This window comes from Indicator indicator, chromosome 1, assembly GCF_027791375.1.
Source record: "Indicator indicator isolate 239-I01 chromosome 1, UM_Iind_1.1, whole genome shotgun sequence".
NCBI classification, from domain to species: domain Eukaryota; kingdom Metazoa; phylum Chordata; class Aves; order Piciformes; family Indicatoridae; genus Indicator; species Indicator indicator.
Window position 1 is genome coordinate 67884138 of NC_072010.1, and position 144179 is coordinate 68028316.

General features: G+C 39.9%; 1 protein-coding gene across 1 annotated transcript; it reads right to left on the reverse strand.

Annotated features, from left to right (window-relative positions):
- Positions 1-18328: 18328 nt before the first annotated feature.
- Positions 18329-106116, reverse strand: NCK2 (NCK adaptor protein 2). Its single transcript, XM_054382763.1, has 5 exons — positions 106078-106116; positions 71450-71520; positions 49801-50042; positions 29109-29830; positions 18329-19436 (listed from the first exon to the last, which is right to left on the reverse strand). The coding sequence occupies exons 3-5, from the start codon at positions 50024-50026 to the stop codon at positions 19242-19244; spliced, it is 1143 nt and encodes a 380-aa protein (XP_054238738.1). The 5' UTR covers positions 50027-50042; positions 71450-71520; positions 106078-106116; the 3' UTR covers positions 18329-19241.
- Between the last annotated feature and the right edge of the window lie 38063 nt (positions 106117-144179).

Below are 144179 nucleotides of genomic sequence, written 5' to 3' on the forward strand. Positions count from 1 at the left end.
TTCCCTTTTTTCCTCATGCACACACACCTCTTTCTAATTAAAAAAATGCATCATTTCCCTTCAGATAGCAGAGCTGGATGGATACAGCTCATTACATTCTTAGAAGCTTCTTTTCTTCCATATTCCTTATTTTTGTTTTAATTCCTGGTTTTTGCCTTCTTTCACCTGGTATAGATGATGGGCATGGTCTCTGCTGCTGGATGGAAGCATACTATATTTCAGTTATCTGCTGCTTATTAGATACAGTCACCGTTGGGTAAACTGGAAAACTTCCAAGGCAGTTTTTTTTGGAAGAAAAGCTCATGCCAGGTGCTGTGCCAGAATTTTGCTCCATATGAGACAGGCAGCTGCAGCCAGGCTCAATTCATTCCTATTGCCACTGAAATGGCAGCATGAAACTGTAACAGTGAAAACAGTTTACTCTAAGGCATTCCAGCCATGGATAAAAACATAGCTAGCATCTCTGTTGTCAAACATCCCGCCGTCTCTCACCACACTGATTTCACTTCACACTGAGTCTAGTGGCAAATTCCCAGCAGTAATAAGGTTAATGGGAGTTTCACCATTGGATTCAAGAGGGCTGGGATTTCACAGACTCTTCAGTAAAAAAAATTCCTTTGGCTCACCTCCGAGTTTAAAGACTGTGCCCGTTACACCCAGCATGGAAAATCTGGGGCTAATCCAATATCCTTTTAAGCTAATGGAGTGGTTCCCACTAACTTTAATGAGCATTGCGATAGACGGCTAGTGGATGAAAGCATTTTATTTGAGAGGAAGATGTTGTTCTACAGCCACTTACATTGTCTTTTAACCCCTCATGTACTTTTTTTGCGCTCAACTTATCCCTCAAGCTGATTTCACTTGTTGCCGATAATTTTGCAAGAGTGGGGGGAAAGAAGCCTCCCATCATTATCATTCCGTGTTTCACTCTCTCCTCCTTCTACCATTTAATGCGAGTAGTAACTATTGAATAAGCCTATTATCAGAAGCATTCAGAAATAAAAAAAAAATAAAGGCATAAAAATATACTAAACCAAACAAAATCTGTGTATCTGTGGTTGAAAATATGGCACCACCTCAGTTACACCTGCAGCTTACAGCAACATCGCTGCAGTTCGGTAGTGTCTTTTATTGGGAGGAGCTCTGACTAGAGAGTTGTGTGTAAGGGAAAGGTATGACTTTTGTACCGATTCCAATCAATACATCTCAGTTAATACTCTTTCCTTTCTTTGTATCAGTGCAGGCTCATTCCTCTTGATCTTCCCTGTCACAATCCTATCCTTCCTGCACGAAAATCTCACTCTTGGGTGTTTTGGCTTTCTCTTGTTCCACCCCATGCTCAGTTTTTCTCCAACTATCTTCTACAGGGAATCTCCTTAAAACAGGTTTACTTACATCTCTTACTGCAGCCCATTTCTTTTAAATCCCAGTCCTACAACTAGGAGTCAATTTCTTTTATCCTGGAGAAAAAGAGTTTTAATTGATAATCCAGGTAAATTAGGTCTGATTCAAGTCTACAAGCCTGTAGGACTAAAGAGCTGAATGACACTGAAGCCCATGTGAATATCATGCAAAACTTCAGTGTGTTTCTCCCAAACCACTGGTATAAGTATTTTCTTAGTATTTCTCACCTTTATTTTTATTGCTCTCTTTAAGCCCTATCCTTGGTATTATGGCATGCTTGAACACCGAGCAGAAAATTGGAGGGCCACATCCAGGGCTGAAACGAGTCACACTTCCCTGAAGCATTGGCCAAGGGATTTTAGTTCTGTGCTACCAGAGGAAAACATATTTCGGTCCTGGCCTTCACACCCTCAAGCTCCCACATCCCTGTATTTTAGTATTTTGGATCCTCAGAGGATTCTCAGAGCAGCGTATTGAAATGGAAATGAATAATCACCATCTTAACAAAAGTTATTAATCCCCTGTAAGCAGGCTTCTGCATGAATCTATTAATTCTCATTTCCAAGTTTTCAGAATTAAAAAGTATTTGATATAGTATATGCTACCTATTCTCTTTAATTAAAAAGCCTCCTACTGCTGAAGTGGGTGAAATATTTCATCAGTCAACAGCATGCAAGCCTGCATGGAGAACGTCAGTGCCTAACACACTGAACATCAACTGAAATTTCTTGGCTCACATTAAATCCCATTTGCGGCAGAAGCAGCAAGGGAATTCATTTTCTGGCACCTTTATGAAATGTGCCTTAAGAGGGAATTGCATTGTTCAGATTCGTAGTGAGTATCTTCTGCACCCTTCTTCACAGACGTAGTGTGGCTCAGATCAACAGCAAAAATAAATTATAAATATTATCACTGATCACCTGAATGACAGCCAAACAGTGGCCTATAGGAAGCGGTTTTGAAGCACCAGTGCAATTCAATATGAATGAACATCCATTCACTAGGTGCAATTCGCCTTTTGGCAACTCCAGCAAGGAACCCGAGTAGCAGAGGAATACACTAAGCAGTGCTGAAAAAGAAAGAGCCTAGTTGTGTTTATATTTCTCAGAGCTACAAAGCACGTGGAAAAAATCGGAGCTCTAAGATGACAGTGGCAGGAAATACACAACATGTTTATTTTTCCAGTTCCATGCTAATTCCATTTTTGGAAGGGTCTGCAAAGACTGTATATAGTGTTCAGAAGTAATTTTGTGATATTTTGTGATTTGTTATTGTTTTCATAAATAGAAAATGGAAACATACCACTCCGTCAAGACAGTGGACTTTCACACATCCAAGACAAGCAGAAGTCTGTGGAGGCTTTTTAAATGGTGTCTCATAAGCAGGCCTCACAGTTGTGCTTTTAGTTCACGTGTGAATGAGATCTTACATACTGAGCACGCAGACACAAAAGGCACAAAAGCAAGAGCATCAGGGCAGTACAGACATTGGGGGCCTTTGGACACAGGGGTCTTGTGTCCACATGGGATCATGACCCTGCTTGCACAGAGGAGCCTGGGACTAGAGGAGAGGAGAGCAGGAGAGCTGAGCACCGAGAAAGTGAATTTGCCTAGAAGAGCTTGGGCACTTCAGTAATCCATGTTTTGGGGCTCACAACTGAAACCTGACAACTGCTTTGAGTCTTTTAAGCTTTTAGGTCACTTTGAACAAGCTTCCCTTAAGTGAGTGCAGTGCAAGCCATTCCCAAAATTCCCAGAGGCCTAACACCATCCCCTTGATGGAATCAGATTACAAGGAAAACTTGGGTCATCCAAGAAACATCATTTAATAACAAAGTCATCTCTGGCAGTCCCAGTGGACTGCAGTGTAGGAGGCTGTGAATCACTGAAGACGTGGGAAAATGGCAGTAAGAAAAAAGTAAAAAAAGCCCAGTTTGCAGCAAATAAAATAGGTGTAACCTTGCTGAATCCTGCAAGCAGTTGTCAGAATCTGATCCCTGCCTGGAAATTTGCTGCTCTTTTAGTAGCCAAGCTCTGATCATAAACATTGGATTGCAGAATAATTACTGCAATATTAAGATTATGAATTCAGCCAGCTCCAGCCAGTGGAGAAGAAAGGAACATCACTAAGCAGCAAGGAAAGAGAAGCTGAAACAAAGAGCACCCAAGAGAAACAAACTGCTAAACTTTAGCTAAGGTTGTATCATAATACCATCACAAAGATAAACATCAAAACTCCTGAGATGAACAAACTGAAAACAACCATTCATAATTTACTCTTTGGGCGTATTCACATACTAATAAAAGTTTTTACTGCAATGACACAAAGTGACTATCTTAAAAACAAGCCCCAAAAGTGTGAATCTGCCAGGGGACTTCCTGCTCTGTAAAGCTAGAAGATAGAGAGAAAGTACATTTCTACACACGCACTTTATTTTTTAATGTTGTCTTACTGTAGCTGAACAAAATGTGCAAAATCCCTGTGGGATGCAAATGTAAGGTTCAAGAGTGCTGGCACAATAATACTGTAGTGTTCCTTGAAGAGCAGAAACATTACGTGAAAGGTCAAATAAAGCAAATAAAACAAGAAAACAATAGTATCCTTTCCTACAACCTAGAATATTGTGTCCAGTTCTGGGCCCCTCAGTTCAAGAACGACCTCAGGGAATTTGCTTGAAAGAGTCCAGCAGAGAGCCACAAAAATGATTGAGGGAGTGGAACATCTTCCTTGTGAGGAGAGACCGAGGGATCTGGGGCTCTTCAGCTTGGAGAAGCCTAAAGGGTGACCTCATTGACATTTATAAATACGTAAGGGTGAGTGCCAAGAGGGTGGAGCCAGGCTCTTCTTGGTGATGCCCAATGACAGAACAAGGGGCAATGGGTGGAAGTTGAAGCACAGGAATTCCATGGAAACAGAAGGAAACATTTTTCCCACTGTGAGGGTGAAAGAACATTGGAACAGGCTGCCTGGGGGGTTGTGTAGTCTCCCACTCCGGTGATATTCAAGACCCACTTGGATGAGTTCCTGTTTGACCTGGTATAGGAGATCCTGCTCTGGCAGGGGAATTGGACCAGATGATCTTTCAAGACCCCTTCCAGCCCCTAACATTCTGTGATTCTGTTTCTAGTTCAGAAGTATAATATTCAAGAATCAAGAAGGTTGGAAGAGACCTAAAGGATCATCGAGTCCAACCTGTCACCCTACACCTCATGACTATCTAAACCATGGCACCAAGTGCCACGTCCAATCCCCTCTTGAACACCTCCAGGGATGGTGACTCCACCACCTCCCTGGGCAGCACATTCCAATGGCCAACCACTCTCTCTGTGAAGAACTTTCTCCTCACCTCCAGCCTAAACCTCCCCTGGCGCAGCTTGAGACTGTGTCCTCTTGTTCTGCTGCTGGTTGCCTGGGAGAAGAGACCAAACCCCACCTGGCTACAACCTCCCTTCAGGTAGTTGTAGACAGCAATGAGGTCTCCCCTGAGCCTTCTCTTCTCCAGGCTAAACAGTCCCAGCTCCCTCAGCCTCTCCTCATAGGGCTTGTGCTCAAGGCCTCTCCCCAGCCTCGTTGCCCTTCTCTGGACATGCTCCAGCAATTCAACATCTTTCCTAAACTGAGGGGCCCAGAACTGGACACAGTACTCAAGGTGTGGCCTAACCAGTGCTGTGTACAGGGGTACAATGACCTCCCTGCTCCTGCTGGCCAAACTGTGCCTGATGCAGGCCAGGATGCCATTGGCTCTCTTGGCCACCTGGGCACACTGCTGGCTCATGTTCAGGCGCCTGTCAACCAGTACCCCCAGGTCCCTTTCCACCTGGCTGCTCTCCAGCCACTCTGACCCCTTTACATTCTTAACGGTAAGAAGGTTTTACTCATGTATATTATATCTTTCACTTAAAACTTTCCTCTAGCTAGGATAAAATAACATTGGGAAAGGGAGATCTGGAATTGGACGGGCTGTATTTTAATAATAACTTGAGTATCTGAGAAAATCCATAGTGATTCTATAGCAGAAAATCTAGGGAGTCAGGTTCAGTTAAAGAACAGTGCAATAGCTGATACCAAAGTAAGCATGAAATCCTCTTTCATATGACATTTTCCTTGCAGATTTGGCATCATCTCCACTTTTTTTTTTTTTTTAAGATAGGTAAGTAAACATGCTTTACCTATAATAGTTTAGAAAATGCAGATGTATAACTCAGTCAGCTGTTCTTTAACAGAAGTTAGTATCTCTGATCCACTCTATCCTCTGAAATTAGGCCTCTTAAAATCATAAGGGTGTATTTTCTGATATCAAAATTCAACATGAAATGAATTATATTATAGTTTGATTCAAAGCCTTTGATCTTTCCATTAAATTTCAGTGTGCCTTGGTATAAGCCCTTAAAACATGTGAAGTAAATGTTGATGCTCTGTGGTTACTGAATAATGTTGCGAGGCTCTTTGTAAATGATTTTCTCTCTCTGTGCCTCTTTTCACAGCCCCTGCCAATCATAAATATGAACAGTATCAAAGTAACAATCAGGGTGCCAAACTAAGGATATGAACCTGCATGCAGTATCTAGTTATGGGAAGCAGCCACACACACCAAGGACCAGACAGAAGTCTACAAAAAGATGTGTAAAAAAAAAAAAAAGAAAAAAAAAAAGAGGAGTAAGCACTATCATGTTCTAACACCTGAAAGTGTTATATATACATATATCTGTATATATAAATAAATCTATATATGCACGTGCACTTAGCAGCATAGACAGCATCACTGAGGGTCAGCAATTTTGTGTCTATGCTTGCATAATTTACCCCACTCTTGCTCAAGCAGGTTAACAAGTCTGTATATTCAACTCATGTGGCAAATACAATTTATAAGCATTTACTAGAAGACAGTACCAAGACTGCCCAGTTTCCTGAGGACAAGAAATTAGGAGGGCAGGAAGCACTGGCAAACTTTCCTATGGGCTGGAAAGGCCACGGTTTAGAGGAAGGGTGAATGACATTCAGAGAAAAGCATCTCCATCAACTTTCTCCATTTCTGCAGTACCTGGCTTTCTGTCATCATAGACAAACAGGAAAATCTTTACCTATCTAGATGACAATTTATTATAGCTTGATTTCAAAGACTGTTCTACCTAATTTCTGCTGACACAGACACAAGCTTTTGGGAAAACATCTCTGTTTTCTTTTTCAGGACAGTAAAAGGATGGAGGTGGTTTTCATCGCAGCAGTCTAAAACCCAGGGAAGGATTAGCTCAGAGCACCATGCTAAAAGCTCATAACTCACTTCTATCCGTGATACTTGGGAGGAGATGGATCCTATACAGAAGTCAGAAGGCACATAAAAACTGATGGGGAACCAGCAAAGAGATTAGGTCAGATGATACCACTAAAAAGAAAGGTGTTTTACTGCAGATTCAACAATTTTGTAAAAATTATGTTCTTCCTCTTTAGAAACAGAAGCATTGCAGTAAATTGCAGTGCTGTTCATGCCTTGTATTACCCTAGCATGTGGACTGCTAAGTCCACTATTAGAACAGTACAGTCACAGGAGGGCCAGCACAGCTACTGAGATCAATTCACTACTGACATCCACCATATAATATCTTTCCTCATCAAGTTTTACACATCATCAGCTCCTGATCCAACTTACATCCATGTGGATGTGGAATGACACGGGCTCAACATAAAGCCATAATGCTCTTCCACTGGTGATGGGAGCAATCCTGTATTGTCTGGATTCCGATGGCAGGCAATATGTTCATCTGGTTATGGCACTGGACAACCAGGTTCTCTAGTTGGCACATGTATTCAATGGGAAAGGCTGGTGTGAGGAAAAATAGGCTCACGGGGTTTTTTCCAAGTAGTACACTTAAGGCTGGAATAAGTCTAAACAAATACAAGGGCTGCAAAACTGACTGCAGAAGCCAAAGGGACACACATCCCCAAGCAGTCAGTGTGGTAGAGAAGGTGAAAGAGTAGAGGACTTTTAGTGCAATCACGGGCACAACTAAAATTGTCAAGACCCTGGCTCTCCTTTCAGAGGGCACTGAACTCATCAAGAATTAGTCACGCCTGTGCAGTCTTGGGCAAGTCTGCACACATGTTCAAACGTGATCAGACCCTTCCCTGGTGATCACCCTGCTACAGAAAGGTGTGCACTGATTCTGAAAGGATACGTGAGTTAGTTCTGGAACAAATCAAATTTGAAGAAATATTTCAAATGGAGAGAAGGTAAACACATGCACAGACACATCAATCCAGGACAAAGGGGATTTCTTAGATGTCTTAATTTCCTGCTGCAGAAGCAGAGGATGACTGCTTACTCAAGTCCACTGCTGTTTATATTCTGCTTCTGCATCTTGAGAGTAAATGCAAGAATTGCTTCAGAACAAATGTTAAGTTCCTCCGGTCTGGGCCTGCCAAGCCCAATCCCTTAGCAAACGTCTTGTGCAATCATTTTGAACTTCCCTACTGCTCACTGGTGCCAACACATGTATCATTGCTTTCATGTGGATGAACATGTTCCTAATAGCGTTATCTGTCACCACTCCTTTTATGATGTTTCATTTCCATGGCTCCTCGGTGTATGCTCTTTATCTGTTCTCCATCATCATTGCAGAGTACACAGCAATTACTTCGGCCGCTCTCTTCAGTTTGAGCTGTTCCTTCCTACGTGGGCTGGTAGGGTGTTATTTTTTCTTTTTTTATTTTAATTAAAAAGTTGTGTTTACAGTATCAGATTTTTGAATGAAGATTTATAGCAGACCTCATAACAGTCCCAATAAACAGCAGGAATTTACTGTACGTTTACAGTTACAACACAGTGTTACAGTTATATGGCAGCATAACATCTCCACTCTGTGTGCAGTTAAGCAGGCATAGGGGAATGCACTGATGCACTTCAAGCAAATCAGATCTCACAAAAACTGCTGCTGCTGCTGAATTGTAACACTCTTGGAGGAGTCCTTGTTTTCTCTACTTTCTCTAGCTCAGGGAGAAGAAACTTCAGCAAGCAGGACAGGGGGAGGAGGGGGCAATCATTCCCAAATATCAGCATAAGAATTTCACAGCCCTGGTTTTGATGAGCATGCTGTGTGATATTTGGGGCAAATATGCAGAAATATGACCATGTAATTTTCCTCTCCCCATTTCAGAGTTGCAGCTGCTTAGCCTGTTCAAGCATGAAGCCTTGGCCAGTGAGAATACATGAACTGAAGTACTAAAACGAAGCTGCTAATTTAAACTGGGATTATGTACTATCCAGGAAACCACCTCTACAAATGGTAAGAACAAGTTTGCTCAAGGAACACAGTTGCCTGATGGCCTGTTCCTTGCTGTGCCCATCACACAAATGGAGCTCTACCAAAGGAAGTAGGCCTGCTTCTCTACAACCTAGATGTAGAAGGTGGAAGCATGGAGTACAGCAATTTTTCTTGTTCCTGCTCTAAATATTAAAGGCTGAAGATGACAGGAGAGGAGACAAAACTGAAGAAAGGAAGAGGAGCTGAAAAGCTTGAGAAGCTTTCGGACACAAGAGAAAACAGAGGAGGAAAGGAAAAAAGGTGGAGCAGGAGACCAAGTGCAAATGGGGCAGGAAGACAGCGCTGAAGAACAAAGCGCAGGATAAGCAGGATTCCTGGAAACTGAACCAGCTCAGATGGAAGCAATGCCAGACCACATGCAACTGTACTTGAAAACACACAAAAATGCATCTCAGTCATCATAAAATTGTTGCAATTAACAGAAAAAAAATCAGAAGTTTCAAACTAGATGACTGTGTGGTGGCCCTATTCTCAACTGTTCAGAACTGTTTCTGACGGTGGAAAAAAATTCAACAAGTATTGTAGAACTAACAATCTGCTAATGCTGAGGAAAGCAGTCTCCCCCTTCCACTGGTAACTAAAGTAGTTCCTGGCACTGTATTACAGAATGAGCTTCTCCATTTTTATGTTTTATAAATTACTTGCAAGCATTTGCAAAGTGACCTGATTTAAACGAGAACTGTAACCTGCTCTCTTCTTTTTTTCCTTTTCTGAAGAATAGCCAGAATTCATTCCATTAGCCTGATGTGCTTCCAAGAAGTAGCATAAGTAAGAAAGCACCTTCAGTTCTTATTTCCCCCACCACAGGATCATGCAATTCATCTGGAAGGATGTTACTTTCTATGAAACCAACACTGGATCAAAAGACACTGTTCTGGTCCGCAAAGTTTCAGCACAGCAGCCAGGAAGACTTTCCAGGAAGTAAGAGGACTGCCAAAGACAGATGCATGTGCATTTTTGAGAAAAAGATGGAGATAAGGAAAAAAAAAATGAAAGAGAATGAAAGGAAAAGGACAAATCTGATGTTAATTTAGGGAAACAAGTCTTAAAGACCTACTGTTAAAAAACACGAGATATTGCCACCAAGGGCCCCATGATTGGCAATCTAACACTGACCACAGAGCAAAGGACTGAGCTGAGATTGCTAACTTTTGAAACATGCTCAGGCTTCTCATTTTTGCTGAAGAGGTTATACCGAAAAAAAGCACCAGAAGGCTGACAACATAGGTGTGCTACATACCACATCAGAAATGCCAGCTAAAAGTTTACAGTAGAATGATTTCAGACCAGCCAGAGAAGTGGTGTGTCTGATCAAAGTTATCTGTTAGCACAATAAACAGCTCTGTGCCTTATTAACACAGATCATCAGATACTGATAATGTCAGCACTCTCTGATGAACTATTAAGAGTAAAGGACAAAACCAACTGGATTAAAAAGAGTTCTCCTACGGCACCCATCCATTACTGGTGAATAACTTGCTCTTCGCTTTAAATTCTGTGCTTATCCCAAGCCAGTTGCACAAGAGCCTTATGGAAATCTAACCTAATCCCAGTTTCCCTGTCTTCAGTGGAGCCTGGATATGCCAGCACAAAGCCAGGCTGATGCCAGTGCAAAACCAAGTAACACTGAGAACTATCCTACTTTTCACTGGGATATAAACCTGAAAGGTTTTTTCAAACATCAGTACGCCTGTCTTTTCTTAAGGCCTCAACATCCACTTTCCCTTCTGCAGTGTCAATTCCTGGATTTTACTTTTGAAAATGCAGACTGTACACACACAAAAAAAGGTGTTAGTTTCACTTCTACAAATTATCCATGCATATTCAAATGGAAATAAACATCCTAATTCTCCAAAGAGAAACAATCAGATGCTTGCTTCATGACCCCAGGTTCTCTCTGCCTGTCTATTGGTGCCCTTATCTGCAATTTTTTATTATCATCATCATCATCATCTGTGGACTTAGTATTCCAAACATACCAGCTGCCCACAACTGAAGGGCTTCTTTGCATTACAAATTATAATTGCACTATATGCACTACTGGTTCTGTGACATAAAAAGGAACAACAAAAAAAAAAGAAAAAAGAATCATCAAGCTTATTTTAACTTCTTAGAGTTGAACCCAGGTGAAAAGCTAAGTCAGTAACCCACAGAACCCACTAATTAATTACCATATAGATGTATGTATCCAATCTAATGGGAGATCAAAATTAAAAAAAAAAAAAGTAACCCATTATTCACCACCAGTTTCAATTACAGCTGAGAGAATAATTCCACTTAACATATTCTTTGTGGTCTGGCTCAAAATCAAAGAAAGACTGGAGCAATACACCTCATCTGAAGTCTTTCCTCAAAAATCAAAACAAAAAAAATGTGCTATCAACAAGATTACTGAAGATTACTACTATTTTCTGGAGTAGGACATTAAGATTAATAATTTTATCTATCCACTCCCTCATTAAGCAGGAACAAGTCAGCATTACTTTCCTAACCTTCATAATACTTCATGTGCTAGTGTCATACGATGTCAAGCTAAATTCCAAACTAAATTCACTTAAGCAAATAGAATGGAACATTTATTACCTGTTACATTTTCCTCATAGCTGTGGGTTCCCACTACTGAAGATAACCTGTCAAGTTTAACAGTCTTCATTCTTCTCTCTTAATTTTTTTCTTTCCTTTCACCTCCCACACCTAAAACATTTAATATTACCACGTATGAAAGAAAATGCAAGGAAAAACTTGTCTAATCTGAGTGGTTACATGACACTTCTGCTAGCTTCCATTTGAGTTTGGGTAAAGAATTCAAATAACAACAGGGGGGATGATCTATTTTATAAGAAAAGAGACACAAAGAAAATGCCAGAAAAACTTGCATGTTAAAATACAAAAACAGCATAGGGTTTCATAGGCACAAAACAAACCAGAGAATAGGATAAAGTACATTATATAATTAAGCATACTATATATAGGTTATATTTCACATTTAGCCAGTTTAGGTCAACAAACATCCTGTGTGTTGGATTTTGCAATGAACTATATCCAACACCTATAGGTATGAATACTTACCTAAGAAAAAAGCAAGAAGCTATTGCTTTTGCAGACATCAGCACAAGGACATACACATATTGTATACTGTTATATACTAAATATCACAGAATCACAGAATGTTAGAGGTTGGAAGGGACCTTGAAAGATCATCCAGTCCAACATCCCTGCCAGAGCAGGATCACCTAGAGTAGATCACACAGGAACGCATCCAGGAAGGTCTTGAATATCTCCAGAGAGGGAGGCTCCATAACTCCCCTGGGCAGCCTGTTCCAGTGTTCTGTCATTCTCACAGTGAAAAATTTTTTCTTCCTATTTCCGTGGAACTTCCTATGCCTCAACTTCCACCCACTGCCCCGTGTCCTGTCATTTGGCATCACCAAGCAGAGCCTGACTCCATCCTCTTGGCAGTCACCCTTCACATATTTATAAACATTAATGAGGACGCTCCTCAGTCTCCTCTCCAAGCTAAAGAGCCGCAGCTCCCTCAGTCTCTCCTTGTGTGAAAGATGTTCCACTCCCTTAATCATCTTTGTGGCTCTGTGCTGGAGTCTTTCAACCAGTTCCCTGAGGTCCTTCTTGAACTGAGGGGCCCAGATCTGGCAACAATATTCCAGATGCAGCCTCACCAGGGCAGAGAACCTCTCTCAACCTACTGACCACACCCCTGCTAATACACCCCAGAATGGCATTGGCCTTCTTGGCCACAAGAGAACATTGCTGGCTCATGGTCAACCTTCCATCCGCTAGGACTCCCATGCAGGTCCTTTTCCCCTTCACTGCTCTCCAATAGGTCAGTCCACAACTGGTTGTTCTTTCCCAGGACACTTGCCCTTGTTGAATAATTTCTGCCTGCCCTCCAGCCTAAGTCTCACTGCATGGCAGCACAATCCTGTGTCAGCCACTCCACCCAGTTTGGTGTCATCAGCAGGCTGTTATGAATATATTGAATAGTACTGGTCCCAGTACTGACCCCTGAGGGACTCCACTAGACACAGGCCTCCAACTAGACTCTGTCCCATTGCCCACAACTCTGACTTTTCCTTTAACCAGTTTTGAATCCACCTCACTACCTGGATCATCCAGACCGCACCTGCTCAGCAAGGATGCTGTGTGAGACAGTGTCAAATGCTTTACTGAAATCAAGATAAACCACATCCACTGCTCTATCATCATCTATCCACTTGGTTATGTCTTCATAAAAGGCTATCAGGCTGGTCAGACATGACTTCCCCTTGGTGAAACCATGTTGACTGCTCCTAATGACCCTCTTTGTCCTTGATATGCCTAAGAACAGCACCAAGGATAAATTGCTCCATACCTTTCTGGGGATGGAGGTGAGGCTGACCAGTCTATAGTTACCCAGGTCCTCCTTCTTGCCCTTTTTGAAGACAGGAGTGCCATTTGCCTTCCTCCAGTCCCCAGGCACCTCTCCTGTCTGCCATGACTTACCAGAGATGATGGAGAATGGTCTGGCAGTGACCTCTGCCAGCTCCCTCAGCACCCACAGGTTCATGCCATCAGGACCCACAGATTTATGGATGTCCAGATGACTTAACTGTTCCCTAACCCAGTCCTCATCAACAAGGAAAACTTTCCTCCTTTGTCCTGTCTTCCTCTGGCGCATCAGGGGTCTGGGGCTCCTGAGGACAGCCTTCAGCAATATAGCTGGAGACCAAAAAAGCATTAACTTCACCTTCTTTGTATTTTCCATCACCAAGGCACCCACCTCATTCAGCAGGGGGTCTACATTGCCTCTAACGTTAGTTTTTTCTGCTGTATTTGAAGAAGCCCTTTCTGTTGGCCTCCCTTGCAAGGTTGAATTCCAAGGAGGCCTTAGCTTTCCTAGTTGCCTCCCTACATCCTCTGACAACAGTCTTATACTCCTCTCAAATGGCCAGGGCCTCTTCTTCCACTTGAGTTTGCCCAGCAGTTCCCTATTTAACCATGTGGGATTATTCCTGGATCCCTTTCTCAAGTTCCTGCTCATTGGAATGCTCTGAGCTTGGAAGAAGTGGTCCTGGAGTATTAAACCAACTATCTTAGGCCCCTTTATCTTCTAGTACCCTACCTCATGAGATTTCCCCTAGCAATTAGCTGAACAGGCCAAAGTTGGCCCTGCTGAAGTCCAAGGTTGTGATCCTGCTTGGTATTCTGTTCCTACCACACAAGATCCTGAACTCTACCATCTCATGATCGCTGCTGCCAAGGCTACCTTCAACCTTCACAGCTTCAACCAGACCCTCCCTGTTAGTGAGTATCAGGTCTAGTAGCACTTCCTTCCTAAGTTGGCTCATCCACCATTTGCACCAAGAAGTTACCATCAGTGCACTGGAAGAACCTCCTGGACTATGAATGGCTGCCTGAGTAGTTATCACATACAAAAGCTGGTGCACATTTGGGTTGCAATCATAGTGTACTTTTCAGATTAATATTGCACAACTGATTTGTTACTTAAAAAGTCTATAAAACCTAGGAGCAACCAGTGAATGAACAGCAGCATTTACCTGCACCCTCCTCTTAGTCTGAAACCTTTCATTCACGTGGTCCACTACTCAGAACCGTGCACCCAGTACTCCTGTTGTTTTACACTCTTCCACTTCTTAACACAGGCACTGAATTTTGGATGTACTGAAGAGAAAAGCATAGAAAGATTCACAGTCTCTAGTGCATTGTAAGAGCTGAATGTTACTTGAGCAACACACCTTTCACAGCTTATCAGTATAAATATGTTAACAAGTTTCCATTTAAAAATGAGTCATACCATCCCAGTAAAGTAAGGAAACAGAACACATCAGGTTCAGATTGTGGAGATTGCACAGATATTAGCTCTAAATCACTGAACTATACTAGTTTGGACTGAGAAGGAATGAAAGCCCTTACAATTTAGTAGCTTTTGCCAAGTACATTGCCAGACCTAATATAAAAGAATTGTGATTTTTTTTTTTTCCACTTATGATGTAGGCAAAATCTGACAAATTTTTACAAGTAAAATTATACAGTGGTATTTTAAAAGTACTTTGTATTAGAATAACTAATTACTACACTAAGTGTGTGGAAGATCTCTACTTCTCCTTAGCAAAACCAATAAACCAGGCAGCAAACTGTACAGTATAGAAAAGCTACAATAAAGGCTTGGAAAAACAGCTGTCAGCTTTAAGGATTTCATGCAAATTTTGGAGACAAAAATATCTGAACGGAGAACACTAAATAGAGTCCTTTAAGAGTGGGACTTTACAGTCCATTCATATAGTTCATATTCATGGTAATTACCCAACCGCAAATTGGTTTTGGGGAGAGAAGAGGCAAAAAGGACAACTAAGCAAACTCTTTTCTTTTATAACACAGTAGATCCATGTGAGTTTACATGGAATACTCTCAATTAACTCTTAGATTAATTCCTGAATAGTTTGTCGCCACCTAACATGCGACTACCCTCCACACTAAATCAGCTCAGCCATGGCTACTTGATATTCAGCCATGCAGTGTTCTGCTGACAGACAGCTCCAAGCTATCTCAACACCACATGGCTCTTTAAGTGTTTCTGCTGGAGTTAGTTCTCTGCAAGACTTGGGCTGAAACTCAGCACCATGCCATGTCTGTTCATGCTTCTTCCAACGTGGATCTGGCTAGCAGGTGCCTGGCTTGGGTCCTGTGCATAAGCCTATGTGCATTTATCTGCAATCCAGTGTAAAAAGTGAAGCTTTCCAACATTTTTGGCCAAATACCACCATCAGTAGCAGCAACATGGCAGTGCAGGTGCTTGCACAAAGAGCAGCAGCTCCCAGTCGTCACTGGGCTGTACACCACTTGAGTAGCTGGTGTAAAACCAGTCTCTGAACCCCTTGGAAAATGTCCCATATACGCATACTTTCATAAGACTGAGCAGCATTAAAGCAGGGCCAAGGACTATACTGTAGATATTTATGAAGAACAGCTACCACAGCATCCTTTAGGTAAGACCTGCTCAGAAGAGGAGTGCTAGAAAACTGATGGTTAAGTTCAGAAGGAAACAGATTTTCACTGTCTTTTCGTGCCTGCTCAACTAAGGGCTATTGAGTGATACCACAAACAGTCAAGACAGCTGGGAGAGGCAGCTCATCAACAAGCTCATGGAGGTAAAAGTAAAACCATGAATCTTAAATTTCTGCCACTGTGTGGAAAATACAGCACTGCCATGGATTAAGGCAACTCATTTACATTCCTACATAAACACCAGCAAGGTAAGAAAACATTGGACAAGAACAATATTTAAGAATGTAACTTACGCACCTATATGAATCAGGTATGATGCGAAAAGTCAGGCTGAATACCATGAAAAAAAAAATCACTACTTCATCAGATACTATTTTAGCCTTTAATGAAAACTGCAGATAAAGAAACTCAGGTCACCAAAACTTCTCTCACCTTAAAAAAACCCCATACACCCTCAGACCAGAGCAAAGAAGCTTTAGTCAAGAGTGAGGTTTTTCACAGAATGATAGGGGTTGGATGGGACCTCTGGAGATCACCTAGTCGAACCCCTAGATGATGGAAAGGAACATATAAAATAGGAAAGTGAAATCTCCAACTATAACACCATTTTAAAGCATATAGTACTGAAGACTGCTGATGCTTAGACTGAATCCAGCAAACAAGGTCAAAAAGACAGGAAAACCTGCAGAAACTTACCTCAATTAGAAAAGATGGGAACAATTGAAAAACTGCTAATGAACCTGTTGAATGGAGACCACGTTGATTAAATACAGCGTGGGCGAAAACAAGATGAGGCTTATTTTGAAAAACAAAACAAAATGAAACAAAAAAAGAAAAGAAAAAAACCAAGCAACCAACAACACACACACACAAAGCAAAACATGAGCTACTCATTCACACTGCTGAGTCAATAAATTAACTAATTGCTTCCAAAACAAAATACTTGCACAATTCACACCTCAATACACAGAAGCTGTTCCGAAGATGAGGTAAGGACAAAAAAAAAAAAAAACCCCAATCAAAAACCCCAAACACCCCCCCAAAACAGCCAACAACAAAAAACAAAACAAAAAACCTGACAAATCTACTAAAATATAAAGCATATAGTAAAAATTTCACTTGCATGACTATTTGATTTAGTTCTAAGCTATTAAGACTCAAAAGGGGTTAGGAACTAATAGAGCTTGCATAAGGGGACTATAAAAAAGTGGCATATGAAAGCTCCTGGAACAGGAAAACGGGGAACATTCAGGAAAATGAAAAAGGGGTGTGAATAAGTAATTGCAGTAATCAGTTTACTGAGAAGGAAAACCACTCCTTTCTTTCCAAAGACTACAGAGTTTATGAGATTGAAAAGAAATTCACTCAAACCTCAAAAAAGCTTACATAGTTGACTTTCTTAATGTCACTGCTACACTTGGTGCATGCTTTGATTCACCTAAAGAAAGTTAAGTAGGCTAACAGCTACATCTGCTGACTTCACTTATCAAATTTAAGCATCAGCTCCTTACAGATTCCTTCTGTAGGTAGACTGTAAACAGCTGGTATTTCTCACCAATAGAGAAAGGAGAGACCAAGGAAAGGTTCTACATTCTTAGAAGACAGTTATAGGTAGGTGTTCTTCAGGATAACGAACATTCTGGATTGTACCAAATCACTACTTTGTTTTATTAAGCTGGACCAAGCAGAACTGTCTCTGCCCAATTTTAGCTAATGCACGCAAGAAAAACCCACTTGTTAATTCAAATACAGTTTTCAATCCAGGAAAGATTACAGAAATAGCATTTCAAGAGCAGTGGGATAATCATAGGTTTATAGAACTTCAAAAATTGTACTTGCCTTTCAGGTCTGAGCAAGACTGCAGTTCGTTCTCCAACACACCAGTGAAGTCTCCAGTCAGTGGTCTGATTTACACTGAAGGAAAGCAGACAGCGCTGGTGTCTGCTTAATCTACACTGGACTTACGCACAGAGGTCGTTGTACTACCACTGGCTGAAATACAGAATAGGTAAGGAACATGCTCTAATAGCAAAAAAGTACCAGGAAAGAGCTCCATCTTGCAGTTTTCATCAAAGCAGTGAGTGGACTGACTTATCACAGAATCAAGTAACATGTAGCTCATGAGACACTGACTCACGCCAAATTGTCCTCTGCTGTTCCCAGAAGTTATTTTTTGGGCCACACGAATTCCAGGACAAACAAATTAATTACTCACTCTATTTTGACTTGCTAAAGCAATACCAAGGATACATCAGCCAAGGATACATCCAGTACTCCATCATGACATAATACCTTTTTTATTACAATATCCAAAAAACTGAGTATGCAAGATTTTGAGATCTCACGATCCCTTCTTCAATCTCAGGAATGTCCCATCTAAACTGTGTATTTAAACCATAAAGGAGTTTAAATGTAAAGAAAAGAGAAAAATGCATTTTCTTCATAAACATTCTGTATGTCTTTTCCTACCAACCACACCATCCTCTGTAAAACCTGAAGATTTCTTTCTGTAAAGCAAATATATATATAGTGTTGGTAGCCCGCCCCACCCTGTCCCAAGATCAATTTTTATTAATCTTCTGTATTAGTGTCAACAATCAGCTACAGATACATATTACTTCGAGAATTAAATACATAATCGTTTAATTCAAACAAGCAGAAGGGCAAGAGGAAAAAGCATTATGTGGATGGCACATTTGGTTGTAGATTACCAAAACATTCAGCCTTTACAATTCATTGATTCTTTCCCTAGTAATCAACTTTCAAATAAAATTTCTTTGTTGCAATTACAGACCAAAATACACTAGATAGTTTTCTTTTACTACAATCTTACCATAGTAGTTTAAGAAGTACTATTACAAAATGCTTTTAATTAGTGTACTCTTTACAAAGAGTCAGAGAGGCAATGTAATAGCAGAGTACAGTGTAAAGAGTGCTTCTAGGAACTAGGAGGTTTTGTAATATACTACTTGGTAAGCGATATAGCTACAGAACTCACAGCCACAACTGTTATGTCTACTCCCTCTCACTTAGGCAGCTGCAGCTTCAGTGCATTCAAACTGTGCCCGATGTCTCTGAGCAGAGAGTTCTGCCTGCGTGAGCAATCTGAACAGATTAACACCGCTTGGAATTGAAAACGCCCCTCCTTGATCTGGGCTAACTATGTAAACGTGCACAGGAGAGGGGAGTTTTCAACACAAGTTAGGAAGATGAGTGCTCGCCACGGCCACCCAGGGGAAACTCTCAACCTGAAGAGAGGTGGTCGGAGATAAACAGAACTGAACACAAAAAGAGGCAAACAAAAAACCCAAAAAAAACCACAAAAAAGCAAACCAAAACAAAAAAGGACAAACAGCAACTGACAGAGCAAACACTTTAGAAAGAGCCTATTCCTTAAGCCTGCTTCAGATATTGCTCCGCTCTATAAAAGTGAATTTAGGACCTAAGGCTTGTAAGTTATAAGAGGCCCAAACGGCCTGAAGTCCATCTTCAACGTCACTGAAGTGCTTTCACAAGGTATAGCTTTTCCCCGTGTTCACTGGTGAAGATGGGAGCCTTTTTGTAGTGTTCCACCAACTCATCCATAGTATTAAAGCGACGCTGCCCAATACAATAGACATTGTCCACGAGCTGCACCTTGAAATGTTTGTTCTTCCCCGATGCCTTTAGAGATACTGAGAAGTCACTGGGCTGTTAAGGAGAATTCGAAAAGAGAAAAAAAGAATTACATAAAAGTGAACAAAATAAAGGTACAATTTTGTGGCTTCAGGAACAAACTGTGTCATATTGTTGATGTTAATTTTTGCTAGTCTTTGTTCCACAGCTCATTGCTTCAGCTACTTAAGAAACCCAGTAGTCTGTTATTCAATAAATAATTGCCATCGTTATTAACGTTCACAGTTAAGTCAGTTAAGTGAAAACTCCCCAGATGCACAGTCTGAAGTTGTCAATTACACAACTAACTTGCAAATGCTATTTTAGTTACTCAAGCTAGAAGCACAAGAATGGCAAGGATAAGGGAAAAACTTTCATTATGTGTTGTTTACTTGCTAGAGAGTCCTGGAGAAAGCAATTATTGCAACATTGCTTGGGTGAGATAAAAAAAAAATTCCTTCTCTCACTTTTTTTTTTTTTAGAGCCATGGCCACTAGAGGGCTGTTCTTGCTTTGCATTGCAAAAGACAAAACCACATTCACCTTTTACCTTCATGATCACACACAGTGAATAATTTCTCCTATTGTACATATTTCTTTTGTACAAAAAAGAAAAATTAAAAAAATATATAAACCGAAAACATAATCTAAACCTGACCATCAAACCACTACCCAAAAAAAGACAAATTTAAGCACTAAATTGCTCAGGACAGAACAATTTCATATGATATAACTCTTTGTCTTGGCAATTGGTTGCTTTACTGAAGAGAGTGAGGTCATCCAAATACCCAGGATGAGACTATTCTGCCTTCTGTACCACATGCCATAGGAGGATAGAAAGGACACACTGTCCCATGCTTCTAGCTTAACTCTATCACTAGCCATCAATGACTGATGGCTGGTCATAGAGATGGGAGCAGACTTTGCCTTGTGAGAGTTAGCTGGAGGTGGATGTTGCCAGCCAGCAGGAAAAAGTAATAATGAAAAAAATAAAAAGCACAAATCAGAGTTTGTAGTAAAAAACTGCCTGATGTAACTCTGGAGATACTGTAGAGCCTCTGCCCACTGACGTCATGACGACAGAAACTGTTGAAGGCATGCACCAAGACTTCAGAGGCAGCCTTCCTGCAGTCCCTTGGTTCTCGCTTCCAGCATGCCACTGCTTTGGTTGGGCCCACGCTGTGAACCTGAATTCATTCAGGCTAAACAAAACCCATGAGGGACTATGTAGTTCACAACATCACCTTATGGCATGCAGCTGTGGCTCAGCACAGGACTGAGCAGAGGGGAGTAGAAGCCATCAGATATTACTGCTGTCAGCATACTTTGGTTCATGAAACCACAGCCTCTGGAGTCCTCAGCACTGTGTTTGGAAGGTCAGATACACACTGAGTACGAGCCCAAGTAAGTTAGAAGACAATGTTTTCTCAAGCACGCCAGGTTTTTTCCCAGCAATGATGCAAGTCTCTGCCCCAGACATCCCTCACATTCTGATATCCCAAAATCTTGTCTTTTGCATCTCATCTGTTTTCATACGTATTCCTTCTCTACTTTGACTCCTTCTGCCCTGCCTAGAGAAAATAGAATTCCTGCTGTGCCCATTCATCTGGTTCTGTCCCATCTCCCTGGACTCACACCCTCTCCCCTCTTATGCTCCTCAAGCCAGCGGGTAGCTCCCTACACCTCTGGTCTAACCCTCTTCTACTTCAAGCCACTACGTTTGATAACCACAAGCACCACTTCTCTAAAAATTATTTAATGTAGCACCCATACGAGAATTGCTTCTTCCATCTATAATCCAGTGTCACCAGGCTAGGTCAGTGCAGACTCCATGAGAAAGACTGCTTCAGGCATTAAGCAGACCCACAGCCACTGTCTCGAAAAACATGCAAGATCTGTGACTGCCAAGAGGAGAGGGCTTGAAGGGTAAGGGAAAGGGTTGGAATGAAATGTGCATAAGAGCGTATCTTTGGGGTTTCCAGTGCTCCGCCCAAGATAAGTTTTGTGCATGCTTTGTCATCCATCCCTAGATCCAAGTTGAACAAATGCTATTTTAAGCCAGCTAGCTCTGATACTAAACCTCTGCCTCAAGAGCATTGCAAACAAGGCTGCACAGGGCTCACATCAAGACTGACCTATTTTCAGCACCTGACCTACTGGGTTAGATCTCAGACTGTTGTACCAATACCGCATTGTGGTTAAGATCCCAAATGCAGTGTGGACAAACCCTATGGCAGCTATCACCACACAGGCCTAGGACCTCACCATAGCTCTAAGCAGCATCCATTGAACCGTAACAAAGCAAAGGCCTGCAGAAACCTGGGCTCCTGAAGAAGAGATTCAGGGCACAGGCTCTTGGCAGCACACTGACTGCTGTGCTCTGCATGCAGGCTGCCAGGCAGGTTCATAGAGACTCTTCAAGGACATTACTAAGAGGCGCACTTACAGACCAGCAGTTTCAGATTCAAAAAAACAAGATCGACCCTTTCTGAAAAAGTTCTGCTGCTTCCATGGGTGATGACTAGGCCAAACCAAAAAGTAACCAAAGGGCTCTCATGAAAATAGAGGAACTTGCAATTGGGAAGTTCATAATCTGAACTGAGCACATTTTTTTGTTTTAGGAACAGGAAAAGATGTTATGACAAATGCTTAAAGATAAGTGAAATAATGGTTTTGTGCTCAACAAACTTATGTTTTCTAACAAAGAACATTTTTTTTTCAACATGGCAAAGTTACGAGTTTTCAAAGTTCCTTCTGTCTGCTGACAATCATTATCTTGACACCAGAAAGAATGTGCTAATGACACACAAATAGGTAGATGCTAAAACAGGTCTTAGACCTCTGATCTACTGTCCTGTGTTCCAGGTACCAGCTAGAATTAGATCTCTGTGAGGTGATCTACAGAATACATTAAATACTTCTCCTGTCATTCTAATTATAACTTTAACGAATGAACATTCTCCTGAACTATTGTCCTTTTTTTCCAACCTCAGATCTGCTAATTAGATTGATGCATAAACAGAAGACATTAATATGGCAAATTGTCTTCAAAATATATTACAAAGTTTATTCTTTTAGTGATCTGATTTAATTAAAAAACCCTACAAACTAGCGGAAAGGCTGCTCTAACTCTTTTGAGAGCCATCATCCGGTGCAAAGAGCTCAAACAGCTGTTGCAAAAATCCTGAAATCCTTTATTGGCCTCAAGTGTAGTAACTTCCACAGGATTTAAGAACAGCAAAAGCAAATGGACTTGCACTTGTTTTTATTTTGGTTCTTTCCCACTCTGACAAATACAAAATGGTAAAAAAAGCCTATTTTAAAAAAATCTGTAGATGAAGTACTGCTCTTAACATTACCATTTCAAAGTATGGTTCAATACAGCTTGACTTAGTTCCCTGCTGTCTTCTTTGGATTTGCTCCAAGTATGTTTATTTTATTTACTGTTTAAGCTATTTTGTTTCAACAGCTGGCCAATTTTTCTCCCTTCTCCCTCTTAAATTAACTGCTGCATTTAGATGTTTGCATACTTATTTTTCCAGGAATAAAAGCCTCACATACACCAAATATAGGCATATCAGAAGTTAGCTTTAATCCCCGAAACCTACAGAGAAACTGATGATTCTGCAACAGAATTACAGAGCATAGCTTCATGGCAGCGAATCTGTGAATACTCTCATCCTACCATAATTGGGAAGACCTAAACCTGAACTTAAATCAATTCTTGAAACAGACAATTAAAGATTAGCTGTTATGCATCTGCAGCTCTTCAGTGCAGGTGTAGTATTTATTTGAATTGTTTCAAATTCCTTTAACTCCTCTTATGACTAAATGACCATAAGCTAGCTGGTGCCTAAAGCACATGGAAGACAACAGGTAGGAAGATGTTATTTTATTTTTACTTATTTGGTCAAAAAACTTCAATATCTTTTCAAAGAAAGATGAAAAACTTCAGCATGAAGTTATAAAGCAATATAAGAGAAAACAAGTAGAAACAATCTCTTTACAATCTCCATTTGAGAATGAAAAAGAAGAATTTTATCATAAAAGGCAATGTTGGGAAAAATAACTGCCTCTGAAAGCCTTTTACTGATCCTGTATCATTTTTTTCCTTTCAATCCAGTTTGACTTCCTTTATGGAAGATACTGCTCATGCACTCATTCTTCAAACCCTTTGAGCCTCCACCTGTGAGCCTACCCTGGAGTCCACTAGATCCTTCCACTTCCATATCCATGTTTTTTCTCACTTCTCCTCCTAACTCAGTCACCCAGCCAAAAAACTAACTCAAACGTCTACGGTCAGGTTGAACAGAACCATCCGGAAGGGTTCAAAATTCCTTTTTCTACCCCTTCTGCTTAATTTCAATATAAACAACATTCTATAGGTCAGAAACATGAACTGACTCCATCAATCTTCAAGTACAGCCCTAATGATTTCTGTTCTTCCATTTAAAGTAAACCACTAGCATATTTCCTCAAGCCTGCTTTTAAAGATAAATTTTCTCCTCCTCTCTTGTCAATTACAGCACGTCACAGAACATGACAAATGCTTCAGTTTTTGAACAAATGCCACACTTCATTGCTTCTATCCAACACTTGTAGGATTAACACCCCAGGAAAATATGGGACACACTGAAAGCTACAGAAACAGCACTTCAAAACGCATACAAATTCTCAGCCTGTGCCTCCTCCCTCTACTGTCGCTATTGCTGGAGAAAGAGCACAGAAGCTAAATATGATCTCCAATGACTGACACAAATCCAGTTGCACCTACAATCCTCAGTATCATCTTAATGTGCCTACAGCCATCACCATCTTAATACCATATCCTGCAACCTCATTAAGGATCAGTTACTGTAATTTGATAGCTGTGACCCTATTGGCAGAAGGTAGCTGCTACTTCCTTAATGAATAATTGCTCCTGAAACTGGAAAAACAAAACAAAATAAAACAAAACAAAACAGCCCTGTACAGCTCATTCCTGCTACCATACAGAACTGGTCTGAGAAAAATAACATTTTCTCTGCTTCATGGGAAGACACTAGGGCTATGAAGCAGTGGTGTTTGTCTAATCTTCAGTTTCATACCCACTTACAAGTGAAGTGTCAAGGGGACTGCAAGTCCTGACAGAAGCTGCCTTTGAAGTATAAGGGTGTCTGCAGCAGAGGATCTGTTCAGAAGCTAGAGGTGTGGTGTGGTTGCCCTCTCGCATCACCAGCCACAACCTATTGAGGCTTCCTGTCAGCTACAGCACTAGCAAGCACACTTTTTTCCCAGTGTTAATGTGAACAGAAAAAACCCTCTTCCCTCCAAATTTGCTTCTCTCCCCGGCAGAATCTTAGATCTTCAAAGCAAGACAATCACCTGCCCAAACCAGGCCAAAGGTGTCAGCCAAGACTAGTTTGTCTTGTGATAGGTACTACACAAAAAGAATAAAAACCTGACCTCTAAAGAGCCTGCAATTCAAAGAGTAAGCTGTGGCTGTACAGAGAATGCATAGATTAAATCTGCATTACTTGTTCTGAAGTGTTACTTAAACCCACAAAATTCAGTTTTTATCAACCGGGAAGCCTGTAAAAGAAAGAACAAATCAAGCAGTATTTCTAATGAGGTATGTCCCACTTCAGTCCCCTCTTTTACATCTCTAAAACTAAGGTGACATTACCTAGGCATGACAGAGTTGGCAAAAATGTTATCAGTAGTTAACTGTGCCTGTTACATAAACTATGGACTTAAATGGTTCAAACAAGTTTATGGTTCTAATAATAGCATTTCGTAATTAACAAAGATAATCAGGCTCCTAGATACCTGGGAGAGTTCATCTCGGGATATTCTCCACTATGGTAACATCCCTTAGATCTAAGTAACTGAGGGGAGCAGTTTTGGCTAAAGGAATCTAGCTGTGAGACAAACATCTGGTAAGTTAAATCTTGAGAAACACTGTGAAATTTGAAATAGAAAAACATGACAAGTATCATCAAGACAGAATAATGAAACCTTGATCTACTCATGGAGAGCTTTTCATAGCACAGTAATAAGAGCAAAACTCAAAGCAGTCTAAGGAAAACTTTTATACAGGACTTTTTTTAACTATGGTGATAGAAGGCTATAGAAAACCGTAAACCAGGTCAAAAAACAGGCGTGAGATTAGCAGGATGACTCACAGCTTTATCTATGGGCCTTTTTAGAAAGCAATAACCCCTGCATCCAGAGCTTTAATAGGTGGGTTCATAGCACAATGTAATGGAAAGTGCTGTCTGGTGGAAAGACGAGAAACGGGAGAGCTGACAGCTTCACCCAGTTCAGTCTGGTCTCTCTAATCAAAATCTTTTGCTCTGATCACACAAACACTCCTGATGACTTTTAGCCACAGCATGAACAGCCTCTGTAGCCAAGCATGTGAAATAAGGCAACTGTCAAGAATTCAAGACTTATTTTTTAGATCTTTCTCTGTTCCATACACAAGAAGCTTGAAGTAGATCTTTCATGATCTTTTTCCCAATGCTATTGAGTATGCTCATTTGCTTACTGTATCACTCCTGGTACCTCAGGAAAAAAAAACTCAAAACACCCAAACAAAAAAACACCAACAAAAAACTCAACCAAACCAAACAACAAAACAAAAAATAATAATAAAAAAACCACACACACAAAAACAAAACCCCCAACCCCTCCCAGATCCCAAAAACCCCCAAAATACCACAAAACCCCTATCAATCCCCACTGTTTTTATAATTCACATAGATAAACAAATTATGTCATAGTATGATGTATTAGGGCAGACAAGACACTAAGATCTAGTAAAATATTTCTCTAAACCTACTAGAAACTGCAACGCTCATGTAGTACTAACACAAAGGAGGTAATTATATGCATAATTAGTTTTTTCTCATGGTGCAATATCACTCCAAATACAAGATCTGCAAGACCAGATCAAGATTAGAAAACAAAACACAAAACCAAAAAACCCCAAACACACAAAAAAAGAGCTCCTCAATTCAGCACACTTTTTTTGTGTGTGTTTGTGCAAACAATTTACAGCAATATTAACTGAGTAAACTTCCTGGGATTCCAGTGTTAGATGCTGGGAACAACTTGAAGAACCACATTCCGAATGAATCCTTTTGTGCTCCACAAGCAATAATTTCCTAGCAACAGTGAGGGCAGCAAATTTGAAACTGCTTTGAACACAACTGTGTTTAGTGTTATGACGTCATATTAAATTAAAAGGTTACTGTGTCCTTTCAGGGAAATTTGTTTACTCCAGAAGCAGACTCTTAAAAGCAAAGCAATGAGCCATGGCACAGTGGTCACTGTGACATGGTGTGCTCTGGCAAATGGCTGTGCGGCTTTGTATTTTAAGCAGTGTATTAATTTTCAAACACTCCTCCTGGCACGTCCCCAAATGACAGAAGAAAAATGCACTGTCTCAGGATAACACAAAATGCAGCATCCAGATCTGAAAGTGAGCTTCTACCTGCTGGACTCCTGGATGCACCGAGGGTACACTCATCCAGTACACCCTCCTGGCCCTTGTCAGATAAGGCACTATCTAGAAGAGACAGCTGAACTACTGAAATTTGATGATTATCATAACCCTCAACTGGCTTTGTACATTTTAAATGACTGCATTGTACATTTTAAATGACTGCATGCCCCACCTCAGTCTTTTCCTCTGTTGACTAAGCACCCTTGATACCTCTGTAAATCCGTTATGTTTTCTAAATTTCTAATTTTTTTTCCCGTTCTGTAGTTTAATTGCATTTGACTTTGTTTAGTGAAATAGGAACTCACTGACATAGAGCTTCAAAAAAAGGGTAGTTTGACAGCTATCACGCCTTCTGCACAGCAAATTTATCAAGGAAAGATAGATGTCATTTAATCACACAACACTAACTGGAAAAAAATTATTTGGTACTATTACAGAACTGTATTTTGTCAATAATATTACATGTAAAAATCTGAAGAACAGCTGGAGATAATAATAATAATCAACATCATCATCATCATGTTCTTCTAATGTTTTCCACAAATTAGAATGCAGTTTTATCTGGATTTAGAAAACTCTACAGATTTAACAATTTCCTTGTCTTTCAGCTGTCCATCTCCCTCATGAAACGCCAACATGCCAGCCAATCCCAAATTTTAACACTGCATATAAGGAACACATGAGAATTCAAACTGAGGCCTGAAATATTTAGATACTTACCCACTAAAGCATATCTTTAGTATGTTCTACCTAATGAACCTGCCTCAATATTACCTTAGATTTTTACTTCACTCTGGGATCTCTTCTGAGCAACTGAAATTCTAACTTGGGAAGAACAGAATCAGCAAATGAAACGTGAAACATACTTCCAAAAAAAGGTATTGGGAGCTAAACAAATCTTTACTTCCAGATTTGAGCTCAAGTTTAATTCTTCCCCTTACTTAAAGCAAAGTCTTTGTTTTCCAGTGTGCAGGCAAGCCACCTCTACTACTGTTACTGGTTACTGAAATCATTTACATGAGGAATAGTACATGGGAACAGATTTCGCCCAATTTATAGACAATTAGACAAATAATAGCATAATTGATAGCTTACTTGTTGTAAACCAGGATAGCCCACAATATGGGCACAGTGAAACTTGATATAAACATGGCACAGAGATAGGTGTCTGTAGCTGTATACAGTATACTTATTTCACTAGTACCATATGCTTAAACTACAAGATTGAGCTAATGTAACTATATTAATTCTGAATTTCTGTCTATGAAGCAACAAAACACTCAGAGACATCTACTAAACAACAACTTGTCTTCACGGAATGGCCCTACAATTGAAACAAGTGCAGAAAACCCCTAATTGCAAATTCAGATTTTTTTTTTTTGATAGCTTTTGAAAGATTCATTAGGGAGTTACTAAAATCTGTCACCTTTGCAAAATCACAGTCAGGGGATAATTAAATTTTGAGCGCTTTAACTATGAATTCTCTGGGCCCAGCATACATGAAAGGCCTTCCAGTGTAATTTTAAATTTGAACTTTCAGAATTGTAACGATCCCCAATCAGCTTTACCCACATCCCTCTGGTATCATCAAGGATCAATTTACAAAGCATGAGAGCTGTGGACTTGACTCTGTCTGTTGTGCATTGTAATCTTATCAATTGGATACAATAATAACTTTACTGTATTATAACCTAAAGAATCTAACTAGAGCAGAAACACATGACAATGACTTTTTAACCAACAGTTTAACCAATAGTTTCAGGAACCTATCTTATTATTCAATTAAAAGCAGAACAAAACTGACCAAGGCAAGTATCCCATGTGAAATTAGCTAAGATCCCCTGTGAAATTAGCTTTAAAAAAAGCAAATTAATGAGCAAATTTGCAATTCAAAAGAAGTACCTTATCTTGTAGTGCTATAAATTTGAGGGGGATTGCATATGAGGAACACATGAAAAGTCAAATGAAGTCTGCTTCTCCAATTAATTAAAAACTCTGCGTAATACAGAACCCAGCTGTTAAATTTCAGTGTAAATGTCACCACATTTCAGCAAGACTCATTCTCACAAGCAGTAATCAGATGGGTTTGTAGCCCTCAAATGTGTCTTACTTCTTTAAGGGTGAGAAGTCCTTTACTGCAGATAGGGAAGCTATTAACCTGTATGTTTACTAACCCAAACACCGAGTCTTACACAGCCTGTCGGGCCGAGTAGCACTTACCGAGGATTCACTATCTCTAACAAGGAAGTCTCCTTCCACTCCCCTTTCGTTCAGGGCACATTCTGCTTGGTGCCGGGTAACGTTCCCGTAATACCACTCTCTTCCAGCAAACCGTCCGGTAGAAGATGGTCCTGTGTAGCTTATCTGAGGTGGATGTGAAGTGTTAATTGTAGGACCATCGCTAATGATTACTACATAGTTTTTAGGAACAAGACCAATCTGCCCTCTGGAATTTTTACATTTCCACCATTCAGGGTCATTTTCTGGCTTTTCAATGACTTCCATCGTTTCCCCTTTTTCAAAATTGAGCTCTTCTTCTGTGACGGAGCTGAATGGATATAGTGTCTGAACAACGTGGAGTACTTTGGCGCCCTGGCCGTTACTCATGGAAGCGCCTTTCCTTAAGCTGAGAAAGCTGGGTGAATCTGCAGTTGCCTCCTCAACCTCCTCTACCACATAGTTCGAAGGAAACCAGCCAATTTGTCCATTGTAGCTACCTCTCCACCAGCCATCACTGCACTTCTCCATGACAATCACTCGGGATCCTTTAACGAGGGACAGTTCATCCTCCCTCTCCGCGACATAGGCAAATTTCACGTACGCTGGAATGTTAAGATCATAAATCCGGTCAGCACTGCTGCCGTTGGATGGGTACTCTGCATCTGTGCTAGGGGTGGGTGAAGCGTCTCTCACACTCGTCTTTCTCTTGGTTTTCCCCAAACCTGTTAAAGAGAGAAATGTAAAGTGGTCATTCAGAATTCTTTTCCCCAGACTGCAAAGGCTAATTTTGATGGTGACAAGCTCCTCAGCCACTCTAATGACACTGCTAAAGAGAGATCTCTTCTGTAACACCATATAGTCAGGAAATAGTAGCTTTAAGAGTTTATTATCCAGCTGCTGCACAATTTATGTTACAATGGTTCTTCTCCCTTTCTCCAAAGTATCAGAGTTTTAACACACTTAAAAACAGTGGTTTCTTCACTACAAGAACTGCTAATCACTGGAACAGTTGCACAGCTTGTTGTTACGGCTTTTAAAAACCCAGCCAAATGATCATGGCTTTTAATTTTAGTGATGACTTCAATTTGGTTGAGCAAAACATGAAAGAAAATCCACAAAAATAAACCAGTACAGCAATAAAAGTTCAAGTTCCCCAGTAGATTACATTTTGCACTCTCCATTCTTCAGTCCCCAGGCAGCTACAGCTACAATTCCTTCCAACTGCAAGTCCTCTTTTGAAATCCACACCTCTTTCATCTACATTTCATCATGTACTATAAAAGTGTAAGCCTGATGGTGAAGACGACCATTTGCATGTGCTCCCCTGCAATTTGTAAATTCTGATGTACTGTTGGGGCTTTAATTATAACATGAAATACAATGTACAGAAGAAACAACAGTAACATTAAATATGCAACTTTTTTTTTTCCTGGTAATTAGAGGAACCATGCTAATGCCTGTTCAAATATGGAAAAACAACTGCACAACTTGCAAACTTTTGCAGCAAGGACTGCTTAAGCTTATATATAAACATAATTATAAAGTGAACAAGCCCCAAATTCTGAAAAGCAAACAAAAGATAGAATCTCAGTATAACACAAAACCAAGCAACACCAAAATGTCACACAAGGGATGGAAAGCAACAACCAAGATAGAGATAGGAGCATTTGTACTTTTCCCCATGCTCCCAGAGCTGTGCTGGCAGGTGAGTCCACACCAATTAAAGCAGATTGAATGCAAACAAAAGCCCACCAAAACTGACAAACAACCTTTATTTTTAACACTCAGGACTAGTCTGATCACTCCACTGCTGAAAAGTGTGTGAATTTTTAAAATATATATATACATATGTATATGCATATACAATGAATATGTTCAGCTAAGGTGCTTTTTCAGTGCAAAACTCTCAGGTTTATTTCACAGGGTTAGCTGTAGAGCACAGAACACACACAACCTCACAGGGACTGATAACTAAAAGGGTTAAATACATTAGTTAACACAGTCTTAATGTCTCAGAACATGTTAGAAAATTCCAATGATCCTAAAGTGTTTCCTGACCTTCCCCAGCAGCTCCTTGCTTCCTGCTGGACCCTGCTTACATCCTAATGTTATTCCAACTACATCATTTTAGCCAAAAGCTGGCGGCTGCACTTTCAAGCAAAACGAGGGAGAGCAGCTTATTGTACCAGAGGAGACAATAGCAGGAAAAGAGTGTCCAAGCAAGCATTAATCAGAAGCTGGCCAGGCTCTGATTTCTGCCAAGACTAGAAATTGTCATCACTTTAGAGATGCTTTTCAAACAAAAGACAAGGATGTATCAGAAGTAAGAGGCATTAAACTAGGGTGATATAAACAAACATAACATAAGGGATGTTCTATTATGAAAGAGGGGAAATTTTTTATTATAACTTCATGGAAACCGAGCAACTTTATAGATTCACGCTACATAAAGCCCTACACTAAGATTGAACCTCCCAGATTAAAAGCTTAGGTTTTGATGTGCTTTGTAATGGAGATATGGAGCACCGCTTCTTGGAATGACACCAGAACTACTAATAAAGAAAATAAACCAAAAAACCCCAAACAAACCCAAACAAATAGCAATGATGAAGTAGCTGTTCAGGAGAAAACCAGTTGAAAATCAGAGCAGAGAGATAACTGTGATATACAGAGATGCAGTGTGATAGGAGAATGCCATAAACTGGAGTATCTAGAGAACAAGAAGTTGACAGAGGTGAAAGGAGCAAATTTATAAAAAATAAAATTCTGGACTCTGATAAGGTGTCTAAATATTTAACCAAAGGTTATCATCCAAGCACTTTTTTTCTTAGTCAATAAAGACAGTCAGAGCTTTTTAATTTTAGGCTTAACATTTAATGTAACCAAACTTTTAAGGCTGATAGCATGGTAACAGTTAGCCTTTTGCAGTAGCACTAATAAGCACCAAAGATTATGTTTTGAGTTGGTTTGACCAACATAGCTAACTATACAGAGACCCATCTCCAGCCAAGCACAGCAAAAGGGCACACACGACACTATCCAACACATTTTTTTCCGTGAGGTTACAACATTCATAACTGTGTCTATGACAGAAGGGGAAAAAAGTTGTTCCATGAGCGGAACAAAGGAAATCTGTTCCTGTTTTTCTCCTTACACCTTCTGCTGCACTACTCTTCTTCTGCCTCCACTGTCTCCTGCAGGATCCACCATAAGTCCCCTTAGCATATGAATACCTTTGCATCTCCCTCAGGTCCTTCTCATATCTCCAGTTCCCCATTGCAAACTCCAAACAGCCTTCAAAATATAACTCTATTTCCCCTGGTGTTTTCCTCCCTAACTTTGTTGGGCTGTCCAGCCCAACTCAGTGCTCAGTGCCCCACTGCCTTTCAGCCTTGCTTGAACTGAACTTAGAGCTGGGATTGCTCTGGCTTCTCCTCCAGTGAGGGACACCAGCAGTGACCCTCCTAGGCACTGAGTTGGAGAAAACTAGTTAGTTTATCTCTGCCAGTCTGTCAAGTTCACTTAAAATTGGCTGAATTATCAAGGGTGGACAGATGGACGGACAATGACAGCTGACTCTGACAGCATGACTAATCTGAGCTTCATTTCCTTAGGAAACAAGTCTAAAATTAGAATTTAGTAAGATCGCTGGTCACAGCTAAGCAAGAATAAAGATAGGATGTCTATAAACTTCATATTCATCTATGACAAAAATCACAACTCCATTATAAAAAAAGGTATGATCTACATGAGTAGGAAGAGTAAACACTGTCATTACCTGATATTAACAGAAATGTTTGCTTACTGCTACTTGTAAGGATAGGATTGAAAGAATAGGATTCCTATTCTTATGTCTGAATGGAATGAAGCTTGAGTAAGGAATTTCATGAACAATAATACATTCAAGCACTTTGGGAGTCGAATGTGGAAGAGTCAAATATACTTGTGACTGCAGTTATAATTTGGGCATTTTTATTGCCGTTGTCTTAATGAAAGCTTATTTACCATTGAAATACAACTGTATTTTCCCATTCTGACTCATTGGTTGCAGCTCACCTGCAGCCTGTAATACAACTAGTTGTCATAAGGAGAAACATAAAGCAACAGATTAGCTTTCAAGTGATGGGAAAAGAGTGGGAGCAAAAGTATTGCAACGCAGCAGAAAGACTGTTTTATGGCATCTCATAGGAAATAACTCTGTTCACAATCTACAGCTCACCCACACTAAGCTAGTTCATTTTCCATCTTACAAACAAGTTGTCAAGTGATGGGAGTAGGTTTAACTTTTAGGTGGATATATTGTTGATATCAACAAAACTGGTTAGCATAATTTTTAGTGAAGGGATCCACTGCAAATCCTCCTCTCAGTAGTGAAAGAAATCCTCTGGCTCTGAGGTTAGTCCCCCCCCCCCCCCCCAGGGGGACTCAGAAACGAGTTTCCCGCATTACTTCATGACCTCTTCCGTTCCACGCTCAGTTGCAGCTCTAAAGAATAGCTTGTTTTTGTGAGCAGCAAGCCAAAGGAAGACCAGTTTGCTATGAATTTGCTTCCTGTCTCTTAAGTCCCCATTGTGCAAACTTCAGCTTCACACCCTTTCATTACCAGCTTGTCCCTGTGACTGCCTTCCCACTGCACCTGTAGGTCCTTCAGCTTGCACCTTCAATACCTGGTCCCGGCAGCACTTTCAGCTTTCCTTCCACATTTTCATTAAGCTCTCCCAGGAAATGCCTTGAGCTCCCCCCAAAACCCACACCTTGACGTGTTGGAATTTCCTTATGGTCACTGCCCTTTGGCTCAACACTGTGACAGTGCCAGCTTCCCTTGCCCTTACCTTTGTCTTCTGCCATGCTGGACACTCCCAGCCCAAAGCTTGGCTGCCTGTCAAACAGCACATATGCCCTAACGCTCCAGCCTTTTCCTCCTAAATCCTAACAAAGGATTTCTCTCTCCTGCCTTTAACGAAAGCACTGAATGAATGCTACATAGCGTGATTCTCATGAGAAATGGTGCTTAGAATAAACAAGTTTGATTATCTTTAAAATGTTATCCTAGTACATACTTTATCAAACATGTACACAACATTCATATAGAAAGGGATTTTTTTTTTTTTGCCAGTAGTAAAAATTCATATTCCATCTGCTAATTACAGTTCACATTACATACTATCTTTCCTAAAAAAATCCCATTTACAAACAAATTATCATTTCCTAATTTTAGGAAGACTTACTTGATGAGTCTTTCCATTATTCTGTGGGCTGGTGTCCCTGTCTGAAACTGATGTGTGACCACACTTCGTATTTTAACTGCTTTTGCTCATCCCCAGAGATGAAAAAATAGAATCACCAACATGGCTGTATCTCTGCAGGCTGACTTGTACTCACATTTATTTTATTAAGTTCTATTTACTAACAACACGCTACTTTAGAGCGTATCTTCAACTGTTTAACTTTAGATACTTTGACTGGAAATATCTAGCATCTGTTCCAAGACTAGTCCTTAAATTTATTACATCTCATGTGTGGGCATAACTTCAAATAGACTAAATACAGTTGCAGTTCTTTTCCAAAGGAGTTTTATTTGATACCACAGATTACTGACTTTCACATTCTTCCATCCACCACATATAAAAAGAAGTCAGTCAATACTCAAAGTCAATTTCTGCAAAACAGTTGGCAGGTGAAACTAGTGTCATCTGAATTCTTCCAACCTATCTTTCCTAAAAACCTACTTGATTTTCATACATCAGTCGTGAGCAAAAAATACTGTCTGCATCTTACCTGCTCATCATATCAAACTCACAGGATTGATGAAAAACAAACAAAACCTGTTGCTTTGAGACACATGCCAGACGCAACTTCTTAAGAAGATTCTAACAACTTCTTATTAAAAATATTGAGAGCAGCTAAGGAAGAACACCTCCCAAAACCCCAAAAATAAGTGACCTTTCAACTATATAAACCATTGCAAAATGAACAGAAGTGTCTCAATACAACTGAGTTCCTGGAAACTACTTCTTCTTTAAGGGACTGGATTTCTACTAAATGGTGTCCTTCAAATATCCTGTATCACTTTTGAAGTAGCTAGTTTTAAATCAAAAGATACAGCCGGAAATACAACAACAAATGCTGCAGAATAATACTGTTCCTTCTCTCTCCCCATGGCAATTAAAAATTCAGCTTTGTATATGTATTCTTTTCTTGCTATATTTACATATCTTAAAAGATTCTTTTTCATAACAAGTCAGAACTGATCTTTGTGCAACGTATTCAAGCCTTTTATGTTTGAAATTAGTTTTCCGTCAGTATTATATTTCTATCACAAAGCTGTAAATAGGCAAAAAAAATTAACTCAAGTACGATAAGGGTCATGAAACAGAGATCTTGAATTAATAGAACATCAAATACTTCCAGCTACTTTCTTTGATAGTCTATTTACAAACATAGCAAGGTTTTACCTCAATTAAAAAAAAATAAACTATGCTGTATCACATTGTCAAAACACAGGAACTGATACTAGAGCTGAATTAAAAGCACACTTATGTACAGTCAAACCCAAAAAAGTGGGTAAACCCCAGTATATTTCTTTTTTATCTCTCTAAACCAAATTTTGTACATGTTTTCATTTTTTAAAATCTTCTAGAAAAAGAAATATGAGAATACCTGTCTTCCCACCTGTCTTTCCTAAGAACAAAAAGATCTGGATAAAAAAATCCAAGAAACCCAAAAATGAGACTCTGAGAGACTTAAAAAATGAGAGTAGTGCATCTGTTAAATGATCTGATGGGGAGACAAAGGTGGCGGGGGAGGGGGGAAATCAAAATACAAGTTTGTAAAGGACCTCAGGGACCAAGATAAAGATTTTGAAAGAGACAGACTATGAGAGCACAGAGGAAGAAACTGAGATGCCAGGAAGAGGAAGGTCAGAGGCAGAAAGAGCACTTTGAGAAAGAGAAGGTTTCGAGAAGAAGAGAGGAAGAGGTGGAAAAGAAGAGAGAAAACTCAGAGAACAGCAACAGACAAGTGATTTTAGAGACTTTACCACGAGCACTGACAAATCAAACGAAGTAACCAAAGACCCTCCCAAGCTGCCCAGACTAGCCATGCCTTTCTCCAAAAGACTTGCCCTACAATCACCCAAAAATATTCAACCAGTGATGTGCATTTCTATCAAAAGTTGATTCTAGCAAGATGAATGCAATGCTGGGCTGATTTTTACAGGACAATAGGAGCACCGTGGTGCCTCTCAGCCTCCAGTCAGAGTGCCAAGATTGTGGTTTACAGGGCTGAGAACCTCCTTCCTTGCACGTGGCACCACCCATGCCCAACTTCCTAGTTTCCGCTTTGTGGAAATACTTCTCAGCATGATGCTCGGCTTCACAACCTGAGTTTCCAGTTGTTTGGTATTAGATTAATAGATAAAACCAAAGGTACTGAAAAGAGAATGGAGAAGGAAGAAAATTCTGGGGGATGGTTCCTTCACCATATGTCTTAAATTTTACCTATGCTGCTGCGACTCTCACACAGGCTGTCAAAGAATGGGCTTATAACACAAACGCAAGAGAAAAAAAAAAAAAAAAAGGCAAACAACAAAACCAACAGTGATTTGTAAAATATTCCATAGAAATCATAATGCATGTCAATTTCTGTACCCTCCTTCCAAAATAAAATGCTTTAAACAGAACCACTTGCTTTAAGGTTAAAAAATATGACCGTAGAAGCTAGCTCAAAGAACATATATTTTTTATGAAGATATTTTCATTTTAATTAGATTTTTTAAAAATAATGGGGTTTGCCTTTAAAACTCAACCACTATAATTCAAATTGAAATAAACCACTCCACAGATGAAAATTTAATATTATCACAATCTATTAAGACAATTTCCATTAAACCGCTGAAATGTTCAAGCAAAACAAGTTTGAGATTGATAAACAGAAGGAAGTCAAACAAATGAGCTAGGAGAACTCCTAGTATAAATACTGAGAGCAAGAGCTTATTCAAATAATGAATAAAAATAATCACCTGTGAAAGAGTTAGAAAAAATACTTTAAAAATAATTTTTGTTAAGTTTAGTGACTTAACATAAAAAGCTAAGAAATCCATGTCATCTGTGATGGAAATATGTTTCAGTTCCCCCCAATATCAATTACATTTTACAGAACACTTTCTAAAAACCAGAAAGTCCTGATTTACTAACCAAGTGTTTTGTGTCAGATGCAGTAGCAACAAGCAAATGTAATCAGAACTCAATTTTATTTTTGATATTTATTCCGTATTTTAGACAATTTTTATTTAAGATACTTAAAATAATTATTTTTATTGTTTAATAGAATTGCAATTCTGGCTTCACATGTATGCAGTTCAAAAAAATTATCCTTTCTGACTGCGAAGTTAGTTATTCATCTCCTAATACTAAAACTTTGAATTATATTGCATATTAATGCATATAGTTAATAAGTATGCAAAGTGTACACTGGGTTGTTCAAAAAACAAGCAAACAAAAAATTTAACTTTTCAGAAAAATTCTTAAGAAAACCTCATAAATCAATTATTTCACCCAATATCCAGGACAAACATAGCTTCTTGACAACTGAGAAGTCCAGATCAGACATTCATTTAGCCTTATGCTACTTATTACATTTATCATTTTAAACTAACTTGTCTTTGCTTCTTTATTAACAATGAATTTAGCAGACTGAATTTTCTTCTGTTACACAGAAAGAAAAATCAAACATTTTTGTGCATATTCAGTCTACAACCTCCCACTCCTTCTTTTCCCTTCCACCTACAAGTCAAGTATCCCAGCAAATGTCCAAAGGCCAATATCCATATGGAACAGTCAGTACTTTAGAAGCAACATTTCCATCAATAGCATTCTTTAAAGGACACTGCTGTAAATTCCAGCAATCTTCAACTGCATTTATGATACAGAAATGAAGCTTTACAACTCATTAATAGATTTCTTGTATCTGCTTTAAGAAACTGAATATATTTAAAAAAACCCACACCAGAACAAATCAGAAAATTGAAACACTTTTCTAAATGTCAAAGTGAAATTCTGACATTTTGACAGCCAGGCTGCTTTCTCACTCTCTTTTTCAAACACAGGAAAAAGTAGTGTCAAACTTTCCCATACATCAAACACTTGAGGTTTCGTACCAAGGCTTCAGTAAAGAAATCAACTCAACAACCAAATTAAAAACAACTACTGCATTAATTCTTGTTATTTAGACTGTTATTTAAACATGCTTATCTGTTACCAGGAAATTCAAATTCTAGTACCAGACACTAAGCTTCCTGCACCCAGAACATTTTAGAGCAAGAAGTTAAAATGCAAGATGTACTACAGGGATGTATCTAGACAGCGTTTTCTGAAGGCATCAAATACATGATCCAAAGGCTTCCATTGCCCACCTCATGTATATGGAAAAGTAGACATCTCACTAGGCTTATATTTTAAATCCCCTATGGAATAAGGAAAACAGCTGTCTCAGTCTCAAATAGAAGACGTAACAACAAATAAACACCACTTCTCAAGACTGGTGATTCCAATTTTTGTCTGCAAATTTAAATTGTATGTAGCTTGCTTGAAATGAACAGTCTTTGCTTTCAAATAGAGAACATTAAAGACAATGTCACCTACTTTGTAATTTTATTAATGACACTTTTGAGTTAGTAGGGTGTACCAATAAGAATAAAAAAACAGGACTATCTTAAACCTAAGGCAGTGTTATCATTTTAGCAACAGATTTATAAGGTACGGGGAGAGGGCACAGTAGCCCTGTATGACTTCGAAGCGTTTTCTGTTCCCTCGATGTACAGCAGGAAAGAAAGGAACATCACTCTACCTCTCCTTCACAAACACTGATGAAATATCGACAAAGAAATTCCTAATATCCATGAGGTGCTCCGAACTGTGCACCCCGAAACATGCTCCCGTTTCTCAGTAAGTATACAACAGCTTATATTCCCCCTTCTCCTCCAGTATTTGACAGAAAGATGATTCATATTTAGTTATCTCACATTATATGAAGTAAAACAGGTGCACAGGACAGCACCTAGGGATACCTAGCTAATACAAACACACTCAATTAAAAAAAAAATTAAAAAACCCAGCAAGAACAAAGCAGACTACCCTGAATGTAAGACGACAACCCTGCAATTTAAAGACTCTTCCAGGTAATTGTGACAGAATAATTCTGTTTTGGCTATGAGTGACTATAGTACTAACCTAGTATTTTCACTTTTTATTTGCTCAAAAATGCCTTCAATTCTGTACATGAAAATGGAAGGCTTAATAGGTGTAACAAATACAAACTGAAGTTCAGATCATCAAGCCCCAACCTGAACAAATAAATTACAAAGCAGTATTTACATAGCTCTGCAATTCAGAGAAATGCGTTAGAAGACAAAGATGCAAATACTGACTGAAGGACAATCTTTTGACATCTAGACAGTCCCTCCTGAATGTAACATAATCAGCTGTTCCTTGAGGTTACAGGTATTCCATTTCAGTTGACCCATACTAAATGCTATGCATGATATAAAGCCTTAGTAATTGTACTGCAAGGTCAGAATCACAATGCTGTACTAGACTAACGTTTGAAATCATTAAATATCACAAGAAGACCCAAAGTGTTAATAACTTTTTCTTTGGAGATCTCAGAACTCTTTAGAAGCCTGTCATAGATGCAGCAATTTTATTCAAAGCTCCTTTCAGTAAAGGAGATACTGCCCTTCCTTATAATAACTTTCTCTGTGAATTGCAATGCCCACAGCTTCATTAATCAAGGGCTCCCAGGTTAATGGCAACTACATATGCAAACCAGACCTCCCCTTCACTGAAGGGGAAGTAACAGGGGAAAGCAGCTTGCCTAACAAAACAGCCCATCTCCTCTGAGGTTTGGCTCTCACCACCAAAACAAAACCCAACAACTCACGTACAAATGAGAACAATTTCTTCTAAGGATTAAAACTCAACAATGAGTTAGTAAGTAATAAGTTTGGCTCTTGCTGTGGAGAACAATTTTCTGAATAAACAATTAAAAAATATCAGGTGTGTAAATTGGTAGAGGCCATGTACACGAACAGCATTTTCATACCGAAATATACTTTCACTTTGCATTTTCTTTCATTTACAAGGTCCCAAGGAATGTATAGTTTAGACAGTCTACAGCCAAAGTCCTAAATAATTTTTCTGGTGTAAAATACGTCTACAAATAGTCATCTAGTAGAAGCAGCACCAGCGAATGTCCACCCTTCCAGCCTGACCACCTATTCACATTAACAGCAGTGTCTGTCCAAATCTGATTGCTGAAACCATGAGAACTACTTGCCAGAAGACAATTATATAGTAACTCACTCTCAAAGAAACCCATCTCTGCCACTGGAACCTTCCTCCTTAAAAACAAGAGGTGAGCTTTTTCTCTCACATAGCAAGTTGGGTGTCTGCATTCACTGCACACAGTTATACCTGCTTTACAGGCACACTCCACACAAGAAAAACCCAACCCACCAGGTATTTGAGGCTCAGAAAAAAGGAAGGAAATTTTTTCTTGTACATTCTAAGTCAAAGTCAAATTATTTGGTGTAATGCTAATTTAGAACTTTTGTTTGCATGATATGAGAACACGTCACATAATGGCCATCTATTGTTCAGGTTTCTGAAAAACCCCTGAGAACCAGAAAACTGGAATCTGAGTGGGACCATGCAGTGAAAAATAAACAAAGCAATACTTTGAAAGATCCTGGTAGATTAAAATGTTAAAAAACCCCAAGGCCTCAAGAAAAAAAAAATCCAGTGACACTGAAAAAAAATATTTAGGTTTGCATATTAGAAGAAATATTCACAACTAAATAAGAAGAATTCCTGAATGATGCTAAGACAGTAGAAAGAGAAGCTGCTGTCACTTCAACATAGTAAAATTGCTTGTCATTTGAGTCACTAGAATTCTTTGGAAAGTGTACCCCTGAGAATATGTGGGAGGGTACTGAATTTTGCTGGCCATTTTAGTTCAATCTTTAGAAAGGTGACCCAGCTACAAACAAGGTATATGCAAGATCCCAAAAAGTTACTGTTGACTGTTTCTTCTCTGCTACCACCTTCATACACTAGGATGTGAAGCTAAAGGGGAGGACTTAAGGCAGAGTCCACAGAGACCACATTTTCTGAGTAACTGCGGTCATTGCAACCCTTCATAAGCATAGACTTACAGGAAAGGGTCTAACGCAGGCAGTGCATTGCAATGCAATGACCCACACTGCAATCCCAGTTCTGCTGCTTTAGCAGACTTTGGTCCTCCAAAGAACCTGAGGGAGAAGATGACAGAAGGGAACATAATGCAAGAAATCCAGTGCAAGACACTGCTTGTAACAAAAAAGTACTCTAGTTTCACTGCCTTAGAAGGGACATAATTAGCAGATTGCTTAAGGAATTTTATTCTATAAAAAAATGAAACATCAAAAGAGCTCAGGGTTCAGACACAACCTTAATGCAAGAGCAAAATGCTCTGCCTCCATGAATGGCTGGAACAGAGAGTAGGAAGAGCTACCGGCAATGTGGTGACTCTCTTTAATAGGGAATGATGAAACTACCTTGGGAGCTAATTTTTGGGTTTGCTCTAAGGCCAAACACGATTACATCATGAAGCATAAGTGGTTCAGAAAGGGTAAACTCAAGGGTCCTCAAAGGTAACAACTGAAGCAAGTAACACCAAAGACACCAGTACAAGCAGCCACACTGAGTTAAGCCGATCCTTTTATCTTTTCAGAACATAATTATGACTAAAATAGAGGCTTGTTCTGCAATCTATAAATGTCAAATTGTACCTCCAAGCACACAAACACACTGCATGGGGAGGAAGGAGAGAACTTCCTATTACATAAAGCTTCTAATAAGAGAATGAATTTGTTCACTCAACAGGGGCTAAAACCTACAAGTTTCTTTACTTCGGCCTTGTGACAGTTTACTGCAATCATCATATAAGAAAAATCTGTGGAAAGGTCAGATATATCATGGTTTCCATGATATGTTTGTTTCAAATTCTTGAAGCATCAAACAACCTGCTCTAGTAAATAATTCATGTAAGACAAACTTTCAGCAGAACATAATACATGCAATTGTAAACTGAAAAAAGAACCCCTGCTCCAAGCACCAGCTAGCACTGGAGCTCGGGGGCACTGTAACAAGCTACAGGTTCTGTGTTCACTGATGCTTTTAGCTCTTCATCTTGGATCAGATAAAGGACCTCATGCATACATCACACCGAGAAAGTTCTTTATCTAGCAATAAAAGCAGCATTAACTCTGTACCTTGAGTTCTCCAAAATATTTACCAGTTTTTTCGCTTTCAAGTCTTTTTGCTGCAGGTAACAAAAAAGCATGACGTCCACTTTTTGTTTTGTGGTTGTTGGATTTTTTTTGTGTAAGCCTGGTCTGCAATTCCAGGGTTTTTTTCCTTCCTAGCCACATATTCTTTCAGAAATTATAACATGGTATTTGTTAGAAAGTCTGATTTTAGTTCAACTCTTTTAATGCTAATTTTACTGGACATAGATGATACACAAACTTATTTAAATTTTCACAGGCATATTGAAAGGTTCATAAACATAACCATAAACCGTGAGTTTGTTTTGCATTCTGGATAACTATTTTAACATGCATAATAGTAACAGTAATTCAAAATGAATACATTCTTCTGCCATTATGTGTATATCAAATAGATAGTGAGGTTGTAGACCTTGTTGTGTCAGCAATATGTTCTTCTATCACTTTCCATATGCAGAGCTACTTCTATTGAGTATATCTCTAGATCTTCAAACATCACCAGTGAACTGAAAACAGCCACTTAAACTAAGTCTATGTTTTGATGATCATGAGGCAGACACATTTCAAAAAAGTAGCAAAGCTTTTGAATTCCTTATTATACAACTCATCAGCTACCACACTACAGCGGTAGCAGTATTGCCAGTTCCTACCTTCCCCCATGCTTTAAGATAGGAATGGAAGAAATCTCTTCCTTGTTTTTTGAAATTCTGAGCTCATTTCTCCTTTCTCAGCATCTAGTAACAGTAATCCACACAACCAGACTGATCTATTATTAGTGAAGATGGAAGAAAAGCTATTATTCCAGCTTTTCCTCCCCGCCAAACCAAAGACCAGAACTAAACAGAGCTCACAGCAGCCTCTCTCACTATCACAAAATTGTGTTCCTCAATTTCATCGCTGGCAAAGGAGTCACCACTGTTGCCACCCTGCCCCACAAACATGCTTAGTTTAGGCAACACAACTGAAAAATCAGGATGAAGAGCAGCAGAGAAAGTGTTTATACTGAACAAATTCAACCATGGGATAAGCTATTTTAACACATATGCTCTAGGAAACCGAGCAAGAATTTGTGTTGTGTATAAAATCTTCAACTACTTCCTCTCTGTAAAGATGAGCTTAGATTCCTATATATCAGCTGCTTAAAGATACCAACACAGTCAAGTTACCAATCCTCCAAGAGACACAACAGATGTGCCACTACTGTCATGCCTACATTTTCTGACAAGCTAGAAAGCTTCAAAGCAACATAGAGTGACACAGGAAAAGGTTCTGAAAGTTGGTTGGTTGTTAATTGTTTGGGTTTTTTTTAAATAAAATTTATTAAATGCCTGTTGAGCGAAAATGCTCACCTTTCTTACAGGTCTGTGACAAGGAAGTCCAACCACATGGGAACTTCAAATTCTAAAGATATTAAACCAGCTTCTGTTTCTCTTACAAGGCAGCTATGTTTTTATTAGCATGAGCTCCACAAGGTTTAAGAGCCTGTGTTCTACAACAGTGTACTTATACGCTGGCCTCAAGTTGCACCAGGGAACGTTTAGATTGGCTATTAGGAGAAAATTCATTACTGAGAGTGGTCAGGCATTGAAATAGGGTGCCCATGGAAGAAGTGGAGTCACCTTCCTTGGAGGTGTTCAAAATACGTGTAGATATGACTCTTCAGGATATGGCTTAATAGCCATGGTGGTGTTAGGTTGATGGCTGAACTTCATCTTCTCAAAACAAAACAGTTCTATGATTCTACACAATGATAGAACATTTATTTCCACCATTCTTTCATTATGTAGTAAATCTTACACCCACATGGTGTCCAGAAAACACTAAAATTGAAAACAAGTACTTAAGAATAGAATTATTTTCAACGACTACTTGGTCATATTACTGACTCGATGTGTTTTCTGTGATCTTGCAGTTAATAATGGCTAAAGCAGTTCATAATACATCAAGCAAAGAGTACAGAAGACTCAATTTATAACTATGACAGAAATACTTGTCTGTATGATGTCTACCTTTATGCTTGTCCTGACTGCCCTTTTAAAACCTAGTGGTGAAGAACTAGAAAAACTTCAGTTAAAAGCACAAGAATTACAGTTACACAAACAACTTTCACCAATGAAAGACTTAAATAATCAAATTTCAGTACTTAAGATTTAGAAGTGATTTGATGAATGTCAAGATACCACTTTGTACAATTAAATCTACTAGAGAACACCATGTCAGAACTATGGAAATTAGACCACTAAGACATATTAAAAAAGAAAAAAATCCTCAAAACTGAATTAAAAAACAAACAAACAAAAACCCCTACTAACCCACACATCAGAAGCTGGTGATTTATTTGATGACTTATTGGGAGAATGAGACTTCATAACCACGTTAGATAGAACTATGCTGAGTAATAGTTTAAATTTGAATTGAAATATTTGCATTTTAAAAGTGTACCAAACCTCTTAACCAACAGCATTTCCCAATGTTAAATAAAATACTGCATAAAAAACCCCAAAATAATAATAATTTTAAAAAATCTCCTATTCTACATTCCTGCTTGTTGCTAAGTAGCGACTGTCTAAAGAGCTAACTTCCCCATCAGTTTCTGAAAAGGCATGGCGAAGTAGCTCTCAAATGAGAAAATGTGAAGTTACAAATGGGAAAAAAACTCTTTTTCATATAATAAATAAAAAGAACCAGGTGACAAGGGAAGAGGTTTGACAGCACTCAGGAACTGCTGCACAATTCTACAGATTGACCCAGGCAGACACTCTGAAGGCTGACAAACACAAGAGACGCTGCTGGATGCTCATAACACTTCAGAAATAACATACTAGGAACAGCGATACAAGTAAGGACTGGTTTCTGTACTGCACCTCTCTCCCAGCAATTCTTTCCATGTGAAAATCTAGCACAACGAGTGAATTAAAACCAAAACGTTACTGAAATGTTCTGCTGACTTACAGAAGCGGAATAAAGAAGTCATTTGAAGAGTCTCTCATGCAATTTAAGTATCTCTGTGAAACGTCACCGACACTACTGTTATTTGCCACAATTGCCAACACTCATCTCTAGTGTTTTTATTACTCCTACTCATTTTGGAAACACATCTCTTCTACTCTTGATGTATAGTTTCTCTTTCAAGATCTTCTAATAAACCTTCTTTTTGCTGGAAATGGAAATGCTTTCAAGGTTGCTAATGTGGTTGTTCACTTAAAAGGAGGAAGACTGGACACCTTTAATAAATCTTTATTATGCAGTGTTGGTTGTGAAGCAAAAGCAGTAACATTCAGAAAATCGTGGATTCCCATGAAAATGGCACCCAGCTGCTGGATCACATGCATCACTCACCCGTAGCATGCTGCTGCCTGGGGATTCGTGCTGTTGCCAGGAAAATTACTTGCAAGGGGATGGAAAAAAAGTGCAGAAGTTCCATTTTGCTTACATAAACAACTGACTTCTTAATTATTTTTGCTTCCTTCATATAAAGTTTCTGTTCAGCATGACAGAGATGAGCCAGCAAGCATAGATCATCTTTGCTGTAGAAGGGGAAACCCGTGGAGCTGCGCTCAGAAGCAGATATGGAGGTGGCTTTGGCAAACACCCGCTCCATTCAAACGGGTATGGGAATTCCTTCCCGCCCCCAACACAGGCTAAGAATTATATTACAGAAGACTACAGTTTGAAAGATGCATGCTGGAGGTCGCTTGCTTCATAAGAATCAAAATGTATAAAAAATACTCCCCACAAAAGAAATACTGTCCAAGGACAGAATTTTAGACTTCATTATAATGAATGAAGATGAAATTTTAATCACAGGCCTGGAAGCTGGTTTCTGCCTTAAGAACAGTAATAATTACCAGATTTCATTCAATACGAGCAAACAGAAGACAGTAATTTGAAATGGCTAAATTGCCATTAACATTTTACTCACAGTATCACTTAGTTAAGACAAAAAAGGGAACGAGAAGATTAATCATTTGAAATACTTAATAGGTGGCCAATACTCTACATTTCTATAATTAAAATAGGTCTGTTGCAGGTAGGTAGCCCTTAGAGTTCACTTGAGAAAGATTTAAGAACACAGAAACAACATATATCAGACAGAAAAGTGATAAAACCAGATAGCCATCAACAGAAAAATTACCAGCCTTAAAATATCTCGAAGTCAGTTAAGGAAAGAAACGTTTTGGAAAAATTCCCTGATGACATGACAGTCTAGCAGAGTTAGCCATTAGAAGGGGAAAGACAAAGTGAATGGTGCAGAAAAGGCTATCATTTTGTAAAACAAGAATGATCCAGAAGTATTTCTCAGAAATTACTGTGAGCCATTTGAGAAATGAGGTGAGCTCAGTATTTTCAGTCAACAAGTAACTAAGGTAACAAATATATGCTAAACAAGCGTTAATCAGCATTTTAATATGCATCTGACACTTAAAACAGTTGGCTCTGAACACCCCTTATTTGCTGATGTTCTTTAAAAAAAATGTTGAAATTCCATGGAAATTCCAGAAGCCTTCAGACACAGCTGAAAATGGGATAATGTTTTAAACCATCAAACTGTGTGTTCCACATATCCACACACCCATTAACCTTACACTAACCTCAAGCCAAACAACAGCAAGACTGATGAGATTCTATTTATAAAGTATTCAAGGACCGAGATTCAATTAATAACAGTCAACAGAGTTCCATGAAAATTAAGTTTTCGACATCAAACAGGCATGACTTCATTCTCTGATGAGGTTAAAAGTTTTCCTGATGTATCAACTTTGTAAAGGTAGTGAACTTTCATGGTGGTTTTAGCTTTTTATGTACGAGACACTGAGGTATTAACTGGTGCCATAAACTTTTATTAGAACACAGACTACACAGGTTAAGGACTATTTTGCATCTTCAACAGCCAACTACAGGGACTATTCATTAAATAGCAATAGCTCTTGAACTTGAACTATGGCTGGCACTTTTCATATTGAATATCTGGAAGCAAGTATAAATCAGCCACTGGTAATTATCTTGGATAAGCATAATAGTGGCAGATAGCTACAGGCAATCACAGACAACACGCTACATCATCTGTGCAATGACAATGATTTCAGATGAATTATGTTTGAACACAAGCAAGTGTAAATGGTTAAGTAAGAAGTAGGGGAAGGTGCATCTTCATGGGAACAACCATTTGCTGGAGCATCACACACATGAAAATTTGGTCCAGGTATATCAGAAGGTCCCTCTCTTTAAAGTCCACTAGCTTTATCACTTGGAAGCAGCTAAGAGCCTTCTGTTTCTCTTGAAATTTCACAAGATATATGATTAATTATTGACTGATTATTTAATGGCTTCTTGGGTTTAGTTTAGTACCTGATAGTAGTTTCAATATCAAAGTTGGACTAATACTCATGACTGCCACTCCCATCTGTGCTGGGTTAGCGATTATTTTAACATGAATTTTCTTGTGATCTGAGGAGAAGCATGTTCTACGAGACACTGGAAATATTTCTGTAGAGAGAACTAAAGGACTTGTTTCACTGGGCACAGCAAAACTTTTAAAAGCTGTTTCATTAGATCAAGCATCAGGTTTGCAATTTGCAAGCCTTTGTTTGGAAAAAAACCAAAAAAGTACATTCTTGATAGCCACTCAGAACAAAGGCTCCGCTAAGGGAGGACACATGCTCTCCTTGTTCTGAATGGGAAATTGCTGTACAGCAAGACAAGTAAGACTTAAAGACTACAGTTCAGTTGAAGATTCCGATCCAGGAAAGGTAAAAAGAAATTGTACAGATACAGAGCGCACAGCACAGATCAAAGTTTCATTATCCTAAGCAGTTCACAGCCTTTAACTCTAAGGTGCTTTCACTCCCTATGCTTAGCAGGTACATACAGTCATTGCAAAAGAAAAAGCTAAGCTCCATCACACAGACTTTTCTGCCTCAGTTGAACAAACACCACAGAGAAAACTATTAGAAAAGATATAAAGCAATCAGCAGATTGCTGTAACAGTCCTTCAAAACTTAAACATGTACGTGCATGCAAAGGGTTGAAGTTTGGAAGATGTGACACAAGGTTCAGCCATGAAACCACCAAAAACCTTTTCACCGGTCGTGACGATAGCGAACTGACACACCCTGCAGCATGAAGCTTCAAGACCAAGGAGGTAAACACATATATATATGCTAGGACATGTCTCTGTTCTTTCATTTAAACACCTTTCTGCTGGATATGACAAAAATGTGTGTATTTATTTCAAGTAAATACTTGATAAACAGAAACTAAATTCTCTCACAAAGCAGCTTTTAGATGATACATATTTAAAACAATCCATATAAAATGAGCTTAAAGTAACAACTAAGATTTTGATTTTAACTAGTTAGTTAATGTTGGAGTTTATTCTTAACAATCTTTGAAAAGACATAACCACGTTTGCTGGCACTGTAATGAATAAATTCCAAGAGTATCTGTAGAAAGGCCTGTGTTTTTAAATATTACCATGGTAAATCTTGTGATAACCTTGTTTCCCTGCCACCCATCCTATACCTATAGTCCTTAATTTCCATGTATTTTATGGAGCTCAGCAATGGAGCTTCACAAAACACAGACAAAACTCAAAATACACGCAAAAAATAACTTCAAAGCACCTTCAAATACCTGTTTTATTCATTACATCTGGGTTTTTTTTGGCTTCCATATGTAAAAAGATCACTTATGACTACGTTTACTTAATCAATCCTTAAAAATAACTGCAAAAATAAATAAAATTTCATTTCACCTTGCTTCTGAATAAATTTCTTCAAAATACACTCAAAATCTCTTTCAAAAGTCTATCATTTTACATATATGACATGCTATTGTGAAGAATTTATGTATAAGTACAAAAAAAAAAAAGTACACATTAAGAACCTGGAGCAGAAGGAACATCTTAGACCACAGAAACTTAACCCCTGACAATGCAGAGCCACATGGTATAATCTTATTCATAAAGTGATTAGCTTTGCTACGATAGCCATGCTGAACAATTCAGTTTACATCCTTCTATTTCTGAGAGGACTTGGCATGAAAAGAAAAGGATTTAGCAGTTGATATCTCAGTGAGAACACAATTCTTCAGCCACTGAAAATACACAACCTCTGACAAACTGGAACAAAAATAAAATCTTATTTTCCTGAACGTCATGTGACAAAACCTGTTAAGATTTTTACACATGATTCTCCCACAACCACTACTCTTTCCCTTCCTCTATCATTCGTTTTGTCACCTTAAACTAAAGATTAAGAAAAATCTAAACGTGCATGTTAAAAAACAAACTTTATATGCACGTTACATTCCCAATGTGAAACCTAGCAAATCTACTATGAAGTTCATCCAAAACACGTAAGGACTTACCCAATGTGTCTTTTAGATTTTTAACCAGAGAACCTTTCTTCAAGCTGTTTTTTCGCTCCACGTAATTGGATGGCACATATCCCGTTTTGTTGGCCGCGTTTCTTACCCTCCACCATGTCTTGGAATCATCTAATAGCCAAAGACGCTCATTTTTCTTGATGTCAAGTTCTTGGTCCTGCTGTGCAGTGTAATCCCACTTTGCAATAACAATAACTTCTTCTGTCATCTTTCATGGAGTCCTTCTGCAACAAAATATTAAAATTTGTTCATCAGTAAATTATTAGATGTAATTCTTACTCAATTTTCCTTTGAGTTCTTCTGAAATGAGCCAGAAAACGGTAGGGAAAAATAAGAAAGCCATATAGGGAAAAAACTCATAGATTGAAAGCTCCCTTTTAAAAATAAGGAAAATCATATTGCCTATTCTTGTATTTTCTGCCACAATAAATTCTAGTCATCACATATTACATTTGCTTCTCTAGTGACTACATATAAAAATACTGTTCAGATATATGTATTAACAAAAATTGATTTAGATAATCCATTTAGGTTTTGCATATTGCATTGTAAAACTACCCCAACACCTAGCATTCAGAGTTCTGATGCGAGGAAAAAAAATTATAGCAGCATTTCAAAAACGTATTTTTTCCTTCTGCCCTAGTTACTCATCCTAACGTATTATAAGCTTTCTGCATTTAAACAAAGTTGTTCATTTTTTTATTTCATAAGAAGCTAAAAATACTTCAAGAAGTAATACAACTTGGCAGAGAAATCTGCCATCAAGAAGAGGTTACTGTCTTCAGTAAGCATTTTTTCACTATATATTGTGCAGGCAGCATGAGACTGCATATTAGGAGAAGCTCTTGCTCACTTTTTGCTCCTGGGAGGCTCCCAGCTCAGTACAGTCCTGTGCCAGGGTGGAGAAGAGCACCCACTATGTTTCCCTCAACTACATTTTATTTATTCCCTACCCAAAAACTCATCCAGAGTTCTGTTAAGACTGATTGAGTTGTCTTTTTTCACTTACGCATTGTAACATGAAGAATTTTTTTCCAAATCTATTTGTTAGCTGAAAAAAGACAGCTGCATGCCTCCACGTTTTCCTACGCATCACATTAATTACTGGGAACAATGTAAGCAAGCACAATAGCATGCAAGGAAAAGTCCCATGCCAGTACTAGTGACATTCAAATATATTATAATGTCAACCAAAACATGTTCATTTTATTTTCTAAATTCTGAGGGGGCACCTGGGGGAAAGTGGAAGAGGATGGGAGAATAGGACCTGAGAATCTATTTGAAAGTCAATGTAGAAGATTAAAAAAGTAGTAAAAGCTGTAGATTTCATTTAGATTACATATTAATATACAAAAGTCTTAACTTCAAACAATTAATGATTTGACTTTGTTGTCTAGTTCTTCACAGTCCATAAGCCTATAAACTCTGATACCAAATATTTTACATGATAGAAAAGTAATTAGGAAAAAACCCTCCAAACTTCATACAGAAATTCTGTTCAGTGTAAATCACATCACCTATATTCAGAAAGGGTTCCTTCTGCAGTCTGTAAACACATGTACACACACTTCAGCTACAGTAGAGGCCATGGAAACTACATGCTAGACAGAACAGCAGTTCGCTCTTCAAAAGAGGCAGAGGTATTTTCTTATTTAACATCAATCTGTGATCATAAAACATAAGCCTTCTCTTATCATTACTTTTATTTCCAGGAAAACATCCTATAGGGTTGAGTTATGATTTAACAGTAAAGCTCTGGAAAGCAGTGAAGTCACCCCTCAAGGCTAAGGTAGGCTGGTTTTGAAGACCTGAAGTTGAAATGTGCAGGTTGAAGTTCTCATTTCTCAATTAGAAAACACAAAGGAACATACAACAATGAAAATATTACTGAAGTGTGCACTTACATAGCTGAAAGGCCCAAGATGAATTACAAAATAAGAAGTTATGCTGTTTTGAATAATTGAGGAGACATAACTCTCACAGTCAAACAAGCTGTAACTTAAATGCATGTAGAATTGACGATTTTACAAAAAAATAAGTCACTATCCTTAAATATTTTTTCTCTCCTAAAACAATAATAGCCTCTGACAATGACATAGGAGAGCCTGAGCTTCAGCCCGCAAACTCCAATAAACTGCCCTGGTTTCTGACTCACATAAAATGGACAGAAAGCCTACAGGTCAATAAGCTGTTGTAACCACAGGGGAACTGCAATCAAATGTGATCTGGAGGCTGGCATTGTCAATATAATCTCTTTCTCCAGTTTAGATTGGTTTATTTTATCTCAGCAATCGCAAAGTGGTCAATTCTCACTATTCATAGGGACATGGAGAACATGAAGAAATAGGACACCATCAACACAGATGGCTTATGTTGCCACCACACAGGCTCCAGTTCTAAAAAAGGTAATTTACACCACACTGGAAAGTTAAAAATTATCTACCAATATAACAGTATATTAATAAAAAATAAACAACACATTAGACATAATATTTGACTAGTGACTGATAGAAAAGCAATAAACTCGTCCTATCCCCCTGAAACAAAAAGTAAATAAATAACTGAATTGGCTTCTGTTTTAAGAATCACTAAGTGCTTCTCCAAGGAGTTTAACAAGGACAGAAGCAGAAGAGACCACACATGAGGGCTGACAACATCAGCTATACAGCCCTCCAAAATTCACCCAGGACAGGAAGTCCCAAGCCACATGATTTCTACAGTACCAGTTATTGCAAGTTATTTTATCGTGTAAAGGTGACACTCTGACTGAGAAATTATGTCATTTCACAAGCAGACCCCTTGCATGATGGAGCCTTGGCAGAAGGGTCGAGAAGCCAGATTCTCAAGTGGCATCCTCATACAGAGCCCATTTCAGTGAAGTACTCCAGGTTTTGCTGAATGTTTAATGGCACGGGCATTCCAATCCAAGTGGGGATAGGATTTATAGAGTCGAAATGCAACTTGTAATGGCAGCTAAACATTTGGCCATTTAAAGTGGTATTCATGTGTGTAGAGGAGTTTGGTTGTGCTGTTTTTTTAATTTGGGTTTAGGCTTTGGGTTTTTTTGGGTTTGGGGGTGATTTAAGAGTGGAGAATTAGTATTAAAGTTTTTAAAACTACTTTCTTACGATCACATCATTAGGCTGGCTCTAACAGGGACAATAAGGTTCTTCCTGTGACATTTGCTGAGATAAGATTTCCTTGTATATGTAAGAACACATTTGTTCCCCAGAAAGGGGGCTGCAGAATTAATAGTTTTGAAATGCTTCTGTAACACAGATGTGTGCCAAACAAAAGAAGATGACATATGACAGATGTTAGTATGAGACTCCTTCACACCAAGAATATGAAAATTCATTACTGCTAAGAGTGAAGAACCTTCTGAATGCTCCTCCTCAAAAAAGCTCAAAAGTCCTAGCACTGAAATACATTTTTCTTATAACCAGTAGGATAACACTCAAAGAAATCACAGAATTGTTTTGGTTGAAAAGACCTCTAGGATCATCGAGTCCAACCACTGACCTAACACCACTAGGGCCATTAAACCATGTCCTAAAGCGCTGTGTCCACACATTTCCTGAACACTGCTACTAGGAATGGTGACTCCCCCACCTCCTTGGGAAACTTATTCAAATGCCTGACCACTCTTTCAGTAAAGAAATTTTTCCTACCAAATCTAAACTTTCCCTGGCACTATTTCAGGCCATTTCCTCTCATTCTACAACTTGATCCTAAGGAGAAGAGATCAACCCCCACCTCACTACAGCCTCCTTTAAGGTAGCTGTAGAGGGCAATGAGGTCTCCCCTCAGCCTCCTCTTCTCCAGACCAAATAATCCCAGTTCCCTCAGATGCTCCTCATAAGACTTCTTCTCTAGACCCTTTGCCAACTTTGCTGCTCGTCTCTGGGCTCCCCACTTCAGAAATCACCAGTGAAAAGCTTTGAAATATCTATTCAGGAAACTGTAAAATTATGAAATGCAACACATTCATTTCTCAGTACAAGACTGTTTCATTAAAAAAAAAAAAACAACAAAACTTGTATGGCCTTGGTTTTTAGTTTACCATATCAAGTGGTCATTTGCTTTACTTTTATGGCAGCCAACTTCCAGTTGAAGATTTTATAACAACCAACCAAAAAACCCAGACAAACAAACAGCAATCTACCACGAAACAAACACCTTAAGACATCACAATAAATGACACCACCACACTAAATGAGCAATCCAGACCTTCAAAAGGTAATTCTTTTATTAGCAATGTGGCTGATCTACAGTTCTAATCCCTTCTAACCCTGCACTTCCTGCATTGCTAGCAGGATGTTGTATTTGTTGAAGTGTTACAACTAATTAGTTCACATTGAGCTCAGGTATTTTCAGCCACTTTGTTTCTTCCCTCTAGTTTAGGTTTCATCTTCAGTGGCAACCACTCTACCGCAGAAGCACATCTAAAAATTTTCCTACATGAAATCATTTTTGGGAGCGAGTGAAAAAAACCTGAAAAATCTACCAGGCTAGAAAGGTAGTTAACAAGAACCCAGCCATGTTAAAGTCAGTTATATTGAAAGCCTACTCAAAAAAGCGAGGAACGTTATCTAACCCTAGGGCAAAACAAAGGCAAACATGAGTGAAATACCTACTATCCGTGGCTCCTGTATAGACTTTATCCAAAGAAAGTCCAGAAAGAAAAAAGGTTATGTTCAATAACAACATTATGTTCAAGAATCTAGCAGTGTCAAAAAAAACCAAAAAACACCAAGAGAAAACAAGCACTGGTGCTGTTTTGAACAAATGGTTAAAACTGAACCATGCAAATAATAGTTGAGATTATGGATAATTAAATGTAGAAGAACTTATAAGAATTTCTTCCCATGAATTTCTAAACCTGCTAGCAATTTTTCATGTGAAAGACTTGCACAGCTGATGTTATTTCAAATATCAAACTATCTATAATTGTTTCATAGATCCCATCATACTTTACCAGGCCTGTACTTTTTTCCACTCACACAGATCTAATGTTTCTCCCAGAATGATCAATTCCAGTATGCCATTTGAAATCATCTCCTGCAAACTGACACAAGTTAACACTCCCACTGACTAGTGCCCCAATGGGCAGAAAAGCAGCATCTCTTCATGCCTTCAGGAGGAAGGCTCAGTGGTTAGTTAGATAAGATTCAGCTTTAAAGACGCAATGAGAAAGGAAGTAGTTGCTCTCCTCATTCACAACTTATTTTGAAAAAAAAAAAAGAAAATTTAAAATAACTGACAGTAATACTTGAGATGTAATCCCTCACCAAGGGAACAAGCAAAAACTCTATTAATAGGAAGCAACAAAAGACATGACAGAATGTTCTGGAATTGGATGTCCTCCTAAGACACACCAAAAGAAAGGCACTGAATTGATACGGAGGCTTTCACCTGACATTGATGTACATAATTTCAATGCAATATTACATAAGACATAATTTCTACACAGTATTTAATCAACTGTCTTGGGAAAATGAAAAGCTAACTAATTACATATCACAGTTTCTCTAACACTTGAAGGCTGAACAACCTCTCTTTCGCTTGTCCCCAAACTCTGAAAATCAAAATGGGTTTTGAACCTTGCAGCACATGTTGCTGACAGGCCAGCTATCTGGTGTCCACCTGGTTACCCTTTCATAAGCTACAGCAAATAGGCAGCATTTGGTCCTCTGTAAACTAACACAGTTGTGGAAAGTGAAGAACAGTTTCTTTCCATCAAGGTATCTTTCACAGGGTGTGCTTACAGTATTCTGTAATTAGTAATAATTTAAAAAAAATATTAGATCAATTAATCTGAAGTGTGTTCTAAGTCTAAAGCTTTCTTATTTATAGAGATGCAATCTCTATTAGGCAGGTTAGCCTGCCTACTATTTTAGGAGGTTGCAAGCTTTGTTATCACTTACAGTTGTTTGTTGCATGTGTGGGTGTATGGCTAGTTGAGTTTGTTCAATAGTTCTGGCAAAGATCTCAAAAAAAGCACATCTCTCTACATTTGAGATTGCTTCACTTGGTTCTTGAGGATCAGGAAAGCACCGAACTCAAAGACAGAACTCAGAAGGCATTAGAAAGAACAGAAATGTGAATTCAAATGGAACTTGTGAAAAAGTCCTTTGTCCTTTTTGACACACTTTCAGTTATTAACAGTAGAACACAGCATTTTTCTGCCTAAAAGTATGCATGTTTGAAAAAAAGAGGGAAATACTGTCTCCTTCATGCAAAGGCCAGAATTAACCTAAACCAAGCAAAATATATTTGTAATGATTGCTGCCACAAAATCTCAAAATGCAGAGATTTAAGAAGTGTAAATAACTTGACCCTAATTATGGCAAATCACAGCCCTTTGTTAAACCAGTGTAACCCTTTCCATGCTTCGATACATGGGTTGTTTGCTGGTGCTGAGACAAAGATGGATGACTTGGAGCTCTCCCCCACTGCCCCAGTTTAACACTTTAATACTGCATATAATGTGTGTCAATCCACACCAAGGGATACATTCCTTTTGAAAGAGCTCACCGCACCAAAAATCTTAGGAATTGTTCTCTCTTTCAAAGAAAGTTAACTAAATGGCTGTAGCGAAATTCATCATCCAGCTACGTATTTCTGAGTTGTCAAACCAATACCTGAGGAGAAAAAAAGTCACATACCTGGGCTGCCTAAAATTGCTGTTTTAACAAAAAGTGATAATTAATTTGGGGTATTTCACTATTAGGTCTCATTAGGATGCATTGACTACAGAACTAAAAGTGATAGTTGACTAAGTGCAAGTGATTATTATCTAATTTACTTTGAGGTGCAAAGTGAAGACACAGACACAATCAATAGAAGCTGCTATCAGTACTCTGGAGCGTCAGCCTTCCAAAGCTGGAAGCAAGAATAAGTGGAAGCTGTAAAGAACAAATATGGACAAAGACGAAAATAATGGGTCCACCAGGAATGAGGAATGTTTTATTAAATTTCCCAACCTACTTTCACAATTTAGCATTTATGAAAAAGTAATTGTATGGGAGAATATCCTGCTTAAAAAGTTAGGTAAAAAGCTCTAGAGGTTTTCTGTGTTCCCTCTACTCAATTCTTTCTTTAAAAAGGAAAAATTGATAGCAACCAGCTCAAGTCAGGAAATGCAAACTGAAGGTATCAAAAGAAGTGCAGTACAGCTCACTAAAAACTATAAAAAGTTAAACTGTGTCTGGAATAAATATTAGCAATAAAACAAATACAGAATCAGATATAACGTTAAGTTTCCTGCACATGATGTAGGAAAAAAATGTTTAATACTTATTTCTATACTATGGGATTATTTTGCAGTGACAACCATTTTTTCCTGTCATTAACTAGAGTATAAAAATAATAAGTAAAATGAAACACTTTTAATCTTCAAATGCAACACAATAGCAGAACCATCCAAACAGGTTTTACAGTTTTAGCATAAGCTCTGAGGAAAATCTGGAGCAATGAGGAAGTTTTGGAGAGTTACAGCAATGCCATTTATTTGAAAGCATAAACTGGGATCCTTGGTAACACTACCAAGTAATCAGACAAACTCTAATCCTAAAGGAAAACAAAGGAAAGCGACAAAGGATCCCACCCTCAAAACCCCACACAACATAGTAGTAGATTATGGATGTGGAATTAGTACTTATTAAAAGGGTTTTAAGGACAATAGGCATGAACAGACAATCTTTGCTGTACACTTCTCACTTCATTTGAACTCCTGATTCAGGTCTACCCATCTCCCCACGCCTGCACCCATGCTGGACAGATTAATAACCAGTCAAGAGAAAGGCCCAGCCACAAGAGTCACTTTCAAAGGCAGGCTCAGCAGATACCCTAAGCCTTTCTAGCAGGTCCCAAGACATTTGTTCTTAGGTACAAAAGTACTTGGTTTTCTTGAGTCATTGTGGGGGAATAAAAAAATTAATACATTACATACTAAACTGTGAGGGTGACACGGCCCAGCAGGATGGTTATAACCTCTGAGGTGCCGTGTCCTGTGCACCACAGGACTGCCCTGCCATGACCCACTTCTATAGGTGCCCTGTAAGTATGGGTTTTTAGAGGACAGTTGATAAAATATAAGCATAATTAGCCAGTAATTTAGAACTAGTACTTCATCTTGCTGCTACCTAACAGCCTGTCCCTGCACACCTCAAACCCTCTTCCTGTCTTTACCATCTGCCACTGTCTTGGGGCACAATATGGGGAGGTTTGGGGGTTTTGTTTCTTCAACCAGATGTCTCTGACAGCTTCTAAGCAATGTTATCTTCTCTCAACCCCACAACATTATCTGGTATCCCAATCTCTAATACAGCTGCAGCTACACTCTGGTGCTCTGTACCTTGTATTACAGAAAAACTGCAAGCAGGAAACCTCAAGACTAGTTTGGTGGTAACGACTTTCTGCATAGCTCCAACAGAGCAGAAAAGTTAAGCTTGTTTTTTTTGTCCTGCAGGAAGCTTAGAAGCCTTTTTAAAAGACTCACAAAGAAATAAAGGAGAATACACACTAGAAGGACCCAGAAATATATCTGTCCTGCTAAGGAGTCAGTACAACAAGAGAAATCTCACTTTCTCTATATTCATATAGGAACATGTAAATGGCCATTTGCAAAAAAAACCAACCAAACAAACAAACACCAAAACAACCAATCCAACCAATGTTTTGTACACAGCTCAGCCTTAGTGATGACCTAGGCCGCCCTTTCCAGCTCTCCAAGCCCCACTGCAGCAGGAGGTTGCAGCACCAGCATCTACCTGGTAGGAGAAATAGGGATGCTGTTGAAAGTAGAGACTGCCCAGCACAAAGAATGCAGTGAGGGCAGACCCCCAACTCAAGTCTTTCCTTATTTCTTATAATCCATCCAAGTTTACTTCACAGTCATAGCTGACCATTATTCAAACTAATACAGCTTCATAATTTGAGATGCGGTTTCAGAAAAAGTTGAAATCGCAAGAAAAGGACAAAACTGCCATCACAACAGTAAGACTACGGAAAATAATATTAAGCAAGAATAAAGTTGCTAGTGTATATATGAGAAAGTAGCAGATATTAGTGATAGAGAAAGCTGCAGCACTAAAGGAATACAAATCTGAGTTCTGGCCTTCTATAAATTAACACAATACTGCCCTAAATTTATACAATATTAACTTTGTTTCATGTTGTGACCTTCATAAAACCTGACCGTCCCAACTTCATATTTTTAAAATTTTATTTGTAATACAGCTCTTCCACAAAATTTCCTGGTCTGAGGCAGTTCAAGTTACAAATGTTTAATCAATGTGACAGTCTAAAACACATACTTCTAAGTACTATCTTTCCTATTTATGTGATAAGCACTCTGCTGTTTCAGGAAGCTAAATGTTTGAAAAAGTTTTGATGTCTTACTTTAAAAGGATGTTTTTATAACCTTTTTGGAACAGTTTGTTTATTATAAAGTAAGCAGTGTTCTTTTTTAGCTTCTGACAAATGATTTAAATTTACAATTCTATTTCAAAGGACAAAACCCTGGTACTCTACAGGAACAAGCTGGTATTATAGCAACATATGCTAAAGTTCTGCAATGCTAGATAGGAGCCTTATAATTTACCTATGCTTAAAAGATAGATAATGATAGTTACCCAAAGTTACAGAGAAAACACTCTTAACAGGCTTTTAACCAAGCTGACACTGAGTATGGTCACCAACACAGAGCACAAAAGACTTGAAATAAAAACCTAGCTCAAGTCTTTCCATAAACGTAGGATAACCATTAAGAAACCAGCTAAAGACAATCTTAAGGGATTAAAAAACCCAAGCAAACATATTTCAGCTTGTTTGGGAAAATGTTGCTTTTAAAGAAGTTATACTTTTATGCAGAAATCAAGACAAAGATTTCTAACAGACAACCTCTTAGAGACCAGGCAAAAAAAAAAAAATATAAAATGGGGGATTTTTATAGTTAAAATTATTTTATTAGTGCTTTACCCAACCAAGACAGTATTTTTGAAAGACACTATTTCCCCATATCTTAAAGACTGCACAAAATTGCATCTTTTCATGTCCTTTTACTATACACTTTGCAGAAATGGGGGGGACGAAGCTGTATTATCACCATTGCTGCTTTTAGTTTGTTGGGAAAAAAATAACAATAAAAAACAACACCTGAACACAAAAGCAAATCCAGCTCCAGAGAGACAGCTAACATCCCTTCCCATCAAACCCTTCCTCCACCCTTTAGCCCCAACATGTTCGTGCCATCTGCCCTCAACCTCCCCTTCCTGCATCTGTTGTTGCAAGCTCCAGCCGCAGGCAGGGTTCAGGTTGGTGTTTGTAATGGCTGACAGTTACGGCTCTGTCTCCATCAGCAGCCTATGCAGATGCAGCTACTGCAGATTTTGAAGGCACTGCCATCAACTGCAATGGTTTTCCACATTTTAGATGGCAGTGGTAAAACTTGGGCTGTAGAAAGAGAACATAGATCCTTTGGCTGGAAACAGCATGAGAAAAACGGGGAGGAAGTAGCTTTCTGTCCTGTGTTTCTTGGACATCGAGTAAGCACAAGAGAATCTCGAACACTGCCTCACATTTAGATAAATACAGTGGAAAGGTATCAGCTCACCTTTTCCTGAGTTCTTATAAAAGCAGTTTCACAAAGCTACACAACTAATAAACAGTTCAACTGCAGTAAAGACAACTTATGGGAAAAGAGACCTCATCTTGCCTCTCAAACAGCAGCAATGATTAATGATCACATCTCTGCATTGGCTTATGGGTGTTTCTACTAAGTTAGAGACACAGATAAGCTTAACGTTTGTTGGTGTTGCTCTGGTCTGTTATCTGTTCATTCCTCCCAGCAGACAACATTTAACCTTACTTATACATTTGAAAATATGTAGAAAAAAATTTTTAAAAAATAAAAACAAGATAGAAAAGAGGGGAAAGTCCAGAAGAATATAACCTATTAGTTTTCTATGCAAGACAAAATTACAAATCATTTAACACCTAGCAACCTCTCCACAGTTCCTTACAAGAAGGGGGCAAGGAGGAAGCCATGCACACAAGATCACAGAAACATACTCAGACACTCTGAGAGAGTGCTTCGGTGATATTATCTATATGATAGACTGGTGAAACATGCTCTGTGGAAGAACAAATTAAGAGTGCTGCTGTTCATACATTTTTATCCTCACTATCAATAAACCTTCCTTTTCACCTTGAAATTAAAACAGTCAGCCACTCAGGCTACGATGAGATATTTATTCTAAGATTAAAAAAAAAAAAAGTGTTACCATTATTTGCTTGTACTGCTACTTCTTTTCACCTAGCTCAAACGTTACATGGTCTGCAGAAATCATACTTCACTGGGAGTGTTAGTACATTTATGCATTGTATAAACAAAGAACAGTCCTCAGACATAAGAAGTTTAACCTTGATCTCACACAGAAGGACAAAGCTCAGAATCATTGTGGATTGCTACGTTTTACTGCTAATCCCTTGAAACACTGCTACCTACTTTTCAAGGGATTTCACTTTAAACTGTCTATAAAATGCTGAAAATAAAATTGAACTGCTGACCTTCTGTTCCCCAATAGAAAAATCATACATTTGCTTTTTAACTAGAAAGAGGAAGAGATGTTTGTTCAGTTCCAGAACACATTTATTCCCGACCAAAGCTGTGTAACGAGAAGAGTAGTACATTGTCCACTTCTAGACAATGTTCACTTCATAGTCTTAAGCAATTTATCAATCGACTTTAAAAAAAAAGAACAAACCCTATTCTATCTACCTCATGACAGCAGCAAACTAAAAAATGCCTATATTAAAAGTTCTAGTTTACACAGCATTAAGTGATTTAAAGGTCCTGTTCAGACAGTTCCTGTGAGCTTTGCAGGTTACTGTCATTTCAAAAACTGAATAAATTCTAAAGACTTCTGGATTTTATTTTTTTTAATCTAGACCAGAATTTTTATTCAACATAAAAATGCACATTGTAGCAACAGAAAAACAAATTAAGATAGATCTCAATTTAACTTTCCAGGAAAATTTCCTCAGATTTTTAGCTGAATTTGGGGTTAATGAACACATTTTTCTCATATATAGGAAAGTTTCTCAGGCTAAAAGCTACTTTCTAGAAGCAAGGTCCTTGAACAGTACAGGTGAAAAAAACAAACAAAAAAATTCTGGACAGAAGATATTCTTAATTCTGCACTTTATGTACGTAACAAGAGGCAGCCTGAAAGATAGTGTCAGATTTCATTAAGAAACAGATAACACCATTGAATTTATTCTTGTATAAATCTGTACAATCTTCCTGAAGAAGATTGTACAAGATAGTTACTCAGAAAGCTATCCTTTTAATTTCCTGATAGAGTACATATCAAGAGAAAGCACAATTTAAATGAAAAGATACTTTTGGATCTTTTATGAGATGGGAGTGCATACTGCAGCTTCAGCCCAGACAAGAAAGGGACATCCCAGCCTTCTCCTGAAGTTATCTGTTCTCCTTCCACCTAACAGCTTCTTCACAGTTAAAACAGGAATCCTCTCTCTGTGTTCCCAAAACAGAAGTGCAGGGGAAACTCTATTCCTCACACTTTTCCAAATGCAACAGATTTCAAAACAACCTTTCCTACAGCTCTTAAAAATGCTGCATTTCTCGTCTAGGATGTTGGCAGTATTCTTTTATTTAAATAAAATGAATTTTTACATATCTTCCTCCAGTTCAAACAAGGTTCTCTTTCACAAAACAGCGCTTTTGAGTGCTCTGCCACACTATTTCAGCAGCAAGCTGAAGAGGACTGACACAAAAAGAGAAACACCATTCACCAAAGGGTGTGGAAGATGAAAGAGGATTTACTGAAACCCTTCTGTTAAAGACATGCTCCTGTAAGCACATTAGGACGATGTTCCTTATTCTGAACTCTTACCTTGCAGTTCAAGTGTCCCATGCAGACGATCTAAGAAGTTCTTCCACTACTATTACCCCAACATGGTTTTACCATAACACCAGAACTATCCTCAAAAACAAAAGCTTCTGAAAGCAAACTTCTACTGGATAAAGTCTAGGATTATCGGACTTTTTCCACAGAACCAGTTACCCAACCCCAAAAAATAACTGAATAGGAATGTCTACATTTCTATGAGAAAATGGTCTATGAGACCAATACTGCCTGACAGCACCAAACTCACACCCTTCTTTATTCCTACTCTCCAGTGTTTAAACAAAACTGAATTCTTCTGAACTCCTCTAAACCTCTTCCTACTGTTTTAACTTCTCCCAGCAATGTCTCCTCAGCTCAATTTTCTGAATAGAATCTCCCTGCAATTAAGAAATCATCTCAAAATTAAACATTTGGCTTTGGCCACTACATCAAATTCTCTTTCAACCAGAGATGTTATGTACTCTGACACTGATGATACTTTCTCTTCTCGTACATTTACGGACACATTTTCTTCTTTACTCCCACCAAATAAAGTACACTACCAAATGTGAAAGGAAAATACTAGTAGTAATTTCCATACGTGAAGAGAGACTGTAGAGACAAGTATCTGTACTGGAACCACAACTACACAAAGGAAAAACAGATTCAAACCCACAGTTTGAAATTTGGAAGTTTAGCCACAGAGTTTGCTTTCCTTCTAGTTCAACAAAAAGTTTGTAATTTATATTGCTAATGAGTTTCAATAAAAGTGACTATGCTATCACTGTTTCATACACATTAATAGCAGAGAACCACAAGAAAAAATTAGTACCTGACAGTTTCTTGTAGTACTTGCAGCACTCGCAGTCAAAATTCAAAAGCAACACGGATATGAATTACAGCAGAGGAGGCTCCACCTCAACATGAGGAGAAACTTCTTCACTGTGAGGGTCACAGAGCACTGGAACAGGCTCCCCAGAGAGGTTGAGGAATCTCCTTCTCTGGAGACTTTCAAGACCCATCTGGATGCATCCCTGTGTGACCTGCACTAGATTCCATGGTCCTGCTCTGGCAACAGGGTTTGGACTTGATCTCAAGAGTCCCTTCCAACCCCTAACATCCTGTGATCCTATGATGCCACAATCCTGTTTTAAGTAATACTACAACAGAAGTAGAGAACTTCATTATCTAAAGATACAAGCAAGTCAATAGTTTTATCAAATCTGCAGCAGGTGTCAATAAAAAGGCTTTTTAAGGAAAACTTGTACACAAATATTGGGAGCTGTGGAACAGTGCATCAAAGCAGCAGTTACAATCCCTTGACGCACCAAAACTAGAAGCAAGTATATAGAAATTCAGCGTAACCCAGGGTGAGGAACAGAAGAGGGAGAAGGAAGAAGACTCAAGCATCCCCTCTCCTCTTGGACCTCAGTGAGAACTTAACTGAAGATTCCTTTTCCTTTGCTGCACCATAGAACCTCTGAATACTTCAAGTGACTAATACCAAGCATTTTTATTTTATTTGTTCTTAAGCTTCTTGTTGAAAACTGAACTCTGAGGAACAGGTCCTGGACTGAGGTGTTATTTGGTGCCTTCTTTCTGCTTCTCTAATGTGTAATACATCTAGGTTCAAAAACTCATCTGTGAAACCAAACTTTAGTTCCCACATAGGTAAGCAGCACTGCGTGATTGCATCAAATGCTGCCCTCAGGCTTTGTTTCTCTTATTTTTAAGGATTCTGTAGAATTAGTCAGGGTACTGGCTCAGGATATGCAGATGCCCAGACACCACTTACAGACCATAATCTTTAGTCTGACCAGCAGCCTGCTTTGTGCCATTTCCTCCACTTTTTCTAAACCACAGTCATGAAGCAGATTGCAACACCCTACTGTTCATTCTGCCACCATCTTTTTTTTTCCTGAAAAATACACAGCAGCAGCTGCTCCTCACACAACTAGACATAACCCCAGCACACATATAGAATGCCTTCATTTTGGACGTTGATCATATGGTACCAGTTATACAGGAGAAGGCTTATGCAGCTCACAGGTCAAGACTTCCTGAAGTTTCAGTAAATTACTGTGGTCAGAAAGTATGTTCTAGCAGCCATGCATCCAAAGAGTGCCTGAGGGGCAAGTCAGCAGCTGAGAACGCAAGTTTCCATTATCGCTGACAGTACATTCAGTTTCTAAGAAGCACAACTGTCAAAGCCTTGCTTATGAGCTAGTTTGAAAACTAGTTTTATAAACATACATAAATGCACTCACACAAGGTTTGCAGCTTTAGTCAAAACACTTAAGTAAACTCATGAATGTCACACTCTTTGCTAATGAGATAAATGCTTTAGCTTACCAAGTATCCTGACCTTCATCATCACAAACCAGCACTCTCTCTATCCTTGATGGAACAGACCTTTCTAGATCCTATCCAAACCCAGAACTGGCAGAAAATGACATTCAGTAATCTTTAGGGAGAACTAAGAAAGGAAAACTAATACTCTGTTTAATCTCAAAAAACAAATTCATAGATCAAATATAAAGAGAAGTCTAATGCTCATGCAACAGCATTTTTGAGGTTGGTATCTGATAACTTGAGAGCTAATGGTATGAGACAACCCAGCCTATCAGGGAATGTGCTAAGTGATGGACAAAGAGCTACTGATTTTGGTGCAAGATAGATAATGTAAAATCAGCCTCTTGGGAGAATCTGGATCCCACAATTACCTGATGCTTCAGGGAAGAATCTCTCTGATATCACTCGTCAAAGCCTGCTTGCATGACAGGAAGATATTTAACTTGCATACAGGAACACATCTGTTAAGATGTCTGTATTTCACATTAAAAAAAAAAAAATCAGGTTAAAAATACAGGTGAATTTTAAAGGTTAGAAGGAAGAGTTGGAACAAGTGGTCACAAGGAAAGGACATGCTAAAAAAAATATGCAAGAACTCGAACTAGTGAGGAAAAAGCCAGAGCAGCAATGACAGTGGCAGGGGATTGCTGGAAGCATTATGCATACAGCTGCCTAATCAAAAAGCAGGAGTAGAAAAGAGGGAGGAAAAAGTGACAGAGCAGGTAGAAAATAAGCTCTTTTGTTATGGGCAACAACTAAGAGCAGCTGACAGACAACCGCCTCCAAAATAAGGAGGGATAAGATGAGAGCTGCAGGGGATCCCTGAAACAAAAGGGTGTGAAAAGAGAACACAAAGGAAAGCTGGAATTAAACCCAGGAGACTGCAAGGAGCCTGTGATGTCTTAAAATGAGACTCTCAAACTTAAAACTAGGGAAAGAAAAACAGACTGTAGGAGGTTTGTGTCTTTATGGATGGTGTTCTATGCTTTGTGTTACTACTGGCTTAAAAAATAAACAGGCCAAGCTCATTTTCTCAGTCCTCTCTGCTTAATACAATTCAAGCTTTGTTACTACAGCACAAACAGTAACTGTAATCCAAGATTAAATTAACCAATTTATTAGAAACAGAATTCCACAGCAAATATATACACCATCCTTTTAATATTTTTTTGTTCTGTGAAATTCACCATTTCAGCAGTTATACTGAGTATGCCTGGGTAACACACAAAACCATTCACCAGATACCAAAAGATGAACTGTGTATACACTATGCCTCTTGCCATTCATCAAAATGCAGTATTTCAGCAAGCCAAACTATTTTCAGTATCATAATACATTTGATGCAATACATACCAGTTGCATACAATGTTACATGGAACATTAAGAAACACTACTGAAAACACACACATGTACAGTTTTAGGATTCATACCACATGTTAAGTCCAACTAAATCCAACCAAACTCTACTACAGATTTGCATTTCTACTACACACTAAATCCAACATGAATAGTGAATCATTTAAGTTCCCTCAAAGTCTTCACATCAGAAGATCTGCCTCCCAGCCATTATCAAATGCAGGCATAAGCCTTCAGCTGATTTTCTAAGTGACCTATGACAACGCTGTCCATTCTCCATTTGTCCGCTTCTACAAAGTGCCAGCTCAAGCAGTCAGCCCTGAAGAGTTAAAAAACAGGCATGACACTCCTCAGGTTTCTGGCAGGATCTCCAAGAGGAGTTTGCAAGCAGGAGGTGACAACAACTTCTTTATGGGGCAGTTAGATCTTGGAGTCAATCAGTGACCTCAGTGGCCTCAGCAGCTAATCTTCCTCCTTCAGGAAGGTTTGGGATCACTGACCTGCCCCTGCACCAATACAACCCTGTCACAGCACACAATGCTGGCACAAGGACTGCTCCCTATCCCTGCATGCCAAAAACACCAAGCTGACTTTCCCTGACATATGCCTCTATGTGCACCACTCACCTAAATTACGAATGCTTTCAAGCATCTAATGATACCCTCCTCCCTGTGAGGTAGCTTGACTGCTGAAGATATTTTGAAAGGTTTCTCAAGATCTTCTAAGCCCCATCAGTTATCCCTCAAAAGTGCAAGGTGGAACACAGGAATGTTTACTTAGAAACCACAGAAACAGGTGCTCAGTAACCAGTTCTGCCAGTGGCATTCCTTTGAACACTGATAAAGACACCAAGGTTGGTCAATGAGTGTTTTGCAAAACGCTCAGTAGACAAATATACTTGGGCACAAGCTTAACCTTAGCTTACTAAGGTATATCTATTTTATATATATACAGCTTAACTTGTAGCTATATTTCTGAGCAACATGCCAGATGCTTTACAGCAGGCAAAGATCCCTTTTGGCTCAGAAAAACTGACATGCTGGATGAGAAGACGAAGTCCATACTGGCTATGAAACCACAAAATAACATCTGTGAGGGAAAAAGTGATGTTTTACTTTTACTGAACTGAATTTTCTTGTATTGATGAAAGCTGTACAGTGGTCGCTGATGAGGAATTCGAATGGACTGCAGTTGAAGTACGCTGCAAAGGCCACTCGTGGGCCATAGCAGGTACTGTTGATATCCACAAACCTGAGTTGCATTTTAAGCTTATCGAAGCTGGAAAACAATTATAGACAAGCGATTCTTCATAACCTGCCTTGATATTATTTGTAAATAAAAGCATGTCTGTATTTTCATGCAAAAAAAAAAAACCCTACAATTGGTACAAAGAAAAGCAAAATAAATGTAGCAAAAAAAAAAAAGAAAAAGGTCTGAAAAAGAAACCACTAACACCGCATAATTCAGGGAACACCAATTTATTTGGCTGGTATATTTGTGGACATTCCCTACTCTCTAAAATTAGAGGTTAGAAAGTATTATGCTACTAGCATAACATAATGGGCAGTATTCTGTAAATTATTTTTTTATAATAGATGTCTGAAAATACATTTGAGTAACGCTAAAGTTGCGTTCAAAGGCTTAAAATCAACACGGGATAATTGATGCAATTATAAGAAACTTTTCTCTATGGGAAAGGAATGCAGGCATCCACTCAGCACGTACTTCTCATTCCCTTAATTACTGTCAGAATAAAACACTCCATTTGTGTTGTGATTGTACCTTACAGGCTAGGCTTTCTATCAAATGTTGTAGTACTGTAGCCATTGGCATTTGATCACAGTTTGGCAAAACTGCTAAGTACAGCAACACTGATAATTCTGCTTCTGTCTATTTGCTTCTGATCTCAGTCTCCCTCCTGACCACAGAAATATCCCTGAAGAACAAAACAGTATACTCTATCAGAGTATATGAAGTCTCAGAAAATTGTACTATTAAAGAACATTTCTCTGAATATATCTTCTAAAATACAGAAAAGAATTGCTCAAAAACATACTAATATTGCAGACACTTTTCAAAATATCCTTTTGTGAGAACACAAGATGTGATTTGTTTTTTGATTCAAAGACTGAAAATGAATCAGGAACAAGTTCAGAAGTACACAATACCCTGTATACAACATGATGTATAGGTTAAATCTTTTTGGATAGTTTCAGATTTACAACTGAATGCTTGCAATGAATTACTAGAACACAAGACTTCATCTGCACTTCACACTAACTGCAGAAATGACAGATTTTTACTTCTTTTTAAGGGTACTTTTTCATACAGTTCTCTTCATAGGAAAGAAAGAAAGAAAAAAATAAGAAAGAAAAAAGTAAGAGAAAGACAGAAAAACAAAAGCAAACAAATGAAAATAAAACCAGCTTGACCAGCTAGAAAAAAAGTTGAGCTGCCTGGGAGATCTTGACAACCTCATACTAATTACACTGTAGTTCTGACTCAGCAAAATCCTGTAAGGGCACATTATTGTCCACAGTTCAGTGAAGTATAAGAACATTTTGAGTGTAATTTGTGAGTATTTACTCTTGTGCCAAGTGCGTTTCCTTTTCAAAGGGCAAAAGGTTTACTATGCTCTGGTTCAACAACAGATTTCAGATGTAGGCTTTATTGAACCTATATCTATGCATTCATTTCCTTTTGGGAAAGGCATTAGAATGCTCCATGTTTTGCTGAATCAACGTTGTTGCCAAGTTGAATATAGTCCTCCAGAAACATGCACACAAAGGATGGAAAAAGACATAAAATATTAATACAGAAGTTAGATTTAATTTTGTTACTGAAATTAAGTGTCTTCTAATTGGATGCTGCAAGTACTCTGGGTACCCATAGTTTAATATAAGACAGACAGACAAACAACAACAACAAAAAAAAAAACAAAAACAACCCAAAAAAAACCACCACAAACAACAACAAGAAAACCACAAACAAACAAAGCAAAACCAGAACCGACACCTTGTAACCCCCACCAATTTAGATGTCCAAATAGTTCTTCCTCTCTTTCAGCGAGCTGCCTTTGAGAAGTATATAACACCTTCACATGCTAGAAATACCTTCCCTTTGGGCACGTTTGATTTCCCACCCCTCTCTCGTTTTAAAGGGCAAAAATAAAAAATTACTCAATCAGCTAAATACCACAGAAATAAGTTCAACACAAAGTTTACTCTATATCCATAACCCAGATTCCAGACATCTATTTCTTTGAACAAAGCAGTGGATTTTTGAAAAATTATTTTTACTAAACATTTAACTGAAAACTATTAGTACATAAAGACAAGAAAGAGATTGCAAAGAAAAATCTAAAGGGTTTATAGTACACATTTGAAATAAACACAAAATTTGGGCTATAGTCAGTAAAATAGAAGCTTAAATTTGAGTAGAATCACTGGCTTTAGGATGATGTATTTGTTTTAAGTTTACATCAACAGTCTTTTCAAGAATATTTTGATTTTGCTACCTACATGACATGAAAAGTGTAAAGAAAACTTACTGAAGCTTCTACTCCAGAAAGTTATTATAAAAGATTTCATATAAAAGATTTCATACTATTAGTCTTTAAACACAAATACAACATGTTCAAGGCTATACTTTGATCTGTTGGAAAGATTAGATTTATAAATTTAAATGCATATATCAGATGATAGTACAAAAGCCAATTGTAACATCTCAGAGTTTCTATCCCAGCACCCCAGAATTTCCTTTTCGGTTTGAAGGAAACTGAATGATTTGCAAAAACATGTGTAGACATTCTCTTTAAGATTGCATTCCATTTTTAATTCTACCTGGTTCACTTGCACTTTATTAAACAAATTAAGTATAATTTCAACATCTGATAACACTTCATTGAACAAGTATTTAACAGAACTCACAACAAATCTTAAAGCACACAAGGACTTCATACGTTGGTTCCCATTTGAAATGTCAGTAATTATCATTCATAACTTCCTTCTGAGGTTTGTTTATAAACAAAAGAATTTGAGTAAGAAATAATAAATCCACATGGTAAAGCAATGAATGAAACAGATTCCCAGTTTTCTGCTCCATGCTGCAGCCACTACAGTGCTGAAAGCTCATTCAGCGTTCCTTTCTTTAAGTACAGTTGTACAGTTGTAATAAGGTTTCATTTTATTAAAAGTTTCTCTTAATAAATCTCTACTGAGACACAGAGATCAACTACAGATACTAGAAACAGAAAATAGGATACATGAATTGACAGGAAAAAAGACAGCCAGAATCTACCACAAAATGAATCCTATGAAAAACATTAGCTTCATTAAGGTACCTCAGGGTCTTCTAAGCCAGCATAGGACAATATTTATACACTGAATGTAATTCTGTTCTGTTCTCACAATAAAATCTACAAACGTTTTTTCTTCTCAATACTTCATAAGCTATCCATTTTCAGAATTTAATCAAAGAATAATATTAAGCCTACTCTACCACAAACTATGGACAGCCACTAATCCTCTACACCTCCCCCACACAACCACATCCGGCCTACAGCACCTTCAGGGCACATCATCCCAAGTTAAAACAGTAGGTAACAGGAGACAGTAGCCAAAAAAACCTCAGGAGTAGTATCTAGTGTTTGATTATTAACCTGAGCCTATTCTATTTTCTTGTCTTTTCTTGAAAGTAAGAGCTAAAACTGATTTGTCTCAGATCCCTGAAGGAGTAAGACTCGCTATTTAATCATCCATCCACCAATTTAAAATAAACCAACAAACAAAACACTCAACAACAAAAACCAACCCCCCCCCCAAATACAAAACAAAAACACAAACCCAACAACTTAAAAAACCCCCACACATAAGAGAACCCCAAACCAAAGAAACAAACAAAGAAACAAGTCACTACACCACACAAAAGCAAAAACCAAGCAATGCATCTAAGTTCACTCATCCTTAGTTACAAAAATAACCACTAAAACTCGGACCACTCACCTTTGGCACACTGCTAAAGGACACAGGCAGTGAAAGGCAGGACTCTCCAACAAAGTTATGTACACCACTATCTGAAATAACAAAACATATATTTTAGTTTCAGCACTAAACTTCAAAGACCTTTAGCTAGGTAACTTAATTTTCATACTACCAAAATCTAAGAGATGTGGAAGGTACTAGCAAAATATCTCTAACCTGATCCACCTGTTTAACATTAAAAGACTCCATATTTAACTTCTCAGTGAATACAAGGTCAGTTTAACCACAGACAACCCAAACCATCTAGGAAAGAAAGAGACCACAAACCCAGCCATCACAATACAGATAACAATCAGTCAAGGAATGAAATTAAAAATTTGGTCCTGTTTTAGAAAGATTACACTTTAAAAAGCGCTATTATTTACTGTTTGCTTCAGTTTTTTATTAGTTTAACTTGCCTATACTGCCTTAGTGAAAGGAAACACTGTTACACAAGGAGAAGCGAGGTAGGTATAACCGCAAAAGCACAGTCAGTTTTGTGGGACAGGGCGTTTTCTCCCCAGGATGTACTCACACACACTTTGGATGTGTAATCCAGATGGATTACTACTGTCTGTGGTTTGGGGCTCCCTGGCACAAGAAATACTGATGCAATGAGACCAGCACTGAAAGAGGCAGTGAAGTTGGTTGGACAGCTGTAGAACTCCTTTAATGGAAATTCTAGGTGCATGTAAAGAAAGATTCCACCACAAGGGTGGCTAAGTATGGCCACACGCTCGTTGAGAAGTGATGGACCTTCTTCCTAGATGAGTCTCATTCTTCTATACACAGGCTCAGCTGCAGCTTTAGCCCTGCCAAGAGCTGGACAGCACAAGCTTCCAGAGGTCCTTCCCAGCCTCCATTGTTCTGTTAAGTTTTTCTAGCCACAAAAGTAACATTTCAGAGGGGACTCCAAAGTCCTTAAACATTTCTTTCTGTTTCTTAATGATCCTTCTAACTCCATAGGATGTCTGACAAATTCAAGCAGTGTAAAACCATTAAGCTCCCATTCAAAGGGAAGGAAAAAATTCTAAGCATCTTCCTTCCCCATAGCTCGAAAGGATGCTATATCACAACTCCTACTCAACCTGAGGCCACTCATGCACAAACGTCTCTGTTCTGTCTTCTCTAAACAGATTCTAACCACCTGTCACTTTACAAAAGCACCCTGTGAATAAATTGAAGTATACCAGCAATTTGTCACTGATTCGGTGCATTATAACAAAAAGGGGGGAGGAGGGGGAAGTATTGACAAAGGTATTGTAAATACCTTATGCAGATGTTTTAAAAGAGCTAGACTTCCATCCATTAGTACAAAGTGGAGTAACATAACTGCTAAAACCACCATTTGGCAATCATTTAAGTATAAATATATCGTTAGGGAGTAAAGCACAAAGAGAGTTCCTGTCCCTCAGCACCCCAGCAGCTGCAAGGGAAGCCAAAGCCAGAACATTTCTAGCCATCAAAAAAAAAACCCAAAAAAACCCACAAAACCAAAAACCAAACATAAAAGGAAAACAAAACAAAAAAAATGACAAACAGAGACTCACAGCCTGTGACAGCACAGATCAGACAGAACCCCAGGGTGACTTATTGCCTTCTCTGCCAGGGTGCTGGCTGCAATATCTGCTGCCCCATTACCCAACCTGAGTTTTGAACTTTGTGCAGACAGACCTGAGGCAACCACCCTTTGCTGTATCAATTTTCATACCCAGCATTCTCACTGAAAACTGCTCCATATTTGAAATTACAGGACAGATATCAAGTAAATGGGAAAGTTGCATGAAACAACATTAAAACTCTTGAGGCGGGGTAGATCTGTTTTTCTACTGGCTGAATGTTTTATAGCATGTTTTAATCCTGTCAATAAGGCAAAAACATTTTTAATATTAAGATGAAAAGGTGAAAGAAGAAAAACCCCTTTAATTTTTGTTAGATCTTCTGAACAGTACTATTTTTCCCTTCTATCCTCCCAAATATCTACTGCCCACTACCATCCACCACTGCGGCACTGTACCAAGCTTCTGGTTTTTTATTGTGTTCCTTCGAGAAAAACCCAACACTTCTATCAGTTATTGCTTCCAGCTCCACAAATGCAGATTATCGTACAGAACTTGTTCAAAAATGAGCTGAAAACCAGTATTGCTGACCATCAATAGTGAAAAACTAACCATGTCACTAACCATTAGTCAACTGGAGAAGAAGTACAGTTGGGCAAAGTAAGAGTCCAAGTTCCATCTAAACACATAAAAAAAGAATGAGTCGTGTTTATCTCAATATAACAATGCTACCTTCCTTCTCTACAAGAAACGTTTTATTTTTGCAGCTCAATTAACATACATTATAAGCAGCTCAGAATCATAGAATCTGTCAGGGTTGGAAGGGACCACAAGGATCATCTAGTTCCAACCCCCCTGCCATGGGCAGGGACACCTCACACTACATCAGGCTGGCCAGAGCCTCATCCAGCCTGGCTGCAAACACCTCCAGGGATGGGAACACAACCACCTCCCTGGACAACCCATTCCAGGCTCTCACCATTCTCATGCTGAAGAACTTCTTCCTCACTTCCAGCCCAAATCTCCCCACTTCCAGCTTTATTCCATTCCCCCTAGTCCTGTCACTACCTGAGATCCTAAGAAGTCCCTCCCCAGCCCCCTTCAGATATTGAAAAGCCACAATAAGGTCTCCTCAGAGCCTTCTCTTCTCCAGACTGAACAGCCCCAACTCTCTCAGTCTGTCCTCATAGAAGACATGCTCCAGCCCTCTGATCATCCTGGTGGCCCTTCTCTGGACACGTTCCAGCATGTCCAGATCCCTCTTGTAATAGGGAATCCAGAACTGGATGCAGTACTCCAGGTGGGGTCTTACCAGAGCTGAGTAGAGGGGGAGAATCACCTCCCTCGACCTGCTGGCCACACTTCTGATGCAGCCCAGGCTCTGGCTGGCTTTCTGGGCTGCAAGTGCACATTGACAGCTCATGTTGAGCTTCTTGTCCACCAGCAACCCCCAAGTCCTCTTCTTCAGGGCTGCTTTCCAGCCAGTTCCTGCCCAGCCTGTATTTGTGCTTGGAATTGCCTTGACCCAGATGCAGGACCCTGCACTTGGTCTTGTTGAACCTCATGAGGCTGGCTTGTGCCCACCTCTCCAGCCTGTCAAGGTCTCTCTGGGTGCCATCCCTTCCCTCCACCGTGTCTGCTGCACCACACAGCTTGGTGTCATCAGCAAACCTGCTGAGGGTGCACTCAATGCCACTGTCCATGTCACTGACAAAGATGCTGAACAAGACTGGTCCCAGGACTGATCCCTGAGGGACTCCGCTTGTCACTGGCCTCCACTGGGACATGATTTTTTTTTTTTTTCACGTAATGCTTTATAAAAGAGACAAAGCTGAAGAAAATAAAAACAGACATGTAAATATTATGATGAAGAACATTTTCTTATTTCATAGAATCATAGAATCAAGAAGGCTGGAAGAGACCTCAAAGATCATCGAGTCCAACCTGTCACCCTACACCTCATGCCTATCTAAACCATGGCACCAAGTGCCACGTCCAATCCCCTCTTGAACACCTCCAGGGATGGTGACTCCACCACCTCCCTGGGCAGCACATTCCAATGGGCAACCACTCTCTCTGTGAAGAACTTTCTCCTCACCTCCAGCCTAAACCTCCCCTGGTGCAGCTTGAGACTGTGTCCTCTTGTTCTGGTGCTGGTTGCCTGGGCAATATCTTCTTAAAAGGTGAAAATGAAACACAAATATTTGTCTCACTGTACAAAAGTGACAGTAGTAATTATGTTAATGGTGACAGTGCAAGGAGTCAAAGAAAGAAGATGCACAAGAGAACCTTGTTCTTACCAACACTTTGATTGAAATAAAACTATTAACACACACACGAGTGCAAGATGCAGACTGGTCTCTGCCCTCTCAAGGCTCAACTCTGTTGCATTTTGATGTCATTTTCTGTTTTTCTCCTGGTAAAAATCTTCACTTTGCTATGAAAGAGTCAAAAGAAGTTTTCTCTCTCAGAACAGTGACCACTTTCCATCACACACCTCCATGGCCCTAACTTTTGCCTGCAACATTGTGACTTGCAGAGTGACTCAAACTCAGGATGGAAACCTGGACCACAAATAATTCACTGACAAGTTAAATGTGTTGCTTGAAACAATCTTTCAGTTATAGAAGTTCAAGATCTTTATTTTCAAAGGTCAGTAAATTGAAACAATGGTTATGGTTTGGGATTACGTGACCCTAGGCAGAGGATTTGCATTGTAGATGGGTTTTTCTGGTTCTGCTGCTTCTTCCTACCAGCCAGGACTCTTAGGCAGCTGCATTTGCCAGCAAAGCAAGGCGGGCAATCACAGTATCACAGTATATCATCAGAGGTTGGAAGGGACGTCAAGAAATCATCAGCTCCAAATCCCCTGCCGGGGGGGGATTACTTAGGATAGTCTGCACAGGAATGCATCCAGGTGGGTTTTGAAAGTCTCCAGAGAAGGAGACTCCACAACCCCCCTGGGCAGCCTGTTCCAGGGCTCTGTCACCTTCACTGTAAAGAAGTTTCTCCTCATGTTGAGCTGAAATCTTCTATGTTCAAATTTGAACCCATTGTTCTTTGTCTTATCACTGTGAACCAGCAAAAAGAGCCTGGCCCCCTCCTCCTGACACCCACTCCTCACATATTTATAGACATTGATCAGATCCCCTCTCAGTCTTCTCAAGACTAAACAGCCCCAGGTCTCTCAGTCTCTCTTCATAGGGGAGATGCTCAAGTCCCCTAATCATCCTCATGGCTCTCTGTTGGATTCTCTCCAGCAGTTCTGTCTCTCTTGAACTGGGGGAGCCCAAAACTGGACACAGTATTGCAGGTGTGGTCTCACCAGGGCAGAGTAGAGAGGGAGAAGAACTTCCCTAGACCTGCTGGACTCACCTTTCTTGATGCACCCCAGGATCCCATTGGCTCTCTTGGCCACAAGAGCACACTGTTGTCCCATGGAGAACTTGCTGTCCACCAGCACTCCAAGGTCTTTCTCTGTGGAGCTGCTTTCCATCAGGGCAGCCCCTAACCTGTACTGGTGCCTGTTCTTATTTCTCCCCAGATGTAGGACCCTGCACTTGTCCTGATTAAACTTCATGAGGTTTGCCTGCACCCAGCTTTCCATCCTGTCCAGGTCACGTTGGATGGCTGCACAGCCTGACAGGTGCCAGCCAACCCCCCCAGTTTTGTATCATCAGCAAACTTGCTGAGGGTACTCTCAATGCCCTCATCCAGGTTGTTGATATTGAACAAAACTGGACCCAGTATCGATCCCTGAGGGACACCACTTGCCACAGGCCTCCAAGTTGACTCTGTGCCACTGATGACGACTCTCTGAACCCTGTTGTGGAGCCAGTTTGCAATCCACCTCACTGACCAACCATCTATGCCACATCTCCTGAGCTTTTCTATGAGGATGTTATGGGAGACAGTATCAAAAGCTTTACTGAAGTCAAGATATCTGACATCCATTGCTCTGCCCTCATCTACCCACTTGGTCATAATTTCATAGAAGGCTATCAGATTAGTTAGACAAGATTTTCCCTTGGTAAATCCATGCTGGCTACTCCTGATAACCTTCTTGTCTTCCATGTGGTTAGAGATGACCTCCAGGATGAGCTGCTCCATCACCTTTCCAGGGATGGAGGTGAGGCTGACTGGTCTGTAGTTGCCTGGGTCCTCCTTCTTGCCTTTTTTGAAGACTGGAGTGACATTTGCTTTCTTCCAGTCGTCAGGCAACTCTCCTGTTCTCCAGGACTTTTCAAAGACGATAGAAAGAGGTTCAGCAACCTCTCAGCACTCTCTCAGCACTAGTGTATGCATCTCATCAGGGCCCATGGATTTTTCTGTCCCCTAAACTTTGAGAATACAAAATTATCTCCATCAACTTTCAAAAGCCTTGGAGTACACATGATAAACACTGTCCAAAGACAAACTGGCACAACATTAGAAAACTTGGGAAATTAAGTCAACAGCTTTTTTGAAAAGCAATAAGGCAAACAGAAGCACAGAGCTGGGCAGTTGTGCCCCATCATATCACCAGTGCCCATTACTTCTGTACCACCTAGTGTGATATCCATTTGTCAGTTCACAATCCTAATACCAATACTACTGCAGTAACGTCAAACCTGCTGACATTATGCATGCAAAATACCACTGTTCCTTATCATTCAGGACTGCCTTCATACCCTACACTTACCTTGAAGCCCAGAGCAGAGGAACAAAAGACAAGGAAAAAGGATGGCAGAGTATATGAACTGGATGAACAGGTGACTAAAAACATGCAAGAAAGACAAATTTGTCTATGTTTAAACAGCAACCTCAGTTGCCCATTTGTTTTCTAGACCAAGGTCTTCCAAATACAAGGACTGTACAAGTCTCATAGTAAAAAACACTTCTGCATAGTCTGAAATAAAAGTTTGGACTTGATGTTTGCAAACAAGTACCAGAAGATAAATACCAGAACGATCTTATATAATAAGTACCTTATATTTAACTGTGTAATCTTTAAAGATTACAGTCTTAAGGATAAGTTAGTACTCTTGTAACAATTACAAGTAACATCCTAAATTATTAACCACCTTCCCTTTTAGTGATAGCTCTAATGTGCCCCATTTTCTTTATCCCCATGGCTAAACTCCAGATTCCATGTTACAAAAACTATTTCAATGACAATTCTCCCAGGCTCTCTTCCTAATACCAAACCATCTCCTATTTAAATTCTGACATGAAATAGCTAAAATAATCTCTTTGATACTTAATATGCTAATACACAAGAATGACCTGACCATAAACCTGTACTGCACTGAGTGGGAATTTTAACTCCAGTGGTAACACATTCAAGTGACTCCGATAACTATGATAAAATTCAACAATCGATGTATTACTGGTGACCTTCTGGGGAACAAATGAAAAGCATCACATTATTACAAATTCTCCTGCAGAGAAGATCAAGCTGGCAATCTGCCATTTTATTACACCATCTAGTTCCACTCCAACATTAAATATTGCCTGCCTTTGTAATTGACTGAAATACACTGGAGAAATTGCAGGTGACCACTTTGGGCTATTAAAGTATTCCATTAAGACTTCTCCATTAGGCAGATATTTCAAATGAAATTACATCAAAATAGCCTATGTTCAAAATATTTTAACTATGCAGACAATTCAGCAAGCACAATCCAGTTCCATAGAGCAGACAGATCAGCCTAAGCACTCAAAAATCTCAGTGTCTGAATTTGCTTAAAGGGAAAAGAAATGTACCATGTTTATTCAAGTCTCCAGTATATGCTCAGTAATTTAACCTCCTACTGATATATGTCCCCACAAAACTCATTTCATATTACCTTATTCTAAAGCTAAAAAAAAGATAAATGTTAAAAACATGCTACTGTTCTTTAACTCTGGTAAGGCATTCACTGAATACTACATTTTAAAAATAAGTATGAAACAGGGAGAAAACAGAAAGCAAGACTGGATTAACATACTATTTCACATTTCTAAAACACATCAAATTGCAACATTGTGTTACAATGCACAAAACATTCTGAAAGAAACTCCCAAAAACCACAACCAAATCCTTCCATACTATATACCCTACACAACTAAGCTTTTCTTCTCTTCAGACTGTGGCTCCTTAATGGCAAGGAAAAGTGAAATGGGGCACAAGAACAGGTTCGCTGCATCGTATGTAGAAATGACTGCCAGATCCTTCAAATGCTGGAAATGATTTAAGCTTGTAAGCCAGCTAAGAAAATGAGTCTAGCTCTTAAAGTAAAGACAAACTTCTGTGTATAAACTGGGTTTCTTTAAGCAGCCCAGGTTTGGAGCCATCACAAGAGGCTGTAAGGGTTATCCTAAGAAGTTTGTGTGTCTTCTGAACAGCTCATGGGCATGAGGTTGTCTATCTTCTTCGTGGTCCTATCTAGCATGCAAGAGCTGTAGTACACCACCTGGCCATGCTGTCTCTGTCTAAGTGGAAGTGATTAGCCATGTATCGTTGATCAATCAAGCAACTTTTTTTTTTATTTTTCAAATTAGATAAACACGTATGGGGAGTGACAGAAATAGGAAGAGGAAAACACCTAGAGAAAGCATGCAATGGCTCACAGTTCAACTATATGCAATCAAAGAGGCTACCCTGACCTGTATCCTCGTTTGACCCTGCAAATACACATCCCCTGCAGACTCTGGTGCATACATCATAGGTTTTCAAAAAATGTGTTTTTTGAATGCCAACTCCCAATCTACTCATGAAACACAAACAGTGGATTGTCTAAGTAATATCAATGTTTAAAATAAATACTCTATTTGAAAAACTAACTTCCATTGCCAGCTTCCTCTGTAGTTGCAACACAAAAGCATGCATGCCAGGCTGGAGAGCTGGGCAGAGGGGAACCTCATGAAGTTGAACAAAGGCAAGTGTAGAGTCCTGCACCTGAGGAATAACAACCTCAGGCATCAGGTGAAAGGCTGACCTGCTAGAAAGCAGCTCTGCTGAGAAGGACCTAGGAGTCCTGGTAGACAAGAAATTCACTATGAGCTAGCAATGTGCCCTCGTGGCCGAGATGGTCCATGACATCTTGGAATGAATTAAGAAGAGTCTGGCCGCAGGTTGAAGGAGGTTCTCCTCTTCTGCCCTGGTGAGGCTACACCTGGAGTACTATGTCCAGTTCTGGGCTCCCCAGTTCAATAAAGACAAGGAACTACTGGAGAGAGTTCAAAGGAGGGCTACAAAGATGATTGAAGAAATGGAACATCTCTCTTACGAGGAAAGGCGGAGAGACATGGGGCTGTTTCGCCTGGAGAAGAGAAGGTTGAGAGGGGATCTGATCAATGTTTACAAATAACTCAAGAAGATGGGGCTAGTCTCTTTTCAGTGGTGCCCTGTGATAGGACAATAGGCACAAGCTAGAACAACAGGACAACCAGCACAAACTAGAACGCAGCAGGTTTCACTTTAACATAAGAAAAAACCTCTTTGAGGGTGCTAAAGCACTGGAACAGGCTGCTCAGAGAGGTTGTGGAGTATCCTTCTCTAGAGACTTTCAAAACCCACCAGGTCAGTTTCCTGTGCAACCTGATCTAGACAAACCTGCCTAGGGGGGTTGGACTAAATGATCTCGGGAGGTCCTTTCCAATCCCTATCATTCCATGACATGACTAGCAGCATTTAAAATTGGAAAGAAATTAGGAGGGTTGTATCTGTAGTGACTGCATCTGCTAAGAATTCTGCAATAAATACTGTATAGATTCACGTTATTTTATCAAGAGGAATCACATGCTTCCTACATTCTCTCAGCTAGAAGTTTCCCCCAGAAGTCTGAGCTATTAAAAAAAAAAATCTACTACTACCTAAACTCACTGTTACATGCAATTTTTTAAATCCCTGTCTTAAGCAGGATTTTCCATCTTGATACTTACTGATACTGACCTAATTAAAACTTGAATACACTGAGCTGTAAACCTTCAAGGCAATCCTTGCATGAGGGAAAAAAACCAAAACTAGCAATCAAACAAAAAACAGAATAAGAAACACATAAAACAGAGTGGAGAAATGGCAAATGGGAGGACCAGAAAGCCCAGCCACTCACAGCAAGGCTACAAACTCTGAGAGGAAAATGCAATACTACAGTCTCAAAAACAAACAAACAAAAAAAATCCATGACCAACAAAAAACCCCACACACATGTGTTTCAGACTGAAAATCAAGCATCAAAATAAATGCAGGCTGTGTCCAGTCACTCTCTGCAAGCTGAAGGAGGCTGACATCAAAGGTACCATGCAACTAAAGTGGCCCCAGGTTCTTTTAAGCATTCCTACTCAAGAGGCAGCTGTGAAAGGTGAGGTATTCAAACAACATTTTAACTACATGTCTGTGTTTTCTGTTTACAACAGCAACTCACAATCTTTCTTATTTTCCATATTTTAGGGTTTACAAGCTGGCAGTGTAAGTGTTTGTATAAATATCCCCAAAGCTCACACAGGAGAAGTAATAACAGTCCTGATTTATGCTTAGGACAGCTCTAAGGACCTCAAAAACTCTTACAAATGTATGCTGAAAGACTTGAATTACCAATTATAATTTCATATAAATAAGCCAAGAGCAAGGCTGTTCTTTAACTTGCCTCTGCAAATCCTGAAGGAAATGAAATGACTGCATTTCAACCTCAGGTAGTGCTTAACTAAGAAAGCTTTCTCATGTTTGGTTTGCGCAGAAAATTATTTTGTTTTCCTTGGTAGGCTACCTTATTATTCAAATTACAGGTTTCATATTTAGAAATATCTTAGCATTTATACTTAAATAACTTTATTCAGCACTTCACACATCAGAAGTTTGTACATATTGTTTAATAATTTGTTACAGTGGAACTTCAGCCTTTTTGATTGATAATTTAATTTGTTTGTAGAAACTGCACAATGAGAGTCTTTACCATTAAGTAAAAATGAAGACCCAAATGGTTAACAACTCATCAGCCCAAACAGCTTCTTCAGAAATCTGTTTTTCTTACTGCACCTCTGCCATTAAAATGTTTTACATAAAGAGATACATGAACCACTGAATCATACTAGTTCTTCCAAACATTTCTACTACAGTTAAAACTCTTAATGCAATACCTGTGAATTTCAGGGCTGCAAAAGATGACTATAAACAGCATATTAAGACACTTCACAGTAATCTGCACATGTAAATTTCTGAAAATGCACACCTTCACAGGGAAAAGTAATTCACAGATGCCTTTTGGAGACTTGAAAATCACAGATTCCAATGAATTAGCTACCACAGAAGGATGCAACGCTAACTCACTATCAGAGAAAAACTAGATATAGATGCCTGGTTAGCACTCCTGGCTAGGGAAACTAATGTTTAAAATAAGCAAATAAATCTCACATCTACACAGAGAAAATTTGCTTTGGGGTGAGATGTAACAGAAAATTGAGCTACAGAGGGATTACAGATCACCACCACAGTAAAACAAGGCAGACATATCCCACTGGCAATTCGAAGTTAAAGGCTGACTGCAATCTTTATTAGAGCTCCTGTTCCAGTAAATTATTAATTCTTTCTTAGTCCAAAGAAAATCCTTCCTATGTGTACACTTAACACAGCACTGTCTGAATTCAAAATAATAGTGCCACTATTGTCTTGGTGCTACAACATACAGATAAAGTGATCAAGAATCAAGAATCAAGAAGGTTGGAAGAGACCTCAAGGATCATCGAGTCCAACCTGTCACCCTACAGATCATGGTTAGAGGTTGTCTTTGCAATCACCAAGCAGATACAGGGAGGGAACTGGAGGCAATACACAGAGCAGATCTTGACTGGCATCTTCAAGGAAAACACTGTCAAAAGCTTCTTCGTAACTCTCAAACTGCAAAGCGACAATTTGATACCTCTCTTGGACTGGTCTGGGCACTCCTCACCTGCTTTAAAGTCGTCAGCATCAACAGCTGAAGCAATCACTCCCTAGCCTGATCCTGTTTGCTCAGGGTGTTTGGGTTTTACCCTTCCTCCAGGTGCACAGCCAACAAGCACGTAAAAATGCTGCAGGCGTTACTGCTTAAATAGAGTATCATACTTATTCTGAAGAGTATGCAAGTTCTGCCCTATTCTGTTGAGTCAAACTGCATCTGAAATACTGTCTGCATAAACAAGAGCCCTTTCACTCTAAAGGGATGGCAGAAAGAAGTCCAGGCATCTTGGCCCTCAGGTGAAGAAACTTCTGACTTCAGCTGAGGGAGCAAGTAGAAGAAATCTCTCTGAACAACCACCAACAGGAGGAGTAGAAATATTTTACTCAAGATCAGTACCTCAAGGTTGAAAAGCACAGGGCTGCAGGACTCTCATAAATCAGCCGCTAAACTGGAATCCAGATTCAAAGTTTTTCCTGACTGTCCTCTGATGACTTAACTAAGGAAAATAAGAAAATTCATGCACTTCAAGTATAAAACTACCATAACTAGGGGTTTGTAACTAAGAGCCAAAGGTAAGTGGAAGACAAACACGTGGATCTTAGAAACGGCTTCTTTCCTACACAAACTGGTAGGTGATACATGCTAGTCAGTGACATGCGGTACCACGACCATCCTCTTTGGACATGATAGAATGGCAGCACCATCAATGTGCAGTTCAAAACAAAACCACATGGTTCTTCAGATCTACAAAAAGGAACCAGTGCCAGAGTTGCTATGATCACTACTTCCCAAGACCACAGAGTCCCCCAAAAAGACCTGCATTATCTTCCAAGCTAATCATCCAGAAACTGTTGAAGCAATTTTGCCAACCTACCCCAGAAACTTTGCTTTAGGTTGACAACAAGAAGAGAAACATTAACACAGCTGTGGTTCTAATACAGCACACAGCACCCATAGCTGCAGGCATTGCTATTATTGCTGTTAGAAAGATAACTAGATATTCCAAAAATCTCATAAGACCGAAATAAAATTTGGCAACAGCCTACCTTCTGAGGTTTTCAGCACTGATTTTCTTGCTTTCATGTCTCATACACATTTGATGGTGTCTTATTCTACTCATTTTAATCATGTCAATTCAGCGGCAGACTACAAATGAAAATGCAATAGAAACATTGCAGGCCCTGTAACAATAGTCAAAACAAAGATTTCCTATGGCAGCTGTCAAATTAATGACATCTTCAAAGCTATCTAAATACAGTATCTGGGCAGAAATCCAATTATGTCAATTCTGTCTGACTACCCCAAAAGAGAGTCCTACTGGGGTTAGAAGTGGAAATAATTTTAAGAGCAGATTAGCTACATAAGCAGCTCCACACTTGAAACCAGAACAAGGGAACAAAAACCTAAAGGCATGACATTTATCTGGACACAAGGGAGAAGGGAAAAAGAACTGTTAGACATCTGGCAAAAGGTCAAAACCAATTACCTTGTCCAAATTTGCCCCCCAAGATAATAGCTTCCAGGTTCACTTCAACAAAAGATGTATTGACTCCAGTAATTAAAGAGATTTCTGTTTACCTCTACATTCTCTATTACCACTTTAGTTTTTTCCAAAACTTTTTTTCCAATGAAATATTAACAGCAGTAGAAGACCACGCCAAATTCCCAGAAGCATAACATAAATTTATCTAAAACCCATGAAAAAGAAAAGTCTTTCTCACTTTAATATTAGGCAGCAGTGGCAAACGGTATGCAGAGGCTTTCAATTCAAGAGTATGATTTCTTGCTGCTTTTCCTAAACTATTGTAACCACCGATTTCCCTTCTGCCTTGCAAATGTCTGTGTAACAATTTGTGTACCAAACTCAGTTTGCTGAACCTTGCCACAAGATTGTGTTTATTTGTGGGTTTAAAACAGACAATGACCAAGGGGGTTAGAGGGAAAATAGCATTTTTTGCATTTGCTCTCTAGAACACACTGAGTACAGAACCACGAATCCTCCTTTGTGTCACACAGGCACTGCAAATCCAATTACTACTCTATTAGGTCTCATTTAAATCCCATACGGTGTGACAATAAACCGAAGGAAATGAGCATCAGCACATTTTTTAGCCATCTTTACAATATGACATAGATGGCAATCACAGCTCCAAATTTTCTTTCTCTGCCAGGCATTTCAGGGAGACTTGGGGAAACACCACTTGCTTTCACCCTCCCTTGAAGAAGTCTGTTTGCCATCATCATGCCATGCTTCTCAAATCCCTGAGCCTTCTGCTTGTGGCACAAAGTTTGTCCTGCTGTTCAATGCCTGAAACACTTGCAGACCTTACTGATCCACCAGTTAGTGAATGTATTTATTCCAAAGGTATCATGGCTTCTTTATTTAAAAAAAAAAATCCTGGGTAAGGAGTCCTTTGACACAGAGTAACATCAGGTTGGGAAGCAAGGAGGGGAGAGTAAAACAAAACCTCACCAATCTGAAGGGTACTGAAGAGATGCTGGCATTTTTCAGTAAGCCCTTATCCTGTCTGGATATTTAAAAAAAAAAAAAAACAACTATCATTGCTAAATATTGCAAAGTAAATTTGAACAGCTTTCAAAAGCTCTGAATACCTTAACACTTAATTCATGGATATATTATAATCACATGCCCCTCTACCAAATCACAGTATTTCCCAAGCATGTCTCACTACCCAGCAACTACTGTTTACATATGCCCAGGCCTACCCTTTCTTTTGGGAATGCAAAGGCCAAAAAAACCGAACAAACAAAAACATCTTCATTTGTAGCACGTAATCGCCACAGTCTAAGCTCTCTCTGAAGGACATGTAAGAGCCCTGTTGAATAGCTGCTTCTTAATAGATGACCTGACTAAATCATCTTCCTTGCACAGGCTAGAAATAAAAATGTCATGCTGACATTTTATTATGATCTGTCATTAAAAAACAAAAGCCAGGAAAACACATGCTGTCCACTTTCAAACTCCCAGACAGTTTGTTGCTAGGACAGAAAGGTTCAAAGTTTCAAAAACAGACTTCAGCATTTCTGTCATTCCATAAGACAATTTCAGTTATAATTTTATTAACTTTTGTCCTTTACATGCATACCACCAATGGTCAGTAAAACCATGAGAAACAGGTAAATTTGAGATTGAGGAAGTGAGAATGCTGATCAGGGAGGGAGAGAAGGTAGGTAAGCCATTTCATGGTCTGTGTTCCAGTTCTGCAACTAGAATGGAATAATCTGGGCCACAGCTTTCTCTGTACAGAGCAAATTTTAAAGACAGTAATATTATTGATTTTTCCCCCATTTTGCTAGACAAGGAATCAAAAGGCAAAGGCATACTACTCAATCACATGGTCTTTTCTAGTGTATTTATGTGGGGGTATCTGCATGCTTTTTAAAATGCCTTCCACTTTACCTGTTTTTCTCCACTTTGTGTCCTTCCCATTATCTTCAACTTGTATCTAAAATTATGAGGAGGCTACATTAAGAAACAACCAAAGCCAGACCACAGACCCTGAATTAACTTTGCCTTCAACTTTGAGCAGTGTAACAGATCCTAAGGAACTTAAGCTTTGCTTACAAAAATATGAAGATGCCAGTTTCATGACCCAAATGCCTTTGCCTGAAAATGAAACTAAATGTACAAACGCTTAGTTTTTAAAGCTAATAAAGAACTGAAAACACTACACTGTATAATTAAATATTTTTGAAAATTCTGGTTTATTTTCAAGGAGGTGGAATAACTTCCCCTCCTTTCTTTTTAGTTTTATTTGCTTTCGTTGTATTTTACCATTCCTTTCAGTAAGCTACACTGGCAAATACATATCCTATACGAGAACTTATCTTCCAGGGAAGTTATGGCTCAAGCTGCAAAAGAGCACAAACATTCCACACACTTCAGAACACAAACTTTATTGCCATGAAACTTAAGAGTAACAGTCTTGGAAACCAACTGTCAATTGCTACAGCATACACTCATTTTTTTTCTGTGAAACATCTGTGATATAACTGATTTAAGTGGAAAGGTGATATAACTGATGGCACAGGTGTTTTCTTCTTGACAAATATAAAGTAACAGTTCCCAGTAAAAATCAAGGATTTTCAAAACTAGAGCCTAAATACAGACTCTGAACATAGAAAGTGCTTAAATTATAGCTACTGTATTTTTAGGAGCACTAGGTACCTTTAGAAAGCAGTGAAACAAGTTTCAAGTTCATAGTACATGTGACACATAGTAGTGAAAGGGCGGGGAGTCGGGGGGGTGGGCTGAGAAAAATCAGTCCAGAAACAGACATCCAATGTGAACAGGATTCAAAACTCTGGTGATTGTCCACCAATCAGAAATAAACATAACCCAGTGAAGCAATAACAAGGAAGAAAAAGGATGATATATCATCTAATACTGGGTTTGCCCCCTTATGGGGTATACTGTTAATTCACTCCTTTGGGGGAAAAAAAAAAAAAAAGCCTATTTTCACCTTATATGTAGTAACTTTACAGATGCAGTGTACATGAGTTCAACTACAGTTACCTTACTTTTCCTTCTGATGACAAGCATTAATGACCTCAAGAAGGGCCAGTCAATATTTAGCACTGAAAAATATACATGGAACAAAGTAAGTAAGGCCTACTTATTTTTATTAGAGATTATTATTTCACTTTTTGAGATGCAAAAGAAACAGAGGACAGGGGGAAAGAAAACATGCAACCCTCCAGAGTGCATACCTACCAAAACTCCCTAACATGGGCTTCTATGTCTATTACTAAGGAATACAGAGAAAGATAGTGCTGCACTTAAACTGCAACACTACACATTACACACTTTGTATAACTGATGTTTCAAAAGCTGGGTGGCTTCACCACAGAAACATGACTCTTCTGCACAGTACAACCTGATGGGAGCTTCAAACAAGCACAATGAAGCTAACAACCAAACTCAAAGCTGTCACAGAACAAAAACACCTCCTACTTGAATAAAGCTTGAGATTCTTGAAGGATCACCTCAAAGGACAGTTGTATGGTTTCTTTTTCAGCCTGTTAATACACCCACATGCAAAATATTTTTCTTTCCTGTCAATGCTCTCCCCTAGAGCTAGCTGGGATGCAGGAGGAACACCTAGACCCGCTACTTGAAGAGGAGATACGCTGGAAAGCGGAAGCATAGGTATTCTGACAAACACCAGCTTTTAAACGTTCTTGGCATGTGTTACTCTGTCAAATTCATAATGTCAAATTAAAGAATGAACCATCAGACTAACAAATACATGTCCATAAACCCTGCAGGCATCTTGTGCATCTTCACAACAGCTTTACCAAATAACTGAAAGAGACTGTGAGATTCTCAAAAACGAAGCACAGGACTTCAGTAATTCTCAGCAGGGCAGGATTTCCCCACAACTCACAAAACTGACTCAGGCTAATTACCACCAAATGTTACAAAACAATTCCTTAACCAAAAAACACTCCAAAACAGAATCTAAACAAACAAACAAAAAACCCCACAAAAAACACCACCACCAAAAAAACACACCCCCAAAACCAACCAAAACAAAACCCACGCACATCTATGATTTCATAGAAAACTTGCAGAACTAAAATGTGTGTAAATTGATGGCCTGGGTGCAGCACAAGTTCCACTTCAGATCTACAGAGCTTCTCCAAATAATACCAGGCGATCACATATTCAATACTGCCATTACCTGCAATATCTAGAATAAAGCTTGGATGGGCATACAACCACAATTTAATTTAATTGCAGACAGATATGCCAAATTGCTCTGGTGTCTTCAAAAAACCAGTTTCAATAGCAGATGTAGTCCTTTAGTAAGTGGTTGTTAAAAAATCCGTGCCTTGCATGGAATACAGAGTGGGAAGCTGCTGTGATAACTCACATGAGAAAGTCAAGAAGTGCAAAAGTGGAAGAAGAAACAGGACAAGACCAGCTCAAAAGTTAAGAGGAACAATACTGAATGAGATGCTGAGATTTTACAGAATCAGCAATTCCTTGCACAGACAGGGAATAAAAAAAATATACACAGAAGACCTATGCAGAGTTTAGTTTTCTTAATTAAGTATTCTGAACAATTTGGCAGAAAATAAGGGTTGGCTGCTAATAGCCTAGAAATTACACAAAAAGGTTCAACATAGAAGGATTCTTCCAATACCTATGTTCATTCTGTGATTTTTCAAAGTTTGCTTCCAAAGTTTCTTTAAAGATGTGAATATATCCAGCATTTCTAAAGAAAGTGGGAGAAGAGGTTTTTAAATGAATGAGAGACCTAACAGATCCACAATGTAGTAATAGTCCTCACACTATTTCAAAACCAGTTTCTAAAAGATGGAAATTTGAGAAGTGCATTGCCATTTTGACACAGAACACTGAACTTAAAACGTTTTGCGTGCAAAACATGTAGATAAAAACTCTAAAATGTCTTTTATTCTATTCTAAACCAAAAATCCCAGAAGTTAATTTCAGTAATGTAAAATTCTTGATCACGAATAAACAATACACGCTTAATGCTACATACAGTGCTACACAACTTCCAAGAGCAAACGATATCATCTTATTGTTAGTTTTTATTTATTTATACTCCAGAAGTCTTTAAGTGGGTTGCATACATGAAGAACTGAGATTTTGTACGTTGAAGTTTGTTTAAATTCTACAAAGAATTTTTTTCTTCTCAAAAGATCACTTGAAGAAAGATTTCACACACACAGAGTAAAAACAAAACAAAACCAAAAAAAGGCCATTCAGGGAGAAAGAAGTGATACAGACTTCACTTCCTTGGAATCCTCCCTGATTTTTCAGACATTTACCCATTGTCCCCTACAGGAGACCAGGCTTTCAGCATCAGCAACACCCCACCTTGTGTTCAGTCATGCTCCTGACCACAGCTTCTAACGGGTGCAACACCCTGTGACCCAGCACAGAAACACACACCCCCAGATCGCAAACACAGCTCCTGACCCTCCTTCCCTCTACTGCCACTGAGAACCACAGCTTCCTGCTTCTTGACTCTCACAAGAAAATCTATCCACATCGAACTGGATTTATTAACCTAGGCCTAATGAATTGGTCTTTCCCAGGAGGAAGGAGAACATTTTTCCATAGCCTTTCCAGAAGGCTGTGCGACTAAGAACATCATGATAGTTAGTAATTATAAACACATGTTAAGCTGCTGCTTTACATCACTGAATACCATCCGTTTGCCGTCACATTTTTATTGCAAATGGAGCACACAACACACGCTTTCATTCAAGGTCAGAAACAGCAATTAACTGGCACACAGCAAATTGAACTGAACCACAAAGATGATCTAAAATGGAGGAAACTCACAATCTTATCAAAAGCCTTGGGGTTTCGTACAAATCAAAGAGCGTAAGGGCTGTGGGTTGGAAGCAGTTATGAACAATTACTATATGAAGGTACAACACTTTTAATAAGAAAATTTGGGGGAAAGAATTTAGTACAGCAGCATGATTTCCCTGGTGAACTTTCTCTTACTGCTACAGGAAGATAGAATTAATTTCAATAAATTCTACCAGCTAAGCAACTACTGTGGCAATAAATTAATCACTCAAATTATCTGAGTTAAGGGGCTTCCCCCCCTTTCTATACAAAAAAAATTCAAAATCCATTGTCTGATTCTGAAGAAAATTCATGCAATCTTACCTGAAAGCAACTAATCTTAATAAGAAACCACCTCATTAGTTTGCCCTTTGCAAGGTGATGTTTTTTCCTAACCAAAACCTGATATAAATTCCCCAGATAACTTTTCTGCATTTAAAAAGTTTTCATGGAGTCTCCAGGATTAAAAATAACTGTGGTACAAGTATCTCCAGTAATGCTTTCTCAGCTCTTGCTAACCAACAAAAGCTTAAGAAATCTACTCATGAAGTAGAATCAATACAGACCCTTTTAAGACGACACAGCATATATAAAAATAACAGTTCAACAATATGTAAGAATTAAGTTCAGACATTAAAGCCTGAGAGAGAGGTTTAGCCACAAAAAGGGTTGGAAATGAAGGAAAGTGGCAACAGAGTTGCAAGCAGCAAAAGGATGCTTACCATCTCCCAGAATAAACACAGTGGTAGGTAAACTGACCGTCCTGCTGAAATTTGTGCATATTTTGAAACATAAATTAAATTTATACCTTGCTGCATTAGGACTGTGGCTCAGAAACAAGCATGCAGTCCCTCCAGCAGAATTTACTTCAAAGCTTCCCCCCTCCCCTGCATACAGAGCTCAGCAATAGATAAAATTGAGAACGTGGTTTTCATTCATTTCTTCCAGGCACTCTAAAATTCACACATGCACCTCAGAGTGGCTTGAAATCTGGTGAGCCATATGGCAGTGCATTTGTCATTTCCAGAAATATGTTGAATATGGGTTCCAGAGATATAAAGCCCCAATAAAAAAAAAAAAGAAAATAAGAAAAAAAAATATATAAATTGAAGCCAACAGATTCTGCTCAAATGCCACCAAGTTTATACTATGTGCAACTGGAAAGCCTGGGCTTTGATCAGGCTTCAAAGAACCTCTCCCTTTGCCCCAGAAAATAAATCTAATGCTTTAGCTTGTGGAGGCTCATTTCTCTACTCTTTTGCAACTCTCTAAAGTTATTTACAATTGCCTTAAGTGAGACTGAAGTAGAAATAATGCATCAACATCAATACTAGAATTATAAAAACATGTTGGACTTGGAGCACAAAATAAATTATTTACAAGCTGCCAAACAGTGGAGAATCAGGATCAAGAGTTGTATGGCTATTTCGGTGTGAATCAACTGAAGAAAAATTACTTCTTCCCATTCCTGTATACAAAGTTTAATGGTGCCCATTATGAAGTAACATTAAAGAAAAAAAAAAAAAGTCTCAAAACAACAACAGAACAATTGCCAAAAGTATTTTTTTTAAAATTGAAGAAATAAAGCTCTCCTGCTAGCTGAAATAATCACAGTCTCCAAACTCAGCAAATTAAATGAGATTTTACAAAAACCTCACGGAGCTGAGCTAAACACCTTGCTGTTGCCAAGATGAGGAAATCCTGTGCTGTAGGTAGAAAACAGCTACATCAACAACTAAATCATCCTTCTACTACAATTTCTATTTTTTAAGGATAGCTACTACCCACTATTTGCAATAAGTCATGAAATGATCCTTTTTCTAAGAAAGAAAACACAAATTAGGAAGCAGCAATCAAAATTATATTACTGGAACAACGTTCCTTCTTGTTTTTTTCCCTTCCAAGGCTGGAATCACAGATCATGGTGTATGCTGAGACAGGAACAGTGAAAGGGAAACAGACTCATCTACCTTTTTGCCAGCACACTCAAGTTTACCTTCCTCTCTCTTCTCCTCACGTTTCTTCTCAACACCAAGTTATCTTTACACACAAATTTTTACCCTAAGGATGAAAATTAACAGAGAGTAATAACTCTGTTGACAAGAACTGCTTTGATGGGGAGTAGGTCGTTTTGAAACAGAAATAAAGAAACATCTTACTCCAAAGGAATAGATCCTAGAGTTTCTGAAGAACTTTGTGTACATATTCCACAGCAAAATCTGTTTTTGAGACAGCGTATGTATACAATTTATTCAGAATGGTGAGGTGATTGGAAAGATTGAAGGAAAGTTCAGGTGATTCTGTAATCAGAGTCCAATCCAGACCCACTGCAAAGTTTCTATGTATAAGGAAAAAAATCAAGAGCATTTCCACCCTAACTACTAGAGAATACTTTCAAGCACCTACAAAAAAAAATTATGGCAGCAGCAACTGGGATATCTAACATAGTACAGACATTGTTCCACTATACTAATCAATCATGTTCATCCACAACCAGAATTCATTCAGCTGCTCCAGCTGATGAGTGTTTCAGCCACCCAGAAACAAGACTACTGCATATCTGCCACTCGCATCTCCTCCTCCTAATGATGACAATGTAACTGCTTGCTGCTGCTAGAGGCATCAAGCTTTGAGAAAACCAGGACTTTCTCCCCAGGCGTAACAAGCACAGAGCTGCCAGCCACTGGTGTTGCCATTTAGGGAAGCTATTCCTAGAAAAGCAACAAAAATGTGTGGGCTGAGCTGGAAAGGCAATGTAGAAACTAAAGTAAGCATAAGACTCCTCTGTAATAAAAGAGGTGAAGAAAATCCCCATGTCTGCTAAGACTTAGTCTGATGAGCAGAGGTCTCTGCTCCAGCCAGTATCAGGGCTTTTTAGGTATACTAAGCTTGTAACAGATGCTTTCGTATGCTATCACAAAATTTTACTGTGCCCAGTAGACAAAGCATATTAAATTTTCTGAATATTGTAGTATTTATTACAAGGCAGAATAAAACCCAACAACAATAATAAAAATATCTATGCTTTACAAAACTTCCTATATGCTTTGCAGGTTACATACAAACCACTTACTGATGCTATCAGAACAACTGAAGAAGAATCCAAGCCTGTGTTTGACAGGTGCAGATCTATTACAAAGAAAGTTAAATCCCACATGGGAAGCCTAAACACGAGAATGATGCTAGCATGATATATGGAGGTGTTCCTGGATAACATAGGAGAAATTTCTTCTTTAATTATTCTTACAATAAAATCATTTAGAAATTCAACCTTTACCACATTGCAGGTCTAGAAAACAGGAAAGTTGTCAGCTCTTAAAGTTGTACACTCTCTATCATCCTCCGACTGCTATCACTACACTGGCAACAAACTATCCTAGACAGACAACAGTATCTAGAACAGCAGTTCTCCCGCTGTCACAACCACAACGCTAAAAAGACAACTGATTCCAAACTGTTCATACACTTCTTTTAATTACAGTTTTCTTATTCACATATGTGCTTTTCTTGCCAAAGTCCCAAATCTAAGCCTCAAAAAAATTGACTAAACACATTTCTAAATGGTGTGAGTACTATAACTAAGATGATTAGATATTTGCAAGGGTTCATCTGGTGGCTTTGAAGTGGAGCAGAAGACTAAAAAAGAGTTCTGTAGGTGGTAGCATACACCTTGGGCACCTATCAATAAAACGATAACGATCCTTTAGCTGAAGCAAAGCCAAAAGATTCAAGGTGGGAAATTAAGCCATAAACAGTAAGAATGTAAAAGTTTACTTACTGCACCCAGGGTTAGCAAACTATTACAACATCAAGGTACATGCCAAGAAAGCTATTTTCCATTCTTACTTACGGATTTAGCCTTTATGGTGTTCTATGCACTTTTTCAAGGTCTTGTTGCATATTTTAATTTTATACTTAAATATCTTCCTGCATTCCAAGACAATTATTATTATTTTCCTTTGATGCTTTTTTTCCTTGGATGTTTTCCAGATGAAGCTCTAAATTGAAGTTCAGCAGAAAAACGATCAGAGCACTACATTTCAATAACAGAAGCACTGAAAATGTGGCCTTCAGTGTATTAAACTCATTGCTGGAAGCTACATATGAAAATATATTACCCACCTCAGAAATCTCTCCATTGTTATAATTTGGTCATTTCACACACCAGTGATCAATCTCAACTGAGCACATTCTCTAAGTCCACACATGACGATAAAAAATTCGACATACCAGAGAAAAATTAAAGCACTTCCTTCATGAACAAGTTTATTCACCTAGTGATCTTATACAAAAATCACTTTTCTACTGCTTCTTGGTATGGAGCTAAACAAGCTGAAGATATATAAATTGTTGATTACAAGGGTCAATGACTCAGCAACTTGCATTACGTCCACTTTGCAGTGAAAGCTGGTAGGCACAAAAAAACATACTTTAAAAAACAATCTCAGAAGCCTGTCCAAGTGAAACTTCCTGTGAGAAAGCTACATGCACATTCAATACTACTAGCCATAAATCATGCATCACTTGTCTAACTCTTCCTAAACTCAGAATTTCTATTCTTCAGTTCCTTTGCCTACCCTTAGAAATTTAAAAGTTTCAGATTGGTGTTACACATAAAAATCTCAGAATCAGCAATTGTCACAAATTATGTTACGTACACATCTACAAGCTGAAAACCCCAGGCTATATTTCAGCACTGAAGAACAGAGACTTTTCATAACAGCAATGCTCTGGAGAAATATAACTAAAAACAGAATACCTAGCTACTGGAAAACAGAAAAACTTAAGACTTCTGCTGTTCCCCAGCTCCCTGTCACACTGAGATCCAGTGCCGGACCTCATCACACATTTCTAACTACGGCATCTCTCCAACTCCCACGATAAAGTGTGGGCAAGCAGGAAGAAGATGCTGCATGGAAAAGGAAAGTACAGTGTTATTTTTATGCAATTAATTTTAGTCCAAAGCTAGTTCACACTGGTAAATTCTACCTCAATTTGGACCACATTGCTATTCATAAATTCAGTTCAGATTTAACAAGTCATTCCCAAACACCAGGTTGCAGGCATATATATGTACATAGAAAATGAAAAGACGATACTCAACATAATAACCTGTACAGCACAGTGTACTTACTCGCAGCCTGAGCAGATAAAGCCAGCAGACAACCTCATCTCTGTGACTGCTGTGGGACTTACATGCTTAGAATAGAGAGCAAACAAAACAAAAACAAAAGTACCTTTATCCAAATCCTATTCACAGATTCATTTAATGAAAATACTCTTTCAACATGAAGAATACATGTGCAATAGCCTCCAAGGCAACTTTAACAGCAGATTGTTAGACAAGGGACTTCATAACATAGCAGCTGGAAGCTATTCAGCTACCTGATAGCCTCTAAGTCATCTGGAAAAAGTAAATGAATTAGAAAACCTGTATTTCTAAGGCAATGACCAGTGTCTTTCTAGTACTGTAAAGGCAGCAGAAGGGAGATAGGGGTTGAGAAGGTGATTTCAGATGCTTTGGAAGAGAGATTAGAAAGGGGCTGCATCATTCAAGGAAACACACAATGATTGCTGTTACATGGCAATTGCAGGAACACACAGCCTTCTCCACAGGACAATTACATTCATTTTGGCCTTCTATAAATTTACAGTATTTTAAAATAATTGCACTGAAAACTACACAAAACCAATGTAAAATATTCACACTCATGACTTTTCTGAATGTCAAAATGCTTCCTTTTGTTTACTGAAAGGCATTTGACTGAAACGTGTGGGAACCCACCTCAATACCCTAATATAATGGTAGAACATATTCAAGAAAGTGTAAAGCAACTATATAGAAATGTCATATGTGACTGTAGATAGTCTGTTTCCATTTCAGAAACTTCATCACTTGTATTTTTGGACATCATTTTTATCTGCAATGTCTCAGCCAAATCTTGCTCAATTCATTCCTAAATGAGTGGAATCATGCTAGACAGGATATCCTTTTTATTTAGTTTTATCTAATGTCTTTTTATCTTCTGAAATATTTCTGCCATATTTATAGATTACAGAAAAGTCAACACCACTCACAATCAAGGCTACTCCCAATTCTTACTATGTACAAAACACTGCAAAATGGAAAAGACTAATAAAGCCATGAAGCAGAGATGATCACTGTTTAGGTAACACCAACGATCAAGGTATGCATCAAGTAAATTAGAAGTCTGTCTAGAATGAAGATCAAATATTTCCAGACTTCACCAAAGAAAATGGTATTTCCTTAAAAAAAAAAAAAATCTAAAGGTACATCTACACAACCACCAAGCCATGAATTATACTGATAACAGGTCCAAAAGTTCTTTTTTACTGGGTTTTGGTTGTTCTTGGATTTCCTGAGGTTTTCTCACGTCTAGTAGGCACTACAATTTTAGAAGGATGGTGTCAGCAATTTAAACAACTTTTTGAAATCTGGCTGCTTAATACAAGACATGGCATCTTACAAGCTGGACACATCCCTTATGTTCAAAAAGGTGGTCCCAGGAAAGTGGGTCAAAAGTGAGAGCTAAGGGCTGCTTCCAGTCAGGCTGGCAGCAGGCAGGGCCAACCAGCAACATGACAGAGAGCAGTCACAGTTCTCTACTTCCAGCACTGCTTAGGTAGACACACTACAGGCTCAACTGCAGGCAGGATGGTTCAGCCAGAGGGTTGGGGCTTGAAAGGCAACACCTGGCTGTGACAAGGGTGACCAGAGGACACAACTGAAGCTGTTTGACACTGCATTTGATTTTCTTTGATTTTGAGGTGCTCCCCATTCATGAGCCCTATCCTGCACTTCTACCTACACCTCCCCATGGCTGCAGACCACAGGAGACCTGTGGGACATGCAGACCTTACCACATTGCTCATCCTCCATCTTTGCCAAACATATTTGGTTCACACACTGAAAAACAATTTCTAAATTGCCAAATGCACCTAGAATTCTTTACACAATCAAAAAGAAAAAGGTTTTATGATCACAAGCTAGTTGATGATTATCTTGCTGATTTAAGGTCTATATATAAATATTCCTCCAAGGTTTTCCTGTAACTAAAGCAACTTGATAATAGAGCAACAGGTGCTCTGTGTCAATCACCAGAAAACCTCCACTTTGACTCACCTGCATTCATGATTCACAGACATCAGGCTCAGCATTGCTATCTTTCAAGAATGATACATTTAAAATTTTACCATCTGCTGAGCAAGCACAGTACAACCTTATGGAATACCAAGCTGCTTCTAATGCTCTGTGCATTTAGTAATGGTATGTATGCCATTGCTGCAGAAGAGTTAAGGCAATGTCCATTAATTTGGATTGTAGTTATGTACAGTATCTTCTTTTATCCATGTTACTTAAAACTATCTCAGAGGAATCCAAATGACTAACTACTTAACTACTAAAATTATCCATCTGGAAAGAAGAAAAAATAAAAATCAAACAAAACAGAAAAATCACAAGGACAAGCTGAAAAGACTTTTCTCTTGGAAAACATACTAATTCTAGTTGCACTATAAAACAATGTGTTACAGTTAAAAGATAGGAGGGAAAGAGTTTTTAAAATTGTTTCAGTGATCTGCATTAGTATACTTCCAAATAGACATTATAAACCTCAATGCATTTAAGGGCTCTTCTTGTATCACTTTTTTTTTTAAACTTTCATAGTTTGATTTTGTTTTAAACTCTAGGTTTCTGTATTTTAAAATTAAACACCAAATTAAATCATTCCTTGTTTCCCCCATGAGAAACTAACTTCCTTTTTCCAGCACCTTCAGCAGGCATTACACCAAACACTGCCTGATCCACTCGTTCTTCAACATCTCAGCATTGTCATTCATTAAACACTATTGAACTACTCACAGTCACACCAACTTTATGGGACTGCTGAGAGAGTAATGTAATACATAACATATAGGTGTAAAGTCTGTCTGTAAAACAAGCTGGCTATGTGACACTGCAGGCAAAAGTTCAACCTTGCAATTTAACACGCATGTCATGGCAAGTTAAAGAATGTATAGCTAAAAAAGAGTTGACCTGCAATTGCAGGTTCTTGTCTTAGGAAGACATACTTATGTCTCAGCTTCATGTTTTGTAAATAAGAGACATTAATTCCAACAGGACCACCAGAGGTACTAAGCACATGCTTGCATCTTCACAGGGCCACAGCGGGAGAAGTTAGGATACAAAAAAAACACAAACATTTTCAAAATAAACATCCTGGATTTCCCATCAGCAAAACCAGAAAAGATCCTAAAGGAATACAACCATCAGTATTACAAGACAAGACTAACAGCAGAAGACACACATTGCCACAGTAACAACATTACACAGACTTTAATAGTTTTCTGTCATAGGAGGTCTATAACATTTCAGTTTATTACAATCCCCCATGCATCTCTTAAGAGCCTCAGAGCTCATAAAAATGATGTGTCATACACTGATACTTGTGCTAAACACAAGCCTTATTATTACACCTGTTTAAACCAAATGCAATCCACACACTCCTTACTGAGATAGCTGATTAAATTTCTAATATTCATGAACTAGAATTTTAATATTGAATGTTCCAAATGATTCAAGCCTTCTGATGTAACGGAACATAAGTCATTTGGTGTCAAGTGGAAGGCAGATCTTTTATTACAGCATTAATTATTTGGGATATTAGCATTAATTTCTTTCTTTATTTGAATCAAATGGAATTCAAAACAGTGTGAATTTATGAATAGTCCACAATACAATTATTTCTATATTACCCCAGCAGCACTAGCAGAAAGACTGCCTAAAGTCCTGAAAATGGAAAGGAAGGAAATCGATCACCAATTTTTCTTCTAATCTTTATTGTGGAAGAAAGATTATACTCCAAAGGTCCAACACCTTTTTGATGTAAAAATTCACAACTTTATACCTATAAACACCACCTACATATTTTTATATTCAAAATGCAATGATTAAAGGAAAACACACTTAAGCGAGATACACTGTAGCAAATTCCTTTCAGGACTAGAGCAAAACCATTCTTAATTAAAATCACAAAGCTGAAAAAAATAGCAGGGACTTTTACAGAACTTCAACACTTGCTGGGTAGAAAGCTAGGTCTTCACTTATATTTCCAAAGTTGCTACATCCACAGGATTCAAAAAATTCTGCTAAGAACTAAAGAATGATACAAACAAAGCAAATCTTTTTCCAGCAGCAAAATGGTACCAATTTTTAATTCACTTACATTACAGGTATAGACAGACAGGATTGCTAACAAAAATAACTCACAACTGTAAATAAGTAAATATATACAGCAACATTCATGTAAAACTGCTGTTTGCAGATCATCTGAAACTGATTTACCTGATCACTAAATACTGAAGGATCAGCATAACATTCCCATACAAAACACACCAAAAAAAAAAAATCAGTATGTAAAGGGGTTTATCCAGCTTTTTAAGACTTATGAAGTCTGGTTAAACCAGAAACAGCTGTCCAACTGAAACTGCAACTTTACAAATAAACAACAACCACATCTAAATATAAGCGAAACAAACCATCTGTATCACTGACCCTGTTTGCAGCTTCTCTACACAGGTGTCAGCTCCTGTTCCTACACTCCACAGTAGAACTGGCATGGGATATTTGTATCATCACTGACTGTTAACACTAACAAAATGAAAAAAAAAAAAAATCAGTGAATAAAGTGCCCACTTCTAACCTAAAAAATGCTCAACACTTCTCTTTCTGCTTTTGTAGATGTTTTTATTAAAAAACACTGAAACCAATAAAAAAAAGCACACCTAAAACATACACATCTTTAAAATGATTGGATGAAATCCAACTACCTTTCTTTTTCTTCTACTAATCTCACAAACTTTCAATCTAAAATTACCAACTAAATTTCTAGCAAACACTGAATCTAATTATAACAGTGCAAAACCCCAAAAGGCACTTGTTTTTCCACCTGACCTCAAAACCAAGAGAAACCTTACAAATAAGTTTTGCTAAGCCAGGTGGCAGCATGAATTTGCGGCAGGCCAAGTCTCCTGTGGTGAAATCCAGAATACTTGACGTGTCATCATTCAAGATCTGTCAAATTTGATAACACTCTGTGTGCGTCTGGAGGGTCACCATCCATTCAGGGAAATGAACGTGTGATTTGTTGTCATGACAGCTATCAAAATTCAGCCCAAGAACATACCATACAGCCACATATCTCTCTTTCTGCATTAAAAGGCTGAGAAATACTTTCCTTGTTGTCAGGTGATACATCATTAGGATGTCAACCGAGAAGTCAACTCCCTTGGAATGGCAGTGGCCCAGGATGGCACTGGAAGCCAAGCCTGACACACAATGGATGTGAGAGAAAACAAGTGTGACGTATGCACTGCTATTGTAAGAACAAGAAGAAAAAAATTTTGCAGCCACGCTATGCTGAGGGTGTTCCTACTGCACTGAAACCAAGAGGTCAGTCTGATGCTTGGGATTCCTCTCCTCTGGTATTGGTGCCAGGGTTTTCTAGACTGGAGGCTTAATTTATTGCTGTTTCTTGAAATGTTTTATCAGTCCAGAATGCCCTAAAGAAATTCAGAGCAACACCTCAATTTAACTTTTCACATGTTGAGTAAGTTTTAACATGATTTAGTGCTCTTCTCATCTAAACCTGTGAAGGGACTACTCATAACTGCTTTATTTTAAATACATAGCAAACTATAAACTTAAATGGTAAATAAACAGGATTATTTCAGCCAACTTAAATTTGACAAGTTAGAAAATCCCAACATCCTTTAACTTCTTATTTATATGTGTAGTGAACACCACCATTCCAATTTTGAAGGAAAGGGTCTAAAAGTGTCTAATGACTTTAAAAAGTACTGCAAATAAGGAAGATTAAGTTAAATCAGAAGAGAAACAGACTAACACCTTTAAAACTATTTTTATTTTCTTTAAATAAAGCTTTTTTCTTTTAAATGCTGCACTGCTAGTGGAACCCAGATTCTCATGTGTAGAAAAGCAACTGCTTTTGCTAATCCTCCTTCCATTCTACTGCAAGGTCTGATTGTATTTGCATGGACCTGATCCAGTATAACCTGTAAGGAAACACATCCGAGAGACATCACTCAGCTAAAAGCAGCTCCTCACACTGTAAGAGGATGTGACCTAGTTCACCTCTGTCAGGAAAAGCATCTGCAGCCTCCAGCCTCCCACTAAACTTCAGCATTCATTTTGACATCCATGTCACTTCTCCCTGTTAAGGTCCTCAGAATTACTCTGATTTCTAGACCTCAGAAATTTTAAATGGCTCAGAAGGCTAAAATCTGCCTTTCTACCAAAGAAGCAATACTCCAAAGGTTTGTGCATTTACTTTTGATAATTGATCCTCTTTTGGCAAAATGGCATAACAAACATTATCCACATCACTTCCAAGGATCACGTTAGATACCTAATGAAGTGACAGAGGAAGAAAGCACTGTACCTCTCAAAATAGTACAACCTGCTGAAACATGATGGTAACAAGTTACCATCTAACTACCTATTCATTAAGTTAAAAATACTTTTTTTTTTAAAGTTTATATTTGAGTTTTAAAAAAAATTAAAAGAAAAAAAAAGAGAGAAAGAACATTGCCTGAGAAAATTGCTGTCTGATTTTGTAAACATATCAAACATACCCATTTTGTCTAACAACGTTTCAGATTCACTCTATCCATGGTACCTCTGTCTACCCATTTTCTCATCTATTTCTACAGTTGTGTGCACTCTGCAGACAGTAAAAAGAGTTGAGGAAAACTGAATAAAGTTTCTTCAGTCTAAATTAAAAGCACACCTGTATTGCATTTTACTTTATATCTGTCATGACTTGAAGAGAGAAGAAACATTTTTGAGAAACTGGCTATCTACCAAGAATCCAAACACGTTCACGCCGCTGTCTGCTTCACAGAATAATCAGTATTAGTTACATGTCACCTTATCAATACTTGCTAAGGAGATCAGGACGAAAACCAACACCAGAAACCTATACAGGGAAAAAGCCTCTAAGCCACAAAATTTGCGTCTATGACTTTGAAAAATTCCTGGCTATACCAACATGCCTGAGTTTCCACTCTAACAGATGTTTTTCTTAGCACAAGTATTTCTAAAACTTTACTGACACAAGGTTATTGTGCATAGCTGTAATAACTTAAAATGCAAGGGGCTGCTATTCTCTAATCAAGATTTGTTCCTCTGCACCTGAATTCTTAAAATTTACGATACTCTATTAAAGCTTAAAAATATATACTGCCAGACCAGCTCACTGCACACGACGTTGTTTATGCTGGGTTTAAAACATGAACTCACTCCATTAACAGTGGGAAAAATTCATCCATTATGTCAAATATATTTAATGGAATATAACAATATATATTTCATATTTCAATGCCTTTCCAATTTACTCACTTCATTAGCATTTATGAAACAGTTAAGAATCCTTATGATGGGAAAAAAAGATTACTCCAAGAAAAAAAAAAAACAACTTAACACTTGAAAGAATTACTTCACCCACCACTGAACAGAAAATGGTTTAATTGGGCAGAACACCAACAACTATGTTATTATGAGGAAACTAATGGGTCTAACTGAAACTGCAAGAAAAATTCGAGTGGAACTAGCTAAAACAGAATGAGCTTAGGATTCCTGGGCTGACATTCATAATTTTGCAATGCAAAACAAACAGAAAAGTAATTTTTCCGAAAGCGTATGTCATCAGGACCTCATATAGTACATTTTTCAAAAGACTGAACAATGGTGCATGGGTTAAACGAATAGCACACAACTCACTTCTGCAGTGTAGAAGGAAGAAACAATGCTACTTCCCACATTAACAAATACCACCCTGGTTCTCTCTGAGGGTCTTCCACTTCAAGAGCTAATAATGATTTCTGACTTTCAGATTGTGGAAACTATTGTTCTGCAACATTTTTGTATACCTATTAAATACAAGGATAAACTGTACTGCCTTTAAGTTTATTATTTCACTAGAAGTAGAGAGCAGCTTTCCTGCAGAGTGCCTCAACTCTCCACCTTTTCAACACGCCAGATGACCTACTTCATGGGAGCAGAGCGTACAGCGACAAGCGCCCAGCATCTAGCACCTTACCCAGGGTCTGCTGAAACTGGCTGAAACTAACTGAAACACAGCAGCAACTGGTTTCATGGTTCTCAGCTATGTAAAATTCCCTTCAAATATCTGTAATAATTCCCCAGTAGTAATCTCTCTTCCTTAAAATGCAGAGCTGGGGGTGGAGGGAAATACCCATGGCTTAGTAAGCACCAGTCCCCCGATGCAAACAGGAAATGTTTTCTAGAACATACCCTTCGGATTCAAAGATGCCTTGGTTTTGATTTCAAACCTGCAGCAAGTAAATTTACATAGCACCTGTCTCCATGAGTCTGGGGCAGCTTTTATGCTTAAGGAGCATGAAAAACACATATAATCCGGGTAGTTTTGCTGCTGCTCAAAACCATGACAAGCAAAGCTATCTGAGAATCACTTTTTGAGTTGCTGCTGAAGAAAGCCATAAGCACTGCCAAGAAGCAACATACTAACAGCAAAACCAAGTAGCAAAAACAAAGACTGGAAAAGCAGCAGATGCCGCTGACCTTGTCCCTGTTCTTCAGTTGACAGCAGATGCAAGGTGACACATAAGAAAGCTAATACCTTTCCTTACTCTATCACACAACTAGCCAGGAAACCACAGAAGAAAAAAAAAGAAGGGGAGATAGGAAATTCCTCTTTCCACAGCAGTAACAAGTCAAAGGCTGAAGTTTTGAATTTGTCATATGTGCAATAGCAAGGATGTAATGAAAAGGATTGTCCAGACAAAGAACTAACTCTGCTATTGGTTTTGGAATATACATGTTTTTATAACATGTATCATTATATCACAACAACAATTGGAAATGAGATCTTGCAGAAACCAAAGGCCAATACGACAGCTAATACTGCAATGACAGAACAATGGCAATGAGAGCTAACATCATAAAGAGTTTGTATCTGTTTCATGCCCTATATAGAAATATTTGCTAATTACAGTCTTAATCTTCCTGGTACAGGTGCCTTCTATTGCTGCTTTTATTCACTGTTCCAAAAAACTGACATCTTCTGTCAAAGTCTTAAGAAGCAAGTCAAAGTTAAAAAGACAAAGCGATCTGTTTAACTGCTTAAACTAACTTGGTTCAGAGAGAAGATTTAACTTTCCAGAGTTGTGACATGAGTATTTCTAAGAAGGAACAATGTTATTTTACTTCAGAAGGTGTAGTCCTAAAAATAAGAACATAGTACCCTTATCATCTGTGTGGTGCTGACTGCTTCAGATTCCTAAAAAGCAGTAGCAAAACAAGTACTTTCAAACAGAAATACTTCATAAGATTCTACCCAGTGAGCTTTCAAATTCCTCCATATTAAGTTACCAGTCTGAACTCCCGATGATACAAACCACGCATGGTTAGGCCGTGAAAATTTGTTTTTACAAAGGCTGCTACTGCATTTCATGAAAGAGAAGTCTAATTCTCCTACGTCGAGCTGCTAAAACAGTAGCAGTATGCTCCTCAGAACCAAATATTGCTTCACAACCAAGGGAGAGAAACAGTTCAGCTGAAGAACGCTTCAAATTCTTCCCGAGGTTCAGTCAGCATTCAAGTTTTAAAGCAAGAAAAGAAAAGACAGTTCTGAATCAAACCCTACATGGAATTCACCGAACAACCCTGATCCATACAGAGAGCTACATACACTGTAAAAAAAAAAAAAAAAAAAAAAATCAGCTGTGGGAGATGTTAACGCAGGAACTAGAGTAGAGAGCTGCTCACAGTCAGCCAGTCACAGGTCAGACCTGAATTACAAACCTGAATAACAACCTGACAACTTTATCTGAGGCGGGCCATGGTGCCCAGCCTGCCAGCAAGGGCTATCTGTTAGCGTGGGCACGTTTTTATTTAGAAGTAGAAAGGAAAAGACTTATAAACTTAAGTAATTTTCCTCCCAAAACACGCAGCGATGCACTTTACTGAACAGTCAGCACAGAAGGTATAATTTTACCTTTTCCTTTTTCAGCTTTTACGCCCATTTACTGGCACATTGCACCGTACTCCTTGAGAAAACCCCTGGCTTCAAGCTCTCATCAAGTCGAAAGTCGGAAACAGAAAGAAAGAAAGGGGCCCATGAGACCGTCCCAACGGCCGCAGCCCGGTGTGACCGCCCGCCGGTCGCTCCCGCCCGGGAAACTTTCCGGTTGCGCCGCGCTCGAGCCGGGAGGCGCTGCCCGCCTTCCCTTGCCGCCGAGCCCGCCGGCTGCCCCCGCTCCCGCCAGATACGGCGCCTCCATTGGTCCGCCGGGCCGGCCGGGTCGGGTCGGGCCGGGCGCGGAACCCCGCGGGAGACTAATGGAGCGGGAGGAAAGGGTTGTCCCGGCCAGCCGCTGCCCCCCGGCAGAACAGCGGGTGGCACAAAGCAGCGGCTGTCACACACACACACACAAGCAGCAACTAGATGAGGAGGAGCCGCCCCCGACCCCCCGCCGCAGCTGGACGTGGCATACAAACACCTCCCCCCACTCCAGTCCCTCCGAGCCGCCTCCGGCAGGTACTGGCCCACCCCCCCCAGGGCGGCGATGGGGCCTCCGCTGCCCAGGTGACACCCACCCCTCCCCCCGCTCCCCGTGGCCCTTCCCCCCTGCCGCCCCCCGCGGCCGCCACAAGTTTACGGCGGGCCCCGGTTTCCGCCCCGGCCTCATCCCCGTCCCGCCCGTGGCCGCGCTTACCTCCGGCCGACCGACGGGGAGACTCCCAGCCCAGGCGGGCTCCGCTTCTTTGTCTCCTCAACGGCGGCGCCCGCTCGCTCCCCCCTCCGCTTTCCTCTGCCCTTCCCCGGGCGGATGCGAGCCGCGTCCTCCTAGAGGGACCGGCTGGCTCCCCCTCCTTCCCTTTTCTCCTCCTCCTCCGCTTCGCGCCGGGCACGTCCAAGGCCCCGGCTCGCAGAGGCAGCGGCGGCGGCTCCGCTCCTTGCCTCCTCTCAGCCTGCTGCGCCCGGCGGCGGCAGCGGCCCCTCCCCCGCCAACCGCCCGCCCCCCCCTCCCACCCCCCGGCACAGGCACAGCCCCCGCCCCCGCCCTGCCCTTCCTGTCGCTGCCGCTGCCGGGATCGCGCGGGAGGAGCTCCCCGGACTGCCCCTCGTCCGCCGGGAGGGCTATCGTTCCCATCTCCTCAGCACAGGAAGGCCGGGCCGGGACAAGCAGGGCAGGGCAGGGCCGGGCCGGTTCGTTCTCTCTGCACCGCTGGGGCTGTGGGCCGGGAGTGAGTGGGGACAGGGCAAATGGGACCCTGCCTGCGGGGAGCGCCCTGATACACTACTATCACCCGTCCCCCAGGAGACCCGGCATTGCCAGTAAAGCTCCCCTGCTGGGACCGGAAGCACCCGGGAGAAGTACTACCGAGTGTTTAAAGAAACTAGGATGGAGGGGCGCGCGCGCGCGCGCGCGCTTCGGGGGCAGGCCGGGGAAAAAGATCGGGGAGGAGGCGTGCCTCGGACCGTCCCGGCTGTGCGACGGACCGGGCCGGGAACACGGAGCCGCCGTCGCCGCCGGGGAACTTCCAGCCATGGCATCGGGGCGCCTCTGCTGCCCATTGGCCGTGGGCCGTGACGTCAGGTCGGGGCGCTCGGGGCGGCCGCGGTGCCAGCCCAGCAGCAGCGGGCGGGAGGGGCTGTACCCGCCTCAGCCACAGTCCCGGCCCGCTGCCGTCTACCTTCTCGCCTTCCGCCCCGGGGCAAAGTTTCAGCGTCAGTGCACCGCCTGTTAACCGGGTTGCGCGGTAATTTTCATTACGGGGGCTCGGTATGTACCTGCCCAGGTGCTGTTTCCTCATGAGAGGGCGTCGGCACGAAAGCCACCCCAAGCCGTGTCCCTCAGTGTGTGGCTCGTTCAAGTCCCGCTAGCGCCCTTCTAGTCTTGGTTAGAGTGGGCTTCCCCATTAGTGGTTGAAGACGCGGGCGGATGGCCCCCGCGGAAGCAGGGGTCTCTGGTGGAAGGGCCAACCCGCCAGCCTTAACGTCCCTCCGGACCCAGTGCCTTCTCCGACGCACAATCCCTCGCCGGAGGTGAGTGTCCCTGGGCTGTGGGGAAACAGATTAGCCCTCTGGAGTAATCTGGAGAGTTCAGAGTAAAAACCAGTGCTGCGGGGAAAGCTACTCTGAAACGTTATGAAACCATTAACCCTTTCCAACATGGCTGCCTCCAAAGAGCAGAGGCTCAGATAGTTTTGCATACTGGTTCATCTCTCCTCAGGACGCGTTTCCTGGCTTGGGAGGCAAGGCTATGCAACATCACCGTTTCCAAATCTGAAAGTCAGCATCTCTGCTGTCATGTTTTCTGTGCCCAAACCGACCAAAAGTAGCATGGAGAACATCAGAGATTTTCGACTGTTTTAACAGGATTTTAAAAATGCATTCTCAGAGATCTTTTCAATGCACCTTAGAATAGTTTAGAAATCTTTTTTAGAAATCTTTGAATAACTTCATCTTCCTCTTGTTAACTATTACTAATTCTCACAGCATTTCATTGATGGTCTGGGAAGCCCCAAGTGCACTTCACATGCATTTGAGATAAACCTGAAAGGAAAATGCAGCTTCTTTCTACCAAGGAAGATTTTGCATGCACCTCAGGGAGGAACAGAAAGCTCCTTTTCTTTCCAAGTTATTTGACTTTGATTAAGAGGTTTTAATCTTCTTTTGAAACAATAATCTGACCATTCTTTTCTAGAACTGGAAAATATTTGGGATCCCTGCAGTCTCCCCCTCACCACACACCATTAGGCCTCACTCCAGCCTGAAGAGGTTTAGGCTGAATTTAAATGTGATTGGTCATGCAAAGACCTTCAGGTATATGTCTGTTGTTCCTGGAACAAAATGCACCGTGGAGATGATAAAGGAGAGGTGAACTATCCCTGCTCTCTTTTGCACAGTTTTCAATCTCAGTTTTGTCCCTTTTTATGACACACTTGCTAATGTCATCTTACAGAAACCTACCTTTGTTGTTTTCGTACAGCAACGAGTTGAGGATGTCCAGGGGACAGTGATAAGGACCTGCATGGTTTCCAGGCTAAATTAGACCTCCGAAAGTGTTCACCACTATAAGATTCCAAGTGAGCAGTAGATATCAAAGCTTTCCAGGTATCTGAAAAAAAAAATACAAAGTACACCTAGCTTTAGCAGATTAATGCTAATGAGATTTACAGAAGAAGAACGTTTTAGGGAGGGATTTGGATGAATACATTGTCTTCAGGCAAAGTACTAATTTAAGGACTCTGAAGCATATTGTTGCTAAATATATGTAATTACATTGAGACACGATCCATTAAAGCTGCTTTTTCCAAACTATGCCTTATGACAAACAGAAGACACTGTAGAAAAGCATGCTGAAGGGGTGTTTTAACTGCCTGGCTGCTGAACAGACCCTTATGTTTCACCAGACAGAAAGACCATGATGTTGCCCATGAGTAATATTTCAAATACATTGATTCTACTGAAACATTAATGTATACTTTTTGAAATGTCACAATTAGCTGTTATCTGTGGAATAGCTGTTATTAAGAAGAGCTGGCTTCTTGTGATTTAACTGAGAACTGCATTAGGAATATGAGAAGAAGATAAATTTGAGGGAATCTGTACAAAAGTGAAAGTGGTACATGCTGTGGAAGGCATGCTATTTTGTATTAAAAAAGTAAGTATGCAAAGCATGCACTTTAGCATATGCACAAGAGTGGTGTGGTCCTTAGAAAATACATACACAGGAGAGAAGAGCTTGAGTATTTCTCCCAGCCTAAGGCTGTAATCATATAGTGAAAATGAAAGAAAAAATGGTTAAGCAATAGAAAGATGCGTCTTTGGCAAAGAAACAGCCTGCCTCATGATGCTGCTTCGAACAGGGTTACAGTCAAACAGTAAACCTAGAGGTTGTGTGATGGACTTATTTCGCAGTTGTGTAATAGCAGTCGGTTATCTTGACGTTTGTATCTTGTGCAAGAAGCTAATAAATCATATAGTGTCTTTTGGCTTGTATTTCATTATTTTTCTTCACCTTTCTTTTTTTATGACTACCCATTTTCTGTTCCCTCTGTGATGCTGCTTGTGCTTTACCACCTGCCTGGTGGAGCATGCCTTGAAAGCCCTCAGGGTGGGCACATGAACATGGTCTCCATGATAGATCCCAGCTGTGTAGATCCGAACCACACTGATGTGTTTATACTCAGTTGAGGCAAGATGACTACCACCTCCCAGATGGGGCTTCTTCCAGCTTCTGCGCAAATACCTGATCCTTCTTCTAGCTGCTCAGTCTGGACTGTGAGCTAGTGCCTTCTCCTTTAGGACATTGGGAGCCATTTTATCAAGGATCTGACAATGAGGGACTGGAAAGCTGTTTGAAAAATCTTGAAAATGGCATTGTCTAGTTGAGAAGTGAACAGCAAAGGTGTTTGTTCACTTTATTTCAGTCCATTGAAAAGAAAATATACCCAAATCTAAATTCATGTGTTATTAAAGTCACTACTCCTGCTTTTCAAAACTGAATTTTAAAGGCTTCAATATTGTAATAAATTCCGTTTATACATGTGGAATTGTAATACTGTGTCACTAACAGATGGAGAGGTAAAGAAGCACTGGGTAATATGGAAAAAAAAGTTATTTTTAATTCTCTCTTAATCTGAAACAAAATGTCCACTTCAATAACACCTTTCATAAAACTTCCCAGATTACAATTCAGTTAATTTCAAAATGTTGAAAGCAGTGTCAGTGTCTTTCCTCTCAAAACCCCAAAATCTCCTTAGTGGGTTTACATCACTACACATCATCTCGTTTCTGCTTAAGGCATGTGCTCAGTTCCCATGCAGGTGAGGGGAATTACATGACCGCTATGAGGGCAGGATAGATCCCAAATAGTCAATTAGTACTGCTGAGTTATTTAAGTATATTTGCACAATGATTCTAATTCAGCCTGACAGTAACACAGCTGCTTTTCTCACTTGCTGCATGGTTGCTGCCTCTTCAATGACATTTATGAAAAACGTTGAGGGGGAAGAACGTGTCCTTAGAGCTCAAAATACATCCAAATTCTTCTCTTCAATGGACCAAAGCTACCCACAGGTGCTGTAAAACTGCAAGCTAGATCTATCAGCAGATCACATTTTATTATGACAAATACTATGGTATTTTGTAGACAGTTGCTAAGATTTGAAGTACTTGTGTAAGGAAAACAATCGGATTTTGGGCTTTGGAAATGTCAGGGCCCTTGATTCTCCTGTTTATTTAAAAGTGAAAGTGTGCTGAGGGACATCTTTTGAACTCTATTCAAAGGTCAAAACTGATTTTTCATACGGTATTGAAATTCAAAATATTGCTGCTTAATGGCTTGACTCTGTAGCATTATCTCCATTTTGCATTTAAATACCAAATTCTGTCCTGAGCTGGCCATTCTACACACTTCACAAACCTGCATGTTGCATTTTCCAGCCAGGAGGTGCAGTTGTCTTAAGGGAGAAGCACAACACCCTGACACATGGCAGGGTATAACATCACATTGCCAAGACAGGTTATATTGGAAAAATGTAATTACTTACTCTGGACTGTACTCAGGACTGCAAGCTGGTTCTCCCCTCTCACAGGGAAAAACAGAGGGGCAACAGAAGAGAAACACAAGAGGTTATCTCTTACTTGCAGATTCAGTGGGCTACATGACCAGTGTACAGACAGCATAAGACCAGGGACCAGAGCTTTGTTTGCTTGTGTGGAACATTTTTCAAATGTATGTAGTGGTTTATCTCTACTGATTGAAAGAAGCTCAACCTCATGAGCCCTCAACTTGGTCAAGCTCCATGACAGCTTCTATAGAGACCTACTAGCTGCCACCTTGCAGCATCTGTGTGCACAGACAAGACTTTGTCTCTAGCCCATCCCAGCTTGGCATGACAGCTGCAGTCTGGGGCAGGAAGGCAAGGAGGGGACTTGCTACAGATTCATACTTACATTGGTGAATTCTGTCAACCCAAGACCTTGGGCAAATGGAGCAGAGGTATGGTGGCACTGATTTGGATCAAACGGTTGAAAAAGCAGCTGCATCTTGTGAGCAAAGGCAATGCAACAGTCCTGTAACATGATCCTGACTCGGGTTAAAGATCCTACTCATCTGCGTAACATGTCTGCAGCCTTAATTACCAACTTCTGGTCTCGGAGTTTCAGAAGCTAGCAATACTGTAGTTGATGGCAAAGAAGGAAACAAATGTTCCTTATTAGCCTTCCCGTTTCTTTTATAATAACCAATGACTGATCATAGGCCCGTAGGCCTTTGAAAACTGTATTGGCAGTTGTTTTAGTATTGTCACTACTACACAAATACTTGGTATCTCTCAGAGCTTCAATTCCAAGAAGCATAAGGCTATGTGAGAAGCTCAGCCTTCCAACGTTTTCATCTTTCATGACTGCCAGCTAAAGTCTAGGAGGCTGATCCCTGTGAGCTTAGAAACCTGTAGATAAAGAAAAATCAATGTGCTTTTAAATCATAATTTTACATTAGTGTCATGATTGGTGTCCTGATTGAATTTTTGAATGTTTGAGGTTGGCGATTCTGAATTAGGTCAGATACTCTCAGTAGTTTTCTGTTATTATATGCTGGCATGAATTTTACCTTCATGCAGCATTTCCTATTTGAATAGGTAATGCAGACTGCTACCATCTAGTATGTAAGGTTTTAGTCTACAGTCTACACAGATGTACAATTCACACAGATTAAACATCATCTACAGACAAGTCTGCTTTCTGAGGTTCAGAAAATATGAAAGTGTAGTCTGGATTTTACCTTTCAATACAGAATTAAAAGAGGAAAAACAATAAAGTGATCAGTAGGTAATTTTTCTTTGTATCTACATGAACTACAATAATATGGAATAAAACACAATGGCTTTACAACAACAAACTAAGACTCCACCTAATTCTGATGAAAAACTTAACTTCAAAGTTATTTTCTAATGATCAGTTTTTTAAATTCCTTCTTAATTTTACAGACCTTATGAGCGCTACACATAACAAGTGAAGTCATCTTTGTTTTCTAATGGCAAAAAGGTTAAAAAAAAGTAAATAAATGTGACTTTAAGATCAGCATTTGGATAGAGAAGACGGTGGGCCACTGTTTCCAGTAGAACTGGTACATAATTGTAAAATACACCATACTCTGCTATTTTGCTGTCACTCAGCAAATAACCTCAGTCACCACTGTGGAATTAATTGAATAGTGCATCAGTACAATCAATTGCTGCTGTAACTAATTAAAATGAGAATTAGCCGAAAGAAAAATAGTATAAGGAGCTCACATGATTGAAAGAGAAATTGTCCTGTGACTCCGTCAGTTATAATTGAAATTGCTGAATAATTATACAATAATAGCAAAGCTGAATGTGAGACACCAATATAAAAAATCACTGGCCAAATGCAAATATTACATAAACAAATTTGGAGACACTAAATTATTAAAACAGAGGTGGAGAAAATTTTAACTCTATATAGTTATGAAATCAATATAAAGTAAAATTTATTTTAAATAATTATTGTATTTTAAACAGAACTCATGTTCTGTATAGTTAGTAATTTTAAAGAATAAATTAACCTTTTAGTTGAGCCAAAAGAGCTGGCAAAAAAAAGGTTGCAAAATACTGTTATGGATTTCTTGGGCTTGGGTGGAGTTTTTGTAGCTTTAAAGTAATCCCTTTTTAAGCAGCTATTGCAAAGACAGCAACATGGAAATAGCAAATGGCTGAGCATATCTAGTCTCAGATCTGCTCCACTACCACTCTTTTAGCTGATCTCTGTTGCATATAGGTATTGTCTAGGGACAAGAGAAATAATTCAAAAATCAGTGTTCCCAGCCTTTGTTTTCTATCTGTCATTGTCACCCAAGTGCTGTATAGCTTTAGTTTAGTTGGTAAAGCTTTGGCAGTTTAGCAGTCCTGTCCTTTATGCGATTATAATAATAGTTCAGTAGAGTGATGGAGAGCTAATTTATCCATGTAAAGCATGGAAGGCATCATATACGTGTGGTGTATTTTAGTGTTATGACTCGAAGCAGCAAAGTCAGTTCCAATTTAGCTGAAAAATCCAGTACTCAGCTGAAATGTATCAGGTGCTATTTTTTCCTTCAGCAAATTTTTGGTGGACCCATTGCATTTATAATTTTGCCCCTCATTAGCCAAGTATCTTTGTCATACTAACTTAAGACACATTTATCTGTAGTCTGCTAACACACATGGACATATGAAGCAGAGGACTCTTGACAAACATCTGAATCAGTGCCATCTGCCAAAAGTAGGAGCAATTTCTGCTCTTGGCAAGAAATAGGCTATTCTGCACAGTATAGTTCCCCAAATTCCCAGTTTAAAATACTGCAGCTCTTTCAACGCCAAACCTCGTTTGAGTGGAGATTGCTCGCTGTAGCTGTGAACGTACACTCTACTACCAGGCAGGAGGTGTGAGGAGTGGGTGACACACGCTGCACAGCGGCTGTGTGAAAACACAGTGGTCCAAGGCAATGACGTATTTGACCGAGTACTAACTATTAGGTCTGTTCTAGGTTTGAAATTACCTATAAATTGAGGTTTAACCTCTACATGGTGTTTTCCTTATCTCCTGGAAGGTTTTCTGCAGAGCTCACCACCACAGTATCCTGCTACTCTCCTGGGGTTTTAAATTTGGTGGGTGAGGTCCCTAACTGACAGGGCAAATTGTGCAAGCAATCTTAATTGCATCTCATTTACTTCATGTTGATACTGGAGTATCCTGACTGTCCTTTCACAGATCAGTCAGGAAAAAAAGACCATTTCCTCTGCTCACATCTTGTGAAACAGATTAATTTATCATAAGTTTCCCAGCAAACCTTAGGGAACTCTGCAGATGATAAAGGCTTGAGGTCTTTTACCTCTGCAGTCCCCCCTCAAAGTCCCAGCCAGCAGTACAACTGTAGCTGGCTTGCCTTCACTCACCAGCTACTGCCTTTGGAGCTCCTGCAAAAGCATTGGGGTGGGAGAAAAGCTCTGCACCGTGGGAGGCCGAGTGGAAAAAATTATAGCGGGGAGTGGTTGCATTCTCCCCATTCCTGTGCCAAACCTTCTGGTCACTGGACCCTCTCCACCAAAATACCCCTGGCAGGGGAATTCCTGGGAAGTATCCAAGCTTGAGGGAATTAATTGTGTTTTAGTTTGAGATGTTACTGTTCTCGTAGGTCTAAAGGTGTTGCAAACTGGGCTTTGTGCTGGTCCCCACATTTTTCTTTGGCTGGTGCAGCCTATCACATCACAGTGTGGTGTATTTTAATTATATCCTCCCCTAACGGGTTCCTAACACTGCACTGTCTTGTGCTTTGGTGTCTGTAACTTTGAAATTGTTTACAGGAAAGCTCAGGGCTCTCACTGATTTCATCTGCTCTTGCAATTTCACTGTGAGTCATCCAATATGGTGTGTACTTTGTTTTACTTACAGACCAAACCCTCTGAATCACATCTTTAGTTAGACTGGCTACTCTCAGCTTTCTTTAGGCAAAAAACCCAAGCAAATAAAAAGTTCCTTGCTCTCAAAGCTGTGGTGGCACACTTGAAAATATGTACTCCTATGCTCTTTTTTACTGGGAGGTAAATAAAAATAATCCTGCCAGCACACTTTTAATAGTGTTTATTTGGGCTTGCAAATTATGTATAGCAGTGGCTGGCAGTTCTGTATGCTTGGCTTTGCTGAAACTTCCACATATCTCCTTGTGGGTGTCCTGAAATCTCATTACCGACCCTTGGGAAAGTAGTGATAACACTTCACAGGGCAGTGGTGAGGCTTGATGAATGTTTGCAAAAATTCAGTGAATGTTAATAAAGTGCTTTGAGATCCAGAAAGGGAAAACCTTGAAAGAACAGTAGTCCTGTGCTTTTCAAGTGCTTCTACATAGCCTAGGCCTAATTTCAATGGCATTCAGTGGTTTTTGTTCTTTACTGGGTTTGCACTACATTGCTCTGCCTGTGAATCCTCATAAGGGTGATGACATGAAGTGGGATTGAGTTCACCCTCAGCAAGTTTGCTGACAACCAGCTATGTGGTGTGGTCAGCGTACTGGAAGGAAGGGATGCCATACAGAGGGACCTTGACAGGATTGAGAGGTGGGCCAAATGGCAACATCATGAAATTCAATAGGCCAGGTGCAAGGTCCTGCACTTGGTTCAGGGCAATCCCAAGCACAAATATAGGCTGAGTGAAGAATGGATAGAGAGCTGTCCTGAGGAGAAGGACTTGGGAGTGCTAGTTGGTGAGAAGCTCAACGTGAGCTGACAACGTGCACTTGCAGCCCAGAAAGCCAATTGTGTCCTTGGCTGCATCAAAAGCAACATGGCCAGCAGGTCAAGGAAGGTGATTGTGCCTCTTTACTCTACTCTTGTGAGACCCCACCTTGTCCAGCTCTGGAGCCCCCAACACAACAGAGACATGGAACTTTTAGTGCAGGTCCTGAGGATGACCATAAAGAGGATCAGAGGGCTGGAGCACCTCTCCTGTGAAGACACGAATGAGAAAGCTGGGGTTTATTCAGCCTGGAGAAAAAAAAGGCTCTGGGGAAACCTTACAGAAGCTTTCCCGTACTTGAAGGGAGCCTACAAGATAGCTGGAGAGGGACTTTTTACAAAGGCATGCAGTGATAGAATGAGGGGTAATGGCTTCAACTGGAAGAAGCTGGTTTTAGATTAGACATTACAAAGCATGAGAGTGGCAAGACACTGGAACAGACCACCCAGAGAAGCTGTGGAGGCTTCAACTCCAGAAACGTTTAAAGCTAGGTCAGATGGGGCACAGAGCAAACTGGTCTAGCAGGAGGTGTCTCTGCCTGTGGCAGCGGGGTTGAAACTAGATGCTCTTTAATGTCCTTTCCAACCCAAACCACTCTATGATTCTATGATCACTACAGCAGCACAGGATCACATTTATGTTTTGGACGTACCTGATTTGATCTTTCAAGGGTGGTTAGTAAGAAGAAATAGTACTGCCCAAAAAGACTGCAGAGGGAATCTGCTGAGATGAGTAAAAGGGCCCGGTCCCCTTCTAGCCTAGAGCTTCACTTGCAGCCTCTAATCTGTGGAACAGAAATAAAGTCAATATCATACTCTTCTGCCAAAGCTAACGCTATCGAAAGCACCGAGTATAGTGGAAATCCTTGAACTACAACTCCAGGGGGAATCTTTTTAATTCTATGATTTGCTGAAGCCAGGAAGTCCCTAAGTGAATTTAGCCCTTTCTGAGTGGGAATGCTGCTAACATGCAGCATCAGTGTTGGTTTTAAGAATAACACATTCAGGTGTATTGGCCAGGCTAACGGAACATAAAGTTATTTTTCCCACAATTTGGCTAAAAGTGGCATAATTATGTCCATTATCAGAGTTGTTACCTTTGTAGTTGTAAACAAGAAAGCCTTGCCAATTTTCCACTCAATGGAAAAATCCTGTATGCTTTGATAGCAATACACCAGAGACAGCACATAATGGAAATGTTGTCATGGAGTGCCATCTCAAAACAAGAGGAAAATGGCTGAAGAATTAACTCTTAATTTTTTTTTCTTTCTGTATTTTTCTTTTATTGTCTTTTGCTCTCTTTCTTTCCCTCTTTCATTCTCCTTTTCTTTTCCTTTCTCTTTAATATATAAGAATATAGAGAAAATAATTTCTATCTCAAGTAGGCCTGCATGTTGGGGTTTTTTTGCTATGATTTAAGATTCAGACCTATAGCAAATCCACCTGACTTTTCACTTGTAATTTCCTAGGTGCTTTTTGCTTGTGTCTTTTATTAGTGCCAGTTAAATATTGGAAAAATAGACTTGTGGGCATGCAGATATTGTGGAATTAAAGGTAACAATATGCATAAGCAGAATAAAGCAGTTTGGGGAATATATCTGCCAATGAATTCTCTCAGTTAGAAGAATGTTGTACTGGTTTTATGTATCGCTGGGTCAAATTGTGATTTGTTTATGTGCCCTCACCTGGCAGTTCCTTGCCTTCTGAAGGGCAGGATGCACAGAGAGGTCTCGGTAAGATGTAAATCTGCTTGGTCTTTGCTGTCTACATAGGCTAAACTAACACCAAGAAGGAAGCAATCTATCCCATTCAGAGCTATAATTTGGTCTGAGTTTTTTTTTCCTTGCAGCAGTGCAGAAGGATGTGTTTGACCTGTGTCACCTCAGTCATCTCTAATTCAGATTAATTATTTGCTGACCAACAACAATTGATACCTAAAACACGTATAAATATTACTTTAGATGTTTGTGATTTCCCAAATGCTAATTCATACATTAAATCATAAGTGTTTATGCACTAAGAGAAAATGTTTATTCAAAGCTAGGAGATCATATATCTAGTATGAACATGTCCCCAGCAGCCACCATCTAGGCTGTATGTGACTATTTGGACAGCCACCTATGTTCATACTGATGAATCTTTTTCTAATGAGGTTATATTGATCTTCTTCATTCCTCAGATCTTTGATAATATTTTTGCCATCACAGGTGTTCACTACGTGCAAGTAGGACACAAGTCTGGACATTGTGTTCCCTGAGAGAATACATGGATACCATGGATGCAGCCACCAAAATTCTCAGCTCAGGATAAAGAGAAGAGATCACCTTTCTCTTCCTTTTCCAATCCTGCATTCTGCCTACACCAGCTCTGGCCCTGACTGGGCCATCCCCTTTGACTCACTGGTGTAGCATAAAGCTATGTAGATTTTGCAGTTCTTTTCTTTCTTCTGGGTTATTGAACTGAGGATGTTCATGTACAAAGCTAATGCATGATGCCAGTGTGACCCTGAGATACAGAGTGGGACTGTGCAGTTGCAAGGGCATGAGAGATAGGTCGAACCTCCATCTTTGGGGTCACAAAGTGGTTATTTGACTCCCCAAGACTTGTGGAACCAAACCCTTTGGGCGAAGGGGTCAGAATAACAAGACTCACAGCCACCATCTTCTGCAGGCCGTGCTTGCAGCCTGGCACCAAGAGATATGGTACGTGAGGATCTCTTGGAGATCCCACCGCTGCTCTCTGGCCAGGACAAAAGGATCCTGAACTTCTTTGGTGACTGGGAGATGGAGATTTCTGGATTTTAATGACTCCTTCCTTTCCATATGAGTGCCTGTCATATTAGTCAGTGACACTACAGACTCTTTCTCCAGCCCCATAAATCTTGCCTTTACCTTCAACAAACGTGAAGGTTATTCATAGTCAAAGCTGCTCCATAACCACTGCTGCCTCCTGTGGTGAATCCATCCTGTGGTTGTGTGACAAGCCCAATGTGGCAGGACCTTAAGGGAAACAAGTGCTGTATTTTTGGGTTATAATCAAGCCCAGACATGACAAGAACATCAGGGACATTCCCAGTCACATGCAAGCTCAAAATTGGCAGTGTTTAGTGACTTGTGAAGTCAAACATGATGGTATGGATTTGCAATGTTGAGAGCAGGCATCTTAATAATACATATCTTTTGTTAGTCAGTTAAACCTTTCATTGGGTCAGGCCTTAAGCAGCTCATTAAATTGCAGTCATACAATCAGGAAGCTGAAGTGGTGTCGCTTAGTGCCACTGCCCCCACACTGTCCTTGATGAACAACTGCAGGAGTGCAATGAGCCATCCTTAGCCACCTAAAAGCGACTCCTGCCAACTCTTTCGTGGCCACTCAAAAGTATATGTTCATGATTTATGAGTGATTGGAGAATCAGCCTTTCAGTTCCCCCTAATTTTCTTGAACTTTTGGTTTACTGTTTGAGCACATGTCTAATTTTTTAGATTAAATTCATAGATATATTTAGACAAGAAAAAAGGAACAAAAGTCTCTGAGTGTCAGCCTTAGGCAATAAGATTTTTTATTAAAACTAACAAATAACAAACAGCTGCAAAGAGGGAAGATTGCAAAATTATTGGAAGATTGCAGCCAGGGAAGAGGGAGGCTGCATGTAAGATTAGCAAATGGGTTCCTCTAACTCTTTTTCCTCAGATAAATTGCTGTAACTTGGATAACCGTATTTCTGATATGGAGAGGCAGCACACCGTGCAATAACCCTACTCCCTCTGCCCATCTCCCTTCACTCCCAGTAACTTCTCTGGCCCCAGAGAGAAGCTCCAGCTCATCCTACTCTGTGACTACTGTGGGCCCAGGCAGTGACAGGCACAGGAGCATCACCTCTGCCTTTGGCTCCTGGACTGAACTCCTCCTCCTAAGTTTGTGTGTTTGCTGTTATTCCTACATATTCTTCCCAGCCTCCATTTTTCAAGGAAGTAGATGTATTCTGACTTTCACTAATTCACTGATTGCTAAATGAGTGGCATGATCAGTGTGTCCAATATAGAACAGAGTTCAAGGGGGATATTGACAACTACAACAGGCTTAGAAGAAATGGTATGAATGCAAGAAGCAATCTACTTTGCCATGTTCTAGGGTATTTTGCTTCCTATTAAAAAGGATGCAGTGATGTCATTTAGACTAATCAAATATGATTACTGATGTCTTCATTTTCATTAAGTCTGAGGCAATAAAACCTCATACCACTGAGGCAGATAAAGTGAGAAGGCACTTCTATATTGAGTATATGTACAGGAAGCCTTCATCTCTTATTCATACACAGGGAAATATTGCTTCATGTTCAAGTGCTCACTAGTTCAGATATTAGGATAATGAACCAGTCTATAATGTTAAACCACTCAATTGGAATAAACATGTATGTGTTGAAAATTTAGGTCAGAACATCACCAACATGAACTAGACTGGCACTGTACCACTGCAGCACTAGAGATGGTCAGAATATGAGCACAAATCACTTTGTCTGGATAAGTTTAAGTTACAGCTTCACTCAAAGCAACAGTCTTTTCCTCATGATTTCCTGTAAAAGATCATCTATATCCACAGCAGCGTGGGAGCAATAATAATACAATTACTAGTGCAGCACAAATTAATTTCTGAACGACTGTCTTCTCATATGAAAATCCTCTTGGAGGGAGAAAAATAGATCAATGGGCAAAATCTACTGCATTTGCACAAGGCCAAGACCCGTGGGCTGCCTGTGCAGCTGGAGAGTTGTAATTCAAATCCTCTCTGCACGTGACTGGAGTGAGCTCAAGGCTGCTTTGCTGGCTCTTAATTGTAGTCTTTCCCAGAGAATTAGCAAGCTATAGGCTGCTGGACTTGTTGCAGCTGGACTGCAAACAGGTTTATTTGGGCACTGAGTCCTACTGCCTTAGCTGTTCCAGCTGCCCATGGGTGAGCAGGATTCCTGGCACTGGGGTTACAGGAGACAGGGTTCTGGAGTGCATTGTCCTGGAGGTGGAGACTAAGCCGCTGGCAAAGCTGCGAGGGCTCAGAGTTCTTGACTATCCCTCTGATAAAAGCATTTAATTTAAGTGACTGAATGCCAGTGAAAGGTAATTGTCCTCTTCTTTAGCAGAACAGTAACACAGCCAGGCATTGGGGCTGAAACAGCATGGGGTCCTTGGGGAATGGAGGTGCATTCTAGCTGAGCAGTGAGGGGCCTGTACAGGTCATCGCATCACGAGTGAGGCCAGTGTGACTGTAAGGACAGCCCTGGTTGACCTTGCCAGCAGTCCGTCCTCTGGCTCTGTCTGAACAGTCTGATTAATGCAAATCACAGTGTGGTCAGCTCTGCCTTGCCTACAGCTAAAAACTGCAGAGCTTGCAAGGGACATAGTGGTAAGTCCCCATGAAATCAGCCTTTACCCAACACACAGAGCACTCTCTGTGTATGGCTCCCTGACCTTGCTCCCATCTTCAACTTTCCTTCTACAACAGACCAGAGCAGCTGGGGAAAGTGCCTCTGTTTGTGTGTACACAGAGGAATGGGCAACAAGGGCTCCAGCGCTTCTTCTTGCCACAGCACCCACTCCCACATACAACTTGATGTTCAGGGTACAGATGGAGTTTGAAAGCACCCAGGTAAAAAACCAAAATAAACCGTCCTGTCTAGTACAGATATAACTCTTCAGTTTAGTCTAAACCACTCAGCCAAACCACAATATTTTAAGAAAGAGAGCAAATGTAAGTACTCATGTCCTTACAGCCAGTAAAACAAAATAAAATAAATGCAGCAGCCAGTCAGTTATAATGGACAAAGAGTCCTTTGGGGAAGACTTTCCCCAAGATGACCATTAAATTCAGTACATTCTTTCTTGCTTGCTCTGGGCTCCTAAAGAAAGGGTCAGGCATGGGGGATGACAGAGGAACTGAGGAAATGAGATAAAAAAGCTACTGAAATTGAATTTCCTCACAGAGCAATTCTTCCATGAGCTGCATAAACTTTCCTCACCTATATAAATATTCCGAGGTACACAAATTTTCACATTTCCAGTGTGAATCTGATAGTAACCTTTGTTTATGTTGTGACTGCCCAAGAGTCTCAGAAAATAGCTGTTACATTTACATCTACCAACTCGAACTAGGCAACCGTTTGGGATCCACAAAACCCTTCCAAGCATTTGAAAGTACCAGAGTCTTAAAAAAACCCACCAAAACCAAAACAAAGCAAAAAGAATAAAAATTTTAAAAATAAAGCACCCAAACTCCAACCAACCCACTGAACCAGCTCTGTCTGCAATGATCTTAAACATATAAAAAAAGAGATCTTTGGAATTTTTTGTGACTTGATCATCAACAGTTCTTTTTTTTTTTTTCCCCCTCCCCTGGACAGGAAATGTATAAGCAGAAAATAAAATAATGAGGTAATGAGAAAAGTGTTTCAGACATTTAGGCTGTGGAATATCAACCTAAATATCATCCATACTTGCACTATGTAGTACTTTCAATATATGTAGTTCTATTCATTGCCTGAGTATCCCATGAGGCAGGTATACTTTATATATAGCTACATTTAGGACAAAGAAATTACAGCATGAAGCAGTTAGGAGACTTGCCTTTGATCAAAAAGGCAATCCATTAGCAGAGACAAAATTCAGCACAAAGCTCCTGATCCCACTGCTCCCACCCACTGTCTCAAAAAGAAAATAAATATTTTTGCATTCATAAAATGAGAATTAAAATTCTCTTGCTTCAAGTGACTTTGACATCTCAAAAGTATTCAAAAAAATAAATCCATCCCTCGCTTTCTTACTTTGACTATAATTTAAATGAATGAAAAAACCCATCCCTTACCCACTAGCCCTACATACATGTTATACAGCAGCGTAGAGACTTAATAGCATTGGCTCCTGACAGGTGGAGATGAGTAAAGTCTTACCTGCTTGCACTAGCAGGGCTGGCCTTAGGAGAGTTTGTTTTCGATCTCACTTTCTCTCTGTTAAATGAACAGCTCAAATCAGATGGATTGCCTTGAAAGGAGTTAATTTATTTTTCTTCCATGAGACTCTCAGAAAGATCTGTTTTCCATCCTTGAAAAAAAAAACAAAAAGCATCTAACCAGAAGCAAAGAAACAAATAGCAGAGCACAAGCTGTGATTTATGCAGTCTAGCGTTGGAGAATCAGTTCTCCACTCAAAACTTAAGATGGAGAATTTAGAATGAGATTTGCTCCTTTCATTCAGAGATAAGATAATGATTTGGTACTTGTTTATGTACAGTCTGCCTTACTATACAGAGGAAATACTTTCGCCCATGCGTTGCCCTGCCTTACCTGATCTTGTACAGATTTAGTGTAGAAATGTCATTGACCTTTAGTAGTAAAAACTAAATACAGTTTTGTAATATTTAGAATGTTTCATCAAGGCTGTCAATTGAAAAAAAAAAACAAAACACCCCCCCCCCCCCCAAAAAAAAAAAAAAAGAACAAACAACCAAACCAAACCACAAACATACACAACCAAACCTTAAATTTAACTTGTTAGGAAGAAAAAAAGATAAAATCCATCACCATGTAGATTTTTTTCTCCACTCTTCAGAGTAACCTTCAGTCCTGCTGGATTTAATTATCTTTCACAGAATTTTGCTATCCCCACACTTTCATTGTTAAAATAAAGACTTCCATCACAAATTAAAACCACCATAAACTGAATCTCAGATCTCAGCTTATGATTATTGCTACCTCCAATAATGAAAAAGTTTGCCGCCATACTGGAGCAAATTCCACAGCCTTTTAAGTTGCTTGCATGGTGTTTTAAATCTTTACTAACATTGTTTCTGAGTTTTGAGGGCCTTGAGAATTTGACAGGGCAGCCTAAATATCCTTGCAAGAATGGGAATAAGAAGAGTCCATGTCTAAACAGCAGGAAAGAGCAGCTCCAGGCTGGCTACCTGCTGTGTTTGCAAACCCTGCAGCAGCTGATAGTGTGTACAGGGCCTAAAGCCCCTTCTGCACTGCTTTTCTCCCTCTGTTCCTCTCATGCATCATCTCTGCTGGGTGATTAAAGATAATGTTCTCAACAAAATGTTGTCATTGAAAATACAGGAAATACAGCAGAACAAAAGGTCAAAGTACACCCAAAAATTCAAACCAAATCAAATTAATTCATTTATAGTTCAAAGAGATTTATGTTGCTAATGCTGGCTGTGTGCATACCTCTGCAGTCCTCCTGACCAAGAAAATGCCATCACCCTCATAGAATCATAGACTTGTTAGGGTTTGAAGGAAACTCAAGGATCACCTAATTCCAACCCACCTGCCATGGGCAGGGACACTTCACACTAGATCAGGTTGCTCAGAGCCACATCCACCTGGCCTTAAACACCTCCAGGGATGGGGCTTCTACCACCTCCCTGGGCAACCTGTTCCAGTGTCTCACCACTCTCATGGTCCTAACATCCTCCTAACAATAGTCTGGCATGGGAACAGGGTTCAGAAGAACCCCAAATCTCTTCCCATGACTGGCATCTGTAAAACAGATAAAACATAATGAACCCACATTTGGGACAGGTGACTGAGCAAGAAACATCACTATGGTAAAAGTTCCTTTCACAAGTTGAACGATGAATTCCATATGCAAGGCCTGCAGCAAAATCAGGACAGAGTGGGTTACAGCTCCATTCCTTCACTCATAGCTACATCCCTGGACCCAAATAGCAAAGAATAATGACTTCCTTCTAAAATGCAGTCTAACATAGAACTGGATTTTGAAAAAAGTGTGTTTCCAAGTGAACTCTATTAGAATTTTGTTTCCCCAAAGTACAAGGGCAACAGTGTTACAAAAATAAAGGAAAAAAGATGAATTGGAATAAAACATTTGGATGGGAACACTGAGTTGTTGCCATGACTAAAGGGAACTAATTTATTTACTTGTACATTCTTTATAATCTCATCTTCTCCCATGTGACAGCCAATGACTCATAATTTGTTTACTGATGAAGAAAACATACTTTCTGAAATCTATACATGGAGAAATCTTCTCCAGACAATCCTCCTTCCTCCCATGCCCAAAAGTGAACTGAGCATTTTCCACAGCGTCCATCCCACATGGCCCTGCAGCCCCACGAATACCAGCTCTCAGCATCTTGGGGGCAGCAGGGCAGGGAGAGGTGCAGGAGAGCTGCCCACACAGGTGCTGCCCGTAGGGACCACTTAGGGCAGATAAGGTGCCTTGGCCTTGCTTTGCCGTCCCTGCAGGGTTTCCCAGCCTTGATGGTTTAGGGACTTTCTGGGCAAAGAAATGTAATGCTGGGAATAGTGCTGGAAGAGCAGTAGGGCTGAGGATTTGCATCCAGCTCTGATGTTCTGTCTATTGTATTTCTGGGCTTGATATATACCAGCTCAGGCAGCACTACCAGGAAGCACATATGGGGAGATATTTGCCTTATCTTTTCCTTCTTCTCCCCTCACTTGCATCCCTGTCTGATAAAAATGAGCAGAAACTGAAATAGATATTTCTGTGATGCTTCTTCAAGTCAGCATACAAAAGAAAAATATCTCAATTGAAAAAGAGAAATTAATAATTTTTGACAAAGCAAGCCAGCAGCAAAAATCCCTGCTGGTTATCTGCCAGCAATTTAGGAATAAGGCGTACTCACTTGTAGGTGTGTCATGTGAAAGGCTGCTACTTTATTGTTGTTGGTGTGGTTTTTTTCTCTTCCGTTGCCTGCCTTTCAAGGAGACCTGCTGAACCTTTCAGAGTGGTTGTTAGCTGGCAGTGGACACCATCCACCGTATGGAATAAGACAACCCCAAATGGCAGGGCTCTCTCTAAACCCCAGTGCCTTTCCCCAAACCACATGCCTATGAACCATTTGAGGTGATAGCCAGCTGATGTCCTTTGATGCGGTAGGTTTGCATTACTCTAAGCCTCTAGTTATTAAAAAGTAACAAAACTGCTAACAGATAAACATATGAGATCATCAACCCTCCCATTAATTAAAAGGGAGTATTTAAACATGAATAATAATTATCTTAAGTGGATTTGGCATATGAGGCTCATAATAGGACTGGGTACAGCAGGGAAGCCTTTAGTGCCAGAAGGTAATGTTAGTCACCCAGGAAATCCTTAGAACACTCTTGAACAGTCAAACCAAGCTACCTGTCTGCAGATGGAAAACAAACAATGTCCTTTAGTCTAAGCCAGCACCTGTTTTCAAGTTCACAGATTCTGCTCATGGCTTAGCTGTGAGCTTGCCTTTGACACTTCACAAGCCTATAACCAGTTTCTGTAATTACAGTATCAAGTATAAAATGAAAACCCTGAAATCAGAAGAAAAAAAATTGAAAAAAAAAAAAAGGGGAAAGGAAAAAAAAAAGGCTCATCAAAGTGGCTTCAGGAGGGAAAGGTGACAGCTCATCACTCCTTTTGCTGGAGAGGTGTCCTTGTCAAGGAGGAGGTGAAGTCATTTAGACAGGACAGAGCCCAGCCGCCCCAGGATGTGGATGGTTGCATGGAGATGTTGCTGCCTTCTCCCAGATGGCCACTGCATTTTTGGTTTGAGATAGAGAGCCAAGGCTCTTGGCTGCCCCTTTGAAGGGAGCCCCACATCACTGGTCTCCAGGCATTGCATGGGAATCTGTGGGCTGAACAGCAAAACCCTCTAAAGATCTTGACCTTGGTAGTGGACCTTCCTCATTGTATCTGACTATAGCAGAGCTGGACACTCCATTGATTTAGTTCTTTGAGCACTTGTGTCACTGATAACATTTGCTGTATTGCAGCAATGGAATAGATTACTAGAAATATTTTCAGATAACTCATATTTTCAGATAATCCATATTCCTTATTGCTGCTTTTGTGTCACAGAACCTGACAGCAAAAGCACAAAGCTTTGCCTAGCACAGCCCTGCAGGAAGGACACCCAGAATGCCTGGAAATCTAATGATAACCAAAAGATTTTATGCATATTCAGCTTTGATTCCTAGCATAGATGAAAATTCAGATGGACATATAATTTATCTATCTCCAGCCTAAAATACTCCAGGGTGATTGTTCAGCTTGTAAAATATTTAGATGCACACACCCACACATGGCCCAGTTTTTTAAACTAGGATTGAATAGCTGTATGCCTAATTTGTTTGTGCAACTTCTGTGATTGAATGTTCAGCTAGAAAATAGACATGCAAATGCTTAGATCTATAAATACCAAACTTGTTATTTCCTTATTTTAGGAGATAAGTGTTAAATACAGTCTCCTGTCAGACCCCAAGCAGACAGCAGTCTATGCTGCTTCTTAAAAGCATAGTGGGCCCAAGAAGAAAGAATTCCAGTTACCCCACCACTAAATGCATTAAGCCTAAAATAAGTAGTTCTATAAATATACGTACTGAAGCTGTAGTGGGAACTATTCATAGTGGTTGGTCACATTCTTAACCCTAGTCTGTGTCACTTGTCAGATAACTACTGGAATTCCCAAGTTGCATTTACAAGTACTGCATTGTATTCCAAAAACTCTTGAAAACGAAGTTATGTTTACTGTAAATAGACACTCCTGAATCTTATTTACTTGCTAATGCAACATTAAAAAAACAAACAAACAGTGCATTCCTCGAGTACTTCTTAATTTGAACTTCATAAGGTATTTTTGCCTGACACTGTACATAACTCCTAAGAACTACTAGCTCACAGAAGTTTTCAGCTTGCATTACAGGGACAGATGAAAATAATGTCATAAACAAGGTGCACACAGAGCCTTTATAGAATTATGTGGTATTTATAGATCAGTCAGCATTGTGACTCATTTCAAACTATAGCATGAACACTACATCACTGTAATACAGCTATTACCTATGAGAGATCCTATGCTTTACAATGCACTGTTGTTCCCCTCAGTGCTTAAGAAACACAGCTTTCCAAATTCCTCTCAGTAATTTTGTGGACGTCATCTGTATGGAATTTCTGCTCTACTGTTCACCTTAATCTCTGCAAATCAAACCTCTCCCAGTTGCACGAGGATATCTCTTGGAATAATCCTCTCACTCTTCTTGGCATTTTATTTGCCCTCTGCAGAAGTGGGAGTGTTAGAGATGCAATGCCTTATTTCATGAGGGCACAGAACTGTCAGCACAGTGTTCTCCACTCTCACTCTGGAAAGTCACCCCACATTTTCCCAGCTCAGTGGCCAATCCAACTATATGCTGGTGTGGGCATTCTTCCTGCAACCTTTACCCAGATGGAAATGGGATTTGTTTCACCCTGAGAAGACAGCAAATGGAGGAAGCCACAGGCCAGCCTGCTTTGTTGTGGTTTTAATTGAACACACATTTACAGACCGAAGCGGGATTTATATTTAAACAAAGCTGCCACTGCCTAACAAGCACTGCACAGGCCATGAAGGATGAAGGCAAACAATTGACTCATTTCCTGAGGCCGGTCCCTGTCACTGTGATTCAGGGTGGCGAGTCTCACCCTGGGTGTCACATCCTTTCTCAGAACCTATACTACACCTCATAGGGCATGGGTGTCTCTTCAAAGTCTCAGACTGGGATGGACCTGGGGCAGGCACTGAAATAGACACAGGTCTGCAGGAGGGGAGCCAAGGCCTCTGCTCACTGCACAATGCAGTCATCATCACACCAGGGAGGGAACCGGAGCACATTGCTGTTCTTCTTTTATTTTGCCATATATAACTAGTCCTCTTAACATTTCTTCAGGAGAAATCACTTTCAAACCCTGCAGGGAAGGAAAAATGAGAAAGCTGGCCTTATTGCTCTAAATGGTGAGGAAAATTACTCTCTGCAGGAGCAACAAGTACTTGAGAAAGGAATCTCTCCTATTTCAGAGGTCTGCTTTGGAGCAAGAAGGATTGCACATCCATGCCTGCCTCTCTTCATCAACTGTGGAGATGATAGCATGCTCTCTTGTAAACCTCTCTAAAGGAGACATCTGAAGTTAGATGGGAACAACAAAGATAACTAGGAGAAGACCTTCCTACATCTATTGCAGCCCAGCCACTGGGCTGAATTTGTGTGCTGCACCTTTTGATCTAAGTGCCATAGCTGCCCATACTAAGATTAGCTGACACGATCTTTTGATGTGATTTTTAGATGGCAATAGCTATACTGAACTACTTGTCCACTGGGGGCATATAATAGAAATTTTTATTGCCTAGCTTATGTGCAGAGATGAGCATTTAGAGCTTTAATTTGGAGCTTCTTCTTGCTCCCAGCTTATAGTTCAGCTAGTTACCCACAGATGCCCAGTGCATTTTGAGATACCCAAGGCCTGTTCTGTCCTGCCTGGCCTCCAACTCTGCTCCAGGGGCATATGGGTTACTCATGATTCCTGTGATATATCTCTTAGACCCCAGTGCATATCTACCAACCCCTGGGGCCATCAGGCCATGCCTATATGTGAACAACTGAATGAAGCCCAAAATTGCCAATCACAATATCACAGTATATCAGAGGTTGGAAGGGACTTCAAGAGATCGTCAGGTCCAACCCCCCTGCCAGACCAGGATCACTTAGGGTAGTGATGATTAATAGGACATTTGATACCTTTGTCATGTATAGACATCTCCCTATTTGTGGGTGTCTTAAATCAGCAAGCTGAATCTTCCTCTATATTCTTTCTTAATGCATTTTTCTGTTTCTTGGAGACATAAGAAATAGCATGAAGTTCAATAATAATCCCTTCAATACTGTAGATGAATTTAGTCAGGACAGTTAATTTACCAAATATTTCCTTGCCTTCTTTTTATCAACAACTAAAGTGTTGTCAGTACTTCCTCATGGCCAGAACTCCATCTTTCTATAAAACAAACTTTGAATCTAAGTTCTCATCATTCCCGTTTTGTAACAATTTGTTTCACTTCCCTCTTTAAAAAGGGAATTTGCTTCATCTCTAGTGCAGCACTCACTCCTCTTATCTGATGCCTCTTTAGCTTCTTCTGTTTTCATGCTTGTTTCATGTTTTCTTGGGGTCTTGAGCAGAGTCTGATAAGTAGGCTTTCTGAGGCTGTACTGCTGTTTTTTTTCTCCCTCCATTTAATTTTTTGGGGGGTTTTGTCTTGTTCTTTTGCATTTTGTTCTTTTTTTTTTTTTTTTTTTTTTGTGGGAGGGGCACTGTAGACATATGTTGCAACTGTGTTTTCTTTTAGAGTTCTTCAGCTTCCTTAGAAACTCATGCTGGTTGTCTGGTTTGTTGATGTACCCCATTGCATCATAGTGACTGGTTTTCTTAACACCTTCCAAATTTTCTTCCACACCTCTTACCTTCTGTATTAAACATCTAATCCAAACTCTCTGCTTATCAGCAGCAATCTCCTGTACAACACTTTTTTGAGGGTTGCTCAGTTGAACTAGAATCATTGTGAGTACCCATATCTTGCTGAACAGAAATAACTACAAGGTAACATCTTCCAGGAGGGAGGGAAGGAGGGAGGGAGAAAAGGAGGAAAGAAGGAAAAGACGAAGGGAGGAATTCAGAAGGAAGGAATTTGGAAGGCAGGAGGAAGAGAGGGAGGGAGGGAAGGATGGAGAGAGGAAGGAAGGAAGGAATGAATTAGTTTTTATGTGGCAGGATAACTCCAAGAATGAGCTATTAAGACAGCTATTAAGAAGTTCCCATGAAAGTTGAGATAGGTGACAACACTGAAGCACTCTGTTGTCTGAATCACAATGCAGCTGTGTCTGCAACTTAGAAATGCCTTGATATTTGCAGTAGCTATAATTGTCATACCATGGATGTAGGGGTGGGGTAGTTGTCAGTCCCTGTATTCCCAAGCTGCGGGGCTGTCAGTCCTGGGATTGCTCAAATTTCCTGTTTGCCAGGGAATCATTCTTGATTTTCCCTAATTAAAAAACTTGCTACACCTTTCCATATCTGATTGCACCCAGCTGCATTACTGTCCTCTGTCCCACCTCTGTTTCCTTCAGCCAAGCCTGGACCTGAGTATCTGGCACCCACCCTGCAGACCTACACCGACCTCTATAGGGACTCTCTTGACACCATCTGGGGGCTGCAAGGAGAGGTTTTAGTGCTGCGGTGGGGAGGATGCCCTCCAGCCAGGCACCCAATGCCAGGAGCCTTGCAAAGAACACATTGCCAGCACAGCCTGGAATTGTGCTTCTAGCAGTTTGATATGAGTGCTTGTGTGCTGGAAAAGAGAAAAATTAGGAGGTGTGGAGCTATCAAAAATAATAGTGGGTTTGTTCTGGAAGTGCTGGACAGAGTGGTATGAAGATGAAAATACAGGCATATGGAAAATGAAGAGCAGGTCATTGGTGATAACCAACATGGCTTCACCAAGGGCAAATCTTGCCTGATGAACTTGGTGGCTTTCTGTGATGGAGTTACAGCATCAGTGGGTAAGGGAGGAGAAGCTGATGTCATCTACCTGGGCTTATATAAAGTGTTTGACATTGTCCCACATGACAACCTGATCACCAAATCAGAAAAGCCTGGACTTGAGAGGTGGACCATTTGCTGGAGAAGGAATTGGCTGAATGGCTGCACTCAGAGAGTTTAGGTCAGTGGTTCAATGGCTTAGAAAAAAGAAGGCTTTAGGGACACCTTATAATGGCCTTCCAGTATTTGAAAGGGGCCTACAAGAAAGCCAGGAATGGACTTTTTACAAGTGCTTGCTTTGATAGAAGAAGGAATGTATTGAAGCTTGAGGAGGGCAGATTTACACTAGAGATTAGAAGTAAATTCTTTACAGTGAGGGTGGCAAGACACTGGAACAGGTTGCCCAGGGAGGTGCATTTAAAAACAGCTTGTTTACCCCCTCCCTGGAGTTGTTCAAGGCCAGGATTGGATGAGGCCTTGAACAACCTGGTATAGCAGAAGGTATCTCTGCCCATGGCAGGAGATTTGGAACTAGGTGATCTTTAAAGTCCATTCAAACGCAAACCTATGAAAATAAGATCTTCCCACAGTAGATCATTGTTAATATAACTAAGGTCTTCACAAAAGGCAAGGGCATACTTTTCCTATGTTAGCCATTGAGTGATTCCTGCTGCTTACATTTTAAAAAATGACCTTTTCAGCTTTCATTACTGCTACGGAGATCAATAATCTCATGCATGAAGGGAGATGCTGGTATCTGTAGGATGTCCAGAGGATAGAAAAATAAGGTTGTGGTACTCACTCCACTGCCTGCCTAAACACCTCTTTGCAAATGTCCCAAAATAGGCTGCTTAAATTTCTCCTACAGCACGGAGATGGAAGATAAGGCAAGAACTCATCACCATTCGTTCTACATAATTAATCAGCTATGATAAGAGCTTGATGAAGCAACATTTGCAGTAATGCACACTTTAAAAATAGATTGTTTAATTCCCTCTATGTTTTCAGTTTCAGTTTACATTCATGCAGGAAGTTATTGCAAATCCATAATCATATCCTTTCCACCCCCACACATGTGCTCATAGGACAGCTGGCTGGTACATACCAAAATAAAACACATGTACCCATGTGAAAACATGCTTGTGTAAAGGTGTATGCATTACATTTGAGTGTACTAAGGAATACTCACATTATCTTCAGTATTATTTCCATCAGCATGTTTCCAAGTGCTCTTATGTACTATGCCACCATAACATGCCATGTAAGCACAGTGGTGTCCATATATTAAGCTGCAGAGACGTGGGATGAGCATTGCTGAAAGACACAGAATATCTGCTCAGATGCACCTCCATTACATACAAACATTCAAAAGATTTTTGTCCTCCGTGTCTCGCAAAACAGTTACTGCCAAGGCATTTTTGGTCTCTATTTATTTTCCAATACATTTGAACAAGAGAGGGGAAAAAAAAAAACAAGAGGAAAAGAAGGAACAGAGCACACACAGAAAAGGAGTCAAATCCACTTTCAGTCAGTCTCTTCATAACAGAGATTATAATACGTGCAATCATTTTACCAAAGGAGTTTATGATAATTATAGGTACACTGTCCTACATCTGAAATCTCTGTCTCATATATATGTACACACACACACACACACACACTCTCATGTCATATGCATACATCCATATTTTCATATATGCTTGTATCTATACAATTATGTACGTGGATATATGTGGTATATAAACACCTCTGCAAATAATTTTCCAAGGGAAGGACACCAGCAAAGGAGATTCCTGACCATCTGACAGAGCTGGAGAGCCAGTTTATGTAATTTCTGTCTCCAGTTCACTGGAGACAAATTGCTGCTTTATGTGCCACCTTATGGGCAGATTTATAGCACCAGTAACAGCAACAACAGCAGAGTGGGGACAAAGTCCCTGAAATCACTGACAGAAGTCCTCATCTAGAAAAAGTCCTGTGGTGGCCCTCCAAACAAAAACTCCTAAACCACTCCAGCCAATTTCTTTCCTCATCCTGTCCTAATATACACTGTTGTCATGTGCTGTCATGTCTTGGAAGAAATTCAGGGCTTTCTATTGCAAGAAATAGAAAAAAAAAGAGGATAAATTGCCTTATCTTTGGCAGAAGTGGAGCAGGTCTTCTGTTGTATCCCCAAAGTTTCTCCAGGGAGAGGATTTTGTCACGTGGATTCAGGCAATTATTTCACACTGAATGAGGAACAGGAATGTTTCTGCTTCTACAACTAAGCCTTCCTGGGGGTTCTCTGCTGCTAACAGGCAGGATCTATAGCTCCTGGGAGACAGATCTGAGAGCTGATGTGGTTTCAGCTGCCACTGTTTGCTGGGGTGCTGCCTCTTCCAGGTTCACTCCAGGGACATCTCCCTTCCCATGTCTGAAAAGATCGTAAGCTGCCCTTCATCCATATCCCAGCCCCAGGACAATAGAAACTGGGGCACCAGTAACTGTAATTTGCACCCTGAGCCCAGCCTGGCTCCCTTCTCCCTTCTCTGGTGTCCAGCAGCTAGGCTTCTGGGCTAGTCACCCCCAAAACCTGGCCTGGGGATTCATTTGCATCCTGCAGATCTTCTGCCCATGGATTGCTGTACCACAGAGTTTCTCTTCTCTACTAAAAAAAAAAAAAAAAAACTTTAAAAAGTAAAAACATGGGTGTTTGGTTTTTTTTTTTTTTTAATTAATATATGAATATGTATTTATAAATCCTTCCCTCAGGAAAGCTGAGAAGCCTAAACCCAAAATATTTCCAAAAAACACAGTCCTTGGCAGAGGCACAGCAAATTTTTCCATCCTAGGTAGAGTCTGCCTGGCTCTAGGGGGATGGGAAGCAGCCCCTAGGCAACACCCCAAGCATGGGTATTGGGAAAGAGCCACACTCTTCCTTGCAATGCAGCCACCTGGCAGCTGCTGCTCCCTCCCAGGTAGTGCTGAGAGAAGCCTGCTGCTTGAGCACAGCACCACTGTGCTGGGCAAGAGGGAAAAAACACTTAAAAAGATGCCATCGTGGCTGAAAGGTGGTTTGTTGCTATTCTGTTAAATTAAAAGGACTATGCAATGCAGCATTCTGCATTTCTACTCAGTTTATTGGCATTGGTTTCTATAAATGCAACGGGATAACAAGCAGCAATTCCCTCCACAGAGTGGCTGTCGCATTTCTCAGCTCCATGCAGACTCCTTGTAAACTCTGTGCTGTAATTAACATCCCTTCGTATCAGTGGTGACATCATTAAGTGAGAGACAACTGAATTTTTATCACCTGTCTAATTTTAATTTAGGACATAGAATTTAGTGTCTTATATTTATGGCCATCAGATTTTCAGATCTACTAGAGCACACTCTCCATGAATACTATTTTCTGCAACTTGTATTGTTCTGGAAAATGAATTGGAGAAGAACTTCAGAAAAATAATACTGGACACATAAACTGTATGGCTTGAATCCATCCATTTGTGACTGAAGTACGTACTTGGATGATTCACTTCCACTTAATTGAAAATCAGAATCATTGTGAGGGTAACAAATACAATTTATCAACCTTTAACATCTCTAACCAGCTATGATATTCATCTGAGTTTCCACATTCATTCATAGCTTTGAAAAAGTGGGAACATTTAAATTTTTTTCTGTTTCTACAGTGGTTGAACATCAAGAGGGATTTTTACCTGAAGAGCAATATCTGACTAACTGCTGCCTTACTTTTATGTGCAATAGTTAGTCTCATGATGTTTTGATAACATTTGGGGCATAGCTGAGGAAAGAGGAGAGAGTCAGTCTACTTTCATACAGCAGAAGAAAAACAGAGTTGGCAAGCTCTGCAAAGTTGAGACATAGTTGGCAATATTTGTGCATGAAAGAATCCTGATCAGTCCTTGGCTTTTTCTGAACATGTTTTGCACAAGATGATCCTACAAAGAAACCAGACTTTTAGTAGCAGTAAAGAGAGACAGAGAATGTTTTTGGGAGTTTTATGTGTAAAATGAGTGAAAGATATTTGCCTCTTTCCCAAGTCTTGAGGCTTTGCTGAGGAGCAGTTGTGAGCAACACTGCTAGCAGCACTGCTAGAAAAGATTAGAGAAGCCGTGTCTAAAGGTGGGGGAGATGGAAACAGCTTCCCAAGAAGCAGGGTGCTTCAGTAGTAGGGATATGGCTGTGACATCCATGCCAGGCTTATCCAACAGAGAGGTGTTCTTGTCTATCTGTAATACCTGTGGAGCTCTGGAAAAATCAGTATGCAGCGAATGCATAAAAATGGGAATGGCAGAGACATTGGCTGGATGACATGCCCCTGTGTGACACAGTTGTAAGTAAGCAGGCCTGACCCATGCACTATGTTCATGGGTGGTTTTGGTCATTCATCACTAAGAGAAGTCATCTTGACTCAGTGAGCTTCCAGCGCCTGACTCCATCTCAGTGCACCCCCACCGACCACATGCGTTGGTGCTCTTTCAAGGCATGGCACCTGGGGAGTGTCAAGAGCTACCTGGGTTTGAGCTGGACAGCACAAGTCATGAAGTGTGTGACAGTGAAAAATCAACAGAAAGAGAAGACTGAGGCTTCAGAAACAATGTAATCACTTAAAAGCTGTGTGAGACTCTCAGGGTATGAGGGGTAAATAAAAAGAAATGTCTTACAGTCCTCTGCAGGGGAGCAGTGAGAGGTTTCTGCTGCTGCTCTTCATGTTGCTGCTCCACTGACATGTTGCAGACCTGAGCTCACCTTCATTTAAGGTCAACTTTGCAGTACCTGAAATTGCTAATCCTGCTGAATAGTGAGGCCCTGAATAAACTGTGTCCCGAAGGGAGCTGTCAAGCAATGCTTGCCCACTTAACTGATTAAGACCTGCTCCTAGTTTTTTTGCTAGCAGCTGATGGATCTAGTAGTTGTCTCCCACTACAAGATAGATCAATTGACAAGAAAACTATTTAATGACAAAGCTTCTAAATGCTTGTCTAAGTTCTTTCTGCATTTTAATAGTGGAGACAAGTCGTTCAATCAAGGATGCCACTTTGTGCTGCAGCATCTAGCTGAAATGTATCAGCCTCTCCAAAGAAAATGCTTCAGGTCATATTGTGGACAGAACATCCAGAGACACATTTAATGTGACAGACTTTAGAATCCAGTATCTATGAGTTTAGGTTGGAATCAAGCTTGCAGAAGTACTCTAAAATGCCAGATGAACTTGCAAGCACATAGACGTATTTGTTGGTTTAACCCCCAAGGGCTTTGCTGTGAATTCAAAAGTAGTGTGAAGGTACAGATGGGTAATTGGTGCTGGAAATAGCCCCACATTTGTCTTCCAGTTTCTGGCTCCAAGTTCTCAGCTTTGTTTCACATCTACATGAACATTTCTCTGGTTGTAGTTTTGTAAGGCAATGCTTTCTCACAAGGTTTTTGTGTTTTCCCTACCTTTACTAATTGGAAGCACAGTAGATTGCACTTTTGCCAAACACTATAATTTATTTCTAAGTTATTGCTCTTATACATTTATGAATTTGACAAGGAGGAGACATTACATTGGTCTAGAAAGTTTTCAACCATAGCCCACTAAATTAATAATCCCTTTCATGATGAGATGTGACTGATTTTATACTTTTTATAACATTTGGGAGCGTACAAAACTTTCCAGCACTCAAAGAGACAGTGTAAACTTTGCACGTTTTACTGACACTGAGCAGCACTTCCATGCAATGATGGCTCACTGAGAGAGGAGGTGGATAACCTGGTCTACCTTTGGGTGTTGAGAAACAGAGTGGGGACATAAGAAACTATTTCCTTTGGATTAGATCCTGCTTTTCTTGTTTAAGCCACGCTGTGATTTCAAAACTGAAATTTTCAATTTCCCCACACACATAGTGGGAGAACTCAGTCTTTTGGGCACCAAATTATGTGTCACAGCAGAGTTCACTAAGAATCTTACTTCAGTACCATGGCCTTGTTTTGGAGAAATAACAGAGTAAGAGCAACACAGGCACCAAACCATGCCTTACCCTTGGTCTTTTCGCCGCTTGTCATTGTACCTGATATCTAAGGCAGGTCATGCTTTTTAATCTTTCATATTTATGGGAAGTCTGAGCTAAAGACCCCAAAATACATCCTGCTCCAAAGCATGCAGCTGTTATAAAGCACATTCTATAACACTGATCTGAGACGTGACACTCTCTTGCATTTATCCATCTCTCCTCTTTCCTCTCAGTCACCAGGGTTTGTTAATAGAGGCTGTCTTGCCTTTTAAATACTAACATGAGGTTTCTTTGCCTGAAAGATAGGATAAGCCTAGTTAGCATATGATACTGCACTCCTCATACCGATTTAATTGAAAATGACCATAATTTCCCTGCAAGGAAGTTCTGACCAAGGAAACCAAATAGTCTCTTTCATGATCCCCCAGCTATGTCACTCATGTAATACAGGACAATAACTAGCCCAGAAAGGGCTGCTCTATTACCACTGATGGAAGGATGCTGCTCCAGCTGAGCCTGCTGCTGTGCTTCAGCCACTGTCAAGATTAGAAGTACTGCAAGCATCACTTAATCAGCCTTCTTATACCAAAGTTTTGTCAGCCACAGATTCCCCACAGTGCACCATCTGTCTCAGTATTTACTCTGTTTTACAACAAAAAAGTTAAAGCTGCCAAAACATCGCCAGACAACTTTCAGTTTGTGCACATGTAACAAACACCTGCAGCTATCTTCCCTTCAAGGCACTAAAATTCATCTGAAAATGAATTTTGGTTTTAGGGAGGCTTAAGGAAAAAATTAACACAAATTAATTTGCTATTTTTGAGGTTTAAAAAAAAACTGTGAAATATTAAATTAACTGAGAAAACCACTATCTTAGCATTGACTGTGTGGTTTGCTCAATCAACCTTTTCAGAGGAAAAGAGAAAGCCAATGGTTTGAATACATCTGAAAATACATAGCCCCGCTGGGTGCAGGCAGGTGTGCTCCTCTTCCACCTGCATTTGAGAATATGCAAAGCAAATGCACTCATCTGCACCTGTTTGGGTAGACATATCCTGACTTTTGAAGCTTGAAATTTGGTATCAAAATAATCCCTTCTGTGTGGAGCAGGTGCTTGCGAGTTGCATACAGCTCCTCTGTAAAAGAGTGATTCTGAAAATTGTGCAGCATGCACCAGCCCCATAAAACAGGCTGCAGAATTACAGCCACTGCATCCCTCCAAGCGCCTGCAGAAAATCTGTATGTGGGTCTTACTGGCCTTGTTACTCATTCCATGGCCAGGATCTAGCAATGTCAAAGTCTTATGTTTCAGGAGAAGTCAAAATGGTAGTAATGCTGACAGTAATGCACTCATTAACTGCTGTCTGCTGGGGCTGCCTGTGAATTTCTGAAGTGTGAGATTTTGTTAGAATTACTGTTTGTGTGCAGAGCTACAGATGTTCAGGCAGTGCACTGAGGGGGTGCCAACAACCTCGTTTAAGTCATGGTCGTTTCCCTTCATTCTATTGTTGACTGTCATTTTGTGCAAGGACTTCTTTTGATGACTCGAAGCCCCAGGGATTTCAGTTTTCTATCAAGAGTGTAATGGACAAAGTGGGATCCGAGTTATTATGTTTACTAAACCAAGAGGTCTTTGTAATGGCACATCTACACTACGATGATACAAAGGAACATCTACACTCCTGAGAGATTTTATTCTATTTTCTGTCTATGTTTATTCGACCCCACCATCCCAAATATTTTATTGGTTATATTGAGTGCCTTCCTCATGAGGTACCTTTTCCTCATAATAATTCCTTACATAAGTACTTATGCAGGCTGGGCAAGATGTCACTGAACCCCCTCAGTGGTTAGCTGGCAGAGGATGAAATCCAAAATTCATTGTGGCCAAGTACTGTGGTCTCTCTCCTGGTCCTCATTTCTACCATTTTTCAATGCTGAATCAGTTGGTGTCCTTGCTTTGACATCTTTCATCATCTCCACTGCAAATATCAATAACAAATCTTCACACAACACTTCTCATAGAGGTTTGCTGATGTGATATTCAGAACTAAACTTTTCCTACCTCCATCTTCAAGACAATTTTAAGTTGTTCATTCACGCAAACATATTTTTTCTGGTCTTGTATATTATCAAGCCCTATTCAAAATATCCTTTTTTCCCCTTCTTGGGAACACCTTGCTTTTCTAGTTGAGCTGATCCTCCACAATTCTTAGCATTCAGAACAGATGAGTAACGTGAATCCTAAAGGCTTTTTTTGCAGTCACTTGCAAGTTGCTGATGTCTCTAATTATCCCAAAAGTGAATGTTGCAACATGATCACACCACCTGCAAGGGTTGGGATCCAGAGCTGTGTTTGCTGCCTGGATGGTACTCACAAGGCTTTGCTCCACAGCAGCATATATTATGCATGCATACATATGCATTTCTGCAGGACAAGGATTGCTCTAATGGCATGCCCTGCCATTGCTGGAGCTCTCATGGCTACAGGCTGGTATGACTCAGTGGTGCAACACAGCTTTGATCCCAGGATCACTGTAATTGTGTTACCCTGTTGCTCCCCCTAACTGCTTAGCTAAGCTGAGAAGCCATCTGCAAGATGGTTTGGGTTGAATGACTACTTGCTCCCATATTACCACCATGCATCAGGTGGTAGTACGGGCTTGCTCCCAGCCAGCCCTAGACCCGTCAAGCCTCACTCAGCTGGCCCCAGTTTCAAGCTCCCCACCTGTGGCTGCTGTGGCTTCTCCATATGCACCACAACACAGTCACCACTCAGCTTGCCAACCAGAACTGGATGCCTTCACCCTGATGAGCTTTTGGCTTCTCATTGTGTCCAGGCTGTAGCTCACAGAGCAAAGCTGGAATTATTCCTCCCCTGCTGGATGGTGCATTTCCACCATACCCCCTACAGAGTACCAACTGCTTTTTCTGGTTGCCTGTCCAGTGATGGACTTTTAAACTGGATTTCAGAAACCACAAAATCTGAAAAAGGCATGACTCTCCATTGTGGGGACTTGCTGCATAATAGGAAACTACCCAGTTCCTACTCACGTCTGCAATGATAATATTTGTTTACCAGCTCAGGCAGAGAAACTGAGCCAAGTAAATTGTCACTCTCATCCCAGCTTTGGAAAGCTCACTGTGATGATTATCATCAGGACCATGCCTGAAAAGAAACCTGTTGAACACAAGCAGCCTGCATGAGGGTGAGCCCAAAATAAGAGGGGATTGTTTGGCTTCAAAATCCCAGAATGGGAAACAAAAGAAGGAATTTGGGCAAATGCAGATGTTCAGATGAAACATTTTCTGCCTTCAAAAGCGAAGAAGAGAAAGAGAAATTGTACAGAATGGGAAGGATTGCTTTGTGATTGAGGGTCTCAGGAGCTCTGGTCTCGTTTTCCACCTCTGCTCAAGGTTTCTTTTATAACCTTGGCCAAAATGACTTCATCTTTCTGTGCCACCACTCCTCTGCTATTACAGATTCCCTCTCTAGCACTTCCCTCTCTCCTTCTTTCTCTCTTCTGTGTCTGCCTCACCTGTCAAAACTGTAAGCATTGTGAGGTACAGACCACCTCTGATTTCTGATTTCTTTCTGTTTGGATTTGATTGTGTCTGATTTGATTTGTTTCTGTTTGCAGCATATCCAGCAACCTCAAGCAGAGCCCATGGGTGATACCATAATAGAAACAGAATAAACAACTGAGTTTCTTAAAGCTTCAGTGTTAAAAAGAAAAAAAACAAACAACAATTCTGAAATGTTTGGCTTCTGATGAGCCAGTAGTAAATTTTAAGAAAGATTGGCTTATTGTAATAATGTAGTGTTTGCTGTAATGCAAACACCAACTGGCAAGTTCCTATGGTGCTACTGCATGTATTCTTACATAATATTTTTAAAGTTGTGAGTCTTGTCTGCTGCATTTAAATATTTGAACAAAGTCCTGGGCTCAGGGACTGGAAACTTGATTTTGCTAACAGTCAGCAAAACCATTCACAGGTGAAATTTTGATGTAAGCAGTAATCCCTGACATGTGGCTGTTATCTCCATGAACTGGGTGCCAGTTGCCTGACTGGTGATGGCCTCCTTCCTGGCAAGATGCAAACTTCTGTAAAGTCACAGTGGATCAGTCAGAAGATTCATTCTCTACACTCATAATGCAGTTTTGAATAGCTGGCATTCACCTTAGGAATGAATAAAAGTTAATTCACAGCCTAACATGTATTGGTAAACAAGGAAGACAAAAATTACAAAAAACTTATTCTCTTCATTTTCATCCAGAGTGGGGTTTTTTTCCATTATCAACAAGCTTACTAGCAATAAAACTTGATGATGTTTCATTAGGGAAAGCAGATGTGAATCAGAGGGCATGGGTACATAGGGTTTTTGCTGAGATTTTATAGGCTGTTGTTCTCATATATCAGCCACATTTTCCAGGCAGGAGCAGTTTTATTTAAGGTGAATTTTATAATCATCTTTGCAACTCAGTAGAGCTGTCACATTGACCTGAGATGTGTGGAGGGCTGTTGTTGTAGCCTGCATCCCCTAGGCAAACCCCTCTTGTGCCTGTGATGCCTCTGGAATCCCTCTAGGTGCCAGGACTACCATCCACATCCACCACCACTCACCTGTCTGGTGATGGGATCCCACCAGACCAATGGGGAAGATCCAGCCTCCCATTCTCACATTTAAAGATGTTTCCTTGCTGACAAGCAGCATGTACTGTCAGGCTTATCTCTATCAGGATTAGGAACAGTGTCTTGAGAGTTTGATCTTCAAGGGGTGCAGACCCAGAGTCTTATTTCTCTTATTCTTTATGTAGCCCTGTTTAGGTCTCTTCCTACTTTCCTTAGGTCTGTAGGCAGGTGAAGAGCTGAGTATATAGATTTGCATTTACGTTCACCACCCATTTGCAGCTGGGGCAATTGTCCTTCAGTGGAAGAACAACCAGATCCATGGCATAGCTAGAGAGTGGGGGCTTGAAACGATCACTGAAAACCCCAGAGCACTGGAACAGGCTGCCCGGAAAGGTGGTGGAATTTCCTTCTCTGAAGTCATTCAAAGCCCACCTGTAAGCTGTGCTGTGAAACCTGCTCTAGATAAACCTGCTCTGGTGGGGAGTTTGGACTAGATGATCTTCAGTGGTCCCTTCCAACCCTTATCATTCTGTTATCATTCTCATACTCTGTGAGCACAACCTGAGAAACACTCCAGGGACTCTACTATTCAGCTTTTTTCTGACTGATAAGAGGAGAGGCCTGGCTTTATGATTTGCAGTGTTACTTCTGTCAGGTGGGAAAGGGATCTAGGGACTGCCTTGGCTTTGTAGTTTTGGAGAGATAACAATACCAGTCACAGGCCTCCTGAGCCAATGGCAAGGGCATCATCACTGAAGCCACTTTACTTGTTAGAACACAAGCCTTGCACAAGCATCTTAAAATGAAGTGAGATAAACCAGTCCCTTTTATGTGCTTTATTTATTTATCTATAGATCTGAGATAAGAACGTGGCCAAAACAAGATCTCACATGGCCCAAATTCAGCATCTCATAACAGGAACGAGTAAGAATCCTCCAGTCCCCAGCACTGGAGTCTCCTTGCCAGGTTCATAATTAAATATAGATACATGTTAGATGAAAGCATGCTTACAGCGCCAAGGCAGTTTGCTACCACGGCACTGAGATATGAGAAGCAGCTAGTGTAAAGCCAACTGTAAGGAGTCAGTGAAGCTCATTTGCAAGGGAAATGCAAATACAGAGCTGATTGCATTCCCTTAAATGGGAAAGTGTGTTAAATCTGATAAGCGTGCTCTGAGTGACTCCTAAGCGTGGGCTTGTCTCAGCGCTTAGTTTCTGTTCTTCAGTGGGTGAGGGAATGAATACTGTTCTGAAACTCTGCACAAGTGACAGACAGCAATTATTTCCCTCTACCTCTTCCACTATCTGCATAAATTAACATCTAGATAGCCTCTATATCTCCAAAGCACTCCACATATATTAACTAATTAATGTTCGCTGTACCTCTCTATATTAAAGAAAGAATTATCCTCATTTTGCTAATGCTGAAATTCAAATAGGAAGATTAAGTACCTAGGAATGAATCGAACTAATCAGTTCTGTCACTGAACTCAAAGGGACTAAAAATTAATCATATCTTTAAGACCTTTGGTGGACTGGGACCCAGGACTTACACAGTGCTGAGCAACTTGTAGGATCAGAGGTACCCACATCCACAGGGACATCAAATATGAGGTCCAGGAACTCAGATCTCAGTCCAGTGTATGAAGCCATCATTTCTAAAAGAAACTAAAAATGAGCTGTCATTAAAAATATATGATCATATAAGGTAGATATCAGAAAAGATAGCCAGAACAAAAAGATGTTGCCCACATGCCAGCAGTGCTACCACATATCCAGTAGTGTAATACAGTAGTCTGGCAATTTCCAAAACCACACTTCTCTCCATCATTACCTGCAATGCTTATGGCAGAAAACACAAACTGCTACCTGCCTGATACATACAGCTCTTGGCAAAGACCACATCTCCCCACACTTAGAAAAACAAAGAATATCTTCTCCCAGAACTTTACAGTCAGTTTTCCTGGCTTCACAGCTGCAGCATAACCATCCAACAGATCTGACAGTCATCTCAGGAAAAAAATTAATTGTAAAAAGAATTTAGAGGAATCACGTAGACAGTGGGATTTTATTACCTTCACGTGCCTATGTGCAGAAGGACTTCTTTAGAGGCAAAGAGAGGAGAGCTGTACCTGAGTCTTTAGCAAGTGTCAGTTTTATCAAGACTAAGTCCAGATCAGATGCTCACTAAAGTTTACATACAGTGTTCCCAGGACTGCTTGATTATGCCTTTCCCTTACAGATTTGCTGATATCGCAAAAGATTGCAAGATACTCTTGTAAGCAGCCCCCAAATGCCCATATTAAACATTATTTGGATAAGGAGGAGCCTTATTTCGGGATAATTATTCATCAGCACCTGAATACATTGAGCAGGTCATTGAGACTATTTCCTTTTCTAGAGGAACAACTCTTGTTGACATGGAAAATAAATGGTGAACTCCAGAACGGGCTGGTCTTTTGTAGAGCTCCCAAATTTCAGGTGAGCGGCTGGTGACTCACTGTTCAGATATTAATCAGAGCAAGATAAATGT

What these genes read in the sequence shown, in the direction of transcription:
- NCK2 (XM_054382763.1), bottom strand. Translation starts at nt 50,026, where the DNA reads ATGACAGAAGAAGTTATTGTTATTGCAAAGTGGGATTACACTGCACAG. An exon ending in AAATCTAAAAGACACATTGG is followed by an intron (nt 29,831 to 49,800) that starts GTAAGTCCTTAC and finishes TCTCTTTAACAG; the next exon opens with GTTTGGGGAAAACCAAGAGA. An exon ending in TTAGAGATAGTGAATCCTCG is followed by an intron (nt 19,437 to 29,108) that starts GTAAGTGCTACT and finishes TCTCCTTAACAG; the next exon opens with CCCAGTGACTTCTCAGTATC.